The sequence below is a fragment of the Felis catus genome, chromosome D4, assembly GCF_018350175.1.
Source record: "Felis catus isolate Fca126 chromosome D4, F.catus_Fca126_mat1.0, whole genome shotgun sequence".
Taxonomy (NCBI): Eukaryota; Metazoa; Chordata; class Mammalia; order Carnivora; family Felidae; genus Felis; species Felis catus.
In genome coordinates this window covers 25,588,176-25,710,071 of record NC_058380.1, presented here as the reverse complement: position 1 = coordinate 25,710,071, position 121,896 = coordinate 25,588,176, and the positions used below count along the sequence as shown (strand labels likewise).

At 41.2% G+C, this 121,896-nt stretch overlaps 1 long non-coding RNA gene across 2 annotated transcripts; it reads right to left on the bottom strand.

The window, feature by feature from the left end:
• Positions 1–1,749: 1,749 nt before the first annotated feature.
• LOC109493767 lies at positions 1,750–67,436 on the bottom strand. Of its 2 annotated transcripts, XR_006588787.1 has the most exons (8): positions 66,970–67,436; positions 65,451–65,636; positions 19,138–19,282; positions 16,539–16,738; positions 15,212–15,347; positions 13,079–13,199; positions 9,313–9,554; positions 1,750–9,103 (listed from the first exon to the last, which is right to left on the bottom strand). It is a non-coding gene; the product is annotated as an uncharacterized LOC109493767 (long non-coding RNA). The 2 variants fall into 2 exon arrangements; XR_002148131.3 differs by lacking the exon at positions 19,138–19,282.
• Between the last annotated feature and the right edge of the window lie 54,460 nt (positions 67,437–121,896).

The window sequence follows — 121,896 nt, the reverse complement described above, 5'->3', positions numbered from 1 at the left end:
ATAGGAAAATGTGTTTACTTTATGTCCAAAATAAATCAAATCCTTAGTTAAAAAAGAAAACTCAGAAATTATTTTTTATGTTTATTTATTATTTTTGAGAGAGAGAGAGACAGAGTGCAAGTGGGGAGGGGCAGAGAGAGGGAGACACAGAATCTGAAGCAGGCTCCAGGCTCTGAGCTGTCAGCACAGAGCCCAACGCAGGGCTTGATCTCATGAACTGTGAGATCATGACCTGAGCTGAAGTTGGACACTTAACCGACTGAGCCACCCAGGGACCCCAGAAAATTCAGAAATTGGTTAAGAGGTGTAAAAGTCACATGCTTAATCATAAGCTTAATAATAATAATGTTAATAATAATAATAATTTCAACTACTTGTAAATTGAGGAACAGTTCTATCCAGTCCTTACATCAAAGATGAAACTGAAATTTTAAACTATCTAGAAAGCCTTTAAAATGAGACTACTTTATAATAAAAACTGTGAGACACAGCAAAAGCTGCACTTAGAAAATAAATTGTAGCCTTAAATGGCTTCAAAGCCTAAAATTAAGGATACTTAGGTTCATCATAATAAATTAGAAAAAGAATAATAGAATTAAGTGCAGCTAGAAAGAAAGAGGGTTAGAAAATATAAAAGAAAGGAGAGATGATAGGGGTGCCTGGGTGGCTCAGTCGGTTAAGCATCCTACTTTGTCTCAGGTCATGATTTCACGGTTTGTGAGTTCAAGCCCCACATTGAGCTCTGTGCTGACAGCTCAGAGCCTGGAGCTTGCTTCCGATTCTGTGTCTCATTCTCTCTCTGCCCCTCCTCCACTGTGCTGTGTCTCTCTCTGTCTCTCAAAAATGAATAAATGTAAGAAACATTTTTTAAAAAAAGAAAGGAGAAAGGGGAAATAAAATCAAATTCTCTCTCTTTAAAAAGACCAACAGAAAAAGATAAACCTTTGTAAGCTTGATGAAGAAAAGAGAAAAAAAATATTTTAAATTAGGAATGAGAAATGAGACATAACCACAAATAGAGAATGGACAAAAATCATCAAAAGAGAATAATATCCTATACCATTTGATGGCAATGAGCTTGAAAACTTAGAATGGGTACTTTCCTAGCAAAGGTTCAATAGAAAACTTGGCTACTGCAGTTAGAATGGAGGGACTGAGAATGTGATTCAAAGTCCTCTTTCAGAATAGAACTTCTAACACAAGAAAGCTTAATACCTTCTATGGCCAAGAAATGCACAGAGGCTTCAGAGAAATTCCAAGGTAAACAGCTCCAGAGGAGTAATGACCCCAATACTCTTAAACACTGTGTACTATGTAATGTGTAAATCCAATATTGGGATAAGTGGGTCCAAGACTAGAACATCACATTGAATCTTATTGGAAACCTTGATTCCAAAACTAGTTGGGGGAAGATTAATTTAAAGAATCTGAGAAAGTAACAGCCTATGGGGATGTTGAGTCCCTTTGGAATCAGTATGCTGGACAGGTAATAAATAACCTTCAGGTAAATCCTGAAGGCTGGGTCCTCCTGATTCCAATGCCTTACTTGGAAATTCCAACAGTTTCTCAGAATGTGCAAATCATCCAACCCAGCCTTGTCAAAATCTGCATTCTTGAGCTATGTTGGTATTGGCCATTTCTTGGAAGAGTGTCAACATCGTGTTCACATGATTAGTGTTCAGATGGAAACGTTTAAAAACTCATGAAAAGGAGAAATTAATGATAATGCAGTCTCCAAGGTCAGAGTCATGCATTTCAGTAAAAGTTTACCTCCTTCCAAAACAGAAAGTGACACTGAACCACAGTTTTGGTGGGGGGCAGAGGGGAGGAGTAAATTAACCAGTATATTTATCAAATGGGCTGCAGAGACGATGTATTACAGGAGAGTTCTTTTTCCTTAACAATAGCGTCACCACTGAACCATGAAAATTGTTTTATTATGTTTTGCTGGAGGGTGACACCCTGGAGCAGAGAATCCAACTAAGCAGAGTCCAGAGCCCTGACCCACAGACACGGTGAGATAATAAATACATGTGTTGTTTTAAGCTACTAAATTTGCAGTGATTTGTTATGCAGAATAGAAAACTAATACACATGCCTGTGACTCCTCACTCTTCCCAATGACCATACAGCTTCCCACCCACTCCTATCCATTCTCTAGACAGAGAATTCCTACCCACATTTCAAGGCTCAATTTAAACATCTTATCTTTCAAGAACTTTCTCTAAACTCTTCCTTTCACCCCTGTTTCTTAGACTCTATAAAACCTGTAGATACCTATTATTATACATATGCTGCATTCGTGTTTGAATCATCACCATCTTATATGTGCGCCCCCTTGACTGTATGTGCATACCTTTGAAGCAAGAAGCTATGTATTAATCATATTTACATTCTCAATGACAAGCATATGCCTGCCACAGAGTAAAAACTCAATACATATTTGTGTGGTGAGTAGGCATCTAAGTCCAAAAACTTATTTTAAATAAATCAGTGGAGGCTTACTAATTTCAAACCTCCTTTCCCATGCTGGCAAGAAATTTACCCTCAGTCCTTCCTTAGTTTTCTTGCCCTCTTCCTGAAGTTCATATCAAAAATCCAAGATCTTATGCTGTGCCAAACTACTATGGGTAGGAGGCTCGATTACTTGTCTGCCCTGGTTGCTACTAAGGTATTTGGTTGTCTCTATCTACAGCCTCTTTTGGTGCTTCTGCGCCTGGTGTGGGATGTAGGAATTCGCTGTATTACCCAACCATTCTCCTCTGGAGACTTGTATTATCCTGGAGGACCCATCCTGGGGGCCCACTTCTCCTGGACCACAGCACCCTCTGGCTCTCTCTTTCTCTGGCCTCTTTTTCCCCTCAGTCAAGGGCCATCTCCTCTTCTAGGGGTGGGGGACCTTCTCCAAGACAAACTATCTAGAACATCAAGTGTCCTTCACCCCTTTGCCTCCTCTGTAAATCTCCCTGAGAAAACAAAAGCCAGAAATCCTTGCTGGCTTCCACTGCTTTAGTCCTAAGGGGAACCTTCTCTGAGACAATGAAGTATAGCCAGGACCTACTCAGATGGAAGAAAGGCAAAATCACATGCATTCACATCTCAAAATAAGAACCAGTCTCATTTGGGGGATGAATGTGTTAACTGATTGATAAAATTAGAGAAGGAGTAACAACACAAGGGTATCTAGGCAAAGGTAAGTGACCGATAAAGTATTAATCATACATCTTAAAGGAATCATGGGTGGTAACCAGGTCGAGTCCTCACCTGAATGTAGGAGGAAAGAAACAACACCGGCAGGTAAGATCTACAGGTGATTTTGAAACCATCGGTTTAGGTCATCGATTGTAAAGCCTGAGTATCAAATCCTTCTCTTAAGCTACTGCTGACTGATTTAAATTTCACCCTCTGTTAGGACACTTTGATAAGCCCACTGATTTTCGCACACCTGAGGTGGACAGTTCTGCCCCTGCTGCCTTCTTTCCATCTCGAGCCTCATCTCAAAGATCTCCCTGCTCTTATGCCTCCCTGCCTTTCTCCTCAGCCTTGGAAAACCTCTCAGCCTGAAGCTCAGGCCAGGAATAAGGAGGAGTTAATACCCCCAGAGAAATCCTTTGCCATTGGGTCACAGGAGATGGCAGATAAATGTGCCCAGGCTCCTATATTTCAGAAGGAGGAATTGGAGAAGCATTATACCCAGGTCCTCAGAGATCCCCAGGGAACTGAACCTCAGATGCCCGTAGTGGAAACAGTTCAATTGCACCTCCTTTGTTGGATTTTTCTCCTTGTCTGTTTCACGCCTCACTCCCCACACTCCAGCTTCCAGGAATCACTCCCAGATAAACTACCCAACCCAGGCTCTGCTGTTAGGGGAAACCACCTAAGACAAACCCTCTCTCGGGGACACCTTTCCTGGAGGAAGTGCTAATGTGGAATGACATACCCAAGAGGTAAGTTCTAGACTGAGCAAAGGGGATGGGGAGGTGAGATGGGAGTAGATAACCAAAATAAGAGAATTGGATCATCCCCCAGAGCTGCCCCAGTGAAGGCTGTAAACTGCCCTGTAAGAGTTCATCTGTACAATGTCTGGAGCAAGTTCAAGAGGATGAGCACACTGCCTCCAGGATCAGTGTATTGACAGGTCTCTGAGTGTAGGTGGATGACAGGCGTGCAAGCTCAGGCTCCTACAGCCCCGCCTGAGCAATGCAAACACTGATGAACCAGCCACGCTGTGACCTCACCCTCAGCCTCTTAAAGTGGGACAACAGGAGCAGAGGATTGCTTAGGCAGCTGTCTGGGAGGAGGAACAATGCCAGCATAAACTGCGAGGTGTAAGCAATGAGGCTGCTGGGAAAGATTAGAGCATCTAGAGCAAGTCAATGAGGTCACAGTCAAGGAAGGGAGGGAAAGGGAGGAATGAGGCCAGCAATTTCCAGAACTCCTCCAAGGGGCTCAGTGCAGGGCTAAGAGTTGACACGTAAGCTGAGCTTCCCAGGCCGTACCAGTCCAGGGGTTAATATGGGCATGTATTGTTTCAAAATGAAGGCTTGATTATTATTCAGGTCTGGTGAGGCCAACGGTATCAGGAGAGGACTGCCATGGGAAAGATAGCTTGCTACTCACCGTTTTCAAGAGGAGGGGGCACACGATGCCACATGGAGCCACACAAAGGAGCACCGGGAGGCATCAGGAGGCAGAGGGGTGAGCAGACATAATGAGTGAGAGCCTCTGTTGTGGTTTCCACTGGGAGGAGCAGGCAGGACAGTGTGAGCAGGCTTCAGTTTACCTAATTTGAATAACTTTCATGGGACCTGGGATGTAGGGGCTGTCCTGACTTGTCTGGTACCTGGCCCTGGGATGATTCATTGTTCTCAGATTCACCACCTGATATGAGCCTGATCTGAAGAGAGCTCAGTGTCCAAACAGCACGGTCATGATGACTTATGAATGACAACTCTTTCATCCTTGGGCTAAGAGTCATTTTGCTGTCTCAGATCAGACTTAGAAGAACCACAGGACTAGCTGTAATGATCTTCTTCAGACGTCTTACAGAACAGTGACATTAGCTTTGTTTCTATAATAGAGGGGCAGGAAGGAGGTGGTACATTCATCCTAACTCATCCTTACTCCAGCTGCTATTTCCAGGGTGGCCCAGACTCCACCTGACTTTGGGCTACCTTCTCTCCAGGGCTGCTCCTTATCTCCCCATGCACACAGATGACCAGAGGCTTCTTTACTCCCACATTTCTTGGAAGGCAGAAAAATGAACCCTTTTCTTATGATTATTGCTGCTTTGGTGGTGGCCATTGTTTTTAACCACACTGATGATTCTCTAGTATTCTGTTCCTAGGGATACTCAAGTTCATACACTAAGCAGTCCTGAGGGGTGTGTGTGTGTGTGTGTGTGTGTGTGTGTGTGTTACCTTCCTCCAATTCCCCCAAGAACTCTGTGAGTCAGTCTTAGCATTGGCCATCTGTCTAGACCACCCATATGGAAATCTAAATCACCATGAGGCCTCTCACTTGCCAACTTGCAGGGGAGCTATTGTCCCAAACAAGGATCCATTGGATTCTGTGGAAACAGCTTTGAAGCCCTTGGGTGAGGAGGACAGCAGCAGCTCTCTTTAGCTCAAAGGCAATAGCCCGAGCTTGAGGTCAAATGGGTTGACCATGGAGCCTTTTCCTCCATTACAGCTTCTTCCTTCCCCTGGGTTCTCAGTTCTCCTGGTGGGTCTCCTCACTGAAAGTTATTCAGCCATCTCCCACCCACAAACTCTAATCTACACTCCACAGCAGGGAAAGGGCAGACTGAGTAGTCAGTTTGTGATCAGGGACGTGGGATTCAGAAGCCATGCCCTCACCACCATCCCAGTATCTGAGCTACAGGTTGATGTGAGTGACATGGCTTATCAGGTAGGCAGGATGGGATATCAGGATGGCCAAAGAAGAACAGCAAGGGTCCAGGGCATAGGGGACAGTGGGCCAGATCCATGCCAGAGACATAAGTGCCACTGCCAGGGATAGATTCTTATATTGTAGTCTAAGCTTGAAGAGCAAGAGGGTTTATTCTCACAGTTACTGCACTTGTCCCCAGAGTCACCTCAGATACTCCTAACTTACCTCAGATCCCTCCCCCTTGCTTTGGGCATGGTTTCCTGACTTGATTTAGTATCTTTCTCGAGCATGACTCTTACATACCACAACCACGGCAGGAGGCTCTATTAGCATCCTGTGGCTGCTGTAACAAATACCACAAACATGGCAGCTTAAAATAGCACACATTTTTTGTCTTATAGTTCTGGAGGCCAGAAGTCCAAAATCAGTTTCACTGGGCTGAAGAGAATGGTGTCAGCAGGGCTATGCTCCTTCTGGAGGCTCTGGATGAAAATCGGCTTCTCTGTCTTCTCTAACTTCTAGAGGCTGCCGAGACTCCTTGCCGTCCTTGGCTTGTGGTCCCTTCCTCTATCTCCACAGCCAGTAGTGTAGCATCTTCAAATCTCCCTCGGCTTCCATCCTTGTGACACTGCCTTCTTCCTCTTGTGCATCAGAAATCCCTCTGCCTGCTTCTTATAAGGACACTTGTGATGGCATTTAGGGCCCACCCAGATAATCCAGGATAATCTCCCTATCTCTAGATCCTTAACTTCATCATATCTGCATAGATCCTCTTTCCATATAAGGTAACACACCCAGGATTCCAAGGATTAGGACCTGGGTATCTTTGGGGACCGCTATACAGCCTACCACAGAGACATCCTCAGCTGCCTCTCAGGCCTAGAGAGAGGATCAGATTCGTGAGAGGATGAGCTAATAAACAGAGGATTTAAATCTGGGTGTTTTCACCTCTGGAGCCCCAGCTTCCCTCACGCAATCATATTGCCTCCCATTAAATGGTAGTGAACTTCTGGATCCAAGGGGTTACAAATTTACCCAGGATCCCCAAGATGGAAATAGATTCTTGAGCCCCAGAGCCACTCAGAAGCAAGTGCCTGCTGCCTGCTGCCTGCACCAGGGATGATGGAGACAGCTCAATGCCTCCTCTGGCCGCAGCCCTGTGCCAGCTCGAGGAAACAGGCTAAGTCATTCCAAACGTCTGATAGTCAGAGGAGAGAGTGAAGGGTTCAGGTGGTCACCTGAGCTTCGTCATGGCTTTAAAAGCACAACTGGTGTCAGTGGCCATATGAGGAGTGGTCAGGAGTATCATTTTCATGGAGGCAGGAAAGCGCGCTTAATACATTATAAAAATATCCGTGTTGGCTAAATGCTAAGCCAAATAATGCCACGGCCACGGCTCTGCCCTTTTTGTGTGTCATCACATGCAAATCTTGATTTCTTTAATCTCACATGCATTCAGTTCGCCCCCTTAAGTTCTTCCCAGAGATGCAATTTCTCATCATCTGTGCGAGCAAAGCAAATGCAAGTAGCGGCTACCTCACAATCACTTGGAATTCTCCACAAACATAAATTGTCCCGTGTTTCGGGAGATTTTGTCCTGCTGTTGTCATGTGCACCAAGGCCACCCAGCTGGACTCATAAATGCTATTACTTACGAGGAATCCCCAAGCGATGTGGAGAAAGTTGGCAATCATATTTTGTTTTGAGATTTTTGTTTTTTCATCAGACAGGTGTACTTAGCTTCACAGGAGAAGCATTCCTAAAAGGAGTTGGCTATACTGTACATTTTATAAAGCAAATCTCATTTTAACATTGATTTCCTTTATGTCAGAGATGTTCTCCCAAATCTTTTGGTCTTCTTGCTTAGTTGTGATGACTGTGCAGACTATGAGGCAGGGAGAAGAGCCTCTTAAGGGCCAGCTGCCTCCCTGGAAAGGACAATCAGACAAACAGAGAGCTTCAAGCCCCAGACATTTGAATTCTCTCCTGTGAAGTCCTGGTCCATTCCAGCTCAGACGACCCCTGACCCCTCAGCTACCATGAACTTGTTGGTGAGGCAACAACAGGCAGAGACGTGCCATGGAGAGATACCAACCCAAGGTGCCATTTTGTTTCAGCAGAAGACCAGGAGCTGAGGTGGCCCAGTGGGGCCTGAGGGACCTGGGGGTGCAGTGAAGGTACTTGGAATTTGGTAACGACTAGATGGAGGTCAAATGCAAGTTTCATTCAGGCCTGGTGCACTCAGCCTCAGGCAAGTCAGGTCTGTTTCACAAGCCTGTTTCCCCATTTGCAAAAGAAGGGTAGAAATACTTACCAGGCCAGTGGTTGTATGGGTTAGACACAGTCTCGCACCAGGATAAGCAACTTTTTGTAAAAGGTCATATGGTCTTTTTCACAAGGACTCACCTCTGCAGACGTAGCATCAAAACAGCCACAGGCAATGTGTAAATGAGTGGGTGTGGCTTTGTTCCAATAAAACTTTATTTACAAAACCGGGCAGCTGGTAGATTTGACCTGAGGGCCAGCCTGGCCACAGTCTGGTTAGGGTGCTGGACCTGGCCTGCTTCCCCTCGCATCCGTTCACAGCCCTCACGAGCACCTCTACAAAATTCAGTTCCCATCTTTCTCTGCCAGCTGGCTTCTGGATGGATCCAGCCAATGGGAGGCATTGAGAATGGGGAATTCTCCATTCAACCTGAACAAGCATTGGCTTGTTCCACTAGACAACCTGTTCCTCCACAACCCCAGCTCTCAGCTCCTGCTTGGTGGCTGCCTCAGCATCAAGCTCCAGTAGCATCATCTCCTCCTCCTGGCCACTCTCCAAGCTGCCTCACTATCCCGATGGCTTTCCAGTTCTGTTCGCGCCTTTGTTCCTTGTGTTCAGTGGCCTCTATTGAACTACGGTGTGAGCTCATTCGTTTCCCTGATTGGACTCTGACTGCAAGAGTTAGTTCTCCATAAATCGTTCATGTTCTTAATTTATTCATCTTAACACTCTGGAGATTTTTAATTTCATGAGGTAACATGTCTGCATGATAGACGTCCCAAAACAGGTTCTCATAAAATTCCCATCCGGTGAAATGCAAAACCTCAGCCATTCAGTCAACAAGCATATGTTGAGTAGCCGTTGTGTGCCAGGCACTGTCGCAGGCCCCAAGGTGTACAGTGTAACAAATTAGTTGATGATTTTATCCGTCATCCAATCCAACCCCTTCATAGTCACAAGGGAAAACAAGAAAAAAAAGAAAAGATAATCACAGCTAATGTTTACTGGGAATGTAATTTGTCCTGGGCTCTGGTTTAAACACTTTGCATGAATGAACTTATTTAATACTCATAACAGCTCAGTGAGGTAGGTAGTATTATTATCCCCATTTTAGAGATGACAAAACTAAAACACAGAGACATAAGACAACTTACCCAAAAACATTTAGCTCATAAGTTGTGGAGCTAGGATTTGAACCCGGGCAGTCTGACTCCACATCTCAAGCTCCTAATCACAAAATATGGTACCTCCTTCCCAAGAGAGTGAAGAGCGTGCTCAAAGCCATGGTAATTGGCATAGTCATGACTAGAGTTAAGTTCTCAAGTTCTAATTACATGTTCCAACCATTAGTGAATTGGCAGCCACTGCTGTAATCATTAAGGCAACAATCATCCCTCTAGAAGAAAGAACAAAAAGCCATTATATGTCTCTTTATAGTCTTTAATATACTGCATAGAAGGATACAAAAGTCGATAAGGAATCTGCTGTATCAGCCATCAACAAACACTTTCAAAATGTTCAATCTAAAGAACACTGGAAAAATCGCAAAATCAAAATTTTACAGGTGAGAGATTATCTAGTTAAGTGGTTTTGAAATATTTTAAGTTTTGTAACTCTTTCTTTAAATAAGTTTCTAGGGGACCCCAGTATGTAAAACAGTCAACAGATAAAAGTGGACCTGCCTCGGCTGGGGTAAATAGAAGATACTAGAAGGCTCCTCTCTCAGTTCTCACCTCCACTTTCCACAACCCTTGAGTAGACTCCCCAGAGCCCAGTTTGAAAGCCATCAGTACTAGCTCACCCTGGTCTCTCTGAACCCCTAAGAAGTGGCTGGGGGCACCTGGGTGGCTCAGTCGGTTAATCGTCCAACTTCGGCTCAGGTCATAATCTCATGGTTATGAGCCTGGAGCCTGCTTCGGATTCTGCGTCTCCCTCTCTCTCTCTGCCCCTCGCCCACTCACACTCTGTCTCTGTCTCTCTCTCAAAAATAAATAAACGTTAAAAAATTAAAAAAAAAAAAGTGATGGAACTTCCCCAAGGACATAGAACAGTCAAGATCAGAGCCCTGTCTCGGAGCCCCTCACCAATCTTGTTTTCAACATCACCACTGTATGCTCTTCTAACTTGGTTTTCTGGGAGCTGTGAATACCTTTGCAGCAGACAAGTGTCTGTGTCTTTTGAGCCCCTCCACATGGGCAGCAATAAAAGAAGCTGGGATGGCCAGCAGGGGGAGGATACATGGAGCAGAGCCTCAGCAAACTTGATGGAGCCCACCTAATTTCTGAGGATCTAACAATCCCCAGCTACATGGTCAAGGCTGCATTGAAATAAATGGAGAAGAAAACAGCTCTCTGATCTACTTGGGGTAACACTCCAAACTGCTCAGCAAGACCCATTTCCCAAGACATCAAAAGCCCACGTTCCTAGGACCGCTGTGAGCTGCCGATGCACATCCGCATCCCCAGGCTTGCTGTTTGCAGTCATTTTTATGGCATAACAGAGGGGCTCCCACAGAGCTGGAGCCGGGAATCAGAGGGTGTCCGCGGGCTTCCATGGTGCAGTGGCTTTTACACAATATGTGTTTTTCTGAGGCTTTCCCCTGATGTAACCAACAACCTCCAGCTGCCATTTAGACTTCATGGGGGTTCCCAGATCTCAGCAGGGAGAAAGGAAAGCCCTGGAAACCCCAGCTTTGAAACCGCTCTCTTAGCCTAGGAGACCAATCACGCAGAGACAAACCCGTGATGACTGAGCAGAGCAGGCTGAATAGAGGAAGCAGGGTGGTAACCAGCCTCCCCCTCAGCCTTGTTATCTGCCACAGGCATTCCAGTACAGTGGCCAGAGCAAGGTCATTGAAGGTCATGGTCGTAAACCAAGAGAGGTTTCACCTCCAAAATCACCAGCCAGGTTTCACATCTGCGGCTTCACATCGTCTCTCTGTTCAGATTTCCTCTCTTCCTAAATAAATTATATTACCCAAATTTCCTCTCCACACTCTACTGAGGTACACCGTTCCTCTTATGACTCCTTCTCTCTGGATGGTTTATTTTCTTTGCCATTAAGGGCTGGTTGAAAACACAGAAGTTTTGCTTGAATTACCATCAAACCCAGTCGTATAAAGACATAAGGGACTGACAGTTTTCCATTTATGGATTAAGCACTCGTTATTTTTCTGGCTTTTAACAGCTTTTCAATCTAACTTGTCATTCCAATGTTCTTCCCATTCCAAGATGACAGCAAAATTGGACATAGACTATGCACTTACAGCTGCCCTTCCAGAAACACTGAGTACCTAATGGTTTATGAGGTTATTGGCTTGTGTTTTTTCTAGTAAATTCTTTTAAAAATTCCAGTAAATTGGTTAAGTTCGTGCCTTAGAGAGGAAAAAAAAATTGGTCAATGTCCTTAATTGCTCTCTCATCTTTTAGGGTGTCCTCTCGTGGGAATGGGCATCATCAGACTTGGCCAAGAGTCCAACATTGTCTGCCTTTCTTTAATGTTGCAAATGTTCCCTCTTCCTATTGTTAGAAGACTCTGTAGTCGTGTGCCTGACTTAGAAAACTTCATTTGGCAGGCAATGCCTGAGGCCCATGATGCAGCAGGCTCTACCCTGCCCCACCCCGGATGCATCCACAGTCATCATTCAGTTCCAGGTTCTTGCTCTCTTTAAAAGGTGGGGGGAAATGTAGCACCCATCTCTAATTGGTGGAATAATTTGTGGAGATTTTGTTTTCTTCTCTTTCATGTTTTTTTCTAATTCTATCATGCATTTCTCTTGGAATAAAAAAAAAATTATTATCGGCACTTTTGTGATAATCATCCCCCTGTGATTTATTCTATCACCTGCTTACCCATTTCTAAGCAATACACTTTTATTTTTGCTTATTTTGAAATTTCACACAGAAATAACCATACTTTTTAAAAGTTTATTAAATAAAGGACAAAAAGGTGACAATGCAGAAAGAAGCTATCTAAAACTACCCTGTCCAGAGGCACCTGGGTGGCTCAGTCAGTTGAGTGTTTGACTTTGGCTCAGGTCATGATCTCACAGTCCGTGAGTTCAAGTCCCGCATTGGGCTTGGTGCTGACAGCTCAGAGCCTGGAGCCTGCTTCGGATTCTGTGTCTCCCTCTCTCTCTCTGCCCCTCCCCCACTCATACTCTGTCTCTCTGTCTCTGTCTCTGTCTCTCTCTCTCTCTCTCAAAAATAAATAAACGTTAAAAAAAATTTTTTTAAGCCACACTGTCCAATATAGTAGCCACCAACCATATGTGGCTATTAGTACTTGAAGTGTGACCAGTCCAAATTGGGATGCGCTGGGAGAGTAAAACATACATGAGTTTTTGAAGACATACTTTAGTATGAGAGAAGGAATGTGAACTATCTCATTAATCCTTTTATATTGAAGACTTGTTGAAATGGTAATATTTTAGATATACTGCTTTAAATAAAATAAACCATCAAAATCAATTTCACCTGTTTCTTTTTACTTTTTTAAATGCAGCTACTAGAAAATTCTTAATTGCACATGTGGCTTGCATTATACTTCTGCTGAATGACGCTGGTCCACAAACTCTCTGAATTCCTTGCATTCAAAACCACAGTTCTAAATAACATTTGATGATTATCAGACATCCATTTCAAACCACTAATTTTGCTGTTGTTTCTTTTTTTTTTTTTTCCTTTTTGATTTCCCCTGAGTCTAACTCTTTATATTACCAAGGACTCCCGCGGCACCCCCTGCATTTCTCTTCTAACAACTCTCCTGCCAGCCAACCAAAATGAACACTGTACCAATTTCTCAGCGCCCTCCACAAATGGCCAGTGTTCTCATCCTCCAGTTCCTCTGACCTTCCCTTCTTTTCTTCCCACCTCCACTTCTCCTGCCCTCACTGCTAAGACCCTGCTCCTCCACACTCACCCCGTTCTTCCATCGAAGACATCCTGAGGCTTACACGGGACAGATCCTCATGACATCACTCACAGCCAGCTCACCACTGCAAGAAGGCCTTTCACTCTCCATACAGTTAAAGGCTTGACATCTCATAAAACAAATAAACAAAACACAAAACACAAAACCTCATCATTATTTCTGCTCTGCAGCAGATTCTTTGGAGAGACAGGGGATCCATCCTGGGGCTCCTGCAATCAGGCTGATATCCCGGCAGATGTGTGGACCTAGACCGGAGGACCTCTCCCTGGTTACCCATGCACCTCTAAGCAACTTGACCCCCACTGCCCCCAGCAGATTCCCTCTCCCTGAAGGCAGACTTCTGTACCCAGTGGTTTCCAGGGTTCCCTCGGCGATAATTTTCTACAGAAAGAAGTTGATTGTTTTGTTCCTTTTACTTAAGTCTCACTCCCCTCATCAGCAAAACCAGAACAACGGCAATGCTTACCCTGCGTGTGATGATAAGCACCCTGCCTGATACATATTATTTCAGACAAGCATGCTGGTTTGCGCAACAACCGGTAACAGCCCCTATGGGGGCACGTTGAGCTCATTTTAATGAATACTTAAATTCCATAGTTATTACTTCAGAAAAGTGGTGCTGAATTTATTTTGACTTCCCTTGGTTCAGACATTCTCTCAGTTTCCTCTCTTCCCGGCTGATTTAGATCAGTTTCCAATGGCAACGTGATGGCAGAGTCACAGCCCATGCAGGTCTCATTTTCAGCTCTCCATCTCCCATTACCGCTCTGCCCAGTCTCCTTCCCATCCTTTCTCATCAGACCCAACACAAGTGCAGACAGAATCTTGAATGATCCTCTTGCCCACTTGGGAGACCCTGCCTCAACCTCTTCATCACCAGAGCACGGAGTCTGCTCACCCACTGTCTGAGATCATTCTCCGCCCCATCAGACATCCCACAACTGCACATGGAATTTGGCAAACACTAGCCACATGCAGCTATGGAGCTCTTGACCTGTAGTGAGCCCCAACTGAGATATGCCGAAAGTGTAAGATATACCCAGATTTCAAAGAGTAAGTGCAAAAATTAAAAAGGAATGTATGGGGCACCTGGGTGGCTCAGTCGGTTGAGCATCCGACTTTGGCTCAGGTCATGATCTCACACTTCATGAGTTCGAGCCCCACATCAGGCTCTGTGCTGACAGCTCAGAGCCTGGAGCCTGCTTCCGATTCTGTGTCTCCCTCTCTCTCTGTCCCTCCTCTGCTCACGCTCTGTCTCCCTATCTCTCAAAAACAAATAAACATTTTAAAAAATCATCCTTAAAAAGGAATGCAAACTATCTTATTTAAAAATTGTTCTATTGATTACACATTGAACTGATAATACTTTAGAAACATTGGGTTAAGTAAAAATGTGTTATTAATATCAATATCACCTGTCTGTTTCACTATTTTAATGTGACTACCAGAAAATTTTAAACCACGTCTATGGTTTGCATGATAGATCTGTTGTATGGCACCGCATCTCCAATGGTTGGCTTTCGTTAGTTACTGCTTTGGAGCCATATCAGTCTTCCTTTCACACCACTGCAACCAGTAAACTGAACAAATGGATATCTTGTGTGTAGGAATAAAACAGCCTTATTTTCTTCTCCCACTGTTCCTTTAACTTGCTCAGCAGTGCTAGTTTTCCCCTGCCCCTGGATGAAACTTGCCTTTCTGGCCACTCTTACGGAATAGGACATCTTAGAGTCAACTGATTCCCAACACACAACTTGGAATGTCTACTTCGAATTTCTAACACGCATACTAAGAAAAGCTTCCAGGTTCATTCCAAGTTTCAAGGACTCACCCTTCTCTAGACAGAATGTGTTGTTAAAAGAAGAGGGAAAAAAAATGCTGCAGTCAGTGAAGGGGGCAGGGTTGTTGCATTCTTCTGTCCTCCCCTGTCACTCTCCCCCAACTTGCCAATCAGGTTTCTGATTCCTCCAGTGTGGGAGAGCAGACTTGGAGGGAGGTGTGGTGCCCTTGAGAACAGGCTGTGGGTTCCCTGGGCCCTGGCAGTGCGTAGAGTTGCCTCTTCCTCTCACACAGATTCTGGGAGGTCTTTCAAAGCCGCCCTCTTTCCTAAGGGCCACTCACCAGAAACTCCTTTGGTGTGGTTGATACATTCTCCTCCAACTTTCTGTTGACTCTGTCTTCAGCCAAGAGGAATCCAGCAATACTTTCACTTCTCTCTGATGAGGCTTCTTTATTCTTTTCTTAAAAGGTGTTTTGACTGAAGTATAACATATACATAAGTGCACCACTTGAAAAGTCTCTAAGTGAGTGAACGTGTGTGCCCCCCACCTGAGGCAATAAATAGTCTGCTCACTTTTATAATGGCCCGTCTTGGACAAGGTCTAAAACGCCAGCCCTTCCTCTGGTGTGGCTGCATCTGGTCCTGGAGATGCTCACGCACTCTTTGCCTCCACAAATTCTGGGAGGAAGTACCCAGGGCAGGAGCAGCCCTCCTTCATATCCACCATCAGAGCAGGAAGCAAGCTTTCTGCTTCTTCAGCTCTGAATCAGACACTTGTCTATTCAGTGGCTGAGACTGACATCAAGTTCACTGAGTGGACTCAATGTCCCTCCACTTGTTTTAGGGGGAGGGAGAGGCATCTCTCCTCAACCTTTCCTCTTAGGGTGTGGCGGGGGGGGACTCATAGCAAAGCAATGATTTTCACCGAAGACACTTCCTTCCAAATCCCTTTCTGCATCCTCACTCCCTGTGGGGGAAGGGGAACCCCACCCAGGTCTCAGCCACCTGTTTTGAACATGTTCATCTCGGTCTGATGCCTCACTTCGTGTCTTCTATCTTAGGATGTCAGCGGAAGCATGAGTTCTCATGTCCTATTTTAGCACCAAAAGCACCTAGTCACCTTCTCTTCTCTATTCTCCCCTTCCATCAGTAAAGAAAAAAGTAGGGGAGACATAATTCCTGCTTAAGTACTATATTTAATTCAAGGTCATGGAAATTTAGCTTCTGCCTTCTTATGAAGTTCTGCTTGCTATGGGAGATTCAAACGCCTCATCCAGACGGTCAAGGCTCCCATGTGCAGCCACTTACAGTGTGGGACCAGAGCAAGGCTGACGGAGGGTGGCGCTTTGATTCAAATCCAAGCCTGCCATTTACTAGCCTCTCGGAACCCTGGTTCCTCAACTTGAAAGATATGCCTCACTTTGCAGGGTGGGGAAGAGTGAGGTTAAATCACGGTAGTTGCTTAATGATAACTTTCCATGATTTTCCTGGCTCACAAGATAGTGTCAGTTTTCTTGACCCTTCTTCCAAATTCCTTCTTAGGTTACTCACTGGTCACATAACTTGCCACACCCATCTCCTACTGGAAACTTTTACCTGGGTCTAAAGAAAAGGGAAAGGGAATCTAAACCCAGAAATAAGAGAAAATATTCTAAAAATTATACTCACTTCTGCATGGATCAGAGAGCTGGAGAGACCTGGGGATACCATCTCTCTGGTCCCGACCACGGTCACGATCCATGTCAGGTTCGATCTTCTTCACTACGCACGTTTTATGTGACAGACTATCACTGCTCCTAAAAGTCAGATTCCTTTTCTTCACGAGATATGCAGTCTTCCGAGCAGATTCACTTGAAATTATACTGCCTCTAAAAGGATAGATACACAGGTATCACTTATACAGCATCTTGAACTTGCAAGAAGTCCTTTCTCTTCTAATATTGAATCCTCATCATTGTTTCTTTGTTTTTTTGAGAAAAATGAGAGATCTCACAGTCCTCTACCTCTACCACTGATGTACTTGTTTCTCTAAGGATTTCCACCATCCTCAACTCCTTGGGGCTGCTTCTCAGCCATGGCAATCTGCAGAGGCAGCAGAATAGTGGAGCGAACGGTGAGGAGCTGTTACAGGAACAGACAGGATGCAGTTCCTGGTGTCCAGTACAGGACAGAGAATGTGTTTGGAGGCCGCCCGGCCTACTCTGGAATCCCACGTGTGTTCCCTGAAGTATATGCCCAGATAGTCCCATTGTAATGGGGAAAAAATGGTGGCTGTGACTCTTCTATTCCGACAGCTCCGTGCAAAGGTCTACTGTGGAAAAATCTACGCAGGGAAACTCTGTCCTCGGTCATGCACCCCGGCCTGAGATCGTGCAATGTGTGTGGTTAGTTAAAAAGGGAGTAGGACCAAAAGTACTCAGGGGTCATATGACCCATCTGCTCTGTTGGGAAAACAACTCAGTACCAGTCTTGCTGACTGTGGGACATCTCGGGAGGGGAGCATCCCACGCTGTGGGGAGATGTCGCTGGTCCTGTATGGGTCTTTTCAACCATGTTCACACACCTGGCCACTGAGTTTCATCAGATGTATCATCAGGGATATGAAAGGGCGGAAATATAATAGAAACCAAAGAGTTCCTGCGGTTGAGAGGGAGAATATTTGAAAAGCAGTGCAGATTTACCTCTGGTCTAGGCCAGTGGCTCACCATGTTGTACAGCAAAGGAAAATGTCTGTTACTATTTGTAGGACATAACACAGATGTCATAAAACCCGGAATCAGCACCAAAGGACCCTTTATTATAAAACACTACAAAATACCCCTGTTCATTCTCCAAGTTTATAAAAGCTCTGAAATGGAGGCTGCCGTCTTGCCCTTTGATATTTGTCATTCAGATGAAGCTACTAGACTCTTGTGTGCTGGTCAGAGGGGCAAAGGGAGGTCACTCTGATGCACCCTTGCCCTTTGTGCCCAGAGGGATAGCCTGTGCTTACTTTTGCATGCAGGAAACACCTTTGGAAATTTCTTCTTCCCGCTTTGACTCCACCTGCCTAAACCAATTTGTCACATGAAGAAAAAGAGGCAATGGGTTCTCTCACAAAATAGGAAATCCTTAAAAAGCAAAAAGATACACACACACATTCCATTGGGGCTTTCGCAGGGCAACCGAGAACATTTCCAAGCCCGGCCACCATCTGAGTAAAAGTAATTTTTTAATTAAAACAAACCCCAGCTCATACTTCACACAATGATGTAACAGCAGATCTTCATAGAGACTTTGTGACATACAGCAACGCATGTGAGATGGAGGTAAAAGGAAAGATTAAATGAAAATACATATTTGAGCTGGTTATTAGGCACAATAACATTTCCAGGAATGGGCCACTTGGGAAAGCAGTTGATTTGGCTGGGGATAAACAGCGCCTCTTAGGTGTGCCCTGAGAAGACGTGATCAGAACTTAATTTTAAATCTGAGGATTGTAATAAGAATTTGCTTGTTTCAAGTCACTGCCAAAAAAAACGGGAGCAGGCATAAGCCAGCCCCCAGAGGACGAACTGTAAGATGCTCGTGTTACCCTTGGTGTCAGAAGGAGGGGCCGAGACGAGTTAAATACGCTAAAGCTAATTTCTACTTGTCTTTTCAAGCTCTAGCAATGGGAACCCTCTGATTTTACAGACCTCTGCACAAAGGGAGCAGCAATGAATTTCTGAGATCAGCGTGAATGTAGGGGCAGAACGAAGAGAAAAGATTCATATTCCACCTCCATAAAGAGCTCTCTACAGGCTGAGGGGTTTTGGTGAGATGTTTGTAATCTGATGTTTTTGGTGTCAATCTTCCCATTTATAGACTGATGTTACATCGCTGGACACTCACTGTTCCTCCCTACGGATGTTATTTCTGCAGAAAAGGACTACACAATAGACGATGTGACAATTCTCTTTTTGCCTAAGTTGGAGTCTAAAATTTGAAACAGCTGATGTTCTCTTCCTTTTTTAAATAACTAAAACACAGCTTTGGTACTTAAATTTGATGTTCCACTAAGAGTGTGCTCAGATGGGAGTATTGGAACTGTGTGAAGGGAAAGAATTGGATGGTCGGGCAGGGATTGGGTGCGTGGTGGGTCACTTCCTGACACTGTGCTCGGCGGGAACACCTCAGGGCAGTGTTGCATCCACTAGATAGTGGTTGGAAATGAAGAATTTGGAGCTGCCTGCCCGTTATGTATGTACTTAAGAGCAAGAGGAGGTTAATGAAAGAATGATTTTACCTTTTATGTCAGATTCACCTGAAATTAACCAGGTCTTCATTTTCCATATTATCATAAAGTCAACAAATAAATCATATCCGGTGTAAGCTTCCCAGAGAGTAAAACTGGCTATACTAATTTCCCTTTAAAGCATCATCGCATTTTTCTGGAATATAAAAGCAAATGCTATGAGTCACAAAAGTATGAAATTTCAAGGTCAGCTCATACTGTGTCACTCAAGGCTTCCCAGATACCAAATAAAAATTCCATTACTTTGCGTGTGTGTCTTACTCTCTTGCTCCCCTTGCCTCGCTACAACTCAATGACCTTCAAACGCAGTATCTATTGTTGCAGCTACTTTCATCTTCACCTGAGTGAAGCAGAATCAATGTGCTTGACCAGCAATTCCAATTAAGCCACTAGACACCATCCTGCTGAATCTGCAAACTTTGGATTTATATTGAATTAATGAAAGCTGAAAGGGGTTCCCATATCACGGCCACACTTAATGCATCCTTGTCAAAAAGAAATGTAATTACAATATTGCACATACATAATAGGTTGATCAACTTACGCAAGGTGACAACCATGAACTGATCATATGGAAGTGTCAATGAAAATCCCAGTAGGTATTATAAAATGTGCTACTTTTAGATCATTGAATCCCCTAGAGCCTGGGTGGTTCAGATGCTTGGCAAAGAAATACACCCTAAGTGTCACTTATTTTCAGGTTAATAGTTTAAACAGACCAATAGGTAGTATCAAAGTAACTGCTCCATATCAATTAGTTTTTATCATTTTTTAAAGCTTGCTTGTTTATTTTGAGAGAGAGAGAGCAGGGAAGGGAGAGAGAGGGAGGGAGACAGAGAATCCCAAGAGAATCAGCACAACCTGATCTCACGAATCATCTCAAGAGAATCATCTCAACCTGAGCCAAAATCAACACGGATACTTAACCTACTGAGCCACCCAGGCACCCTCAATTAGTTTTTATTATTTAGACACAATTATCTTCATCTAACAATTGATTTCCATGAGGGTAAATCCAAGAAAAAAAATGTATTCTAAATGTTTACAGTTAATCTTTGAAATAAAAAACAAATCATTCCTGGAAAAAAAGTAAAGGAATTGATAAGGTGGAGTAGGCAAAGCAACACTGACATTTACTGGCTGGTGACTTTTCTGATTTAGACACTGGACACACCTCAAAGAATTAGCTTTGCTTGTCAACCTTATTATTAGCTTTTGGGTTGTTAGATTTAATTAGGAAAAAAATCTAAGCTCCAAAGTAGTAAACAAACAAACAAAAAGGAGAAATGTATCTGATCAGTTAAGTACTGTGATCAGTTAACTTACCTCATAATGTTGACATGATGGTTGTCAAACTTGACTATTTTTTTCTCTAGTATTATGCTAATTTCTTATTTGAGATAGTACAGAAAAGAAGTCTCTATTCACTCCTGTCCCCTAAACTAACTAAAACTAACGAGTGTAACCAGGAAACACCTCAACCTTGAACCACAAGTTATGAAGTAGGGCTACCAAGTGCACTGGAAACTGTGTCCAGGGAAAGAGAGATTCAGAAAGAGAAGTCTGAGCTCTGCAGACCCTGAGATAACATGTTGTCTAGACTAGATGATTCACCAGAGGGGTAACAAAGGTGCCCTGATTGGAGCAGGAAAGTCAGGGTGTGTGAACAAGCCAGGTGAACTTTCCATAGAGAGGCAGAGGACTTATTTTTGCAAGAAATAGGCTATCAGTGAGTCTGGATTTAGAATAAACCCAGGTGGCTCACAGAGCTGCAGCTTTGATGACCTGAAGATGAGTAATGTTTAAATTGCCAAATAAGAACATGTGACCAAGAAGTGAGAATGATTTCCTCCAGCCAGAGGCAGAATCACACCAACCAGGTAGAGTACTATGACAAAGTATTCAAAGCAACTTACAAATGTTCCTCTTCTCCCAGTTTATCCCAGCTTATCCCTGTACTTTTGTTCTGCAAACAAAAGCTGCTCTAAGAAAACTTCCACCATTCAATGGTGGACACCAGCATGGAACTAATATAAAGAGGAAAGAAACATCACAAAACAAGTTAAATAAAGAATAGACACCATATATAGTAATAGCTATATTGATTTCAGATAAAACAGACTTCAGAAAGAAAGAAAATTACATGGATAAAGAGGAGCATTGCATAATGAAAAAGCGATCAATTTTTTAAGAAGATTCAATAATCCTTAATGTGTATGTATCTAACAACAAAGCATCATAATACATAAGGCAAAAAGTGACAGAACTGCAAGAAGAAATAGACAAATCCACTTTGAACTTTAACATCCCTCTTTCATAATTGATACGTCAAACAGGCAGAAAATCAGTAAGGGTGTAGTTGACCTGAAAAGTACCATCAATCAACTGGTTCTAGTTGTATTATAAATATTTCATCCAGGGCCACCTGGGTGGCTCAGTTGGTTAAGTGTCTGAATCTTGATTTCGGCTCAGGTCATGATTTCATGGTGGTGAGGTTGAGCACTCTGTCGGGATCCGCACTGAGCTTGGAGCCTGAAAAAGATTCTCTCCCTCTGCCCTTCCTCTCTGTTCTCTCTCTTTCTCTACCTCTCTCTCTCAAAATAAATAAATAAACATAAAAAAGTATTTCATCTAACAATAGCAGAATATGCATTTTCAAGATTACATGATATATTCGCTATGATAGAGCACATTCCAGGCCACAAACGGCACTTGGGCAAATTTGAAAGAATAGAAATCATGCAAAGTATATTCTCAGATCACAATGGAACTAAAAAGCAATAATGAAAAGATAGCTGAAAATCATCTTTGGAGATTAAATATTTGTAGATTAAACAAAACACTATTAAATAATACATGAGTCATAGAATAAATCTCGAGAAATTTTAAAATATTTTGAACTAAATGAAAATGAAAATAAAACTTACAAAGCTTGAAAAATGTAGCAAACAGTGCATAAAGGGCAATTGATAGCATTAAGTACACATATAAAAAAGAAGATAAATCTAAAATCAATAATCTAATGTTCCACCTTAATAAACTACAAAAATAAGAGCAATTTAAACCAAAAGCAAACAGAAGAAAAGAAATAATATAAATTAAAGTAGAAATGAATGAAATTTAAGAGAAATTGAGAAAATCAATGAAATAAAAAGCTGCTTTACTGTGGTTCCATACAAATTTTAGGATTGCTTGTTCTAGCTTCGAGAAGAATGCTGGTGCAACTTTGATTGGGATTGCATTGAATGTGTAGATTTCTTTGGGTAGTATTGACATTTTAATAATATTTATTCTTCCAATCCATGAGCATGGAATGTTTTTCCATTTCTTTGTATCTTCTCCAATTTCCTTCATAAGCTTTCTATAGTTTTCAGCATACGGATCTTTTACATCTTTGGTTAGGTTTATTCCTAGGTACTTTATGATTCTTGGTGCAATTGTGAATGGGATCAGTTTCTTTATTTGTCTCTCTGCTGCTTCATTATTAGTGTATAAGAATGAAACTGATTTCTGTACATTAATTTTGTATGCTGCGACTTTGCTGAATTCATGTATCAGTTCTAGCAGACTTTTGGTGGCGTCTATCGGGTTTTCCATGTATAATACCATTTCATCTGCAAATAGCGCCCCGAATAGCCAAAGTAATATTGAAGAAGAAGACCAAAGCAGGAGGCATCACAATCCCAGACTTTAGCCTCTACTACAAAGCTATAATCATCAAGACAGCATGGTATTGGCACAAAAACAGACACATAGGCCAACGGAATAGAATAGAGACTCCAGAATTGGACCCACAAAAGTGTGGCCAACTAATCTTTGACACAGCAGGAGAGAATATCCAACGGAAAAATGACAGTCCCTTTATCAAATGGTGCTGGGAGAACTGGACAGCAACATGCAAAAGAATGAACCTAGACCACTTTCTTACACCATACAGAAAAATAAACTCAAAATGGATGAAGGACCTGAATGTGAGACAGGAAACCATCAAAACCCTAGAGGAGAAAGCAGGAAAAAAAACCTCTCTTACCTCAGCCACAGCAATTTCTTACTTGACACATCTCCAAAGGCAAGGGAATTAAAAGCAAAAGTGAACTATTGGGACCTCATGAAGATAAAAAGCTTCTGCACTGCAAAGAATCAACAAAACTAAAAGGCAACCGATGGAATGGGAAAAGATATTTGCAAATGACGTATCAGACAAAGGACTAGTATCCAAAATCTATAAAGAACTCACCAAACTCCACACCCAAAAAACAAATAATCCAGTGAAGAAATGGGCAGAAGACATGAATAGACACTTCTCTAAAGAAGACATCCAGATGGCCAACAGGCACATGAAAAGATGCTCAACGTTGCTCCTCATCAGGGAAATACAGATCAAAACCACACTGAGATACCACCTCACGCCAGTCAGAGTGGCTAAAATGAACATATCAGGAGACTATAGATGCTGGAGAGGATGTGGAGAAATGGGAACCCTCTTTCACTGTTGGTGGGAATGCAAACTGGTGCAGCCGCTCTGGAAAACAGTGTGGAGGTTCCTCAAAAAATTAAAAATAGACCTACCCTATGACCCATCAATAGCACTGCTAGGAATTTACCCAAGGGATACAGGAGTGCTGATGCATAGGGGCACTTATACCCCAATGTTTATAGCAGCACTCTCAACAATAGCCAAATTGTGGAAAGAGCCTAAATGTCCATCAACTGATGAATGGATAAAGAAATTGTGTTTTATATACACAATGGAAAACTACTTGGCAATGAGAAAGAATGAAATACAGCCTTTCGTGACAACATGGATGGAACTGGAGAGTGTTATGCTAAGTGAAATAAGTCATACAGAGAAAGACAGACACCATATGTTTTCACTCTTATGTGGATCCTGAGAAACTTAACAGAAGACCATGGGGGAGGGGAAGGGAAAAAAAAGTTAGAGAGGAAAGGAGGCAAACCATAAGAGACTCTTAAAAACTGAGAATAAACTGAGAGTTTATGGGGGTAGGAGGGAGGGGAAAGTGGGTGATGGGTATTGAGGAGGGCACCTTTTGGGATGAGCACTGGGTGTTGTATGGAAACCAATTTGACAATAAATTTCATATTGAAAGAAAAGCTGCTTGATTGAAATGATCACGAAAATTGATAAATCTCTAGCCACATGAACCAAGGGATAAAAAAGGGGGGACACAAATTACTAATATCAGAAATGAAAGAGGTCATCACCACTGTTTCTATGGAAATCAAAAGAATGATAAAAGAATATTATGAAATATTATTCTTGCATATAAAAGAAATAAGAGCCATTTAAACCAAAAGCAAAGAGAATAAAGAAATTTAAGAAAGTAATTATAGGAATTCTCTACAATCTCTGTCAGAGAATAGAAGCCTCACTCAATGAAGCCAACAGTATCCTAATACCAAAACCAGGTAAAGATATTACAAAAAAAGGAAGCTACATGAGCATACACGCAAAAATCCTCAACAAAACATTAGTAAATTAAATCCAACAACATATACAAAGAATTATACACAATGACCAAGTAGGATTTATTCTAGGTATGCAAGGTTGACTCAACATAAAAACCAATTAATGTAACCTACTATATGAGCATATTAAAGGAAAAAATTATATTATAATGTCAATTGGCATTGAAAAAATATTTGACAACATCCAACAACTATTCGTGATTTAAAAAAAAAAGGGGGTGCCTGAGTGGCTCAGTCAATTAAGCGTCTGACTTCAGCTCAGGTCACAATCTCGTGGTCCGTGTGTTCGAGCCCCGCGTCGGGCTCTGGGGTGATGGCTTAGAGCCTGGAGCCTGCTTCCGATTCTGTGTCTCCCTCTCTCTCTGCCCCTCCCCCATTCATGCTCTGTCTCTCTCTATCTCAAGAAAATAAACTTAAAAAAAAAATTCTCAGCCAACTCATAATAAAACTTGACAAAGAACATTTACAAAAACCTCCAGCTGATACCATACTTAATGGTGTGAAACTGATACTTTCTCCCTAAGACTGGAAACAAGGCAAGAATGCACCTTCTCATCACTCTTCAATAAAACATAATAACATCTATAATGGCACCAAAAGAAAGAAAGAAAGAGTTTGATATAAATCTAACAAAATATGCACAGGATCTACAAGCAAAAAAACAAAACACCTTGATCACGGAAGTTAAAGAAGATTTAAATAAAGGGGAAATATTCTGTGCCATGGATTGAAAGACAATATTATTATGTGAATTCTTGCTAACTTGATCTATAAATTCAGTATGACTGCAATCAAAATCTCAGCAAGCTATTTTGTGAATATCAACCGACTGATTCTGAAAGTTTATAAGGAAAAACAAAAGACCCAGAGTAGACAACACAACACTGATTAAGAACAAAGTCAGACGACTGACACTACCCAACTTCAAGATGTACTACATGACTATAGTAATTAAGACAGTGTTGTTACCGGTGAAAGAATAGACACATAAATCAACAGATCAGAATAGAGAGCCTAGAAGTACACCCACACAAATATTGTCAAGTGCTTTTACCAAAGATGCAAAAGCAACTCAATAGAGAAGGATAGTCTTTTTTTTTTTAAGAGAGAGAGAGAGAGAGCACAAACGAGGGAAGAGGTGCAGAAGCAGAAAGGCAGTCTTCAGCAGGTCCCACAGTCAACGTGGAGCCCAGCATGGGATTCGATCCCACAATCCTGGGATCATGACCTTAGCCAAAATCAAGAGTCCAACGCTCAACTGACTGAGCCCCTTAAGGCCCCTGAGAAAGGATAGTCTTTCAACAAATGTTGCTAGAATGATTGGATTTCCATATGTAATAACAGCAACAAAAAACAATTCACAGAACTTACACTTTTCATAAGAATTGACTCAAAATGGATCATAGACCTAACTATAAAATGTAATTCTACAAAACTTCTAAAAGAAAACATAAAGGAAAATCTAGGTAACTTTGGGTTTGGGGATGATTTTTTTCATACAACTTTAAAAAACACGGTACCTGAAAGAAAAAACTGATAAATTTGAACTCCATAAAATTAAAAATGTCCCATATTCAAAAGACACTGGTAAGAGAGTCAAAAGACAAGATACAGCCAGGAAGACAGTATTTTTCAGAACACATGTCTGATAAGGGACTTGAGTTCAAAATATTCAAGGAACTCTTACAATTCAACAATAAGAAAATCAGGAACACAATTTTAAAATGGGCAAAAACGTCTGAACAGACATCTCACAGAAGAATACATACACATGGCAAATAAGCATTTGAAATGTGCTCATCATTATTTGTCAACAAGGAATTGCAAACTGGAACAATGAGGTAGGACTACACACCTGTTGGTGTGGCTAAAATCCCAAACCTAATAACACCAAATGCGGGTGTGGATATGGAGTAACAGGAACTGTCATTCACTTCTGCTGGAAATGCAGGATGGTGAACTTCAGAAGACAGTTTAGTAGTTTCCTACAGAGCTAAAATCTTGCCTTACAATCCAGCAACTGTACTCCTTTTTTTTTTTTTTTTTTTCTTCCCAGCAACTACACTCCTGGGCATTTACCCAAATTAGCTGAAAACTTACGTCCACAAAAAAATCTGTACATAGATGTTTATAGCAGCTTTATTTCACAACTGCCAAAACTTGGAAGCAATTGAGATGTCCTTCAGTAGGTGAATGGATAAACAAACTGGGGTCCATCCAGACAATGGAACGGTACTCGCTTCTAAAAAGAAATGAGCCACGAAAACACACAGAGGAACCTTAAACGCATATTGCTAAGGGAAAATAAAAAAGCACAAAATTCTGGGAAAGGCAAAACTAAGGACAGTACAAGGTCAGCAGTTACCAGGGGTCTGGGCAGGCGGGGGGGTGGGGGTGGGGTGGGGAGGAGCGATGAATAGGTGGAGCACAGAGGATTTTTAGGGCAATGAAACTATTCTGTATGATATTGTAATGGAGGCTCTTGGCATTTTATGTTTATCAAAAGTCATAAAACTGTACAACACAAAAAGTGAATCCTAATGTAAACCATGGACTTTAATAATAATTTATCAATATTGGTTCATCAATTATAAATATTAACATAAGATATTAATTAATAATAGGGGAACCTATGAGGGGCAGGAGAGAGAGTAAGTATGGGGGAACTCTGTACTATCTGCTCAGTTGTTTTGTCAACGTCAGACTTCTCTAAAGTCTATTAAATTAAAAATGAAATAAAAAAATTTTACTGCACAAATCCACGTATGAACACATCATAGTACAATCACAGAACGGAAACATTTGTTTTACATTTTAGAAACTTCCAAAAAGAAAATATAACCTAAAAAAAAAAAAAATCAGACTGTCTTTGGGCTTCGCATCAGCAACCATAAACAGCAGACAACAATTGAGTAATCTCTTAAAAAAGTTGAAGGAAAATAACGTGTCCAAGTATGAGTCCCTCAATCCAGAGAGAAGGGAAAATAAAAACATATTCAGGGGGCACCTGGGTGGCTTAGTCGGTTAAGCGTCTGACTCTTGATTTCGGTGCAGGTCATGATCCCAGGGTCGTGGGATCAAACCCCACATCAGGCTCCAAGCTAAGTGTAAAGGCTGCTGAAGATTCTCTTTCTTTCTCTGTGTCTGTCTCTATTTCTCTCTTTCTCTCTCTATCTCTATCTCTCTCTCTCCCTCTGCTCCTCCCCTGCTTGGTTTCTCTCTCACTCTCTCAAAAAAATAAAAAACTAAATAAAATAATATAACTAAAAACATATTCAGAAACATAAAGATCAAGATAATTCACTACTTCTGCACCAAGAATGGAAGATGATTAAAAGATATCTCAGCAAAAAGAAAGTTGAACTGAGAAATAAATGCGGATACAAGAAGCATTCTTAGGAAAAAAAAATTGGTAAGATATCTTTGTAATTCCAGTGATGATGACAATTGCAGATGGCAGTGTTACAAACAATTTGGAATTAAAACAGACATGGAACAAAGACATGGAATAAACTGGAACAACCACAACCACAACAACAAAAACCATGGAAGATGGGAGAGCAAGATTTAGATTAATGGGTCATGGGCTTTTTATTTTTGAAAATCGGTATTTTGATGACTCTTAGGCTTCTGAAGTGAAGGATACAGGTTATATCTTTTTACGATAATCACTAAAGAATAAAATTAAAATATATAACTCCCAAAACTGTACCATGTAAGTGCATGTGCTATATTATTGAGTTTATCTCCGAAAAGAGAGAACTTCCTTTAGATTAGGCATCAAAATTTAATCATGTTCATGTCTGCCGATTGAAGACTTTCCCATACACTAACTTTTGGCTCCAAAAATAGGAAATTTTGTTTCTCCTCCATTACTCACACCCTTCCTGTGCTGGGCACCATAGGAAACATCTGATATAACTTCTGGCCCTGAAATACCAAGTCAAAATATTAGAAAGGACAACAGAGAAGGATATTTCTAGATATCACTTCTACAAAAGTCACTGTGAACCATTTGAACCTGCCCCAACTAACCCCGAGTAAATGCATCCACAATTCAACTTCCCTTAGCCAAGTCCCCCAAATCCCTGCTGCCCCCTCATCACCACCTGATGTGAGAAGTGTGATGGATGGAAATCTGAGTGGAAATAAAGCAGCAAACTTATGAATTTCACTTCATTTGTCTCACTTTTGCCAAATCTACCAAAATGTGTGCCCACTTTAGCACATTGCGGTGGCTCCCCAGGCCTCAAAGGATATTTTGGCAGCTGAGTGACTCGGAAGTTAAAGCTTTATTACTTTCACAGTAAACACGTTTCTGCACTCTGTCTGAACACAAAACAAAATGAACAAAAACTAATGCATGGAAAGAGACTGAAAGGAAATAACCCCCAAAATATTGATGCTATTTGTATTTAGGTGTTGTAACTCTAGGCAGATTTTATTGTTTTCTGGATACTTTTCTATATCATCAAAACTTCCACTGACAAACCATTAAACAAACATTAAATTAGTTGAAGTGATATTTCTTCTGGCTTTAGCTGTTCTAAGGGCTATAATCTTTTCATTTGTTTTTTTTTATCCAGATGAAGATCATGAAGAGTGCTTGAATTCCCAAGGAATTTCAGCCCTCTGATTAGATGTTTCTAGCCTTGTGCAGTGTGTATTCACAAGTTATAAGTCCTCAGCTAAGTCTCCTCTGAAAGACTATATAGATGCATATATAAAGTTGCAATGCTAATAACTTTTTGGATAAACAGCAATATACAATAACAAGGGCAAGACTTCATTGGCAGATTCCACAATTCTTATCGACTATGAAACAAACACATGTAAAACTTTCTCCTCTCGCATACACGTGAAATGGTTCATAAGAGGAAAACTGCTCTTGATTTAGCGACATTTGCCCAAGTGTTCAAGAATAATTTGATGAATGCAAGGTGAACAAAATGAATGAATCCAAGAATAATTTGATTCACTCTCAGTTTTGTGTTTCAGTCTTTGTTTTGCATTTTCCATTCAGGGCCTCTTGCCTAAACAGTGTAAGAATGCTCCACATTTCCGTCCTAAATACAACAATAAAACCCAGAGGAGTCTACATACGGTCAGTATTGGCAGATGGGTTTAGAGCAAACTTCCCAAACTGGTATTCCACAGACCTTCCTTTCAAAGGTACTTACAGATAGAGTATGGGAAAAACAATTCCTCTCAATATATTTGGTAAACATTGGGTTAAACAAATGGTGTGTGGGCGCGTGTGTGTATGTTTGCATGACTTGTTAGTTTTTGTCTTTTAACTAGCAGACTGCCAACTTTCATAGGTAAATAAGTACTGTAAATTGTCAAGAGAAAATAGAATATGCTGTATTTTCCAAACGTATTTGATCCTAGAACACATTTTTTATTCTGGAGCTACTAAAGTCTCTAGATGAATATTCTGAGGACCACCATTTGGGAAAATGGTGACTTAAATTCTGATGTCTGCTCCAATTTGGGTATTTTGTGAAGACTGGTGTATGGAATCAACGAAAATGCATGTTATGAGCCAACACTGAAAACTAAACAAAACATCGCTACTGGAAGTGGTTTACCTTTGCATGAAGGCAAATTCCATATTTATATTTTTAGCATAATTCAATCTGGAACATTGCAATATAGGGGGGAAAAAAACCCAACCACCCCAGGGTAGTCACTGTGGCAACCTGTTAAAAAAAAAAAAAAGGTGGGGGAAGAGGGGAGAAAGGAAGAGAGACGTGCTAAGGAATTATTAAAATACTCAAGATAAATATTAATTATTCAAGATAAAATTGTAAGAGTTCACAAATATATTCAGCTCGACGCAGTTGCCAGGTCCCCGCCTCTGTTAGGTAAAGAGCCAAACACTCTAAAGGAAAGCAGGAGTGCAGAAAAGGACTTCACATTTATCTTTCTCCAAATTGTTGCTAGTCATACAAAATTCAGTGGCGTAAATAATGTGTTCTAGTCTGCCAGTTCATTAAGTGACACAAAATACTGTCAATAACATCAATGCTCAGTTCAGCTCAGTTCAGGAAAATGCTGTAATATTCTCAAATGAAAAGAAGAAAGTAAAAGTCATCGTGCCATCATAACTCCAAAAAGAATACACTGATGAGTTAAGGTAGCCATGAATCCCAAAGTAGTATACCAGATTACAAGTTATCGCAAATATATGAACCACGAAAATGGAATCTACTTGGTTACAGATCAACTCTTGAAAGGCAAGCAAATGCCAGGTGGAAGTAAGATAACCAAAGCAAAGATACCCCAAATTCCAATGGACAACAGACACTGCACATTGGAAAAATGGAAAACATGCAGTGCCCACAATAGTATCTTTGAAAACCACTTACAATTTTCTAAGTACGAGTTAGATATTCTCTTCCAAAGAATATGTCCAGAGTTGGAGCCACTCATCTTTTGTGGCTGCAGATAAAAGAATTTATAGACAGGCTTTGTCAGCCGCCCTTCAGATATGCTCTTTCCTGCAGCCACTGATTCTCTGGGACTAGTCCCTGCTCAACATTAGACTTCAAGTTTATGGCCGTTGTTTGCCTGCTGGATACTTTTTGGGACTGATTATTCTTTGAACTATGAAAATCCGGTTTCAAAATTATCACTAAAAATTAGAATACAAATATCAGTGACCTACTTTATGTCATACAATGTTCATGTAACATGCTCCAGTGGGGTGCTGGAGACAATGTCCTATGTATCTTTTCCCAACTCCATGTTCAGTGCTATCAGTGCAGTAATAGCTTGAAATCTGTCACAGTGGAAGTATCTGTACTACTGAAATTGGGAAAATACGACAAATCAGGCTTTTTCTTTTCAGAAAACCAATTGTTAGACACATGCCAGTACATATCTGTTAATATCTGTTAGCGTTCTGCAGTTTTCTTGATTATTGGTTTTCATTATTAGCTTCCATGAAAACAATCAGGTTATCCTGATGTTTCTACCTAGATTCACTTTTATGGCATAACAAAAGTTATGATAAGAGATCTGGGATCCCTCCCGAATTCTGCCTAAAATACAGAGTATAATCTACTACAATAAATATCCAGCTTCTCTGATCAGAGCCCAAGTGCCAGGGGAATTTTGATGGTCAGTACATGCACAGGAACAGGAAAAACCCTGCATTAATACACAGCAACCAGGCTTTGGGGTAAGAATTCCAAAAGTGACATCAGTAAGTTCTAACAACATGGTGATTGTGGTTTATAAGCACTGTTACAACTATTAGCAACCCTTAATAATTTACTTAGTAAGGTTGCTGATAAACAGAACCACCGTATGGGGGATTCAGTTTCCGTGTCGCACAAAGGCACCTGCTGAAGTGGTGAGTAGAGACTGAAGAGCAGTCTGACCCTCCCTTGCACGCTACAGGGCTGCAGTTACCTGGGCATCTGGTTGGACTTTTTACAAAGGTGTGGTCTGTGCTAAAGACGTCCCTGATGGTAAACAGCCTATGGTCATAGGTGGACATAAAGGACTATAGAATTGGGAGTCATTCACATATAAGAGAAACAACAGAAGACTTCCACTTTTCAGTCAGAGGGCTCCTCCTAAGACCAGCAGGCATTATGCTAGAGAATTCCACCCGGGATGGCTCTGTGACTTTAAGTTCTGACACACCTTTGCTACTACATAACGGGGTTGTTTGTTTGTTTGTTTGTTTGTTTGTTTTAAAGTAAAGCAAAGAAGTCACAGCTAGATACCAACACAGGACAAACACGTCTGTGGACCAGAAACAGACGACAAGTACAAACAGATGAGCAGAGACGGAGCCATGGCAAAGGAGTGGGCGAGAAGAGGGAGAGAAAACTCGGTAGTAAACAGAGAGAGATGGACCGTGAGGAGACGTACAGATGGAGACAGTACAAAAGGTAAAGCCAAAACTCAGACAAAATACCTCCTGGACTGATAGTTACTGAGCTGCTCCAGCACATGGAGCTTCTTGTCATGTCGGGCAGGGGGACAGAAACACAACAACATTTGCCATGTTATTAGGAAGCTGTATGGTCGAATGTATGTTCAAATGTTAAGGGTAACCACTCAAAGAATGGAAATACAATCTTTAGCTTCTAAACAAGCAGAGAAGTCAAAGGGGAACATAGGAAAGTTTATCAGCCCATCAGGTACAGGGAAGGAGAAAAAAGAAATGAAGTAAAAGAATGTCAAACAGCATGAAATAAGGTGGCAAAAACGAAGTCCAGCCCAACAGTGCTCACAGTGAAGCTTGCTATTAGAGGACAGCATTTGGGACACCTGGGTGGCTCAGTTGGTTGGGTGTCCAACTTTGGCTCAGGTCATGATCTCGCAGTTTGTGAGTTCAAGCCCCATGTCGGGCTCTGTGCTGAGCCTGGAGTCTGCTTTAAATTCTGTGTCTCCCTCTCTCTCTGCTCCTCCCCTGCTCATGCTCTGTCCCTCTCTATGGGGGGGGGGGGGTGCCCGGGTGGCTCAGTCGGTTCAGAGTCTCCGACTTCGGCTCAGGTCGTGATCTCATGGTTCGTGGGTTCAAGCCCCACATCAGGCTCTGTGCTGACAGCTCGGAGCCTGGAGCCTGCTTCGGATTCTATGTCTCCCTCTCTCTCTGCCCCTCCCCTGCTTGTGCTCTGTCTCTCTCTCTCTCTCAAAAATAAATAAACATTAAAAGGTTTTTAAAAAAATAATGACTAAAACAGTCTATCAGAGAAATGTAAAAATCACGAATTTGTATGCAACTAAGAGTAGAGCCAAAAATACATATATAAAGCAAAACTAAAAAAAATTGATAAGAAGAATTTGGCAAATATATGCTCATGGTGGGAGATTTTAACAATTCTAACAGACGCTGATAGATCAAGTATACCAAAGGTCAGTAAAGATACAGAAGACTTAAACAACCAAGTTAACAAGCTTGGTCTAACGGATACATGTAACCCTGCAATAACAGAGAACAACCATCTCTTCAAGTAAACACGGAGAATTTATAGAAACAGGCCATGTACTAGGTCACAGAGGAGGTCTCAACAAAGTCAAAGAATGACTATCACACAGGTCATGTTCTCCAACAATAAAGCAATTAAATTAGAAATAAGATTATTTTCAAAAGAAGAGTCTTTGCCAGAGTAGGCGGAACAAATGGGCCATAAACTCTTGAGACACATACATTGAAATCAGGTTCAGCACATGCCTGCTGAGTGTCCTTGGACAAGGCACTTAACCTGTCTGGGCCTTGGTTTCTCCACACATCACATGGGTAGAGTAATACCTCTCACAAAATTCTCATGCAGATTACATGGGGAAGTAGCTTAAAAGCACCTAGAACAGTATCTGGCAGACCCAAATCCTAGTTTCTGTTCTTTCACATAGCATGTGCTCATTAAACATCAATCAGATCGAAAGCTGCATAAATGAATACCAAGTAGAGAGAAATGTACATTCCTTTGCAACAGAATTTAGAATAGAATTTAATTAATCAACAAGGTTCTATCTGTTAAACAGAGACAAGAAAAAATACGGCAAATTTTTTATAGGGGTTTTTGTTTATTTGTTCTTAAATATTTATCTATTTTTGAGAGAGAGAGAGCACATGCCCATGCAGGGAAGGGGCCTAGGGAGAGGGAGAGAGAGCATCCCAAACAGGCTCCACAGTGTCAGCACAGAGCCTGACGGTGGGGCTTGAACTCATGAACCGTGAGATCACAACCTGGGCCGAAATCAAAAGTCGGACGCTTGACCAACTGAGCTGCTCAGGTGCCCCACATTCGATGTCCTTAACTAGCCTCTATTCGAAAAGAAAGGAAAGGTCTTGCCAGGATCTTTGGAAAGTCCAACGCCACATCCTGTTTGTCCCTCTCATTGTTAATTTTTATAATCAGTTCAGATCATGAGGTCATTTTATCCAAATAAAGAGAACTCTTGTGAAAGATGAGAATCACAGTGGGCAATGTTTGATGCAGCCCACAGTGCGGAGAAGAGCAAGCTGCAGGCACCAGTGTTCAGAGGTGACCCAACTAAATTCAGTGGCCCTAAGTCAGCTAGATGTGAGAATTTCCCGACAAGGGTTGCCACTCCATTACATCAGGCAGGGATCTGTGTGCTCTCCTTCCAAGTTTGATATTTCCAGACATCCTGAACTTGATACGGGCTGTGCGACAGGCTGAGATCCACCCAACTTGCTGCCGTGATAGTTAATGAGGTGTGTACAGCGATGTGGCAAAAAGACAGCCTCCATCACTCTCTAGAGCCTGCTTGGCTCCCCTTCCCACAAGGCTTTTCAACTTGGGTTAGGGCCAATTATCTGCTTGGTTGCTTCATTTCTATGGGACTCAGAAGAAAGGTTTTCTGCTCTCTTCCTTTTTTGTCCCTGGTGCCAGAGACACATCAAGTTAATTGTTAGGGTAGAGCATGATGTTCCCCCGGTCCACATCAAGGCTTCGGTCAAAGAAGAAAACCTTTCCAGATTTTAGAGAAAGGCGGCCTTGGTGACAAGGCAGACAAGAACAGGATGGACAGTTCGGGAATTCAGCACCACCGATAGGAAAACAGCATGTGGTTCTGATGCTATGAATGGTCCTTGACTTCATTCTTACCCGGAAACTATAACATCCTGGTTTTTCCATCCTCACCTAAGAAAATTTAAACATTTCCAAAGCACACACACAAAATATGGATTAACCAGTGAAAAGGTAACTGGACTAGCTAGATCAGTTCTTTATGTCATATACCAAAATAAATTCCATATAGATTAAATATTTTTTTAAGTTTATTTATTTTGAGAGAGACGCAGAGAGAGAATCCCAAGCAGGATCCCCACTGTCAGCGCAGAGCCCCATGTGGGACTCCATCTCGCAAATCATGAGATCATCATGACCTGAGCCAACATCAAGAGTCGGATGCTTAACTGACTGAGCCACCCAGGCACCCCCAGGTGGATTAAATTTTTAAGGTAAAATTAATACAGGTAAATGCTTTTATAATCTTAACATGGAGAAGAAATTCATACGCTTGAGATCAAGTTCAGAAGCTGAAGGGAAAGACTGACGTATTGTAAATATTTATATGGTTAGAAAAATCATAAATAAGTCTAAGACAACAAACAGGAAAAACAGTTTTAACATAGTCCATGACAAAGAGTTCCTGTTCTTAATGTATAAAAAGCATATATCCAAAAATAAAAGGAAAATGGGAAATGGGCATGCTCAGTCAATTCCCAAAGGAAGAAACACAAGTGACTAGTAAACAGACCTAAGAAAAAGTGCAACTTTGTTATTAAACAAGGAAATGCAAATTAAAACAATGAAATACCATTTTATTTATTTGTTTGTTTATCTTACTTATTGCATTGGTAAAAATTCGAGTAAATAGCCAGTGTTATTGAAGCAAACTATTGACAACTATGTGGGGAAACATCAGGCTGGCCAGGGTAAAAACAATACAATTTCTAGGGGCCTGGGGATAGGAGGGAGATGGAAATTGACACACTACATTAAAATCCTTAAAAATGGACATATTCTTTGATCAAAGGATTTTATTTCCAGGAATTTATTCTGAGGAAATAAACAGAAGTACAGTCAACCCTTGAACAACACGGAGGGTTAGGAGCCCATCCCCCATGCAGTCAAAAATCTACATATAACTTTAACTCCCCCCAAATTTAACTAATGGCCTACTGATAACATAAACCAGAAGTCTTACTGATAACATAAACAATTAACGCAGATGTTGTATGCTATATGCACTATAGACTATATTCTTACAATACAGTAAGCTAGAAAAAAGAAAATGTTATTGAGAAAACCATAAGGAAGAGAAAATACACTAACATTATGGAAAGGTATTTATCAAAAAATAATCTGTGAACCCACGTAACTCAAACGCATGTTGTTCGAGGGTCACATTTACATAGATATGCCTTCAACTCGTCCAGGCTTGTTTATGATAGCAATAAATCAAAAAATAAAGGGCAATAAATCAAAATCAATAAATAAGTCAACCAAAATGTCATTTAGTAGTGGCACTTTTAGGTAAATTATGAAACATAAGCACAATGAAGTACTTTGTGATGATTAAAAGTAAGGAGGTATAAAACCAGATCTACTAACATGCAAAAATGTCCACATTATATTAAGTGAAAAAAATATAGGTAAACAGGATTTGTATATCCTGGCCCATTTTCCCCCAAACTTTAATCTAGTATGTATATTTGTATATGCCTATAAATGCATGGCGGGGGGGGGGGGGGAGGAGGGAGTCCAAGAGGATAAACAGTGATGTTTTCAAAGCTGTGTTCTCTCAGTGGGAGATTACAGGGAATTTTCCCTTTCTTCGTTATGTTTTTTTTGATTATCTTTTTTTTTTACAATGAAAATGTTTTACTTTAGGGATCAGAAAAAATCACAAGGCAATTTATATTGAGGACTATAAAAAGAAGAAAGCATAGTTTAACTAGGCAAAGAGATTCTAGATTTGGAAACTTCTGGGTTTTGCTACAGAATTTAATTCAACTCATGAACTTTAACATCTCACAGGGTATCTCATGGTAAGTCAAGAGCTTTTCCTCTTCTCTATCTCACTGGTCAGCAAGACTGTGCAGACATCCAGTAGACATTCTTTTGGTCATTTCCCCTAACAATCGTTAGGGCCGCTGTCAGCTCCCCTGGTTCACCTGTAAGAGAGGCGTTCTGGGACCCCCCTGGCAGGTGGGTAGGAAGCCCAGAGAGGCATCACCCTCGGTGTCCTTCTCCTAGGGAGATATAAGATGTTTATCACACCAGTGCTGAAACCGAACTTCTGTTCGGTTCAAATACCCACTCTGTGACCTTGGCTGCATTCCTACAGGCAACTTATTTTGCCACAAGTGTCTCCATTTCCTCATCTACAAAACAAAGATGATGAAAATAGTCCCTACCTTAATAGCCTGTTGTCAGGAATGGGTCAATGTAAGGCACTTAGAACAGTGCCTGGCACTTTGGGAGTACTCCACATTTGTTTATTACTCTCCACGTGGCTCACAGTTCCCCTGCTTCCCAAAGCAAGGAATGCATCCGGGCTTAGCAATGACCACATTCACGTACAAGCTTACAGTTACTGAAAAGGCCTATTCTAAAGGGGGTTTAGGAGGGGGTGGTTCCCTGCTTCCTACCTCTCCTTCTGTCGGCTATTTGTGGGTTTTTTAATAACATATGGGTGACCCAGTGAACCAAGGCTGATGATCTGGTGGAGTCAGAACTCAAGCCCATCTCCACCTGCCTTCCCTACACTCTCCACTTCCTCTTTCCTGTTGATAATATGTAAAGCGGTAAATGTATATTTATACCACCTGGCTTACCAGGTGAACAGAGATGAAAATCAAAGTGTCCAATGATACTTGCTTCCAGAATATCTCTGTTCCTGTGCTTGTTTTTGTTCTTTGTGGCACTTTAATGTTTTATCTTGCAGGAGGCGTATTTGTGGAATTGCCAAAGATATTTGACGTCCAAAAAGAAGATAAGAAGTAAATCTGAAAAATGTACCAGATTTTCTTTTAAACACAAAAGCAGCCTCATACACGCTGCCTTAAGTGCCAAGAAACTTCGGACTCATGAAGCATGCACCTGCTTACCTCTCATCCCCCTGTCCCTCTATCCTTACCAGGGGACATCTTCTGGTGCCCCTAAGGGTCCTATTTCAGAAACATTGACTCTAAATATTCCACATATTGTGGCTTAGTTTCAAAGAAGATTTTGATTCATTTTCATGTTTTGAAAAAATTAGTGCAACGTAATGCTTACTGGGGAAAACCTTTCTAGTTTTGATTATGCTGACACCTAATAGTGGTTATGGGCATTTGTTCTATCATATAGTGGCCACAGCTTCTGAAACAAAAATCAGGGTATGTGGTTTAACAATCATGGGTATATTTATGAGGGCAAAATGGTTAGCAAACCAAAAATTCCAGGCCATATGCATGCCATTAACTATATATAAAGAATGATGCATATGAATAATGTATGAATACATGGGATGGTTTGCGTCTTTCAGCTGGCCAGTGTACGTGAACAGGTTTTATAAAGTCAACTAATTGAAAGTCACTAAGTTGATTCTGCTCTCTTTCCAATTGCTCATTTAATTGATGTCAACTCTCTTCACCAGCTCAGTTAATCTAAAAAAAAGAATGATAGATTATCCTTATATTTGCTCTTCTCTAAGATAAATATAAAATTATTTTATAAACCCTTTAAATTTGCTGGGAAACCTATGAGAACTATTATGTAAATATCCATGGGTTTGCAAATCATGATTAGAAAAATATTGCATTAATTTACTGATTGCTGATGGATAAAAATCATGACCTGCAGGCATATTTTAAAATTATACATATAGTTTAATGGAAAATAAATGCCATGGTTCATTTCTCCAAACAGGAGAAATTTGCAAAAAAGCAGGAAAGCCTGTCTAGATGTGACCTAGGGAACAATGCCCAACAGTACCTACATCAAGGATTGTTCTGGGGATTCAATGAGTTTATACTGCAATGTGCTCAAAGCAGTGCATGGCACATGGTAAATGCTGTATAAATACTGTTGTTAACAGTGTTGGCTTTAAGGTGGAATTGTCAACTTTTCTTTCCGAAAGTCTTTTGAAAACCCTGTCAGAGGTTTCAGCTAACATTTATTTTTGATATGGGGTCTTTTTTGCTTTTTAAATGTAAAATCTGTAGATTAATCATCATGGATTAAAATTCATAACCTGTTGGTACTTATTTATGGGCACTTTTTCCCCCCTGCAACTGTGTGGCTGATGGCCTGGAACCAAAACTTTGCCTAAACATGATCTGCTGTTCCGTCTTCTTCTAGCCAATATGACCCTGATGCATGACAAATATGACATGACAAATACGCATACACAGATATGCTATGTTCCTAAATATGGCCTCTGAGCAAACACGGCAACGACATGAAACCTTGAATACATCAAAACATGTTAAATAAGTTTGGTTAATTACAATACAAACAGACTCTACATTGTACCGAGTCCCTGATGCTCCCAGATGGTCTGAATAAAGTTCGATGGAAACTAAGGGAAAACAAGGTATGTCCTTAGGTGTCAGGGAGCTGAGATGGGTGGAACAACAGGGAAAGTGTAGTCAGCCTGTTTTGTGCTGGGGAGAACTGTCTGAGCCTGTCTGATAAGCCAGCAGGGTGTGGCCTTCCAGAAAACTCTATCCCATGAAGGCCTAAAAAGCTTTGTGGGAAAAGAATGCTTAAGAAAAGGACATTGAGGCAAGCTTGAACTGGCAGAAAAGCCTACTATTGTTACAAAAATAATGTCTGAAACCTTAATCTGTGTCTGAAATGTATGTGGTGTGTGAGAGTGTGGGTGAGAAGGGAAAGTCAGCAAAGGTAAACCCTGCAAATGTCACTGTTCGGGGTGCTCTAAGACCCTGAGACCTGAGACACACACACAGCTTTGGTATTCTCTAACACATGTGACGGGAAGGAAGCTGGCTCTCCTCTCCCACCATTCCACAGAATGTCATCCTACTGGGAAGTTTGGGGTATCTATACCAGGAGGAGGGGTAGCTTCTGGCAGAAGCAGAGGAAGAGAGAAGTGGCAGCCTGTGTTGTGCAAGGGCAGTGCCATGAGCAGGCCCAGACAGAAAGGTCCAGAAGAAATGGCTGTGTCTAGCAAAGGGGCCCCAAAGAACATGACCCATGGGGATACAAGGGACACAACCATAAGCAGTATCAGGGCATGAAGATCCTGCCTCTCCCAGAACAGCAATAGCCACAGAGGGGTTCAACAGCAGATCTGAGCAGGCAGGAGAAAGAAGCAGCCGACGTGAAAATTGGACGGTTGAAATGATCGAGTCTGCGGAGCAGAAAGAAAAAAAGGATGAAGAAAGGGAACATTCACTGAAAAGTGAATATACTGAACACACAATATAACCTGCTCATACACATAAATATGTGCCTACTAATTTGTTATGCAATAGATGTTTTCGAAAATAGAATTTTCAAAAGTGAAATTTTCGGAGGACTCACTTGTTTACAGAATCTGTTAACTAATGAACAACATTCCACAAATGCACTTGGCCAGTGCCTACCATGCATCAGATGTTCCGTGTGCTTGGGGTGCAGAGGTGAACACAACAGGGAGATCATTCCAGAGAGTGGGGCCAGGGCAGCGTCACTGCTGTGCAGGCTAGGCGGTGGCACACTGCACTTGGTTCAGCACTGTCCTGTCACTGTCTCTGAATATATTTTGAATAACAGCAATCGGAGAGCCGGAACGCTGTTCTGGTTCATTCTAGGATATTTCTTAAGCTTACTTAAAGTTCACTGGACTCTGTTTCTAGACCAGGCTCTGTAAAGAGCCAAGCAGTAAGTATTTTCAGCTTTGCAGGTCATGTGGTCCCTGTCACAACCACTCAGTCTGCCACAGCGGAGTGAAAACAGCCAGAGGCAAGGCTAAATGAAAGGGCTCGGCTGTAACCCTAGGCTACCCAGAGCAGCCTTGCCCTCCTGCATGTAAGGTTGACTCCCCATTTACTAGGATAAAGTCCCAGACTGGGTAAAGGTACTTGTTAACCTGTACGCTGATAAATGACAATTTGTCTGGGAAAGACCACAATTTCCGCACTTAACAGGCAGGATGCTCTCCAGTTGTGTATTAATTGTGCATAGTCCTGCACCAGTGATCTCTTTCCCCTCTCACTACATATATATGTAGGTAGTACATACAGGTACAGATAGACATATAGATGGAAATACCAGTTTCTCAGATCTTCCTTTTTTAAAAATGTTTATATATTTTTTTTGAGAGAGAGGGAGACAGACAGAATGCAAGAGGGGTAAGGGCAGTGAGAGAGGGAGACACAGAATCTGAAGTAGGCTCCAGGCTCTGCACTGTCAGTACAGAGCCCGACCGTATGGCGGGGCTAGAACTCGAGAACGCCGGAGATCCTGACCGGAGCTGAAGTTGGCCGCTTAACCGAGCCACCCAGGAGCCCCTCAGGCCTACCTTTGTATCTGCTTTGTCATCCTGTCAGTATCCTAAATCTTTTATGACGGCTTAACGATCTATTTGTATGGAAATCATGTTTTTAACTCTTTAAATATTGTACTTTATCAACAATCATGAAGAGGGGCAGGGACAGGTATAGAACGAAAGATTCTCCCGAAAGTAGCTGTAACTCGCCTCAATTAGCCTGAATGAATCTGCTCCAATACAGAAATATCACAAGCTGCCTTATTTCTCCATGAAACCAGCTACAGGAAAAAGATCTGAGGAAGAATGGCTTCTTTTTTTATAACCAATGTTAAGTGATCATCATTAAATTACCAACATACAGGAAAACTTCACGTGAGGAAGGGTCAGTACACCAGGCTCTCCCCATTACCACCCACTCCTCACAAGATGGGGTGGTCTGTCCATCCAGCCTCCCTGCTCTAAACCAGGAAGCTGGAAGGTAAGGACTCCTAGCCCTTGCGCTGAATCCCTCCATGTTCTCCCCACCACAGAAAGCTTTCTCCTTAATTCCACTAAGAAGGAGCTAGAATTTTTCCAAGTAATGGCTTACTCTAAAACCAAAGGAAAGCAAAACATAAAAGGGGATTATCTGCAGGGGATGCTGTCCCAGTACTTTGCTGCTGGCCCAAGCCCAGTCAGGCTGTGGCCCACAGGCATGTGGCTCCGAGATACAAAGTGCCAGTAGCAAGGGGAGCCTGGGTGCCTCAGTCGGTTGAGCGTCTGAGTTGGGCTCAGTTCATAATATCGCGGTTTGTGGGTTCGAGCCCCGCGTCGGGCTCTGTGCTGACAGCTCAGAGCCTGGAGCCTGCTTCAGATTCTGTGTCTCCCCCTCTCTCTGTCCCTCCCCTGCTCATGCTCTGTCTCTGTCTCTCAGTAATAAATGAGCGTTTAAAAAAAAAAAAAAAAAAAAAGACAAAGTGCCAGAAGCAAAGCAAGATAGCAGTGGTGTGAGTGGCTACCCTGGGTCACTCTTCATTACCATAAAAACAGAGTGCCCCAAACGGATTCTAAACCATGTGTTCAGATAAGCTAGGGGTAACTGCTACTTTGGACAATGGAGGCAGAGCTGAGAATATGAAGTCCAGAAAGCTTCCCCACATCCCTTTCCATTACTCTCCAATCATTAGCCAACAAAAATTAGCTCATTTGCATTTGAATTCTATCAAAAAAGAGAAGCCCAGTGTAAAGGAATTAGAAGGACAGAATCTAAACAGTTTGAGGCAGCCTATTTGCTAATCGCATTCATGTTAAATGATCTCCAGAGCTTTCTGACATGACTTTTCTTAAACCAATAAGTAAACAAAAATGAATGACAACAGAGTACCTCCTGTGCAGATCTGGATAAATCAGGAAGTTGTGACCATTGCTCTCTCCCTGTTAATCCTCCTCCCCCAAAGCCAGTCACAAGCATAAAGTGAGCCTGTCAGTTCTTCCTTGTTTTGTTCCCGATTTGTTACAACTCCGCTCCCTTGCCCTACTTAAAATGGGTCTTGTCTGGATGTTTTTGCAAGCTTATCTGCAAGTGTTCCTCTTAAACTGACAGCAGTCAAGAATTTAGGATTAGTGACAAAACACAGTTGAAAATGCAAAATTGCAGTACCCTAAGGAGGGAAAAGCTATCTACACCTACCCTAATGGTTTGTTAAAATACTATTTGTCTTTGAAATCATTTCTGTCTTTAAAAAGTTCATATGACATATTTTAAAAAGTATTTTTTTGTTGTTTTTTTTTATTTTATATTTAGGAGAGAGAGAGACAGAGACGGAGCACGAGCAGCGGAGAGGCAGAGAGACAGAGACAGAATCTGAAGCAGGCTCCAGGCTCTGCACAGAGCCTGACATGGGGCTTGAACCCACAAACCATGAGATCATGACCTGAGCCAAAGTAGGACGCTCAGATGTTTAACCGACTGAGCCATCCAGGCGCCCCACAAAGGCATCTGTTTTTAAATATACATAGATAGGGGCCCCTGGGTGGCTCAGTCAGTTAAGCATCCGACTTCAGCTCAGGTTATGATCCCGTGATTCATGAGTTCAAGCCCTGCGTCTGGCTCTGTGCTGACAGCTCAGAGCCTGGAACCTGCTTCCAATTCTGTGTCTGTCTCTCTCTGCCCCTCCTCCCACTCTCACTCTGAGTCTCCCTCTCCCTCTCTCTCTCTCTCTCTCTCTATCATAAATAAATAAACATTAAAAAAATATTAATGTATATAGATAGGTTTATATTACATGTCATGTGCATATATAAAATTCAGTCCTCTACAACACATCATTTATTTTTCACAATCTGAATGCTGTTCACAGCTCTCACCAAAGAGCTAAGGTGACACATTTCCGACTCTCACTCTTGACCAATGGGGGATTGTGTCCCACACTGTGAGTTCCTGCAGCCAGTGAGTACAGCCTCCTGCTCTTCAGAGTTTTATGTGCTGTCTCATGTGTGTTGTTTACTTTCCTGTATGTCACTTTCTTCCATTTATTTGTACTCTGGTCATTTCTACCCACTCTGGTTGATAAAAGTTATACAAGTCACTCAAGATGTGAAAATACAAATTTTATGGCAACCCAAGGAGTCTTCAAGAAAACGGTCAAGAAAAGTGAAAAAATGGGTTCCAAGACCCCTTAAGATCTTATCAAGACTTTTCTTCTCTAGCTGAAACAAGGTTTAGTTTTTATCATAAAAGCAAAGCCACAAAATCCTGTAAGCAGATTGCATTCCCAAATCAGATACTCCGAGTCCTGGATCAAAGTAGGAAAAGTTCTTCTGGCATGGGGACTGCAAAGAAAAGTAGCCATGTGATTGCCAACTACAATTCTAATTTAAGAGACTCTGCGAGTGTGAAATCACAGAATTTTCCCTCGATCAACTCAATCTGATTACCAAATCCTCAAAATCCATGCCTGCTTTGTGATTGCAAGCACACCACTGGTGCAGATGGTCCTGGGTAATATCTTTTTGGCATGATGGGTGCCCTGGGCTTGCTCACTGAGTTCATCAATAATTGTGTTTTCCTAATTTTTTTAGTTGAATGAAGTGTGGATTTCAGAACCGAGTTTCACTTTCTATATGGGCATGTGCTAGGGGCGCCTGGGTGGCTCAGTCAGTTCATCATCTAACTTCAGCTCAGGTCATGATCTCATGGTTTGTGAGTTCACGCCTCACATTGGGCCCTGCACTGACAGCTAGAGCCTGGAGCCTCCCTCAGATTTTGTGTCTCCCTCTCTCTCTGCCTCTCTCTCTCTCTCTCTCTCTCTCTCTCTCAAAAGTAAATAAACATTTAAAAAAGTAAAAGAATACACATATAGATATATAGAGAGAGCTACATATATGCATGTGCTAGGAAACCACCCATACTGAAGAAGTAAATACTACTTTACTCCTTGCCCAACTGCTTATTGTTGCTCAATGCACCAGTTTACACAGAAAAACATATACAGTAAAACCTTGGTTTGGGAACATAATTCATTCTGGAAACACGCTTGTAATCCAAAGCACTTGTATATCAGTCAAAGCGAATTTCAAGACCATTGGCCCAGCTGTGATCATGTGACATCTGGCCTCATATACTACTCCTATTACTACTCTTATTGCAAGACATCACTCGTTTATCAAGTTAAAATATATTTAGAAATGTTTGCTCGTTTCACAGAACACTCACAAAACAAGTTGTTCACAGTCCAAGGTCTTACTATAGATGCATTAAAAATGCACACAAAAATACTGAATAGTCAGTATTATAATTTGCCAGTTTTCTTTGTCCCCTTAGATGAAGAAAACAATAAACATTTCCTATTCATTCTGGATAGGAGCAGGTCAGCCAGCACAGCCTGGCTATTAAAGGATTAATTGACTGGCCTGTTTGTTTCGATAGTCTCTCAAGGTCATAAACAATTTCCCTTTGACATTAACAATTTCCTCCCTCTTCTCTGACCTCACCTTGTGGGTCTTCTCTGAAGCACCCGACACTTCTTGAATATCCCTTCTCCAAATGCTTCCCTGACTCTGCAGTATTCTGGTTCCCTTCCAACATCTCCGTTTACTCCTCAGGTCTTCATGAGATCCCCCTCTCCTCTCCTACTGACACCTTAAACCCAGATGCTCCCCGAGAGAAAGTGCATTAATGGCCTGATCATTCACCCCACCCTGTACACATACTCTTTGCCACATGTCTTTGAAATTCTTCCTACGGAAGAAGGGGAGTCTATTTCCCTGATCGTCAAGTTTGGGTCAGGCGTGTGCCTTGTTTGGACAAATAAAAAATTAGTACATGACAAGATCAAATGTTTCTTGGGTGATTGGGCTTGCTCTCCTGTGCCTCTGTTACTGCCATCACAAGAATATGCCCAGGTTAGCCCAGTGGTCCCAGGAGACCAGTGGTCTTTTGCTGGTGCCAAAAGAAGGATAAGAGACCCTAGAAGCAGAGTTCAACCAGGGTTAGCTGAATGCAGGTCCATGGACAATAACCGATTGCTGCCTTAGCCACTGGGTCTTGAGATGATTTGTTACGCGGCACTGCTGGGGGCATAGTCAACTGATAGAATCCCTGAGATTCTGTTGTCCTCCTTTTACCAAACCTTACTTATTCCTGACAGCCTAGGGGCTAAGCTGCCCTATCATCTGATAATAATATATGATAATAAATAAATAATAAAATTCAATGAGAGATAATATAATATTAATGTATGAAAAAATAAATAAATTAGAAAAATTAATAATAAATGATAAGTAAGAGTTACCATTTTTAAAGCTCCTAATATGTTTCAAGGGTCACGCTAAGAGCTTTACATGTGCTATGCCCAACACTCATGATCTTCCAGAAACAGGAGCTATGGATTATGCCCATTATAAAAGTATAAACTGAGGCTCAGAGAGGTAAAGACATTTGCCCAAGCTCTCAAAGTAAGGAAATGGTATCTGGCGTTTGTACCAAATCTGTTTTCTGCACATCAGTGCATACTGAACACACACATTCCCTGATTACAACCAAAGCAGTTTTACCTTTATCTGTTTTCTATGTTGGTATTTCACATTCTCTATTTTGTTCTTTTTATTATTATTATTTTCTTTTCAGAAAGAGAGAGAGAGCACAAATGCATATGAGCAGCAGAGGGGCAGAGGGAGAGAGAGAATCTTAAGCAGGCTCCACTCTCAGCATGGTTTCCACAACCCTGGGATCATGAGCTAAGCCAAAATCAAGAGTCAGACCCTCAAATACAAATCAAAACCACAATGAGATACCACTTCACACCTGTCAGGATGGCTAACGTTAATAACTTAGGCAACAACAGATGTTGGCAAAGATGCAGAGAAAGAGGAACATTTTTGCACTGCTGGTGGGAATGCAAACTGGTGCAGCCACTCTGGAAAACACTATGGAGGTTCCTCAAAAAATTAAAAATAGAATTACCTCATGACCCACCAATTGCACTACTAGGTATTTATCCAAAGGATATAGGTGTATTGTTTCAAAGGGGCATGTGCACCCCAATGTTTACAGCAGAACTATCAACAATAGCCAAAGTATGGAAAGAGCCCATCCATCGATGAATGAATGGATAAAGAAGATGTGGTATATATATACAATAGACTATTACTTGGCAATCAAAAAGAGTGAAATCTTGCCATTTGCAGCAACGTGGGTGGAACTAGAGTATATTATGCTAAGTGAAATTAGTCAGTAAGAGAAAGACAAATATCATATGACTTCACTCATATGTGGAATTTAAGATATGAAACAGGTTAACACAAGGGAAGGGAAGGGAAGCAAAAGTAATATAAAAACAGGGAGGGGGATGAAACATAAGAGACTCTTAAATACGGAGGACAAACCGAGGGTTGCTGCAGGGGTTGGCGGGGGGATGGGCTAAATGAGCAAGGGGCATTAAGGAGAATACTTGGGATGAGCACTGGGTGTTATATGTAGGGGATGAATCACTGGATTCTATTCCTGAAATCATTATTGCACTATATGCTAACTAAATAATAAATAAATAAATAAATAAATAAATAAATAAAGTCAGACCCTCAACTAACTAAGCCACCCAGGCACCCCTCACATGCTCTATTTTTCTTAAGTGTCCTGTTACTAAAAACAGAAGTTTCAAAACCAATGCCGTGTCCCCATGTTGCTTTCCTTTCTCAGGTCTTAAGATCTCCCAGCCAACCATACATAGACTGAGAGGGCAACGAAACAGAGACAACATCACCTTGAGCAAAAGCCCGGCTGCCAGAGTTGAATCACGCCTGCACAGCCCCTACCCTCTCTGACAAATACAACTGAACTCATGGCAGCCTGAGATTATGGAAGGACATAGTGGATCTTCAGAAACAGAAGCCTCTTGGTCGCTAGAATCAGAGGACTCACTCTTTTAGGTCTCCAACAACTTTGTCTACATTGCCCCTCCCCCAAGCCCACACAGTGCAGCCCCAAGGAGGATACCCTCTGCTAAGATTTCTCTGATTTCTCCGTTGGGGGAGAGAACAAGGTAGACCTGCAACTTCCCCAGCATTCCAGAGCTCTGCCACAGAAGCCCACTTCTGTCTTGCCTCATGCAAAATAGTGGGGGAACTGGCATGGCCAGATCACCAGGGATAGCTTAGAAGCAGAATAAAAGGAGGGCAGGGGGAGAGGAGGGGATAATAACCAAAGAAAGTTGGGAAACCTCAAGTAAATGGAAGTTCAATAACACACTTTCAAAAAACCATTGGGCCAAAGGAGAAATCAAAAGAGAAATTTAAAACTACTCAAGGCAAAAAAAAAAAAAAAAGAAAGAAAGAAAGAAAGAAAAAAAACCACAACACAACACAGCAAAACTTACGAGACACAGCAAAAGCGGTACTAAAAGGGAAGTTTATAGAGATAAATGCCTTCATTAAAAAACAAGAAAGATCTCAAATAAACAACCTAATTTTATACCTCAAGGAACTAGGGGGAAAAAAAGCCTCAAGTTTGCAGAAGAAAGTGTAATAAAGATTAGAGCAGAAATAAATGAAACAGAGAACAGAAAAACAAGAGAAAAACTAGATAATACTAAGAGTTGATGTTTCAAAAATGTAAACAAAATCAACAAACCCTTAGCTAGACTAAGGAAAAAAAGAGAGAAGATTCAAATAAATCAAATCCAAATGGAAAGAGGAGATACAACTGATACCACAGAAATAAAAAAGATCATAAGATCCTATTACAATCATACACAGACAACTTAGAAGAAATGGATGCATTCCTAGAAACATACAACCTACCAAGACTGAATCAAGAAGAAAGAGAAAGCTTTGGGGTGCCTGGGTGGCTCAGTTAGGCGTCCGACTTCAGCTCAGGTCATGATATCATGGTTTGTGGGTTCAAGCCCCGCGTGGGGCTCTGTGCTGACAGCGTGGAACCTGGAGCCTGATTTGGATTCTGTGTCCCTCCCTCTCTCTTTGCTCCTGTCCACCGCCCGCCTGCTCGTGCTCTGTCTCTCTCTCTCTCAAAAATAAACAATAAAAAATTTTAAAAAAGAAGAAGAAAAAGAAAGACTGAACATGCCCATAACAAATATGGAGATTGAAAAAGTAATCAAAAACCTCCCAACAAAGAAAAACCTGAAATCAAAAGTCTTCACAGGCGAATTCTACTATACAATTAAGGATTAATACTAATCCTTCCTAAACTTTTCCAAAAAATAAGAAGAAACACTTCCAAACTCATTTTGTGAGTCCGGCATCACCCTGACACCAAAGTCACACAAAGACACCACAAGAAAAGAAAACTACAGGCCAATATCTCTGAGGAACACAGAGGCAAAAATCCTCAACAAAATATTAACAAACCAAATTCAATGGCACATGAAAAGGATCATACACCATGACCAAGTGGGATTTACCCTGGGATACAAAACTGGTTCAACATACCACTAAATCAGTAAATATGATATACCACATTAACAGAATGAAAGACAAAATTGTATCATTGCAAAAAAATGCAAAAAAAAAAAGCATCCGACAAAATTCAGTACCCTTTCATGATAAGAACACTCAACAAATTAGGTATAAAAGGAACTTACCTCAACACAACAAAAGCCATATATACAAGCCCACAAATAATATCATGCTCAATGGTGAAAAACTTACAGCTTTTTCTCTAAGATCTAAAAAGATCTGGAACAAAGCAAGGATGCCCACTCTAGCCACCCTGTTCAACATAGTACTGGAAGTCCTAGCCAGAGCAATAGTCAAAGGAAAGAAATAAGAAACATCCAAATAGGGGTGCCTGGGTGGCTCAGTCAGTAAAGCGTCCAACTCTTGGTTTCAGTTCAGGTCATGATCTCATGGTTTGTGAGTTTGAACAGAGCCTGCATCAGGCTCTGTGCTGACACTGCAGAGCCTACTTGGGATTCTCTCTGTCTCTCTCTGCCTCTCCCTTACTCCTTGTCTCTCTCTCTCTCTCTCTCTCTCTCTCTCTCAAAAATAAATTAATAAACTTTTTTTTTTAATCCAAATGGGAAAAAAAATGCAATCATCTCTGTCTGCTGGTGACATGAACTTTTTCATAGGAAACCCTGAAGATTCTACCCACTCCAAAACAAAACAAAACAAAACAAAACAAAACCACTGTTAGAAATAATAAACAAATTCAGTTAAGTTGCAGGATTGACAATCAACATACAAAAATTAGTTGCATTTCTAAACACTAACAACAAACCAACTGAAAAGAAAATTAAGAAAACAATCACATTTACAATAGTACCAAAAAGAATACTATAAAACACTGACAAAAGAAATTAAAGCAGCCACAGATAAATGGGAATTTATCCATTCATGGATTGGAATGATTGATATTGTTAAAATGGCCATACTACCCACAGCTCATGGGTGGGTCAGCTGGTTGAATGTCTGACTCTTGATTTCGGCTCAGCTTGAGATTCTCTGCCTCCATCTCCCTCTGCCCCTCCTCTGCTCACACACATGCTCTCTCTCTCTCAAAATAAAATAAAATCTTAAAAAAAATAAGGCCATGCTACCCAAAATGATCCACTCCTGTCAAAATCCCAGACATTTTTTATGGAAATAGAAAAAAACACTCTAAAAATCATTTGGAACCACAAAAGATCCTAACTATCCGAAGCAATTTTGAGCAAGAAGAGCAAAGCTGGAGAACACTTCCTGATTTCAAAATATGTTACAAAGCTACAGTAACCAAAACAGTATGATACTGGCATAAAAATAGACATACGCCAATGCAACACAATACCCCAGAAATAAACCCATTCTTATACAGAAAAATTATCTTCAACAAGACTGCCAAGAACACACAATGGAGAAAAGATAGTGTCTTCAAAAAATGGCGCTGGGAAAACTGGATATCCTCGTATGAAAAAATGAAATTGGACTATTATCTTACCACAATATACCAAAGTTAACTCAAAATGATTAAAGACTAAAATGTAAGATCTGAAATCTTAAAACTACTAGAAGAAAACATAGGAGAAAAGCCTCTTGACATTGGTCTCAGCAATGATTTCTTGAGGATGACCCCAAAAGCAGGGACAACAAAAGCAAAAATAAACAAGTGGACAACTCCAAACCAAAAACTTCTTCTGTACAGCAAGGAAACAATCAAGAGTGAAAGGGAGAAACCGATAGAATGGGAGAAGATATTTGCAAACCATAATCTGATAAGAGATTAATATCCAAAATATATTGGGAACGTCTAAAACTTAATAGCAAAAAAGCAACCTGGTTTTAAAATAGGTAAAGGACTTGAACAGACATTTCGCCAGAGAAGACATACAACTGGCCAACAGGTATATGAAAAGATGCTCAACTTCAATAGTCATCAGGGAAATGCGAGTCAGAACCACCATTAGATATCACCTCACACCTGTTAGGATGGTTGTTATCAAAACAACAAAAGACAAACATTGCTGGAGAGGCTGTGGAGAAATTAGAACCCTTGTGCAGTTGGTGGGAATGTGAAATGATGCAGCCATCACAGAAAACAGATAGAATTTCCTCAAAAAATTAAAAAGAGAAATACCACATGACCCAGCAAATCCTCTTGTGGGTATATATGCAAAAGAATCGAAATCAGGATCTATCGGCACTCCCATGTTTATGGTGGCATGATTGACAACAGCCAAAGTATAGAAACTATCCAAATGTCCACCAACAGATAAATGGATAAGGAAAATGTGGTGTATATATATATGTGTGTATATGTAATATATATATATATATATGTATAATCTAATTATATATCCAATTATATATATATATATATATATATATATATATATATAATGAAATATTCTGTAGCCTTGTAAAAGAAGGCTTGTAGCCTTGTAAAAGAAAATCCTACCATTTTCACCAACACAGATTGATCTGAAAAACATTACACTAAGTGAAGTAAGTCAGTCATAAAAGAACAAATACGGCATAACTCTTCTTATATGAGGCATCTAAACTTGTCAAACATACAGATGTAGACAACAGTATGGTGGTTACCAAGAGATGGGGGAAAGGTGGGGGGGGGAGTTGGGAGCTGTTTTTCAATGGGTACACAAGATGAGTATATGAGATAAGTATGTTCCAGAAGTCCGCTGTAAAACATAGTGCCTACTGTTAAGGATAAGGTATTATATACTTAAAATGTTGTTAAGAGGGTATCTCTTGTCAAATGTTCTTTCTGCAAAAAAAAAGAAAAAAATATTTGCAATATTTATGACTAATAAAAAGCTGATTTCCTTAAGTTTATTTTTAAAAGGTCATATAATTCAATAAGTAAAAAAAAAAACTTGATTGGAAATGTTAAGAAAATAAAGTCAAATGTTCAAAAGAATTAAAAAAAAGAAGACAAGAGAAAAAGAAAATCAAGAGAACCACCACAGGGTCAGATAACTACTACCATCCAGTGTTCAGGATGCGAAAGTAACTGCTGCTAAGTATTGGCTCTACCAAATCCCTGAGACAGGTGAATGCCAGGGGATCCCACAGGCTGCTGCACAACCTCACATCTGGGGAAGCCATCCCTGCCAGAGGAGAAGAACGAGGCTTTTTATCTGTCTTCCATTTTTCAAAAATGGAAATTTTTGAAAATTTGCAAATCCATGCAAATATACCTCAGAGGGAGAACTTAAGTGGCTTCCAGAATGTCGGTGGCATGGGATTGTAGGAAATGTGGTTTCCAGGCTCCCAACCCTCATATACAGGATACTTGAAAGCAGTCAGTCAGAGATAAGGGTTCAGGTGCAGGTAGTTTAGAAAGTGCATTAGTTTGTATTGCTGCTGTAACAAATTACCACAAATTCAGGGGCTTATGACACACAAATTTATCTTACAGTTCTAAAGGTCAGAAGTCTGAAATGAGTCATACACTTTAATTTTGTATTTGCAGCCTCCAGAACAGGGAGGCAATAAATGTATGTTGTTTTAAGTCACCTAGATTATACTATTTTGTTCCAGCAGCCCTAGGAGACTAACGCATGGGGCTGAAACAAAGTGTCGGTAGTGCTGCATTCCTTCTGGACAATCTAGGAACGAATCCATCCTCTCCCTTTTCCAAGTTCTAGAGGCTTCCTGCATTCCTTGGCTCATGGCCACATCACTCCCCTCTCTGCTTTCATTGTCCTGCTTCCCTCCTATAAGGACCTGCTTTCTCTTATAAGGACCCTTGTGATTACCTTGGACCATCTGGATAACCCAGAATCCTTAACTTAAAACCACATCTGCAAAATTCCTCTGCCATATTCACAGGTTCTAGTAACATATTCACAGGTATCTGGGATTGGGCCATGGAGGTACATGGGGACCATTATTCCACCTACCACAGGAGGTGATCCTAGAAAGCAGGAATGGGAGAGAGAGTAGAGAGCCAGGAAGGAAGAAAAGCCAAGGTAAGCGTGTGTCAGCAAAGTCATAACTGGGAGCAACAGGGCACTGTTCTGCCAGGACCTGATTCACCTAGCAAATGCCCCGAGAATCGCCTACCTGAGCAATGGAGAGCTGGGGCATTTACTTCCTGGCCTCCTCCCCAGTTTGATTGTGGGTTGTGCTGGAGAATATCAGCCTCACTTCCAGGCTGCATTTTCATGCTGGCTGAGGAGGCTGCCAGGACATCAGAGAAAGCCCTGGGAATGTTCTTGAAGCAGGGCATTTTCGAACTCATCCAGAACTATGGATGAAATCAAAGATAGGCCAAGAGGATGTGATGCGGGACATAAGAGGCATCTGCTGCAAAGTGAGTGCTTAAAGCTGCTTGCCAAAAATCCACATACTATCCAGCACACATATCCCTGGTAACTGCTTAGAATTTGAGATTTGATTTTTAAGTAACAACCCTAGCCTATTTCGAATCCCTGTTTCTTGTTCAACAGTTAGGCTTAGGGAGTTTTTACCTAACATGGCTGTTTTGTTGAAGGCACAGGGCAAGGCTTGCCATGTGGCTAGGGGGGAATATCGCTTCTGTTAGGATGGATATTACTAGTGTCAATGAATAGGCAGTAAGCAGGTCAGAAAATAGGGTTTTGTACAGAGTCCAGGATAGAGTCACAAAGGCAGGGAGAGGGGCTCTGGGCCACTGGCAAATGGAAAGGAATTTGCCAGGTAGACCAGAAGGTTGTTCCAACTAAGGTTACATGATAACAAAAGTATATTTCACTTCATTCAAAAATCCTGGTTTATTGAAACTGTCAAGGAATTCGATCTGTAAAAAGGCAAGATTCAAACTTAGATTCTCTAATTATAAATCCCATCCTCTTTACCCTACTCCAGGAGTCCTTTCATGTGTTAATGAAGGTCCAGAGGAGAATGTTTAGGTTTTTCACTAATAGGTAAGAAGTATCCCACCCTCTGCTGTCTGCTGCTGACAGAGGAAGGCAGAGAAGGTATCTAAAGAAGAGGTAGGCTTCCAAAGACCAGAAGCAGAATATGAACCAGGTGAACAGAGGAAAAGACAGATTTTTCTGGAGGCTTAATATTGTCAAGTATCATGTCCCTGCCCCAGGTCTCTTCTGATGCAGGGTCCTGGTGAATAAGCTCTCTAGGATGACACTAGGCTGTTCTTGTCACATTTTCTAGCAATATAGGGGAGAAAATGCACCAAATCTCTGTGCTAAAACCAGCTGGCAGCAAAGGTTGTCAAAATATCCAAAGTCTGAACGAAAGGTCAGGCGCTTCTGGACACACATTTATTTTCTGGAAAAATAAATAGCTTTGGATCTTGTTGGGTAAAATCGAGAGAAAAAAGGATCACAACATCTGAGTGGTAAAACCTCCAAGGAGAGCTGCAAAATCTGGGGGAGAGAGAGATAGAAAGGCAAACTCTCTCTGGAATCTGATGGAATTGTCTCAAGGAGAGTGTGAGGCATTATGTACGCCTTTCCGCCCTTTACAGTTAAGGAAACAAGACAAAACAAAGCAGAACAAAACACCAAAAGACTCTCCCAAACAAACAAAAAATACCTTCACTTAGAAAAATAGTACTCCTGGCTCATCCCCACCAGGTTGAAGTTCGACTCTGTCAACATCATTTTTAGTCAAAGAAATGGTGAATTTTAACCAAAGAGACATTCCAGAATCCATCTTTTTAAAAATGTAGCTACACTCCAAATGTGGAGTGGACTTGCAGACTTGACAAAAAAATCTACTCACATTCTAGTCTCTTATAACACAGCACAGCATAAGATAGACTAGAATGTAAATAGAGTTGTTTTGTGCATGTGTTTGGAGGAGACTTTTGGTGTTTTGTTCTGAGTTTTGTTTTGTCTCTCATAATCATCTTTATTCTGAGAGTTTGATAATTTTCCCAGCTAGATAAGGATAGACATCAGGGCCCTCTTCCTCTCCACACTGCACTGGAGAACCCTGCTGTCCCATATGGTGGGGAGGAAAAACACAGAGAATTTTCAGTCAGACATTCCTGGGTTAGAATTCTGGCCCCATCATTACTGGTTACATGACTTGTGCAAGTTCCTCAAACTTTCTGTGCCTCAGTGTGTGTGTGTGTGTGTGTGTGTGTGTGTGTGTGTGTGTGTGTATAAATTTTATATATAAGACATAAAATATAGATCATAAGACTCAGCACAAAGCAGGTACTCTAAATGTCAACTTCCTTCTTCCCCCTCCTTACCCTCCAGCTTCCCATCCCCCTCACACGGCAGAGAGTTTGCTATATACTATTTGAAACTGCCCCTTCCCCACTATCTACATTTGAAAAGCAAGGAGAAATGGCTACTCTCTGGAGGAATAAAAGCTCTGGCCTTCTCTGAGATCATGTCCAAAAAGCCATTATTATATCATATACTTTAGTTACAGCCATAGTCAAGGCATTCTGTACTCATCATCATTGCAACTAACATTCTCTAAGAGTTTGTGGCAAGAATTGTTCTCAAGTACCCTCTACTGTACCTAACTACTCAATACTCACAACAACCCTATGAAATATGTATTATTACCATCATCATTTACAGAGGAGAAATTACGGCTCAAAAGTCATATAGCTAGAATCAAGGAGAAAGGTAATCTGAATCCAGACCCCCCACTTCCAATGACCAAGCTAAACCCCGTGTACCTACAACATCCTGGGAACCAGGGAAGATGTCTCTTTAGTGAGTCACAGAATAATTCAAAGCTGTATCGAGTAGCTTGGGCCTGCTATATCTAGCTACTCAACAGCCCTGCCCCTGGCGATTAACGCAGCAATGGATGAGAGGGCAACACACAACATGGGAGTTAAAGTCAAATCAAAGGGGAAGTATTGTTAACATTCATGTGTCTCTATTACATTTGTCCAGAGAACCAAATAAGGTGGTACATAAGCACATTTTCTGAGAATCAGAAAAACAAGTTAAAGAAGGAACAAAACAGCAGGTTGGAGCTTGAATCCAGCCTTCTGGAGCTAAACTATAGTTATCTTAGTAACTGTGGGGAAAGAACAGTTAAAATGAAAAGAAAAGAAAAGAAAATCCAATAATGTCTAGGAACTTACAGTTGATTAAACAGTTGTTCTGGTTATTTACTGCTATGTAATGAACTATCTCAAAACTCAGTAGGTTAAGTGGCAACCATTATGACACCATATGATATTGTGGGTCAGGAATTAGGGCAGGGTATGGCTGGGTGATTCTTTACCTCCATGTTCCAGGCTACTTGGTGGTATTCAGATGGTGATAGGCTGGTCTGGAGGCTTAGTAAATTGACTATACCTTTGAACTTGGGGTTGGTTATATGATTCATATTTCCTAGGGTGATTTCTTCTTGCTTTATGCTCTTTAATGAGGTTTGTTTAGAAGATGTTGATCTGGGGCACCTGGGTGGCTCAGTCAGTCGAGCGTCCGACTTTCGCTCAGGTCATGATCTCACAGTTCGTGAGTTGAAACCCTGCGTCGGGCTCTGTGCTGACAGCTCAGAGCCTGGAGCCTCCTTCTGATTCTGTGTCTCCCTCTCTCTCGGCTCCTCCCCTGCTCATGCTTTCTCTCTCTCTCTCAAAATAAATATTTTTTAAAAATTAAAAAAAAAAAGATGTTGATCTATATCAGCTAACCTTAAGAATACAGAAGAAAGGGGCGCCTGGGTGGCTCAGTCCGTTAAGTATCCGACTTCAGCTCAGGTCATGATTTCACAGTCTGTGAGTTCGAGCCCCGTGTCAGGCTCTGTGCTGACAGCTCAGAGCCTGGAGCCTGCTTGGGATTCTGTGTCTCCCTCTCTCTCTGCCCCCTCCCCTGCTCATGCTCTGTCTCTCTCTGTCTCAAAAATAAATAAAAACATTTAAAAAATTAAAAAAAAAAAGAATACAGAAGAAAAAGACCAGACCTTGAAAGAGAGGATATATTCCTTAGGAGGCTGAGTGTGGTGGTAGAGTAGAAATGAACATGAGAGAAGGGAAGCTGGTGAGCAAATGTCAGCTGTCTATCTGCCACCACCTTCTGGGAAGTACCTTTCTGAAGCTTTTCTCTGTAGAAACTGTAGCCCAGCTGGTGATGGTGGGAGATGGCTTGTTTGAACAAGGGAATGTCCCCCTAAACCCTGTTGTAGTCAATGGACATTGTCCTCCTGGTTGGTCTATTTAATGACATTCTACATGAGCCCATGTGGTTTCTGGCTAATGCTAGTGTCAGCAGCCTCTGAAGTGTGTCAGTAACATAGGCATGGAAACAGCCACTGGCCAGCTGCCCTAGCCAAGCAACACTTAACACTGACAAGTAAAAACGGTAACTGGTTTTATTTGGTGACTTTCCAATGTGCTTCTCTGGGAGAATGGGCAAGGAAGGTGGAAAATTGTGAAGGCTACATAATTATTTTAGCACCATCCACTTGGGAGTTTCTCTGCCATGAATTACAAACCTTTCAAAGACTAAGGATAGTACCAGGAAACACAAAGAATCACAGATGCTCTAACACAGAGCCCAGGGTACAAGGAACCTTTCCAGAGCTCCTTTGGAGATATCTTACTTGACTCTGCATAACTTCAGCACATCGTGACCGTAGCCTGCACCATGGGCTCTTACATGTATTTGCCAGGAGTCATATAAATGCTCTCTTGCTAGTTGTTTCCACTGTTTGTGATGTGAACACTATGGTAAATTGAAGATGGCCACACATTTTTCACTCCTTCTGCCATTGAGAGGTAGAGTCCAATTCTCTCCTCTTTCAATCTGGGCTGACCTTTATGACTTGCTTTTATGATGACTGGGTTTTATTTTGTTTTATTTTATTTTATTTTATTTTATTTTCATTTTAACTATTCCTTCCCCACACTTACCTTCACTCTTATCCACCAAACACCTTGCTATGCACCAAAGATAAACCTAGGTTTCCAGGTTTCTGGAATAAGTATATTTTCATCTATCTCTTCCTGTTTTATTAAACATCTAGGAAGGGTCCTCATTTGTATAGTGAACGAAGTCACTTCAGGTGAAAAAAAAACTGATTTAATTTGCCAATTTCCCATATATATTTAGAGAGGATCACTGTATAAAGTTCATGGGTTTAATATTTCCATTATTGGGGTGCCTGGGTGGCTCAGTCGGTTGAGCGTCTGGCTTCGGCTCAGGTCATGATCTCACGGTTTGTGGGTTCGAGCCCCGTGTCGGGCTCTGTGCTGACAGCTCAGAGCCTGGAGCCTGCTTCAGATTCTGTGTCTCCCTCTCTCTCTGCCCCTCCCCTGCTCATGCTCTGTCTCTCTCTCTCTCTCCTTCAAAAATAAATAAAAACATTAAAAAATATATTTCCATTATCATCTTCACAATGACTTCTTACAAAAAGGAAATGTGACTTTTATATGTGCCCTACTTCACTTACATTATTTGGAACTACTTGAAAGCCAGGTCTGACAGATAACTGCAATACAGTAAAGGTAGAAATTAGCAACCAAAGGACAGAGAATGTGGCCAAACTAGTGTCTGCTGTGGGGAATTTAATAAGATTTCCCTTGGGCCTAATATTTACACCACTACTCAGCACATTGTGAGCACTCAATAAATGTTAGCTACTATTGGTATTAAAGACATACATAATTTTCAAACTAAGTTTTAGATCAGCAAGAGATAACTAATGCTACTCTGTGGAGTTCAAAAATTCAGAGCCAAAATGCCAAGAAATGTAATGTTTTACTAAGTCTGTGCAACCTCATCAGAAAATAGGTAATGTTTTTGCTAGACTTTTTGAAACATTATAAATAATATGAGTATCTCCTTGTAAGCCCCATTGGGAATTACTAATATAGACACAGTCTTTGATTTACTAATGAGGAAACCAAGTTCCAAAGAGGAGTTAGCAGTTTGCCCTGGATTCACTGTTGGCCCCAGAGCCCATGACTCTTAACTTTCCATCCAGGACTCTGTACATTCATGCTGCCAGTCTTGAAATAAACCGGAATGAACCTGTTGTTTAGAAAACAGAAAAAGGGAAAGGTTTGGGGGGGTGGTGAGAGGAGGTTCTCCTTAACTCCACTGTTTTATGTTAGAGATAATGGCAGAGCATCAAGATAGACTTTATACTTGACTTTTACAACATACTAGATTAAGAGCTCACAGTGTATACTTTAGGAGCTATAGGAGACTTCTATAGGATTTCTTCCAGCTATGCCCTCAGACATACAGAAAATACTTGAGGCCTGAATCTCCTATGAACATCTATTGCAGCAAATGTAATTTATGAAAAGGAAATATTACCTGGTATCTAATAGAGGTCACAATTAGTCCCTAGATTTAGGCATAACATCAACATATTTCCATCCCTTAGCTATAGCATTGTGCCCCTAATGAATCAAGGTTTAAAATTATATTATTGTACATTCAAATGATCTATTGCCAAATATGCAGTGAGGTTTTTCTCCCAAAATCATCCCTCAGACAAATAGTCATTTTATCCTAGTCCTTATAAATTCTCTCATATCATGGAGGTACTCCTTCAGTTGTCTTATTTTTGGCAAAACTACATTAGCCTGAAACTTTTCAATAAATGCTGGTTAAGCTGTTAGAGAAGTTGCTTCATGAAATTTATTTTTTTAAAAAGGTGGGGGGAATGATGTATATCAGTTAGTATAGGGTAAGCTATGCTGCAGTAACATTAATCCTGAAATCTTAGAGGCTTAAAACATAAAAATGTACTTGTCACTCACACAAATGCCACTGTGGGCCTGGAGTGACACTTAAAGTGGGTCTTCAAGTGGCGACTTCTCTTTAATCTTGTGGCTCTGCCCTCCAACACAAGGCTTTCTTAATTGCCAATGCAGAGCGAGAGAAAGCTGGAATGTCATGCAGGGGTTTCTCACTGCCTCAGACAAAAGTAACACATGTCTTTCTACTCATATTTAATTGGATAGAATTGCCTGACTGCAAAGGGTTAGTAAGTGTGCCCAGGAAAACTGAATATGAAAAAAAGACCTAGTAAATGCAATGCATTCTCGTTCACAGGAAGTAAATGGTTGCACATATTTAGTAATTGTATGACCTTGCAATTGCAAGAATTGAAGGTCATCATTTAAAAGCTTCTTAAAAAAACACTTTAAGAAGCTATACTGGAACCTGGAACAACTAGATACTCATTCAGAGAGGAAAAAAAGTCTCAACTTTTTCTTTAAGCATACACAAAAATTAAGTTGGTACGGGTCATAGATCTAAATTAAAAGCTAAAACTATAAAAGTTCTAGATGAAAAATAGGAGAAAATCTTTAAACTTAGGGTAGACAAAGGTTTCTTTAAAAAGCACAAATTATAAAAGAAATATTGATAAATTGTACTTTATCAAAATTTAAAAGTTTTGCTCTATAAAAGACACCTTTAAGAAAATAAAAAGGCACTATATTATACATATACTACAACACCATATGTTAACTATACTGGAATTAAAATAAAAACTTAATAAAAAATGTTTTAAGAAAATAAAAGGCAAGTCAGAATCAGAGAGAATGTTTACTATATCTATATTGAGTATATATTTATGAATATGTGTATTATAATTCATTAATAATAGGACACACAGTCCAATTTATTTTGATGGACAAAAGATTTAAACATACTTTCAAAGAAGACAAGCCCATAGCCAGTATGCAATGAAAAGATGCTGAACATCATTAGTCATGAGGAAATGCATAGCAAAACCCTAATGAAGGCATGAAACCATAAAACTCCTGGAAGAAAACATAGGGAGAAAACCCCTTGGCATTGGTCTTGAACTATTTGGGGGCAGTATGACATCAAAAACACAGGCAACAAAAGCAAAAATAAACAAGTGAACAGTATCAAACTAAAAGGCTTGGCACAGCAAAAGAAATGATCAACAAAACAAAAAGGCAACCTACAGAATGGGAGAAATAATTTGCAAACCATGTATCTGATAAGAGATGAATATCTAAAATATATAAGGAACTTTGAAAACTCAATAGCTAAGAAACAACCCAATTTTAAAAATGAGTAAAGAACATGCATAGACATTTAAAAAAAAAAAGACATACAAATGGCTAACAGATATATGAAAAACCACTCAACTAACCATCATAGAATTGCAAATCAAAACCACAGTGAGATATCACCTCATACCTGTTAGAATGGCTATTATCAAAGAGACAACAGGCAAGAGTTGGTGAAGGTGTGAAGAAAAGGCCTTGTGCACTATTGGTGGGAATGTAAATGAGTACAGCCATTATGGAAAACAAAATGGAGTGTCCTCAAATAATTAAAAATAGAACCACCATATGACTCAGTAATCCCACTTCTGGCCATACATAGATGGGAACCCAGCTGATTTCATGCAAGAGGTTGTTTTGCTGTCCAAACAGAATCCCCATTGAATTTCTTCAAATAGCCAGTTCAAAACTGTGCATTGAGATTACAATTCCATTTAGCGTAAACATTTATAATACATGCCATCTCAGGAAATTATTCTGTGAAACTATTGGTACCCCTTTCATTTGTGCAGCACATTAAAAAAAAAAATGGTTTAATGGACTTGTAAAAACAAGTCACTCCCAAAGCTAAGTTGAGGACAATTTCACCACCCCAGGGAGTGATTAAATTCGTCTGTCCAGCTGGCAAGCCTAGAAAGCCAATTGAGTAAGTAACTCAGCATCCCTAACACCGAACCACTAAACCAATTAAAGGGGAATGTAGTTAACACTTGCTAAAAAAACAAATCCAAGTCATTTATCATGTGCACCATCAGGGTACTAGGACCCCTCTAAGCAACTCCTTTAAAACTTTCCTAATGAGATATTGTTGGGGGAAATTCTGCTTGTTAGAAATGGAGAATCACAGCCTTTACCCCCAACCTACTGAATTATATGAGAATTAAATGTTCTCACGTTTAGAGAGACTCATGTTTAGATAAGCTGAAGTTGTCAGTGGGATGGAAGAGAGAAATGGATATAGGACAATTAAGAAGGTTGACTTCACAAGGTTTGGTTTTTATGGGATTGGGAAAAAGTGAAGTCAAATATGACATCTGGGGACGCCAAAGGAGGAACAGAGCTTCTTATGAAATCCTCTTCTGCCCCCACCTCCTCTTCTTAATGCTAAATTAATGCTATTCCCTGGGGTTCTTAATTTGACCTTTGTTGCTTCTCTTTTGACACACCTGATCTCAACGGTTTCAACCCTCCGCCACACACATCGACAGCCTGCTCAAGGTCCCAAAGGCACATCTCAGTTTATCATCTTTCTCTCAAAACCTACTCTACCTCAATCTTTTAATTAATAGAATCCAATCTGTTATCTACCTATGCATTAAGAGGAGAGACCTAGAAGTCACTAGAGAGTTTAGCCTCTCACTTACCCCCACATGAAATCAGTCACCAACCCCTAGTTCCCCATTCCTTATGTCGCTAATATCTGCCCTCTCCCCCCAATCTCTCTGCTCCTATATTAGGCCATTATGGCTCACCTGAGTTCTTGACCAGGGTCCTATGTTTCCCCTATCACCACTCTGGTTAATCTACTTCTGTCTGCCCCCAAGCCTCCTTCTACTACACCTAAAGAGCTACTTCTAAAACACAAATCTCATTATGTCATCCCCTTGTTTATTACTCCTCAGTGGCTCTTCAGCATGTTATTTGAGGCCCACCTTTCCAACCTTATCTCCTGATATTAGCCCAACATACTTTGCATTCTTGTTTCCTGCCAACTTACCACTCTGAATAAAAACATGGCCCAAATGGCAAGCGCAGGCATCCTATATTGCTTTTAGTTCATTGAACCCTTGCAGAGCAAACAAAGTCAAAGCTTCTTATTGGGTCCCCAGTGTATTCACCACTGAAGGAATGAAATTCTTCATCAGTAGAAGTTTGTTGAGTGCTTTTTTGTGGGCAGTGTTCCCAAGATGCTCTGGGAAGTTTATTCTGTAAACTCTATTCTGTAAAATAAAGTTTCCTTATTCGAAGGCTCAGGAAACACGTTTGTCTTCTTATTCCTTAAATTTACCACCATTCTTTCTCACAGCCCAAAGCAGAATAGATCATCAAATCCTACATTGGGAGCATTGTCTATCCATATGGTGTTAAGTAGTTCCTGCTAAAGGCTCCCAAACAGTTACTATTTATTGAGTAACTGCCAGTTCATTTATGCCTCACCTCAATCCCAAGAGTTTGGTATTATTATCTTATTTGACAGATAAGAGATGCATCCATTGTATCCACGTATATCAATACACCCACTGGAGGCAATTGTAGACCACACGAGGTCAATAGTTAGCATGCATCTAGTTCACGGCTCCTGGAAGGTGGTGCTCAAACAAATGTGTATTGGATGAGCAAATGAATGAATGAAACAAATATCTAGTAAGTGGCAGAGCTGGTATCCAACCTAAGGGATCTAACCACAGAGTGACTGCTCTACACTCATAATAGAAAGCCCAGGGTAGGAAGATGTCCACCTAAGAAGAGGCCTGACCATGCTCCTCTTTTCTCCACTCTTTCTGGGTGTTCTGTATGTGGTTTGAAAGATGAGTAGGAAGGGAAAAACCTGACCAATGTCACAGTGGTGCTGAGAAGAAAATTTAAGGAGTATTTTACGAAACCTTGTAAATACACAGCACTGAAGAATAATTAAAGATGGTTCCCAGTATCAACATTTAAGGCCCATTGTGTGTTTCTTTATGAATGTTGAATATACCTTGTTTTCGAAGATTAAGGGAAGAAATGAGTGAAATACCCTTGCCTCATTCTCACCACTTCCCATCACCCTTACCACCCAGCTTGAAATGGTGAGATGAGTGAGTCTGTGTAACCTCCAGGGGGGTTGTTACGAGGTCACACAGATCCATACGTGTCTGATAGATTTACACTGAACACCCCTTGTGGGAAAATTACATTAACTAAAATGAGGTGAATTAGGTCCAGCTTTAGACATTGCCTATTAAACATAATCTATTACACTGTCAGGGACACTAAATTGTTTAATTCAACATTTTAAATGTGAGAAGTTAATGTTGGTGGAAGAGTTAAGCACATTATACATTTATCACCCAAAAGACAGAGATATGAAAATGTCTAAACCATTAGCCATATAATAGCTTCAAAGGCTTTATTCTGGTAACCTTAAATTGGTTAAATTATGAAACTGCAATTAAGAATAATTATCCCCGCAGTAGTCAAGTAGATGCAGAAACCCCAAGAAGCAGACAGCTTGGCGCAGTAATATATCAGCTTACAACCTGAGTCAGCCTGAGTAGTGATACAGTCACCAAAACTACGTCCCTCTAATAACATTTCACAATGCATCAAGGAAGAGTTTATGGCGATAAGCAAAGAAAAATTGGGAGATCCTAATCCAAACTTGTGTCCATCTAAATCAGGAAGTGAAAATACCCCAGAAATTTTGTCTGTTTGCTTAAATTATGAAAAAGATGATATTAAAGTCTTTACTTAGATTGCAAGCAACCCATCTGCAAAACTATTTCGTAATCCCTGGGTTTTAAAAAGATTTTTGTGTCTGTAGATTTCAATAAATAAGCCAGTATTTTTTAAGTTAGTCAAGGCTGGCTGATTCTTAATATATATATATATATATATATTTTGGATCTTACTTCCAAAGCTCTCCCTTCAAGGTCTACCATGTTTATCCTTCCTTTTTTCCCCATAACAACAATGCCAGGTCAAGTCCAAATAGCGACTACTCAACAAACATTTGCTGAATGAATGAGCAAAGGCATGAATGGCAGACCTCACTGAGATACCTGAACAAAATCCCAGTTTTACCAACTTCCCAGACGTTCTCTGCTCTTCTATGTCCCACAGACTTGACAAGTTAATCTGGCCCCAAACATTACTTTCCACACATCAGCCTCTTGCCCAAGAGCTACCAATCACTGGTTTAATAATAAGATCCTACCTCACTTAGTTCCAGCTGACTGGACTTGACCCCTTTGCTCACATAGGTCCCCTTCCTGGCAATGAGCTGTGAATAGCTCTCTTCTGAACAGATCATGGGGGCTTCCCAACGTGTCAGAGCACAAATGTAGCTGTGGGCCACTCCTGATATACCAGGCCTCTCATTCCAAAGGCCAACGATGAGGTCCTGAAACAAACAGACGGAAACATGCTGACGTTGCACGAATGCAGCTGCATTGAAGTGATCCGAGGTTTTGTTAGCGATAAATATTTATCTATCCAAGAGCTTCTCAAACTTCAATAAACTCAAGAATCACCTGGAGGTCTGAGAGTCTGCATTTCCAACAAGCTCCCAGGTGACATGGATCATGCTGGCCCATTTTGAGTATCCAGGATCCACAGCAGGGGTTGTCACACTTGGTTGCACATTGGAATTATGCGGAGTGTTTAAAAAAATACTAATGCTTTAGATGAACCCGGATGATTCTTTTTTGATTGGTCTGGGGTGCAGTCCAAGCATTGCGATTTTTAAAGCCTGTCTGATAATTCTACTGTGCAACCAAAGTTGAGAACCACTAACTTAGACCAGTGTTTTTCAAACTTTTTTTCATTATTTCCCCCTTAAGGAGAGGTTTTTTTAATTTTATTTTATTTATTCATTGAGAAAGAGGGAGAAACAGCACATGAGGGGAGAGGGGCGGGAGCAGAGAGAGAGAGAGAGAGAGAGAGAGAGAGAATCCCAAACAGGATGCACGCTGTCAGCACAGAGCCCAATGCAGGGCTGGATCTCACGACGATGAGCTCATGACCTGAGCCAAAAACCAATCTGCCGCTTAACAGACTAAGCCACCCAGGCACCCCCTTAAGGAGAGTTTTTAGACATTTTCCCTCTAAATAGTCCTCATGAAATTTTAATATCACAGATATACTGTATGGCAGTTTATATGTTGTATGCATACCTGGGCTTTATACACAGAAAGGAAATTTTTTGTTCCCCAAGAAGCATTTTGCATGCTGTTGGGAGTGATATGAACCCTATTAAGAATGCATGCTTAGGGGCGCCTGGGTGGCGCAGTCGGTTAAGCGTCCGACTTCAGCCAGGTCACGATCTCGCGGTCCATGGGTTCGAGCCCTGCGTCAGGGTCTGGGCTGATGGCTCAGAGCCTGGAGCCTGTTTCCGATTCTGTGTCTCCCTCTCTCTCTGCCCCTCCCCCGTTCATGCTCTGTCTCTCTCTGTCCCAAAAATAAATAAACGTTGAAAAAAAAAGAATGCATGCTTAGGGGCACCTGGGTGGCTTCTTTGGTTAAGCATCCAATTTTTGGTTTCAGCTCAGGTCAGGTCATGTTTCGTGGGTTTGAACCCCACACTGGGCTCTGCACTGACAATGCAGAGCCGGCTTGGGATTCTCTCTCCCTCTCTCTGCACCTCCCCTGCTTGCTCACTCTCTCTCAAAATAAATATATAAACATTTAAAAAATTTTTTTAAAAAGAATGCACGTTTTAGACTATGCCTACAGACCTGTCCAAGCATCCACACGTTTTTCTCCATCACAAATCCCTCCAAGCAGAAGCTGTAGGTCTAAGGCACAAAGGACCAGTCTGGAGAAAAACAACAGGAAGGCGATCAGATCATTGCACCCCCACTCCTGCATCCCAAGCCATGACTGACTGTATGGCCTGAAATTCCTTTGTACTTTCTACCACCTCACTATCCTATAACCACAAAGGACAGTGAATGTGAATGTCCTGCCTCATTCAAGTCAGCTATGGTACTTGCCAGGATATCCCTATGTGTGTTCAGAAGCCAAGCCTCCTTCATATTGCCTAGAGACAAATGGGCTTTCCATCATTGCGTAAGGCAAAACATCTATAGGAGATCTTTTTTTAATTCCAGTATAATTAACATACAGTGTTATATTAGTTTCAGTGTACAATATAGTGATTCAACAATTCTACACACTTCTCAGCACTTGTCGTAAGTGTACTCTTAACCCCCTTCACCTATTTCACCCATCCCCCCCCTTTTCCCTCTGGTAACCATCTGTTTGTTCTCTATAGTTAAGAGTCTGTTTTTTGGTTTGTCTCTTTTTTTCCTTTGTTCATTTGTTTGTTTCTTAAATTCCACCTATGAGTGAAATCATACGGTATTTGTCTTTCTCTGACTGATTTATGTTGCTTAGCATCATACTCTCTGGATCCATCCATGTTGTTGCAAATGGCAAGATTTCATTCTTTTTCTTTCTGAGTAATATTCCAGTATGTGTGTGTGTATGTGTGTGCATATTCATATGTGTGTGTGTGTGTGTGTATATATATATATATATATATATATATATATATGCCATATCTTCTCTATCATCCTTCAATGGACATGTGGGCTGCTTCCATATCTTGGCTACTGCAAATAATGCTGCAATAAACATAGGGATGCATATATCTTTTTGATTTAGTGTTTTCATATTCTTTGGGTAAATACCCAGTAGTGCAATTACCGGATCGTGTGGTAGTCCAATTCTGTTTTTTGAGGAACCTCCATACTGTTTTTCAGAGTGGCTGCACCAGTTTATATTCCCACCAACAGTGCAGAAGTGTTCCTTTTTCTCCACATCCTCACCAACAGTTGTTGTTTCTATAGGAGACATTTTTTAACGTCCATGCTAAACCCTAATACTCCTTGAGGTTATACCACAACTTGTGTAAATTGTGTAGGAAAAGTGGGTCACAGCTCTCAGGGGAAAACAGCAGTGTTGTCTCTAATTCTAAAGACAGAGAGTACCTTCTAATTCCAGTGTTAAGTCCTAACTATGGAGAAGGCCAGTGAAAATGTGGTAGCATAAGGGGGCAGGGATGGGTAAAAAGAAAGGGAGGGAAAAATGAACTAACATCATCACATGTCTCCTTTGTGCCAGCGGATGATGTACATTAGTTCACTGAACTTCCATCATAACTCTGAGAGGTGGATATCATTCTCCCATGTTACAGACAGAAGCCCTGAGATTCTGAAACTGCCCAAGATCTACTTCTAGTAAGTGCAGGAGCCAGCAGCATTCAAATCCTCATCTGTTGGGCTCCAAACCCAGTGCTCCTTCTGTTCTAGCATGCTGTTCTCCCAGCCTCAGGAGAAAACAAAAAACAAAAAATGAACCACTATAACCATTAAGGACAGTCCTCCACATTTTAAACCAGGAATATCAGGGTGACCTGACTGTGACAACAGGAACTCTGGGTCCTGCAGCAGCTCCAGAACATACATGAAAGGCTGAAATAGACATGAAAAATCTTCAAGGGGGCATCTGCAACCAGGACATCCACATGACATGGATTTAAGTCTGAACCCCAGTGAGACACCAGAGGTCATGAGGACTAAGGCACAGAAGGAAGAGAGAAGCAGTGAGGAGGCAAGATTTGGCTCCATTTGACTTTAGTACAAAAAATGGGGACCTGAGTTGCCTGAGGACACAATGTCACCAGAAGCTAAGGTGGCTCTTTGAGTCTCCCTTTTGTGGATAGGGTATCTGATAAAGCATTTGTAGCCTTTCAGGCATGTTCAGATTATTGTGGCTGAGATGGTGGTAAGAATTCCAGGAAGTAGAAAAAGATTGGAAAATGGATGGCCCCAGAAAAAAAGTAACTTGCTTTCCTTAAAGGGTAGGGCCCTGAGCTGACAGCCCTCTGCTCTACATGGGCCCTTCAGACCTCAGTGCAGAGGTAGAGGAAAGAGAACAAATTGTCAAGCCAACCCCTGAGACTCTAAAACTTGATATTCACTCCTTGGAGAAAAAAGACAGATTCCCCTCCATTCCCCACCCTGACCTAAAGCCTGACCTCATTAGAAAAAAGGCCTTTTCCTTCCTTCTGGGGCACAACCAAAGAGGCCCCAAAGCTCATGGAGGGAAGGATGCCTAGGAACCTGAGTTCTCACATGCACACAGAGACACAGAACCCACAAGAAAGCTAATCATTAACATCTGCCTTTCTGCCTTTATCCAAGAGAGAATCTGCTTCCCTCTCGTTGGCTCTCTTTCTCTCTGTCTAGACTGTGTTGTAGCCTGAAACCCATCCACCACCATGATGGATCACCCCTGGTGAGTTATAGAGCTGGCCCACACATCTCTCTAAGAGGATTGCAGAGGAAATCCTAGGGGTGAACCATTTGTCTTACCGTCACCAACTGTGCTACTAAATACAGCTCCCCCCCCCCCACCGCTTCCCCAGCAACACCACAGTGTAAAGACCCATGTGAGGGAGACTACTTCCTGTGGAAGCCTGCTACATCAAGTTATTTTTCACAATAACACACTTGTGGAAAGGGGGAATACTCCTGAATAATACACTGAAAGCTAAAGCCCCCCTTCCTCCAACATTTTCCACTCATAACCACCCAAAGCCGGAAATGGCTCAGAAATATAAGAGCTGCTGCAGGCAGGGAAGAGACCTGGGCACCCACATTTCTCTCTCAGCCACAATAATCTGAACGTGACTGAAAGTCTACAAATGCTCTACCAGAGGCCCTACCCACAGACGGGAGATTCAAAGGACCACCATGTAAAAGTTCATCTCCTCCGAGAAATTTGTTCAGATTATTGCCACAGTATTTTCAAATGGATGGATGGACTAAAAATAGATTTATCCCTAGCACCCCCTACAGTCAGGTGTCTGCCATGCTTGAATCAGGCGGAACCGGTCCATTAGGCAGAGGGAAGAGAGGTGCCCTGTCTACAGGTACTTGGGGGGGAGTTCGCGCCCTGTCCTCGCCTTGCTACATTGATCACGCTCCTCAATTTGTTTAGCCAGTTGACTTCCACTCAACATGTTTATTAAAATATTGAGTAAGAATTGGCAATGCTGGGTAATGCTGGTCTGGCAGGAGAATCCCCACATGGTGTTTTGACAAGAGCAGTTCAAAGGGCCCCTCTGAACTGGCATCACAGAAGTTCACGTTCCCAGGAGTAGTGAAGCGGAAATAGTTTATTTGCTGAGTATTTACCCAAGCACAATTACACTTGATAGGCAGATTCATTCCAAGAGGCAAACTTTACTTTGAATCTCTCACTAAAGCTAACAAGAGCATATCTGCACATTTTGAGGCAAGACATCTGCCAGCAGAGACCCGTCTCTGTTTGGCATAAGAATTGTACAATAAGACCAAATTTCTGGTAGTTGTTCAGTGAGAACATTATGGCTCAGCAGCAAAGATTGACAATGTTTGAACAGATCAAGATAGTAGCAAGTACCTAGAGAATTTACCAACACTGAAATAAAAGGAAGGTAGGAGGGAAGAGGGGGAAAAGAGAGAGAAAATGAGAGAGAGGAAAGAAAGAAAGAAAGAAAGAAAGAAAGAAAGAAAGAAAGAAAGAAAGAAAGAGAAAGAGAGAAAGAAAGAAGGAAGGAAGGAATACAGCAGGGGAGGGAAAGAGGGAAAGAGAAAAAGAATTTAAAACATGAGAAAGAAAGAAGTCCAGCACATTCTTACTAGTCTGAACTAGTGGACATTCCCCGGATTCACTGCTCTATAAATTCATTGAGTAATTTGTGCAAATCCCCTGGACAGCTGTCAGATACTCCTCATCGCCCCACCAGCCCATCCCTTCATGGAAAAGCTCATTACATTAAAAGTGAAGGATTAAATTAAAAGTGTGGTATAGAATGCCACCATTCTTTTGTAAAAGGGCTGGGCATCAACATCCGTTGTAATTGCCTGTATTTTCGTGGATGCCCATACAACCAATCTGGAAGTACATATCGGCAATGCAACAGTGCTTAACTGGGGTGTGATGCAGGGCCGAGGGTGAGACAGAGGAGAAGAGAGACACTTCCTTGGCTGCCTTTTTATGCCTTTTGATATTTGAACCATGCGAATGTGTTGCCTATCTAAACAATGACATGAGAGAATGAGAAACTACAAAAATTATTTAAATGGCAGCCAGCAGCTCTGCACTGACAGCACGGAGCCTGCTTGAGATTCTCTCTCTCCCTCTCTCTCTCTGCCCCTCCTCGGCTTGCGTGCACTCGTGCTTGCTCTCTTTCTCTCTCTCTCTCAAAATAAATAAATAAACTAAAAACAACAAAAACATGGCAGGGATGCCTGGGTGGCTCAGTCGGTTAAGCATCCGACTTCAGCTCAGGTCATGCTCTCAATGGTCATGAGGCTCTGTGCTGACAGCTCAAAGCCTGGAGCCTGCTTTGGATTCTGTGTCTCCAGCTCTCTCTGCCCCTCCCCCACTCGTGCGCTGCCTCTCTCAAAAATAAATAAACATTTAAAAAATGGCAGGCAGCAGAAGCCCCACCGATCTTTCATCAGACGGGGAAAGAAGGAGGAGGAGAGATCCAACCTCCTTCCCTCCAATCCTGCTTCCTGCCTTTTCCCTTCCCTCCCTTAAAGTCACTGGGACATCTCAGGGCTCAGCAGAAGTTGAGGCTGTGACAGCTGTCTGGCCCTAGGAACAATAATAAGTAAGCCCCAAACTGGAAACCTCAAAGCAAAGAAAGTCTAAACCTTTCGGTCAAGACTAGAATAGAAGCACTTGGCAGGGACAAGTGCCCGAGGGTTTGTGAAGCAGACCAGTTAACAGCGGCTGATCTTGGGACACCTGGGTGGCTCAGTCTAAGTGTCTGATCTCACAGTTTGTAGGTTCAAGCCCCGCGTCGGGCTCTGTGCTGATGGCTCAGAGCCTGGAACCTGCTTCAGAATCTGTGTTTCCCTCTCTCTGCCCCTTCCCCACGCATGCTCTGTCTCTCTCTCTCTCTCAAAAATGAATAAATGTTTAAAAAAAATTAAAAAAAAAAAAAAAAGAGCGGCTGATCTGTGGTCAGAAACTTAAGGCAACGCCTCTCCTCTTGGAGCTTTGCTTTCCTCCTCCAAGAAGCTGGCATGGGAAAGACCCATTGAGGGCAGCAGAGACAGCACCCAGCAAATTGCCTGGAGGAGGGGCGGAGCTGGGGTTTTGTTCTGCTTCACCGCTCTCTGTGACCACTGTTCAAAGCAGCCTTGGGCTCCGAGAAAAAAGAATAATAGGCACAAGATTAAGATTTCAGCAAATTCTATAAATGATCATTGGACAATGTGGGGTGTGTTTCTGTTCTATAAAAGTAGCACACTGGAGAGGGAAAAAACCTGCCTTTGAAACCAGAAAGACAGGCTTCACTCCGGATGCCTTCTACTTGCTAACTCTGAGCCTTCAGACAAATGGCTCAGTCTCTCTGTTGCTGAGTTTCTTCATCTGCTGAATAGGATGACCCCAGGATCTTCCTTAGGAGGATTGCATGTGAGCGATACAGGGCCTAGCCCAGAGGTGGTACCGAGCAAAGGGAACTGTTCATTGAAGTAGGAACCTGGGGGTGATGGTAACAGACCAGGATCTAAGTGAATGAGTGACTTCCTCCAGCCAATATGTTTTGGTATTACTATTATCAATTTTGCAGTTAGTTCTTTGCCTTAACACAGAAGCTATGATTCGTTGTTGTTATTTTTACTTTCTGTTCGTTTGTTTGTTTAAGGCATAATATTTGCAATAATGCTGGAAAGAGTGCCACAGGGCCAATGTTGAACGCATCTCACTCATTATTCACTCTGTCATGCTGAAAATAGCATTATTACTCCAACTCCCAGCGACCTAAGACACCCCTCACAGAGAACCTACTATATTTGATGCTTGGAGCAGATAATTTTTTAACACCTTCTTCTCCACAAAACAAAATTAGTTTCAGTTATACTCATGTTGTATGAGTAATAACCATCTTTTTTTTTTATTTTTTTAACGTTTATTTATTTTTGAGACAGCAAGAGACAGAGCATGAACGGGGGAGGGTCAGAGAGAGAGGGAGACACAGAATCGGAAGCAGGCTCCAGGCTCTGAGCTGTCAGCACAAAACCCAACGCGGGGCTCGAACTCACGGACCTCGAGATCCTGACCTGAGCTGAAGTCGGACGCTCAATTGACTGAGCCACCCAGGCGCCCCTAACCATCATTTTTTGATGTATTTGTTCTTTAGTTGTAGAATCATTAATTTAAAAAGAAGAAATTGCTATTTTAAGGATGTTATTCAAAATTTAGTAAAATCTTTCATTTAAGAACTAATATCTGGACTTACTGCGCAAAAGTGTTATGCTTTTCAGTTACTGTTTTGAATTTTAAACCCCAAATCTCCAAGTAGTCCCATGGGTTAACAATTAAAATAACTTGGGCTCTGAGTTTTCATCTTTAGTTCACTGGGCTATCATTGTTTATTTTGAATCTTCTATTTAAATACAGACTATGAGGGGTGCTCAGTCAGTTAAGCGTCCAGCTCAGGTCATGATCTCACGGTCCGTGGGTCCAAGCCCAGCGTCAGGCTCTGTGCTGACAGCTCAGAGCCTGGAGCCTGCTTCGGATTCTGTGTCTCCCTCTCTTTCTCTGTTCCTCCTTTGCTTGTGCTCTGTCTCTTTCTCTCTCTCTCTCTCTCAAAACTGAGTAAACATTTAAAAAAAAATTTTTTTAATAAAAAAAATACAGACTATGCACTATTACAGGGGTTGGAGACACATACAATGCCCAAAAACAGCTTGAACAACTCCAGACTGTTACACATTTATTCTCAAAACGAACATGTAACTGAGTCCATGCCCATTGGAGATCCATTATATAATCCAAATTAACTTCTGTGAAGAATACAGTCCTTACTAAAGAGTAAGAAATAAAATCATGCTAATTTGAAGCTGACATATGTATTATTAAATCTCAACAGTAATCTTAATAATCATTTTAGAATGCAGACAAACAAAAAGATTTTTTTTTTTTTGGATAGGAGTATTTTATCACTGACATGGTTTAGAACTGCCCAACTGCAAAAAAAGCAAACCGCTTTTAGTTGCTTTTATTGCTTTAAAATTCTCTACAGATATTGCCGCACCCAAGGCAGACCACTTCTACCCATAATGCCCCTCTATGTGGGCCCCTTACCCACCCATCAATCCAGCCATCATGGTCCCCAATTCCCAACCTTAGCGCATTGAAAGAAGAGATTCATGTTAATCAAAAGAGCATTTGTTGATGAAGCTGTTCCCATGCTTCTTTTCACATCAGGCCGTTTGGCCTTGGGATTGGTTTATATGCAATCTAAGGCGTTGTTGAAACTTACAAGAAGGTGTTGCCAAGAGTAAGCTGGCTGGTTGGCTGGCAGTGGAGGGTTTCACTTAGCATGGCATTATATTGAGGAGTTTACCATGTCTCAAGTTTATTCCACAGCTTTGCAGGTCTGGAAACTGGGGCTTTTCCACTACTCCCAGAGGATATATTGAAGATGCTCCAGTATTGAAACCAACAGTGTGTTCATTACAATGGAAAACATGGCATTCCCATGACCACAAGGCTAACCCACCTATCTGGCTTTTCCCATGTGATGGATTTTTGTTACTCTTCCTATATTTGGAGACTTTTCTCTTCGTGAGTGGCATCTTCCAAGGTAGAATCCAAAAGTAAGCTTTCCTAGACTCCCTTGAAGCTAAAGAAAAGCCATATGACCTAGACTTTTCCAATCAGACACACACACACACACATGAGATTTTGATCTAACACTGAGCAGAATCTGATTTTTTTACGAGGATGACATTGAGGGTGCTCTTCAGGCAGCAGTGGCCAATGACTTAGTATCTGCCTTCTAGCCATTAACTGTGCACTCTCCCATATCTTTAACCATGGTGACAACAGTGAGATTGTCCCTGGAGCTATCCCATCACGAGGTCTGCTTCAGGCCCCAGAGCACCCAAGCACAACCCTCTGGACCCCCCAGAGAGGATGTGAGCTATCCCAGATCCTATAATAAACTTCATTTCTGTGTAATTTAGCTGGAATGGGTCTTGTTATTTTCAATATCCTAGGAAGCCAGATTAGTAATTAGAAGATCATATATAGAGTATACAGTGTGAGTAGACAGTACTAAGGGGTGTTTTATGCAAACCAGATAATAATTGTTTATAAGAGTACCTCGCTATGATTTCCCCCAAATAGGTATTCTACCCTAGACAGTGATATACGTGTATTGGCAGAGTTTTCTTCTCCTAAATCCACTTTTTATGCTATAATAAATCTGTTCTTTCTTGTACTATATTAATAATACTGGTTAAATTACAAGTCGAGCAGCTGTTCCCATGGGCTGACACCTCCCATTTAATTTTATTTGAGCAGTCTAATTTATTTCTACTTAATTCTGCAATCTTATTTCTAGACTCCCATGGGCCAACTCCTCCCTTTTAATTTTATTTAATTAGTCTAATTTATTTCTATTTAATTAATCTACCTTATTTCTGGGTTATTGATGAGCATCTCACTGGTACCCTCATATACCACCTACAGCTGACATAAGTTTTGGAGTGGGTTTTTTTTTCAAGATTTTTAAAGATACGGTAGAGTAATTGCACTGTGAACTAAGTAGGGCCGCCACTCACAGCAATCAAACTTCTCCATACTCTCACAAACTCACCACGAGCTGTTTAATAAGTGTAGGAAATTCAATTGTTTCAACACTTTTAAAGCTACCATTTTGTTTCAAAATAGCAGACCTAACCACAAATCAAATGTAACTGGCTACAACATTGGCTAAACATTACTCCTCCACTTCTAAAGTTGTTGTGACTGATAAGAGGTGCTGCTGAGAAAAAGGACTCACAACTGGTCAATCAGCTCCTGAAATAGGTTGTTTTCAGGCAACCCTGGCAAAGGCAGAGGGGACGAACAAGTTGCCCCTTGAATTCCACAGATTCCAAAATTACAGAATTTTGTAAGATCAGGCTCCTATGGGACCTCTATATGCCTGGATATACTTAAATTATTTTGCTGTCTTATGAAGTTATTTCCAGGCAAGGTGATTGTGGGCAGTGTAGAATACTAATTTTCTAACAGCTCTCCTGTAATATTTTATTTATTGCATTGTTTGTCTTTGTTCTATTTTAGCCTTACAAGGTGAACTAAAGTTTACCCAGAAAGATGCTTTTGATAAGTTCACTGCATTCAGAAGATTTGTCAGCTGTCAAAAGTTTTCCCTGGGCTTTCAAACATCCTTCTTTACTTTTGACAAGAAAATGTTCACTAAGCCATTTAAATCATACACCAGCAGTAAGCCAGAAGTTTAAAAGAGAATATTCTATCCTCGGCCAGGATGGGACTTCCTTTAAAAAAAGAAAAATAATAGACTGGAAAAGAGTTTTTCTTGGAGTCACTCCTAAGAAGGACATTTTGAATGAAAATTAAATGTTCTTTCAATTTTGACGTAGCAGAATATTGAAAACGAAGTTTTCTTTCCATTAATTTTTCCTCTCCTAGATTTCAAGAGAAATTGACTTAAAATTTCAAACTCTTAAAATTGTAAACTGCCAGACCCAAGAACTTTGTAGAACACTGTGGTGTCCATAAGTTGGTATCATCATAGAAGTGCATTGTAATCAAAATGTCCCCATGGCCATTATCTGGTCTAGTGTTACTCAAACTTCAGGATTTTTGTCATATTGTGCATTACCTGCATATTTGTTTACAGTATCTTTCTATAGACCAACATACTTTGTATACTTATGTAAAACTGACTTTGCCTTAAGCATTAATATCCATAGAGTCAAGGACTTGGTGTATATGATAATGACTACTTAGATGCTCACCAATTTAATTTCCTGTTCTTAGTGACACAGGAAGACTGCCCTTCCCAACCTCCCTGTGTTAGGTTGGCCCCACATGACTGGATTCTGGCCAATGCAATCTGGGCAGAAGGGAAACACTTACAAAGCTGGTCGCTAAAACATCCTGCTTGTTTTCTCTTGCTCTCCTTCTGCCACTTGTGTGACTAGAGACAATGTATTCTGAAATGGCAGCATTCAGCACCCTAACTGCTCAGAGGAGTGTTGGCCATAAGAGCATCCAGGTCTGCACCAGACTTTACATGAACAGCCAAAAAACAAAACAAAACAAAACAAAACAAAAACATTTTCTTTTATTGAGCTATTGAGATTTTTCAGTTGTGTCTGGGAGTCCCCCAAATCACCCCTGGATCCAGTGATTCAACTGAACGACTCACAGAACTTAGAAAGCTGTCATACAGAGTTCGTTATAGTGGAAGGATAGAGAAATCAGAAAAGGCAAAGGCACACGGGGCAGAGTCCAGGAGAGACCAGGCACAAGCATCCAGTTATCTTCTCCCAATCCAGTCATGTGAACATCACCTAATTCTCCCAGTACTGAGAGTGATAACATGCACGAAGTACTTTCAACCAAGGGAATTCATCTAAGCCTTGTGTCCAGGGCTTTTATTACATAGGCATGGTTGATCGCCCATGTGGCTGACCCTCGTTCCATTTCCTTCAGAGATCAAACTGATACTGTGTGGCCCATGACCCCCACCATAAATCACAATGTGAATATAAACTATCTGACATGGCAAACAAAGACACTCTCAACAGACAGGTTGTTTCAAGGGCTTAGAGGTTGTCTCCCAAGAACAAGGAAACAATCAAACCTTTCCTTGGAATTTTTAGAGTTTGAACCACCCAGACCTGCTGAGTTAATCTTTTACTATACAATGACCTATTTGTTACACAGCATGGCCTAACTTACCATGACTAATGTAGCATATACATTACAGGTTTGTCTAATACACATGCAAATACCCAAATGGTAAAAGAAATGTTTCCTCATGCACTTTTTAAAATTATCTTGTACACTAACAGTAGTACACAGACCATATTGTGGGAAACATCGGTCCGGTGAAACCTCACTTTAAATGTGTAAAAGGTGGAGACCTGGGAAGATGGCAGCATAGGAGGATGCTGGGCTCACCTCGTCCTGCTGATCGCTTAGATTCCACCCACATCTGCCTAAACAACCCAGAAAACTGCCAGAAGACTAGCAGAATGGACTCTCTGGAGCCAAGCCTAGACAAGAGGCCCATGGAAGAGGGTAGGAAGGGCAGAGAGGCGTTGCATGCTACACAGACTAGCCGGAGGGAGCCAGGGCAGTGGAGGGACAGCCCGCCCTACAAGGCAGAGCCCCCGAAGTCTGGCTTGCAAAAGCAGAGGGGTGGGACTCCATGAGTTCTGACAGCCAGTGGACTTAACATCTGGAATGTTAAAAGTTAACAGCTCTGCTCTTGGAGAGTGGGGAGGGTGAGAGGATGCCAGGAGAGAGAGTCGTTGAGCCACGGAAGACAGAGCTCAGCTTGGCGGGGAACAAAGGTGCTGGTAAGTGCCATCTCCCTCTCCCATGCCCCAGCTGAAATTCCAAAGGGAACCAGTTCCCCTCACTGAACTTTCTTCCACTGCGCAAACACCCAAGGCTGTGCTTCTGTGGATCTATCCCTCCGACGGGTCTGCCTCTCTCCTGGTGTTGCAGGGCCCCTCCCTCAGGGGACCACCGAAGGCCAAGTGAGCTAAGCCTGCCCCTCCCGCCCCTGTGCACCTTGCGGATCCACCCCAGCTAATACGCCAGATCCCATCGAAGCAGCACCACAAGCCTGGCAGTGTGCAAGTAGCCCAGACAGGGGCCACACCACTCTACACTGAGTCCTGCCCCTGGGAGAGGGGAAGATAAGGTACACACCAGTCTGACTGTGACCCCAGTGGTGGGCTGGGGACAGACATCAGGTCTGACTGTGGCCCTGCGCACCAACACAAGTTACTCCGGCCAGCACAGGGGGAGGTGCCCTGCAGTTTGGAGCCACCACAGGGACTACCCAAAATGACGAAATGGAAGAATTCTCCTCAAAAGAAACTCCAAGAAGTAGTGACAGCTAACGAATTGATCAAAACTGATTTAAGCAGGGGCACCTGGGTGGCTCAGTCGGTTGAGCTTCCGACTTTGGCTCAGGTCATGATCTCACGGTTCGTGGGTTCAAGCCCCATGTCAGGCTCTGTACTGACATCTCAGAGCCTGGAGCCTGCTTCAGATTCTGTGTCTCCTCTCTCTCTCTGCTCCTGCCCCACTCATGCTCTGTCTGTCTCTCTCTCTCAAAGATGAATAAACATTAAAAAAATAAATAATTTTTAAAAAACTGATTTAAGCAATATAACGGAACAAGAATTTAGAATAATAGTCATAAAATTAATTGCTGGGCTTGAAAAAAGCATAGAGGACAGCAGAGAATCTATTGCTACAGAGATCAAGGGACTAAGAAATAGTCATGAGGAGCTAAAAAATGTTATAAATGAGGTGCAAAATAAAATGGAGGTGGCCATAGCATGGATTGAAGAGGCAGAGGAGAGAATAGGTGAATTGGAAGATAAAATTATGGAAAAAGAGGAAGCTGAGAAAAAGATAAAAAAAATCCAGGAGTATGAGGGGAGAATTAGAGAACTAAGTGATGCAATCAAACAGAACACTATCCGTATCATAGGAATCCAGAAGAAGAGAGAAAGGGGGTGGAGGTGTACTTGAACAAATCATAGCTGAGAACTTCCCTGATCTGGGGAAGGAAAAAGGCATTGAAATCCAACAGGCACAGAGAACTCCCTTCAGACATAACTTGAATTGATCTTCTGCATGACATATCGTAGTGAAACTGGCAAAATACAAGGATAAAGAGAAAATTCTGAAAGCAGCTAGGGATAAACAGGCTATAACTTACAAAGATAGAAATATAAGGGTAGTGGCAGATCTAGCTACTGAAACTTGGCAGGCCAGAAAGGAATGGCAGAAAATCTTCAGTGTGATGAACAGGAAAAATATGCAGCCGAGAATCCTTTATCCAGCAAGTCTGTCATTCAGAATAGAAGGAAAGATAAAGGTCTTCCCAAACAAACAAAAACAGAAGGAATTCATCACCACTAAACCAGCCCTACAAGAGATCCTAAGGGGAATTCTGTGAGTGAAATGTTGCAAGGACCACAAAGTACCAGAGACATCACTACAAGCATGAAACCTATAGACATCACAATGACTCTATATATGACATTCACATCACAATGACTTTCAATAATAACACTGAATGTAAATGGACTAAATGCTCCAACCAAAAGACATAGGATAACAGAATGGATAAAAGAACAAGACCCATCTATTTGCTGTCTACAAGGGACTCATTTTAGACCTGAGAACACCTTCAGATTGAAAGTGAGGGGATGGGGGCGCCTGGGTGGCGCAGTCGGTTAAGCGTCCGACTTCAGCCAGGTCATGGTCTCGTGGTCTGTGAGTTTGAGCCCCGCGTCAGGCTCTGGGCTGATGGCTCAGAGCCTGAAGCCTGTTTCCGATTCTGTGTCTCCCTTTCTCTCTGCCCCTCCCCTGCTCATGCTCTGTCTCTCTCTGTCCCAAAAATAAATAAACGTTGAAAAAAAAAATTAAAAAAAAAAAAAGAAAGTGAGGGGATGGAGAACTATCTATCATGCTACTGGAAGTCAAAAGAAAGCTGAAGTAGCCATACTTATATCAGACAAACTGGACTTTAAATTAAAGGTTGTAACAAGAGATGAAGAAGGGCATTATATAATAATTACAGGGTCTATCCATCAGGAAGAGCTAACAATTATAAATGTCTATATGCCGAATACGGGAGCCCCCAAATATATAAAACAATCACAAACATAAACAACCTTATTGATAAGAATGTGGTAATTGCAGGGGACTTTAATACCCCACTTACAACAATGGATCGATCATCTAGACATAGGATCAATAAAGAAACAAGGGCCCTGAATGATACATTGGATCAGACGGACTTGATAGATATATTTAGAACTCTGCATCCCAAAGCAACAGAATATACTTTCTTCTTGAGTGCACATGGAACATTCTCCAAGATAGATCACATACTGGGTCACAAAACAGCCCTTAACAAGTATAAAAGAATTGTGCTCATACCATGCACACTTTCAGACCACAATGCTATGAAACTTGAAATCAACCATAGGAAAAAGTCTGGAAAACCTCCAAAAGCATGGAGGTTAAAGAACACCCTACTAAAGAATGAATGGGTCAACCAGGCAATTAGAGAAGAAATTAAAAAATATATGGAAACAAATGAAAATGAAAATTCAACAATCCAAACACTTTGGGATGTAGTGAAGGCAGTCCTGAGAGGAAAATAATTGCAATCCAGGCCTATCTCAAGAAACAAAAAAAATCCCAACTACGAAATCTAACAGCACACCTGAAAGAAATGTAAGCAGCACAGTAAAGACACCCCAAACCCAGCAGAAGAAGAGAAATAATAAATATCAGAGGAGAAATAAACAATATACAATCTAAAAAAACTGTAGAGCAGATCAATGAAACCAAGAGTTGGTTTTTTGAAAAAATAAACAAAATTGATAAACGTCTAGCCAGGCTTCTCAAAATGAAAAGGGAGATGACCCAAATAGATAAAATCATGAATGAAAAGGGAATTATTACAACCAGTCCCTCAGAAATACAAGCAATTATCAGGGAATACTATGAAAAACTGTATGCCAACAAACTGGATAACCTGGAAGAAATAGACAAATTCCTAAGCACCCACACACTTCCAAAACTCAAACAAGAAGAAGTAGAAAACTTGAACAGACCCATCACCAGTGAAGAAATTGAATCAGTTATCAAAAATCTCTAACAAATAAGAGTCCAGGATTAGATGGCTTCCCTGGGGAATTCTACCAGACATTTAAAGCAGAGAAAATACCTATCCTTCTCAAGCGGTTCCAAACAATAGAAAGGGAAGGAAAACTTCCAGACTCATTCTATGAAGCCAACATTACTTTGATTCCCAAACCAGACAGAGACCCAGCAAAAAAAGAGAACTACAGGCCAATATCCCTGATGAATATGGATGCAAAAATTCTCAATAAGATACTAGCAAATCGAATTCAACAGCATGTAAAAAAAATTATTCACCAGAATCAAGTGGGATTCATTCCTGGGCTGCAGGGCTGGTTTAACATTCGCAAATCAATCAATGTGATACATCACATTAATAAAAGAAAAGGTAAGAACCGTATGATCCTGTCAATCAATGCAGAAAAAGCATTTGACAAAATTCAGCATTCTTTCTTAATAAAAACCCTCGAGAAAGTAGGGATAGAAGGAACATACTTAAACATCATAGAAGCCATTTATGAAAAGCCCACAGCTAATATCATCTCAATAGGGAAAAACTGAGAGCTTTCCCCCTGAGATCAGGAACACAACAGGGATGTCCACTCACACCACTGTTGTTTAATATAGTGTTGGAAGTTCTAGCATCAGCAATCAGACAACAAAAGGAAATCAAAGGCATCAGAATTGGCAAAGATGAAGTCAATCTTTCACTTTTTGCAAATGACATGATATTACATATGGAAAACCTGATAGATTCCACCAAAAGTCTGCTAGATCTGATACATGAATTCAGCAAAGTCGCAGGATACAAAAATCAATGTACAGAAATCAGTTGCATTCTTATACACTAACAATGAAGTAACAGAAAGACAAATAAAGAAACTGATCCTATTCACAGTTGTACTAAGAATCATAAAATACATTGGAATAAACCTAACCAAAGATGTAAAAGATCTGTATGCTGAAAACTATAGAAAGTTTATGAAGGAAATTGAAGAAGATATAAAGAAATGGAAAAACATTCTGGGCTCATGGGTTGGAAGAATAAATATTGTTAAAATGTCAATACTATCCAAAGCAATCTATGCAGTCAATGCAATCCCAATCAAAATTGCACCAGCATTCTTCTCAAAGCTAGAACAAGCAATCCTAAAATATGTATGGAACCACAAGAGACCCCGAATAGCCAAAGTAATATTGAAGAAGAAAACCAAAGCGGGGGGCATCACAATCCCAGCATCTACTACAAAGCTGTAATCATCAAAATAGCATGGTATTGGCACAAAAACAGACACAGAGACCAATGGAATAGAATAGAGACTCCAGAACTGGACCCACAAAAGTATGGCCAACTAATCTTTGACAAAGCAGGAAAGAATATCCAATGGAAAAAAGACAGTCTCTTTAACAAATGGTGCTGGGAGAACTGGACAGCAACATGCAGAAGAATGAACCTAGACCACTTTCTTACACCATTCACAAAAATAAACTCAAAAGGGATAAAGGACCTGAATTTGAGACAGGGAACTATCAAAACCCTAGAGGAGAAAGCAGGAAAAAACCTCTCTGACCTCAGCCACAGCAATTTCTTACTTGACACATCTCCAAAGGCAAGGGAATTAAAAGCAAAAATGAACTACAGGGACCTCATGAAGATAAAAGCTTCTGCACTGCACAGGAAACAATCAGCAAAACTAAAAGGCAACCGATGGAATGGGAAATGATATTTGCAAATGACATATCAGACAAAGGGCTGGTATCCAAAATCCATAAAGAACTCACCAAACTCCACACCCAAAAAACAAATAATCCAGTGAATCCATAAAGAACTCACCAAACTCCACACCCAAAAAACAAATAATCCAGTGAATCCATAAAGAACTCACCAAACTCCACACCCAAAAAACAAATAATCCAGTGAAGAAATGGGCAGAAGACATGAATAGACACTTCTCTAAAGAAGACATCTGGATGGCCAACAGGCACATGAAAAGATGCTCAATGTCACTCCTCATCAGGGAAATACAAATCAAAACCACACTCAGATACCATGTCAGGCCAGTCAGAGTGGCTAAAATGAACAAATCAGGAGACTATAGATGCTGGAGAGGATGTGGAGAAACGGGAACCCTCTTGCACTGTTGGTGGGAATCAAACTGGTGCAGCTGCTCTAGAAAACAGTGTGGAGGTTCCTCAAAAAATTAAAAATAGACCTACCCTATGACCCAGCAGTAGCACTGCTAGGAATTTACCCAAGGGATACAGGAGTGCTGATGCATAGGGGCACTTGTACCCCAATGTTTATAGCAGCACTCTCAACAATAGCCAAATTATGGAAAGAGCCTAAATGTCCATCAACTGGTGAATGGATAAAGAAATTATGGTTTATATACACAATGGAATACTACTTGGCAATGAGAAAGAATGAAATATGGCCTTTTGTAGCAACGTGGATGGAACTGGAGAGTGTTATGCTAAGTTAAATAAGTCATACAGAGAAAGACAGGTACCATATGTTTTCACTCTTATGTGGATCCTGAGAAACTTAACAGAAGACCATGGGGTAGGGGAAGGGGAAAAAAAAGTTAGAGAGGGAGGGAGCCAAACAATAAGAGACTCTTAAAAACTGAGAATAAACTGAGGGTGGATGGGGGGTGGGAGAGAGGGGAGGGTGAGTGATAGGTATTGAGGAGGGCACCTTTTGGGATGAGCACTGGGTGTTGTATGGAAACCAATTTGACAATAAATTTCATATTAAAAAAATAAATAAAATATAACTATGATTATGACTTAAAAAAATAAAATAAAAAATAAATGTGTAAAAGGTAAGGAGCTTCACTCCACTGCTAAACTTCCTCCAGGGAAGGGACACTGGCTTGGAAGGGAGCATTGTTGAGAAGAGTGGGGTCTGATAAGTTCTCCAGCAGCTTCTCCAAGAATGATGTCTGAGGACTATGATAGGACATTTCCAGGAACTCTCAACCTATGGTTCTCACCAATCCCTGATCTCTGGATCTTTTAGATAAACTTGGTGCACCCTGCCCTGAAGAAAGATTTATTACAAGCATTGTGATGATTAATTTTATGTGTCCACTTCACTGGGCCATGGGGAGTCCAGATATTTGGCTAAACATTATTTCCAGGTGTGTCTGTGAGGGTGTTTCTGGATGAGATTATTATTTTAATTGGTAGGCCAAGTAAAGTAGACTGTTTTCCCCAGTGTGGGTGAGCCTCATCCAATCTATTGAAGTCCTGCATTAAAAAAAAAGCCTGATTAAAAAAGACTTATTTCTGCCTGACTTTCTTTGAGTCAAAACATCCATCTTCTCCTGCCTTTAGACTCAGACTCAGACTGTAACTTACACCATCAGCACTATTGGTTCTCAGGCCTTTGGACTCAAAGTAGAACTATACCATGGTAGTCCCCAGCTTACTGGCTGCAGATTTTGGAATTCTCAGCCTCCATAATCACAGGAGCCAATTCTTTATAGTAAAGATATAGATAGATAGATAGATAGATAGATAGATAGATAGATAGATAGATGATAGATAGATCCTCTATTAGTTCTGTTTCTCTGGAGAACCCAGACTTAGTGTCAATAAACCAAGTGCTAACAGAACCTAAATGCTAATTTTTTTTTTACTCTTTCCCTCTTGCTCTCTCTCTCTCCCCTTCTCTCCCTCTCCACTTGTTTCTGGGATATACTTCATTAAAATTTCTTTTATGAGGATCATCTTCTTTGTTTCTGTTCCTTTATACCATGACAGGATGAGGAGAAGGTGAGGGCAGGGTCCTGAGGTCATGATTCTGGCCTAACCCAATGTGACCTTACAAACCCAGAGTCCTTAACCACCTGATTTACTCAGCTTCTGTGTCTTATGTTTAAAATCTAAGAGAGTAAAATGAGATTGGTCCCACTTGGCCCAACAAGCTGTGACTATAGGGTGGCAGGGAAGGTGGTCAAATGATATCAGCAAAAGAGATGGAGTTCAGATGGGGGGTGGGGGAAATGTTGATAAGTGTCCCTAATATCAGAGATAATAATGGAATAATAGAACAAGGGCTGAAAACCCATCCTTCAAGTGAACTACAGATGTTCCAGGATGAGAATCTGGCCCTTCACTTGAAAATTTCATTTCATCTGAACTAACCTTCTCTTCAAAGGGTCAATCCAATTACTCCGGACAAACACCAGTGGCTCTCTGAGAGCCCGTCAGTCCTCAGAGGAGATATCTGAAAGGGGTGGCAAGAGAGGGGGATGAAAAGAGAGGCAGAGTCTCCCTTCATGGGAGGTCCAAATGGCTGCTCTGTGTAGACTGCAGTTTAGAATTACAGGTCAAAGGGACCTGGATGCGATTAGCTCATGGGAGACCCCTGAACCCCCACTTCTCTGTATCCGGGAGGCCAGTGAAGGACTATTGTAGTTCTGCTACCAATTTGTTCTCCAAGCCATTTTCCTTTCTTGTGCCGAATGTATATAAATTCGGCCACTGACCAACAGCAGCAGGTTTCTGGTTCTGGTTTTGTTTTTTAACTCCAGCTTGCTCCATTTCAGAGTTCCCCGATAGAGAGGACAAATGTGTGCAAACTCTTTCCTGGGAGCCAGTATAATACAGTCCCTCATCCAAAATTATGAAATCCCAAAGCTCTGAAAATCAAAAATTTTATAAGATAGGTGCAGAATCATTTGGCAACCAAAAAATAAGGCTATTTTTACTTTTTATTTATCCTATTTAGTTCCATTGTTGATGTTTCACTGCTAAAATATGAGTGGGTTTGACTACAGGGTGTTGTTCCAGATCCCCACCAGGAGTAGTAAGTAATATGTGGGATATGTATCACGTCCCCATTCTGGACCCTACTGAATTTCAACACACATCTGGCCCCAAACACTTTGGATAAGAAATCAAGGACTTGTTCAATAGAAATAGCAAGACTTTTGGTTCAGACAGCCAGACCTGAATCTGAATCCCCTCTCTTGTTGTATAGCAAGCGACTTAACTTTTCAGAACATCACTTTCTTCCTCTGTAGAGGGAAGGTCACAGTCATAACTACTTCTTGGTGGCCGGTGGGAGGTTTATCGGATGAGACAAGTTCCATAAGGAATTTGACACTCACCCTGGTACTGGTCGCTACACACAAAAGCTTCTTTTCTTTCCCTAATAACACCCCCTCCCATTCCACAGAATCCAGGCACAGTGCTATGAAAATCAAAACACAGAAAGTAAAGAAAAGAAAAAACTCACTCCCAATAAAAACAGGGCACCAAAGCAGAGACTGACAGGATAATTTGTCAGAACTGTCATCCTGCTAATAAGGAGTAAGGTGCTCAAATGTGGCTGTGAATGAAGACCAATAAAAACGAAGATCTACTCTCGTATGTATTTCTTTATGCTTCTCTTGGATTGATTTTTTCTATGGCCTATTAACCGATTCTAGCAATTGGTGCAATTATGTGGGTGGGTGGGTAATTTCCTCTCTCCATTGGCCCTGTCCATCCTGGTAAGTGATTGGTTGTAAACAACACAGCATTATTGACCATATTGACTTCCAGAATCCCACACTTTGCTTTATAATTTGGTCCCCTTTTGAGATGGATTCTTTACTTAAAGACTACTACATTCCAGTCAACAGCAAAGGCCATAAAGTGTCAGAACATTTTCTTCTTAATGTGAAATCTATGCATATTAAAAGCACAGGAACATGCATATTCGTTTAATGAACTTTGCTTAAACCTCAGAAGAAAGTCAGTTGTATACAGAATTTTGACTTCTTTCTTAACAATATTTCTAAAAAATTGAAGTTCCAAAAAAGAGTCTTTATGCTTTTAGTCCTCTAGAGTACAAAATATGGTTGATTGCTAGCTTCTATTTATAGTTCAAAAACAGCGTAAGGCAGCCTTTCTAATCCCCTGAAAGAGTGCTAAAATCTATTAACCATGACTTCCATGGGCACAGTTTGCAAATGGTAGCACATATGCCCCAAGTTTGCAAATTCCACTTTATGTTTTACAAGGATTTCTCTCCATTCATCCATTTATCCATCCATCCATTTCATTCATCCACCTACTCATCCATCCATCCATTCATCCATCCACCTATTCATCCATCCATCCATTCATCCATCCTTCCTTCCATCAAGAGACTCTGTCAAGCTATAAACTAACCCTAGGGATACAAAGATGAATAAGACACAGCCCCCAGTGGGTAAGACAGATGTGCTTATCATTTGAGTTCATGATTAACTGAAATAATGTTTTCTTGTTATATGAGAAACCTCATCAGCATCGCTGGAGCTCAAACCCCTTTTGCCCCTTATGAAGGGTGAGATCTGGTCCCTAGAGGCTTCTTTGTTACTGAGAGAGCTGAGATGGGTGTGGTACGAGGGATAGAGGTAGACAGTGGGACACAACAAATTCTGAATAATAAAGGGATGGAAAGTATGAGGCTTCCCAGGGAAACTGAAGAAAATGGAGATTGGCACCAGCAAAACTGAGCTCTGGATGGAGGGAAAGGCTGAGAACTGGAATAGCTAGTAGCTGTGTGGGAAAGGAGAGTTTTAAGGAAGGAATTCATGATATCTAGAATCAGAGAAGCTCTCAGATGGGAAGTGGCCCTTGAACAAAGATTGGAAGAGGTTCTAGTTACTATTGTTGCATAACAAGTCACGCTAAAACTTAGTGGCTTAAAACAACAATTATTGTTCACAGTTTATGCACATCAGGAATTTAGGAAGAATGTAGTCGGTGGCTTTAGCTCAGGATCAGATGGTGGCTGAAGGGAGAAGAGTGTAAGTTGAGGGGAAAGGGACCAAGAGTAGCTTGAAAATGGCCCAGCAGCAATCTCTCTTCATGGGGTCTTGAAGCTTCTCCATGTGGTCTCTCCATGTAGGCTAGTTTGACCTTCCTCACAACATGGCAGCTAAAGAGAAGCTGGGCTACTTATGAGGTGGTTCCAGGTTCAGGATCAAGTCTACATCCAGGGCACCAGACATAAGCAGCATTGCCTCTCATTACCTAGCCTCGAAATCATGCCACATCATATTGACCACATTCTATTAGTTACAAGGGAGTCATACGTTTGCCCAGATTCAGGAGAGGGGAATTAGACCTCACTGTGTCATGGGGAGTAGCAAGTTTCCAAAGGGATGGGAGCTATGACTGTGGCCACTTTTGGAAAATGCAATCTGTCACAAAGAGTGATGGAGGTCAGGGGTTGAGAAATCAGGCCTTACCTGAATACCTTAGCGCTAACTGCTCCTGCAACCAACCAAACCAACCAACCCCTAGTCTCATTGAAAACAAAATCAGAGAGAACTAATCAGCAAACCCTTTCCAGCATGCACCCACTGCCACCATCAACTGCCTCCCTTTCCAGCATCTCTGAGGCTTCACTGTCCACCTGTAGTCTGAGGTGTGCTCACCATCACCCGCTGCCCTGAGACTGAAGCCAACAGCCCATCACTTGCTGTCCTAATTTCCTAGGGCTGCCATACCAAAATCACAAATGAAGTGATTTCTGGCAATAGAAATGTGTGCTTTCACAATTCTGGAGGTCAGAAATCTGAAGTCAAGGTATAGGCAGAGGCACACTCCCCCGCAAAGGGTCAGGGGAAGAATCCTCCCATGCCTCTTCCTGGTGTCTGGTGGTTGCTGGGATTCCCTGATTCCTGTTCTCAGTTTGTGTTTGCATCATTTCCATCTCTGCCTCTGTCACATCATGCCCTCCCTCTTTTCATAAGGACACCAGTCACTGAATTAGAGCCCACACTAATCCAGTAGGATCTCATCTGAACTTGATTATGTCTGCAAAGACCCCATTTCCAAATAGAACCACATTCACAAGTACTGGGGGCGAGGACTTGGACATATTTGGAGGGGGAACACCATTCGACCCCACAACACTTGCCATTGGATCCTGGAAGTGCTAGAGTCACCCCTACTCAAGCCCTACTTGAGTCACCTCAAGGCTCTAGGACTGTCTCTCCTTCCAGTCTCAACCCCTTCACCCCTTCAAAGCAAATCCACCACCTCCTCCTCTCAGAGCACAACTTCCTAACAAGACTCTTTTAGTCACACACAGTTTGGCAAGAACTTCCTCAATCTCTCTGCCCCTGTCTCTACTCTCCTGCTACATTAGTGTGTACACTCACACACATTCACATGTGCACACTTGATAGAGCCACCTGATTCCTGACCACAGAGAATGGTGTTTGGAGCCACACATGAGAGATTATTGATTTTCTCTTCTCTCGGCTTTTTATTAGTGCCCACAATTGCTTTTTGTCCTGATGGCTTTCTTTAGAATGAGATTTGTTAGAAGAAGGATCCCTATTTTTGTCTTTGGTGCTCATGGAATTCCAAGAGGCTCTCATGGAATTCCTCAGCTCACCTTACATTGTTTTAGGACCATCAGTCCACAGGACCATGAGTCCAAAGACATGCCATGCAGACCTCTTCTAACAGTCTGGATTTCAATCAAGGGGTGCAAGTCTGTAGCTGAAAGACTAGCCTGCATTTTGCACGTCCAACCCGAAAGAGGAACGGAGCTACAGGCCCAGGTTGTGGATGTCCCCATGCTAATGAACATGAGATACACTACATTATGACAGGCTAGTCCTTTAAAGGGTCATATTCTGACCCTTCTCTGGTGGGGAGGGGTGTCTGCCTTCCCCTGTCCTATCCTGCTCTGAGACATGGGAGAAATAAAAAATCGTGCACATATCAACTTGTTCACAACCATGATCTAACTGCACAGCCCTGTAAGAAGGGACTCAGCAATCCTTAGTTAGACCCCATTCATAAACACATTACAGCTGATATCACAAAGTAAAGTCATTACAGCACATTTTTTATGCAAATGAAATAACTGTAGCATTCCAAATTTGTAAAAGCAGTTTTCTTCATGTTTGAGTAGTTCTCTGCTTGCCTGGATAGTCCTCTATGGAGTAAGTAGTAAGAAGCCCTCCTCCCCTGCCTTGGAAATTGAATTCAGATCATAATTCATCTGAGTAGAAATACAAAAAAACTGTTGGAGAAACAGAACCCAGCCATGACAAGCCTAACTCCTGTCTCATTAAAAGAAAGGGGGGTGTCAATAACAGGGACTCAGAAGCAGGAATGTTACTTACCCCCACCTACACCAGGTCTGTACTGTGTTTTCAGGGTCAGTTTATCACCATTACAAGCCCTGAAGCCTGAAGCCTGAAGCCACCTGCATCTGAGGCATATTCCTGCTGCACCTTGCCCTGGTCCATGCCTTTCCATGACCTTCAGAAAGTCTAGTTTCCTCTAAGTTCACACATAGGGAGAGAATATGCCAAGTTTCCTAAAATAGGTTTGTTGATCAGTTTGTTTTTTCAATCAGTTTTGTTTTAATGCAAAGCCAGTGGGGTATTTGAAATTCCTAATAGAGATAGGTGAAATAAATGAAATCTTACCCTGGTGGGAATTATTTCAGCCCCCTTTCAAAGTCACCAAACTCAAATTACTTTCAAGTGGGTTTTAATATTTAATTCATTGTATGTGCTAACAGAGAAAACACAATACCTACAATTCCAATGATCCTCTCTCTGGGTCACTGATGTGTCACTTGCTTTTGAGAGGATTTCAATGCTTCTCTAGTTTTGAATGAGGCTCCCGAAGCTCTTAGGAGCATGCTTTTGCCCATATGGACTATCACACGTTCAATAAGGTACTGAGAAGTTGGACAAGCCTATGCTTAAGAGCTCAGATCATGGACAAAGCCAGAATTGAACTGGAATTTTAGTTCTGCCACTTAGTAGCTGTGTGACTTTGGGGAAATTACTTAACCTCTGTGAGTTCAATTTCCACAGTGATAAGTAGGAATAATGATGACTGCCTCCTATGGACAACGTAAAACTTAAATGAAATAAAATGTGTAACTTGTTGTATCAGTCAGCTTTGGAACAACTCTAAAATCTCAGTGGCCCCAAAGAACAAAGGTAGAGTACTGCCTCATTTTCCATGTCCAACCCAGGACATGCTCCAATCCATGCCATCCTCACTCCAGAACCAAAGCTAACAAAGCCACCATGGCCTGGAGCGTCACCATTCACCACAGCAGGAAGAAGTAAACTTGTAAAGTTATACACTTAGCTCTGAAAGGCTTCCAGCTGGAGGTGACACATGTCCCTTCTGCTCACATTTCACTAGCCAACTCCAGTGCTATGGCCACACCCATCTGCAAGGGGGAGAGAAGTTCAACCTGCCCATATGCCCAGAAGTTTGAAAATCAGAACTGTTAGCAGCAGCACTAATGTTGGCCACACATGCTGAGCACAGGCTCTGGTGATGCAGGATATTTGGATCTTACCACTTGTCTCCTTCAATTTTGACTCAATGGACAACCTGGACCTCGAGTCTGATTCAGAAAAAACATCGGTGTGTGTTAACAACTACAAACATTTTGATGCAGAATTTGTTGAACCAATATTTGTTGGGCATCCTATATGCCACACTGTCTTTGAGACCCTGCAGACTGAGCTAACTTTCTGGCCAAATAGGTAGATGAATGGATAGAAATACCAATTACTATGAGAAAAAAGAAAGCAGGGTAAGAGGGTAGAGAGTGAGTGGGTAGCACAAGTTCTCCCTGAGGAGTGATGGTTGAGTAGAGGCCACCAGGAAGTGGCAGAATGTGCTTGGTGATATCTACAGGAAGAACATTCCAAGCAGAGGAAAGGGCAAAGCCCAAGGCCCAAGGAACACATTCTTAGCCTGTGGGACAAACAGCAAGGAGACCAGTGCAGCTGCAGCCTGGAGCACAGGGCATAGGGCTGGGTGGAGAAAATGAGAGCACTGGGGGCCAAGGGCCAGGCCATGGAGGGCCAAGGTCATAGCAAGGACATGGGACTTGAGCTGACACAATATCCCTGGAGCCTGATGTACAGATAGGAGGCCTGAGTAGCACCAACAGTAATACTCTTCATAAAGATGTACTTTAAAGAGTGAACTCCATTAAGTGAATTTAATTCCTGAATTAGTTAAATGATATTTAATTTTTTTACCATATTCATTTCTATTTTACTAAACTTCTTTTCATTGGAATTAATTATTTTTCTTATAAAATTTACAGCATAAAATTAGTTCACTGGTTAGTTTTTTTTAAGTTTATTTATTTATTTTAAGAGATAGAGGGAGAGAGAGAGAGCACATGAATGCATGCATGCAGGGGAGGAGCAAAAAGAGAGAATTCCAAACAGACTCTACATTTTCAGTGTGGAGCCCAATATGGGCTCAAACTCAAGAACCTTGAGATCATGACCCATGACCTGAGCAGAAATCAAGAGTCAGACACTTAACCGACTGAGCCACCCAGGCACCCCTCATTGATTAGTTTTGTATCCATGTATTAAATTTTATAAAATCTAGCACCTGCCATTGTGACGTGTTGTTATTTTGTTTTGTCTTCCTGTGGCCGATATTTTTGCCAAATCCAATTTTTCTACCTCAAGCTTCTCAGATCCAGATTTTTCCACAAATATTTCATTTTTCCATCATAATTGTTCAATCAAAAAATTACCATGTGTGATTTTAGTCACTGCCTTTTTAAATTTTGTGTTGATTATTACTACCCAGGCAAATATGCCCCAGGTCAGTTTTTGCAGTTTTCTATGTAACTACCCAGATGTTGTTCTTTAAGTCAGAGTGATTCTTTAGCTAGCCGAGTGTCTTGTTTTGTTTTGCATTGCTTACATGTGTCAAAATATTATGAATTGGATTTAAAAAGAAAAAAACAACAACAACAGTTTCTACTGGTCTCTGTCTTAGTCTGTTCAGGCTGCTATAACGAAACACCACAGGATGGGTGGCTTATAAACAACAGAAATTCATTTCTCACAGTTCTGAAGGCTAGACGTTCATGATCAAAGTGCCAGTAGGGTAGGTTCTAGTGAAGTCCCTGCTGGGTGCAGACTCATAATTTCTGGCTTTGTCTTCACATGCTGGAAGGAGTGAGATAGCTCTCTAAAGCCCTTTAATAAGAACACTAATTCCGTTCATGAAGTCTCCACCTTCATGACAAGAATCTCCCAAAGGACCCATTTCTTAATATCAACACCTTTGGGAGTTAGGTTTTCCACATACAAATTTCAGGGGGCACAAACATTTAGACCTTAGCAGTTTTAGCACAAAGAACAAAGTGAAAGATGTGGAAGAATCAAAACGTCAAAATAATGGAGCCAAAGCCTCCTGCTTTTAGCATGCACTGACTACTTAGAAAACAATAATCATTGGGGTGCCTGGGTGGCTCAGTTCAGTTGAGCATCCGACTTTGGCTTAGGTCATGATTTCACGGTTCGTGGGTTTGAGCCCCACGTCGGGCTCTGTGCTCAGAGCCTGGACCCTGCTTTGGATTCTGTGTCTCCCTCTCTCTCTGCTCCTACCCCACTCACACTCTGTCTCTCTCTCTCTCTCAAAAATAAATAAACATGAAAAAAAAAAGAAAACAATAATCATTATTGTCTTATGTTACAGGTGAGGACCACACGCACCTGAATTCCCACTTATGCACTCCCAAGTAAAGTTGGGTTAACTTTATATTTTTAGGTTAAAGACAGGTGTTACCAGCTTGAGTAGGACTCCATGACTCCATTTCATATATTAATACAAGAAAGTGTCTCTGACCTGAAAAACAAGAGGTGAAAAATCAAATTTACCTATAGAATTTATTTTATTTTTACCTACAGTTACAAATGATTTTATATCAAGGTTGATATAAAAAAATACCCTTGCCAGCCATAGCCCTAATTAAATTGCTCAGCATTCTTTCTGACACAGAATACAGCGTTCCATCTTTAATCTGTAACCAAAGCACTGCTTTTCAGGGATGCTAAGAGATTTGAGTCTATAGAGTTAGAAGCTGCCGGATGACTCCACTTCTTCTTCAGAAGTATAGGAGAGGAAAAATTAAAGTTATTCAGCACTTATCCAGGTATTTTGTGTGTATCAAATCATCTCATCTTTAACACAGCTTTATGAGGCAAGAATTTCCGTTTTAGAGACAAGGAGACTAAGATTCTAAAAGATGAAGCAACTTGCCCAAGATCATGTTACTGGTACATAATAGCATAGCCAGGAAATAAAATCCAGAGGCTGAACTGCCTCATGCATTCTAATCCCATCTAACCCATCTTCGTAAAGATTTGTAATTCACAGCACTGGAATTTTCAAGCACCAGAGGGTACCTTTTCCTTGGAGACTGCTAAGCATTTCCTCCTGCAAACTTTTGACCCCTACATCTTTCTCCCAATGTCAGGAAGAATTATTATGAAGAGACAATACCCAGTTTTGAGCTCATGTAGGGTACTCGTGACCAACAATGGAAATTTGAGGTATGTCTCCCTTAAAAACATATACTCCCAGAACTATCCCTAGGCAATGTAACATCTACAAGAGCATTCCAGAGATGCTAGTGCACTTTGTGACATGCTACCGTAAGTGACATGCTACGTACACACTATTAGGTACCGCTGTGCAGTGATTCCCGAGCCACCTTGTTCCAGATTTGCATTTAAAGAAAATAAATCCTAGTTTTGCTGGTTCTGTGACATACACCCCACATCACACAACCCAAGGGCTCCTGTATCATTTGGCCTATTATAGACATTACAACTCAAATTCACTCACTTTGTCAAAATAAGTCATTCCTTTGAAATGAACTGAGATAAGTTAAAAAAAACAACAAGGGGAATCTTTTTTTTTTCATGTCTCTTTATCCAACCAGGGAGATCTATTTGAAACAGCCACTCAAAATGTATTAATAATAAAAGCCAACAAATGTGCTTTCTCTGACTTTATGATCTGAAAAGCTCCCAGTTAATGGCAGCCACTGATTTTCAGCTTTCCTCCATGGTAGACAAGGAAACTGATCATAAAGGACGGGGCCTAGCCCAACTGATTTATTGATACCATTGTATACTGTCAATTACTCATAAGCATGGCAAATGCTGAACATTACATGAATAGGAGCACTATACTAAATTATAGATGGCCAGTGTGGAGAAGTGTAATATATGAGGTCCCATCAGCACACTGTCAGAGCAACCCTTCAAATAAAAGTCTCTGTTTTAATGAGCACCAAGGCCCTGTGCACATTAGGCATATGAACTGGAGGGGAATAAATCAGAGGATCAAAATTTACAATCCAAAAGGGGTGCATCAAGTTTGGGAGGAGACCAATTGCTGCGTTAAGAAGGAGAAGCAGTTCAGCATGTTATTAGTACAAAATATCACATAGTACCTATCTAAACACCCTCAAGAAGTCTTTGTATTCATCTAAAAGCCCAATATCAATAGAGTATAAATATGTATGTGTGTATATATATATATATATATATATATATATATATATATATATGGAATGAGTAAGCTGAAGAAGAATAGTGTCTCAGACAGATTCCCTAAGGCACAAGACTAAATTATTTCTCTAACCTGGAGTGGAATGAAGGTGGGGAGCAGGTAAGAGGAGGTTGGGTGTGGAACAATCAGGAAGGCAATTCTGGGACCTCTTTGCACTGTGTATATAAATCATTAAACAGCAGACAAATGATTTAACACTAATACAAACATGGGTTCCCAGAGAATTAAATTTCCCTTCCCACAAATGAGTCAGAATAAAAGTGAACTGGCTACACCATCATCTCACCAAGTGCCAGGAAATATGATGCCAATACAAAATAAACCTTTTTGGGATTGATGTGACTGTATTCAAAACCATCCATGCACCCATGAAATTCCTCAACCCATTTAAACTAATGAAGCCAGATCTAGTCTGATACACGGGTCTCCAAAGACTAGACCCATGACCTGGGCTCACCATGAGGCAATTTGAAACACTTTAGAACAAAAGCATAGGTGGAAGATTACCCACTGTACTTTTTTAGGAAGGACTGCCCTTTAGTCTGAGGTTACGCCCTTCCCAATAATTCACGCAGTATTCTTTCTTTTTAAAATAATGACAATCAGCTTGCAGTTATCAAGGTCCTTTTTGTCTAATGTCCTTGATTTGGCAAATAAAAAGTTAACAATTCTATGTTGAATGTATTTTTTTAAATTTATCAACCACAAAATCCAAAAATCTAAAAATAATCCTCTTATATTCTAAGGTAGCCCAATTTATACATCAATATACATGCAGGTTAAGACTCTATAAATGCCTGCTCTGCTTATTTTGCTACTTGAATGTGGTGGGAGGAAAGAGCCACACAGTATAATTTAAGAGGATTGGTCCCAGCTTCTAGCACAATGAATCCTGTAAATGATAGTCTCTCAAGCATTCACACTAAAGCAAAGTTTGATCATCTGGAATGCGGTGGTGGCCTCACTTTGTTTTCCACCTTGTCTTGGTATCTCAAACAAGTTGCGGATTCTTCCCACACCCTGAACTAGCAGTTTCTTGACCCTCTTTGTTTAATTTCTGCTCCCCATCAGTTACCTCAGTGAAACTCCTTTTCACTTGCATGATGGAACTCTCCTTTCCTTTGATCTCAGAGCAAGGCAGGGGAAGCCCAGTAACTGAGAAGTGATGATTGGACATGGCACCTCCTAAGGCTTGGTCAACAGAAGAGCGCTTTGAAGTGAACCTCACGTTTCAGAAGGAGAATTTTTGATGGACTTTTTACATAACGTGGAGCCAAGGTTATACTAGTAAGGACCATGAGTTTCTCATGCTCAAATCTACTGCATGGTGAGATAGCAGACCATTTTTTAGCAACTTAAGAAAGATCAAAGGACAAAATTAAAAACAACAAAAAAATGAAAACAAGCAAGCCTCGAACCAGGAGCACAACCCAGGTTGGGGGTCAAGGGGACTTCAAAGTCACAGAGAAGCCTGCTATTCAGAATGCACCTGTTTACTCCAGCCATTTCTCTGCTTGGATGCCCTCCCTCCCTGATCCCATTCTGTAGGTTCCAATCCTCCCCATTATCCAAGGCTCAGCCAGAAACCATCTCTCATAATAAGTCTTCCTGCCCCTTGGTGATAAATTCTCTCTCCCCTTCAGTGCAATCATAGCACCAAACTATATTTCTGTTATCAGAGGAATGCCTTCATTTTCTACTTTGCATTATTGGTTTTTAAGATAAGAGCAATACTTCTCTTACCATTTTGAAGGAACCACAAGATCAGAACCATGTTTGATTTATCTTTGTATACAGTCAATGTTCAATAATTACTTTCTGGATGGAAATATGAATAAATTAATGAATGAATGAATATGAAATGGTGTATATTAACTTTAAACTTTCTACAATTCCACAGAGGCATTTTTAATTCTCTGCTTCCTTATTTTGCTTTACATGGCATCAGTGGGCATCTCTGATGTGATGGGGAAGACAAAACAACCAAGTTGTTGGTGATGCTGGTAAGTGGCAATTACAAAAATTTCGCCTTTGGTTCCTATCACCGCTTCTGGTTTTCCAACTCTATTCACAAGAAAATCATCTCGTTTGATTCTCACTACTACCCTGCCATGGGGGAAATAGAAGCAACATAGGAATATGCTCCCTATGGAGCAGATGGAAAACTGAGATTCTAAGAGAGGTAGTAACTCATTCAAAGTCACATAGATGACCAGTAGCAAAGAAAGTTTCCAATCTGGCTCAGTCCTTTGGTAGAGAAAACACACCTGGTTATGCCCCCCGGGTGGAATCCAGGAGTGGAGTGGGATCCACAAGATGAGGAAACCAGGTTAAAAAAGGGCCTTTGAGAGAGGAAGATAGTCCATATGAAATAAATAAGAACTAAGCGTGTACACTCTCCCCAAAAAGCATCCAACCTCACTGATATGCCCATCATTGTAAGGAACCCAAGTGGTGCCTTTAAAGGCTATTAGCAGGTCCATACAGGTATAGCTCCAAGGTCCCCAAGACAGTAGATGAAGTCAAACTTCAGTGTTGTGGTTCATTCATTTATTCAGCAAGCATGATTTGGGGGCTTATTCTACAAGGGGCCGAAAAGGTAAGTCTTGTTTCTGATTTCAAGAACTGCAAACCAGCAGACAGACTACAGTGGAAGGAAAAGGAGGAAGGAATTCCTTTAGAAGGAAACAGAGGTTTCAAAAATCAAACTTCTCTCAACTGTCCGTGGTGGAGCCAGGATTGGGATACATGTTTTCTGACTCTTTAGTCTTTGGTTGGCTCTCTGATTTTATAGAAAGGGGGAACTAAGGCAGGATGAGGTTGGTTTAAGCCCCACGTCAGGTCATTGGCAGAGGAGAGTTAGAATTTATGAGAGCTAAATCCCATAACTGTGTTTTAGCCATTAGATGACGCTCTCTCCTGGTGACAGCAACCACATTACTTTCCTTCCTTTTACACCAAAAAGGCCAAAAGTTCAAAGTCTAGTCCCGCTGGAGTCCCCCATACCAGAGCAGCACCCTTCCCTGTCTGCAGTGTTCCCCTGGGACCGGCCTATGCATTTGCTTTGTAGATCTCTCCAAACAAGAACTGTACAAGTTCTCACCAGTAGACAATTGCTTATTTGCCTCCAATTCAAATTACTAATTGTCTTTTGATCACACATCATGTAATGAGAAAATTAATTCTGAAAAAGGTATCCTATGTCAGCAAGGAGCAAAACAAAAGGTGCTCAATTAAGTAATAATCTGTTTTTCATTCTATATCTGAAAGCTCTTCATCTGACTCTAGGCTTTAATATGTAGACAGACTATCCTCGCTCTTGGTGTTTCCCTATTAGAGGAGAGAATGATGTGTGTCTTGCTCACCATTGCATCCCTCACACAGTGGTTGGCATGTAGCAGAAGTCCAATAAATATTTCTTGGGTTTTGGTGTGCACATGTGTGCATGCAAAAGCTTGCAACGTAACCTGCAACGCTTGCAATACTTACTCCTCATGGAAAGACCCACCTGATTTCCAGAAAGCTTCCCTAGGTTTAGAAGGGCAGGGGGCAAATATGGGAGCTCCTTGCTTCTCCATTTTCACAGCAGTTCCAATGACAATGCCCTGGATGTTAGATACCCACAAGGATTTAAATATGCCCACCCACCCTGATACGCATGTTTGCATGCAATTGCCTCCTCTAAGAGACATTTAGGCAACTGAGCCAATTATAGCAGCTGCATGCAGGCTGACCTTAGGACACCTGGATACTGGGAAGCTTGCAGAAATCTGCTGCTTTAAGTCAGTATCCAGGAAAAGCAACAAATGTTTCCACAAAGCCACCAAGACTATTTTGCCTTGGTGCTGTGACAAGGAACAGTGACAAGGAAGAAAGGGCAGAGTCACCATCTATTGAGCACCTGTTTTATGTCAAGCACATCACTGGGTGTTTTTACCTGCATTATCTCATTTGAAATTGGTGCTGTTATCCCCATATCAGAAATCAGAAAACTGAGCCTTTGGAAGGTCAAGCTAGCTTGCCCGAGTTTATTCAGTTCAAAAGGGGCAGAACTGAGATGCAAACTCAGGTTTGTTTGAAGCCAAACCCCATGTTCTCTCCACCATTCCACCCCATTTGCTGAAGAGGACACTAGATTCCATATGCAATTCTGTTCTTGCTTTCTGAGAACAGCACTTTGCCTATAGCTGAGTATGTGGTGCTCCTGTTCCAATGACAGCCTGTTGTTCAGAGTGCTGGTGTGGTAAAATAGGCCAGGGAAGGTACCAGAAGTCAAGTTTGTGGCACTCCCTGTGGTGTGCATATCTGCTCCATCACTTACCCCTTAATCTCTTTATTTTTCCTCTGACTTCCTGTCTCTTTCTACCTACATCTTAGACTTGCAGGGACAGCCCTGTTAACTTCCAAGCTAAAACATGTGCCAAGCCCTGGCACTAAACAGCTTAATTTAATTAGGTCCTGGGATGGCCAAGTTCACTGCTGATGTCATTTCTCAAAATCCCCTGGGGCATAACTCTGCTGGCTGCAATGTCTTAGGACACAGTGTTAGAGTCAAGAACCAGGAGATGACCTTGTGCGCTAGAGAGCTAGGCTCCAGTGGGACAACCCTTCCTTAAATGCTAGAAGTCCTCTCTGGAAAACTGAGCTGTCTGGGGGCAGAGGAGTAAAGATGTGACAGACAGGCAGTATTAAGTAGTTCTAACAGAGGGAAAAGTTACCCTGTTAATGTGAACACAGGACAATGGCAGGAAATTGGATAGTAGACAGTGCTTGGAGACCAACCAGGAGCCAGGCGCAACAGGGACACAGACACTGGGCTGATGGTCAAAATGAAGACCTCAGGTCCTAGAGGAAGTGGCAGGAACAAGGCAGAAGCCCAAGGGTGCAGGGGCCATGATCTGGGCAAGTTAACCAAACCTGGACTTGGGCAAGAGGTTCAGGCACCAGAACTAGAGTTCAGGGTGAAGACTGCATCTACAGATAAGGCCTGTTAGGTTTTTTCCTCACATCAACCAATTCCCTAATTCTCCAACTGGGTGTCCTACAATTCAATTCAGTTCTGACACTCTGGAGTCAGCCTCAGACCTTACAGGTAAAAGCCTCAGTCCCAGAAGACTGCCCTCACTTCAGAAACTAGTCCCCAGGTTACCTGCACTCTGTCTCACTTGGCTACAAAGTCAGGGGCTCCCACAATCCCCTCCTGGGTCTGACCCTCAGTCTTGATCATTCTCTAGAATAATTCACAGAACTCAGGGAAATGTTATACTTACTATAATGGTTTATTATAAAAGTACAAATGAATAGCCAGATGAAGAGGTACCACAGGAGCCTCTGTCCCCATGGAGTTGGGGTACACCACTCTCCCAGAATGTGGATGTGTTCACCAACTCAGAAGCTCCCTGAACCTCATCAATTAGGGGGGGTTCAATACATAGGTGTGATTGTGGCCGTTGGTGATGAGCTCAATCTCTAGGTTCTCTTCTCTCCCTGGAGGTCGTGAGGTTGGGCTGAAAGTTCCAAGCTTCTAATCTTGGATGGCTTCTCTGGCAACCAGTCCCCATCCTAAAGGTAGCAGCCCCCCAGCCAAGAGTTGTCTCCTTAGCACAGCAAGGACATGCTTATCACTCAGGAGATTCCAAGGGTTTTAGAAGCTATGTGTCAAAAACAAGGGACAAAGACCCAACACTGTGCATTATACCACAGAGGCAAGTGTCCAGCTACCAGAATACAAGTAGGAGCCATGTTGGTGGCCAGGATGATCTAAGGATGTATCCTCCACACTGGACAGGGCCTCAGTGTTGAGAGTTGGGGCCAGCTGCAGAGAATAGGGCAGAAGTGAGCCTATAAATGTGAGGCGCCCGAAGATGTGGGAGAGAAAGACATAATTGCTTGGCCAGTGATGAGAGATCAAGAGGTATCTGGAAGAGCCCTCTGTTGTCCCTATGGCTTCTGACCACCTCCAAAGTCTTGATAGTCACCATGGCTTCTCTGCTTTCCCCAGATACTTTTTATTTTTTTTAATTTTTTTGTTTTTATTCATTTTTGAAAGAGAGAGAGACAGAGCATGAGTGGGGGAGGGACAGAAAGAGAAGGAGACACAGAATCTGAAGCAGGCTCCAGGCTCTGAGCTGTCAGCACAGAGGCTGACGTGGGGCTCGAACTCACCGAGTGCAAGATCATGACCTGAGCCAAAGTCTGACACTCAACCAACTGAGCCACCCAGGCACCCTTCCCCAGAAACTTTTAAAAAATCAACTGAGGGACACCTGAGTGGCTCAGTCAGTTAAGCATCCTACTTCAGCTCACATCATGATCTTGCATTCTGTCAGTTCAAGCCCCAGGTCAGGTTCTGTGCTGAGAGCTCATAGCCTGGAGCCTGCTTCAGATTCTGTGTCTCCCTCTCTCTGCGCCTCCCCTGCTCGCACTCTCTCTCTCTTTCTCTCTATCTTTCTCTCTCTCTCTTTATCTATCTCAAAAATAAATAAATAAATAAATAAATAAATAAATAAATAAATAAATAAATAAAAATCAACTGAAAAAGAAAAAAAGCTTAACTCCTAGAAACAGAGAGTAGAAAAGTGGTTGCCAAGGGGTGAGGGGTGGAGGAAATAGGAGGAAATAGGGAGTGGTTGATAAAAGGACATAAACATCCAGCTATAAGATGAATTAGGTCTGAGCATCTAATGTATCACATGACAACTATGATTGATAACACTGTATTATACAATTGAAATTTGCAAACAGAGTAGAACTGAAATTTTCTCACCTCCCAAAAAAGAAATACTATGTGTGGTGATGAATATGTTAATTAACCAGATGGGGGGGGAACCCTTTCAGAATGTAAATTATATCAAGTCATTACATTACACATTTGAAATATCTTACAATTTTGTCAGTTATACCTCAGTAAAACTAAAAAAAAAAAATCAATGTTTATTAAGCCCCTTTAACTATGTGCCAGAATTACAGAAGATTAACTCTTAGAAGCAGTCCTTGCCTTCAAAGTTCATTCTAGTCAAAGACATGGAAGTAATATACATGAAATCGAGAATTACAATATTTTAGTTCTAGAAAGAATCTTAGAGTTTGTACTAGTTTCTTATTGCCATGGTAACAAATTACCACAAACTTAGTGCCTTAAGACTATGCCACTTACGGGAGCCCCTGGGTGGCTCAGTCGGTTCAGTGTCCGACTTTGGCTCAGGTCATGATCTCACGGTTCATGAGTTCGAGCCCCGCATTGGGCTCTGTGCTGACAGCTCAGAGCCTGGAACCTGCCTCTGATTCTGTGTCTCCCTCTCTCTCTGTGCCCCTCCCCTGCTCATGCTCTGTTTCTCTCCATTTCTCTCAAAAATAAACATTAAAAAATTTTTAAAATAAAAAAGACCATGCCACTTATTTATTATCTTACAGTTCTGGAGGCAGGAAGTCTGCAATGGTTCATCTGAGCTAAACTCAAGGTCATGCTACAGCTGCCTTTCTTCTGGAGGCTCTAGGGGAGAATCAATCTATTTCCTCACCTCTTCCAGCCCCAGTAGGCCACCTGCATTCCTCACGCCAACGAAGCCCATTTTTCCACCTTCAAAGGGCATCGTTTCAACCTCCACTTCCACTATCACATGCCCAGCCTCTGATTCTGATCCTCCTGTCTCCTCTCTAAGGGTGCTTGTGATTACACTGATCTCACCCATGTCATCCAGGATAATCTCCTGCTCTCAGGATTATTAATTAAATCACACCTGCAAAGTCCCTTTTGTCATGTAAGATAACACGTTCGTGGGTTCCAGGGATTAGGAAGTAGACATTTTCAGGGAGCTCTTCTAACATAGCCACTCTCTGTAGATGAGGACATTAAAGCACAGGAGGTAAATGACTTGCTCAGAACCATGAGTTTGGACTAGACATCAAGTTCCTACCATACTTCCTAGGCAAGTGTTCTTTCTGTTACACTAGGCTGCCACCAAAATGAACAATACAAATCAGTATAACAGTAAGTGTGCATTATATTATACGTTTACAAATACACAGGATTACAGGATCAGACAGTCAGTGCTCGGAGGACCTTAGAAGTCTTCATGTCCAACCATCTGATCCTGGCTGCATCCATATATTTCATATCTCCAGTTAGGGGGAACCCCACACCTGCCAAAGCAACCCACAGCCTATTTCTGCATGTGCGAACTGTGAGCAGAATGTTCTTGGAATGTCTGGATCACCAAGCTTCGGAGTTTGGACCATCCGCGCTGTACTCCACATCCCAGCTGTGACCCCTACTGCACTGGAAATCCCACTACAAGCCCAGATGCACCAGAAGCCCAGTGCAAACCCACGCAAACAGTGCCAGGCATGTATCCAAACCTTCTCTCCTTCCTTAGTCACAGGACCTAACAGTCACAAGACTAGCCCGCATTTCTCAGACTTTCTTACAGTTATATGGACATAAGACTAATTTTCACCAATGGAATAAGAGGAGGAATGATGTGTACCATTTCAGGGCCAGGCTTTATAAAGCAGTGCCTCTTTTCTCTTTCTGTTCCCTCCTACCTAAATGCCAATGTCTCTGGGCATCTAGTGAAAGACACCTTGATTTCTGAATCATTGCCCAAAGGAGAGATACCCACCAACCAGGAACAGCCATGTTAGACTGCTATGTGAGTAAGAAATAAACTTCTGCAGCATTGCAGCCATGCTAACTTGGAGTTTCATTTGTCACAGCAGCTTAGCTTATCATAACTACAATAGTACCTCTTCACCACTACCTGACCAGTGTCATTGCCACTGGTCACGGCTAAAGGGCAGGTTCTACTTGTTCCCGCCAGCCAGGACCCTGTCACTCCAGCCATGGAGGCCTTGGGAGGTAGGATGGGAGACTCACAGTGGTCCCATAATCTCTATTCATACCCCCATGCTTTCACAGAGACTATAGACATTCTCTTAATATCATATAAGATACTATTCAGTCACACAGACACACACACACACACTCCATCTTTCAATGAGATGATTGTCCCAAACCCCTTCCATGTGGAAATTCTGAGCTCTGCACTGGTCACAACTGATACTCCAGTAGTCTAGAATGGAATTCTACTCACCACCACTGCCACATGCATCATGTCACCAGCTCTGGTCACATCACCCCACACTGTCATGGAGCACAGCTCAATCTTGCAAAAGTCCTGCAAACATAGACTATCAAGATGTACCCCACCAAAGTGACGATGCTGCTCTTCCATACCGACGAGTACGAGCCCGACAGCTGAATGACCAGTGCAGGACAGGTCGAGCTAGCCACCCGTCATGGTCTCAAAAAAACTTCTCCCTTTTGACCACCTATACGAGGGTCACCCCTCTGATCTCATCTCTTTTGATCCTCATAGTGAGTTTATTTTAGCCATCTTGCTGATGACCTTTCCTGACACTGGGTCTATCTCAGGACCACTTTTTCTAACAGCTTTCAATCATTTGAAAATTTCCCCATATCCAGTTTCTCTGTCAAAAAATAGTTCCACCTTGCTGGACATCACATGAAGTTTCTGCCTTTTGGTAACTTAACCCACATAATCCTGATTACATATAGGACTGGGGTTCTAAAGTATCCAGAATAAGAATTTCTCTCCATGATAGTCCTCATAAAAACTAAGAATAACTCTCATGACCCCAAAGTCATCTTTTCTTTCAGCCAAATATTCCCAATTCCTTTGACTAGCCCTTAAGAAATTAAATAAGAAAAAATGTAAAAGGAAGCACTCTGTGATCCCTTTAGCTCCCAAAAAATGTTGTGGCTGCCATATACAATCTCCATTTCCTTCACTGTCCTTGTCTCACCTCTCAACATGCCCACAAGAAGAAGGAAACATGAGGGGCATCTGGGTGGCTCAGTCAGCAACTGACTGGCTTAGGTCATGATCTCATGGTTTGTGAGTTTGAGCCCCACATCAGGCTCTGTGTGGGCAAACCCTGCTTCGGATTCTGTGTGTCTCTCTCTCTTCCCCTCCCCTGTTGACTCTCTCTCTCTCTCTCTCTCTCTCTCTCTCAAAAATAAATATTTTATTTTTTTATGTTTTATTTACATTTGAGAGAGACAGAGCATGAATAGGGGAGGGGCAGAGAGACAGAGACAGAGTCTGAAGCAGGCTCCAGGCTCCAAGCTGCCAGCACAGAGCCCAATGCAGGGCCCGAACCCACGAGCCGCAAGATCATGACCCTAGCCGAAGTCAGAAGCCCAACCAACTGAGCCACCCAGGCGCCCCAAAAATAAATAAATATTTTTTTTACTATTAAAAATAAAAAAGAGGGAAATATGACAGAGTGGAGAACAAAGCTCCCTGGAGGAAGAAGAATCTGAGCAGGAGTTTGAGGATGTGTGCCATTTGGATGCATACAATGGGTGAGAAATCAAATAAAAAAGAGATTATGTAGAATGACAGGACCAGAGAAGGTTCTGGGATGGTTAGGATGGTTAAGAGGGACTCACACCCAATTCCACCATAGGGCAGGGTAGGACGTTCCCTATATCAACAAGCAATGCTCCAATACCAGCTAGGTGTTCTACAATCCAACTCAATTCTGACACTGTCTGCCTGGAGTTATAGTCAGATGCCACCGGTTAAGGGTTCAGTCCTACAAGATTATCCCCTCTGCAACTGCAGATGCCAATCTCAAATTCAGGTTGTCACCTGTACTTTTGATGAACCAGCTATACATCAGAGGTTCCCACAACCCCTCCTCAGATTTGATTAACTTGCTAGAGCAGCTCTCAGAATTCTGAGAAACATTTTATGTAGTAGAGCACCAGTTTATTAGAAAAGGATAAAACTCAGGAACTGCTAGATGGAAGCAAGGAGTGGGGAAAGGTGTTCTTTTTAAGAACACCATACTCCTAGCAACAACTGGGAGGCTCTCTGAACCCCATCCTTTCAGGTTTTAATGAAGGAGGCTTTGTTATGCAGACAAGATTGTTTAAATCATTTGCCACTGGAAATTGATTCAACCACCAGCCCCCCTCCCTTCCCTGGAGGTCCAGAGTGAGGGACTAAATCCCCAGATTGGTTCCCTAGCAACCAGGCCCCACCCTTAGGTTTCTTCCAAAAGTCACTTCATTAACATAACAAAAGACACCATGATCACTTTCATCAATTTGGAAATTTCAAGGGTTTTAGGAGCTCTGTGCTAGGGGTTGAAGACCAAATATATATTTCTTATTATAAGTCACAATATCACAATGGTTGATGAGGAAGTCAGTTTGCCTAGAATTAAAGGTATCTATATTTTGGGAAATAATAAGTGGAGGATCTTGAAAGCCAGCAGGAAAAAATTTAATTCAATACTGTAGAACATCATGACGATGGATTTGGGGCAGGTAAGAGCTGTGATGTCAACAATAAAAAGATACATTTGGCATCAACGCTAGTTGGAAAGGAGCAGGAAGAAACAATGGCAAGAATTTTAGAATGAGGAGGTAAGAAAATTAACTAGTGTGGTGACAAAACTTCAGAGGAAAGAATGGATGATAGACATCTTCAGGGGTTTGGTGACTGGTTGGATTCAGAGATTTCTCCATTTACAAAATTTCACACTTGAATAACTAGGACAGTAATAGTCCATCAATGGAAATTTGAAGATGCAGGGCTGGTTTGGGGAAGAAGATTAATTCCTTTAGAGATGTTGAGTTTGAAGCAAATGTAAAATATCCTAACAGAAATTCCTGGTAAGTAGCTGGAGATGTGGGACTCAACTGAAAGAGCAAATAGAAATACAGGGTCAGGAGTCATCACCATGCTGGTGATTAGCAGGAGCAAAAATGAATGCACTTTCCATCCACTGGGCCAAATAACTGAATGGTAAGAGAAAAGACAAGGGAAGACTTGTGACCATTCCTTCAAAAGTCAAGAGTGCCTGTTATGAGCCAGGTAATGTCCTAGGTGCTAGGAATTCAGAGTGAAGCCCATTAGCCTCCAACTGAGCAACAGACTGATCCTGGGGTAAAAAGTCCAGGTTGGCCCAATGCCCAGCTCTGGACAGTCTACTGGACAATTACTACCAGCTCACACCTTGCTGCATCCAGATTACTGGCTAGATTAGTAGATAGGTGATTTTTCACTCCTGAAACTCGTGTGGTAGATATATCTTTGATTTACTTATGCCTCTCAAAAAGGCATAATTCCCTCCCCACCCCAATTTTCCTTATTTTTCTTCAAGCATTGGATTTTATCCAATGTTTTAAAATTCCTTTCCTCAAAAAAAAATTACCTTCCAAGAAAAGTCTTTCAGAAGAGTATACATTTAGAAGTTTAAAGTAATTGTAGATACATATATTCCAGCTCTAACAACTCTCTTTCTCCGTTGGGGGAAAGACTCCCACTGAGCAGTTTTGTGTAAAGAGTCAAGTGGCGAAAAGTCATTCCCTGCTGGAGATGGAGGCAGACAAGTCAGAAAATTGTGAGAATCTGGCCTTTGGCCTCTGAGTGGCAAAACACACACACACACACACACACACACACACACACACACACACAGAAAGAAAAGAAAAAAAGAAAGGAGAAAAGAAAGAAAGAAAGAAAGAAAGAAAGAAAGAAAGAAAGAAAGAAAGAAAAAGAGGGAGGGAGGGAAGAAGGAAGGAAGAAGGAAGGAAGGAAGGAAGGAAAGAAAAAAATAAAGAACAGTACTCAGTCTCCATATCTTTTTGTGACCAATCACAATTCTGAGTTTGTTTAAAGATAGAATAAGAAGCCTTAATGATCATCATCATGAATATATATATTTGACCAAGGGACTTTTCCCAGTGAACATAATTTTTAGAGAATGAAGTGCCAGGTAAGAATACATTTAAGACAATGAAAACAAAATTTGTTCTTTATTCAGTGTTGCTTTTGCCTATTCAAGAAAGATGTTCTTCCATCAAAACAGTGTTTTTCTACTAGAGGCTGGGAAAAACCATGATTGGCAGGAATTGAATCTTGGGTCCTACGACAGTGCTACAAAGGAAATTTAAGAGTGTTAGCTAGAAATTTTAACATGGATACAGCATCCAAGCATGTGATTAGCAATTTGTCTCTTGGGACAAGGTGGAGTCCTGATTGAATGTGGTGTGAGGAACATAGTGGTACTGGTTTATAATGGATTGGAGAGTTTTTAAATAATAATAATAAAAGAAAGAAAAAGAACTGGTCCTTCACCACAGATAGTTTGAGAACCACTGGCCTGCAAAGCTATTGGTTAGATGTTCATATTCTGATACACTCTGGGGCTTCCAGAATTTCAAAATACTAGAGTTAAACTTTCAAAGTATTCAAAACCAAAAAAAAAAAAAAAAAAAAAGAATTCAACAAAATATCTGTGTGCAGGGAAACTGAGAAGCTAAAATTTTTTAAAACCAAAAGAGTGAGGATTCAGGTCATGATCTCATGGTCCATGAGTTCGAGCCCCGTGTTGGGCTCTGTGCTGACAGCTCAGAGCCTGGAGCCTGTTTCAGATTCTGTGTCTCCCTCTCTCTCTGACCCTTCCCCTTTCATGCTCTGTCTCTCTCTGTCTCAAAAATAAATAAACGTTAAAAAAAAAAAAAAAAAACCAAAAGAGTGAAAAGAAATTCTGAGTTGGTCCAGTGTTTATTTGTGGAAATTTTTAAGGAATATAGATACAGTTTTATACGACACTGTATGTAAAATAAGTTAAGTATAGGGAAAAATAATGTATTTCCAAAAGAACTCACAGCCACCTGTTTATAATAGCACAAGACCAGAAAAACCTAAATGCCATCAGAGGCTGGTTAATTCAAGTATGACATCATCATGCAACAAAATGTTTTGCAGTTGTTAGAAAAATTGTGACATCTCTACATATCCAGATATGGCAAGATTTCTAAGACATATTCTTAAGTTAAAGAAAAAAGGGGGGTACAAAACAGCATAATATGGTATGATATCTTTTGTACGAAGGTGAGAACACACATATACGTGCATGTTTGAGGGCATGGAAAGGAGAAAGTAGTTGCCTCCAGGGAGATAAACTGGGTACCTGATGGACAGGGAAAGGGAATTTGTCTTATTTTTTACCTATGTATCTTTTGAATTTTGTACTATGTGCAACTAGTATCTATCCCGGACAACATATTAAAAATAATAATTAAAAATATAAAAAAAATGAGAAATAAATTATTCATGTTCCACCATACCCATAAACTGAAATGACATCTGCCCTTAAATCTCCCTGCAGGGTCTGGCACAGTGCCCTCCATTCAATATTTCTTAAATCGTTGAACTAAAAGTAATAGCTCATACAGAATTTAACAACATAACAAAACAAAACAAAAGGATCATTCAATATTTATAATTCATACTTGATATGTTTTCAAAGAACTAAATCATTTTAGCTGAAATGAACAAACCACATTATGGAAACAGAATAAACCTCTGAAGTTGTTAAAAGATACTCGAATCAGCTTTAGAATCCAAAACTTCCTAAAATGGAATAATTTATCCTGATAAATACAATCAGGAAATTTAAAAAAATCATGCATTTATAATTACATTGTAATTGGCCTGGAGAATACAGGAATTAGATGCCATCCATGGGATGCTCTTCCATCTGTGATTAATTTGACATAAATCTGCAGATTCAGCAAAGCTATGTCATGTTTGTGTTTAGACTGAATCTGAGAAAATAACATTGCTTCGGATGAAAGTGAAGATAACCGTAAGAAATAAAGTAAATAGTAGGGAATCAGATATTAGGAGCTCTCTGAGGGAATACTATTCAGAATTGAAAACATAAAAAAGTAACATTGAAACTGTTATAGTAACAAAATAACTATTAGCCCAAGCTTGTTTCTCAATTTTTCTCTTCCAGGTATATAGCTTAGCACGTCCAGGTATATAATAACCTAGTAGGATCTCAGCCATGTTTGTATCTGTTCTTTACTGTTATTTCTATGTCATCTTCTCATATCCCTCTAACAAGTTCATATCCACATTAGATATCCTCAAGATTCTCCTAAGGGACTCAATTTTTCTCCAAAAAAATGCTTAATTACCCAGTCATTCCATTTAGGGAATAGCAAAAGTGTTCGGCAAAAGTCTTCATGGAATCCCATGAAAAGTAAATGCCATCCCAACTCCCACATCCACATGTGTTGCTATGGGTCATTCAGTTCGCTTAATGAGGGAATAAAATTTGGTCACTCAGAAAAGAATAAAGTGAGGACTTGTTTTAACTTAAAAATGTCTCCCCTCCACATATAGACAAGGCTTTAAAACAGATTAAATAGCCCTAAGCATGTGATGTCAATCCCGGCACAAGTAGTTTAAGAGAAGCTCAACATTTTAATGCAAGAAATTCACTCTTTATGCAAGGAAATTCATGGTGCTTTTTCATTCCCATCCAAAAACCTTTCTAACAACGCAGAATCTTGCTCTAGGATCTCACAGATTGCATCACCTGCCAAAGAAATATATGCTAATCTGTCCACGTCTCCCAATCCTCAGGGACCCAAGGCAGTAACAAAGTTAAGGAAGAAAGAGCTCATTTCAAACATTTCTTTTAAATCTCTGGGGTTCAGATGTTTACAGTCCATACATAAGATCAATACAAAATACTTTCAAGAGAAAACCAGTCCCAGGGAAAGGGCTTTTTGTCCTTCCACTTCTCACATGTCCCTCCATAGCTCAACCTTTTGGGTGTTCTTAATGAATGGTCATTTGAACTTGATTTCACTTAATAAAAATACCTAGTATATCAGTTAGTCATTGTTCTATAACAAAACTACCCTCCAAATTTAGCAGGGTCTGAGGAAAGAGAAAGAAGTACACAAGTGCTTATTCAAGCCTCTGCTTGTGTCAATTGTTTTGTCCCATTGACTAAAGTCATGTCACCAAGCCCAGAGTCCAAGTAGGAAGACCCTACCAAAGGGCTTCAGTAAAGGGAGATGCAAAAAAATTGGGTCCATCTGTGTATTCAGTCTGCCATGCCTAGAGATGAGCAATACAGGGCAGACTTAGCCCCAAAATGACTCCAGCCCTAAACCTTCCACTCTAGTCACTTACCCTACGGTAGGGGGTAAGTTGCCGTGTTGTCCAGCAAGTGAGAACTAAGGTCAGCCCTGGCTTGTTTAGGTGCAGACTGGCTCAGAATATAGGAGACATCATTTCCTGCCACACCAAGGCTGGTAAATGGAGTTCGGGGGCAAGACCCTTCCTCCCAGCCGTTAGGAAGAGACTCCCACTACTCAGTCCAGAAAAGAGTGAGCCCAATGGGAAGGAAAGATACACCCCAAGGGAGGACAGCCAGAGTGATCAGGCTAGGAAGAGACCAAGGTGGATCGCTTTGAGTTCTGTATAATGTAATGAAATTCAAATTCCTCTGGTCTTAGGGCCTGGGAAACCTATCAGGTTTCCCAAGCTGAGAGTGGCTTCAATGAATTGATTAAAAAATTTATCTCTAGAAGCTACACGATGGAGGTGACAAAGAAGTTATGCTTAATGAGCACATAACAGAGTCTCCAGAGCAGGAGAGCTTTTCACTAGTGATACATATTGGGAAGAATAATTGGCCCAGCAAACAGAAGAAGAGATCAAGCCACAATGATGGGCTCATCCTGGCCAGGAAAAGTAACAACAGCACAGTGGATAGGACAGATGAAATGAAGCAGCCAAAGGAGTGTGCATGAGCCTCCCTATAGGAGATGCCCCTAGAAGGTTCCCCAAATGATACAGGAGGTGAGGCATTTGCCAGCTGGGGCTTCAGTAATTTAGCTGGTGGGGAATGAGCTAGACCAGTGCATCTCAAACAATCTGTGCAGAAGAATGAGTTTCTTACATTTCCAAATTGTTACAAACTCAGAATTTATAAATACTACAAAAATAAATTGCCCTCAAACTAAAACTTTTTAAAAAGTACAAATACAAACAAAATATAAGACCAACTGTTTTATCACTAGATTCAATAGACACAAAATTACTCTGTCAAATTATCAAAGTTTCTAAACACTCACTCTCCATTTCAGTCCTTATGTCATCAGGGACTGGTAACAACTTACCAACTAATGCAGGTCTGTGGACTATAGCAAGGGTAGTACTGACCTAGAGAGCTGTCAGCCTTTGTTTGACGATATAAAGACAATAGCTACCAGGTTTGGAACGTCTCCTGTGTTCCAAGCTCTGTACTCAACACTTCACTTTTGTTATCTTTAATCTTTTGAAGTTATTATCCCCATTTTTTTCACATTTTTAAATTTTATTTTTGTAATTTACATCCAAATTGGCATATAGTGCAACAATGATTTCAGGAGTAGATTCCTTAGTGCCCCTTACCCATTTAGCCCATCCCCCCTCCCACACCCCCTCCAGTAACCGTCTTGTTTGTTCTCCATTTTTATGAGTCTCTTATGTTTTGTCCCCCTCCCTGTTTTTATATTATTTTTGTTTCCCTTCCCTTCATCTATTTTGTCTCTTAAAGTCCTCATATGAGTAAAGTCATATGATATTTTTCATTCTCTGACTGACTAATTTCACTTAGCATAATACCCTCCAGTTCCATCCATGTAGTTGCAAATGGCAAGATTTTATTCTTTTTGATTGCTGAGTAATACTCCATTGTATATATATACCACATCTTCTTTATCCATTCGTCCATCGTTGGGCATTTGGGCTCTTTCCATACTTTGGCTATTGTCAATAGCACTGCTATAAACATTGGGGTGCATGTGTCCCTTCGAAACAGCCCACCTGTATCCCTTGGATAAATACCTAGTAGTGCAATTGCTGGGTCATAGGGTAGTTCTATTTTAAGTTTTTTGAGGTACCTCCATACTGTTTTCCAGAGGGACTGCACCAGCTTGCTTTCCCAAGTTATTATCCCCATTTTAAAGATAAGGGAACCAAAGCCAGTGAGGCTAGGCACTCGCTCTATACTACATGGCCAGTACCAGTGACCAAGGAAGGCTTTCTTTCATTGATGGTCTGGTCCATAAGGCTTGAATAAAGATGGGAATGGGTATAAGCATGTACAAATTTCTCTACCCTCTAAGACTCAAATAAGGGTGGGAGGTGCCAGGAAGACTTGCAAAGTCCCTGAGTATAAATGCCTTTGACATTAGCTCACCCTTGCAGCTGCCATTTCTACAACTTCCCCAAAGGTAGAGGCCTGGAGTTTTGCCAGATTCATTATAGTAACCATGCCAGCTCAGAGACCCATCCTGTTCTTACACTTCACTGCAGTTTTGTCCCACAAATGCAGTAAGAATATGAGCAAAATAAGTAAGAATGCTAGGGGAATCTAAATTCCATTTTAAGATCTGAAAGTAGAAACCAAGAGTTTAGAAAGCCTCTAAATTCTACATGTCAAAGCAATCTGATCCCAGGAGCTCTTTTAAGAGCTCAACAAAACGAGTCAAAATTATGAATTAATAATAAAAAGAGAAGAGTCCCTGTCAATGTCATTGTCAAGGATCAAGCTTTCTTAGAAATGAAAAATATTGCTCGAAATCCCTGAGAAAAACACCTCTGTCTGGTGCCCTTGAGTTTCAGGCCTTCTGGCTGGAAATGATTTTGTGACTTTTGAATCAGGTAGGATTAGCACAAAAACATCATATGAGGCTTCATCACAGCTGTGACAGGCTCCTGACACTGTGTTTTAAGTTTATTGGAGGTCTTTTGTTGTGTTTGTGTGGTTTTTATTTGTCAGCTCAGCTGAGTAAGAGTGAGTTGCGCCTGATCGATTTGCCTCAGGTTCAAGGATGCTGCAGGAATGTGCAGGGAGGTCTGGCCTACTTCTCCAACCAGAACCAAACACAGCAGAGCCCCCCTCCTCAGTCTGCCCAAGCATAACAGAAGGGGCTCTTAGCACCAAGCAGCAGAGGAGAGCTTCCAAGGCAAGAGCCCAACACAAGATGAAGAGAGGGGAGGCTGAAAACACAGTTGGTGATTACATGGGTTGAGATAGACAAGACAGGAGATGGTGTTGTAGCCTCATTGAGGCTTTTCATGACCACCTCTCATGCCAAGTGGACCCTCCCTCCTTTGTATTATTACCATAGCCTCAGAGTACTACCATGGAGTTCTTCTCCTAGTATAGAGCAATCACGTGTTCACATAGTCAATTCCCACAGCCTTTTATGGCCAGGGACTTCTTAGCCATTTGTGTGTCTAGCACCCTTCCTGGCAAACTATAGGCACTAAATAAGTGCCATCTGAGTCTTATGAACATTAGCCAGAGAAGTCCTTTGGGCAAAATAAGTAAGAATGCTATGGGAATCTAAATTCCATTTTAAGATCTGAAAGTAGAAACCAAGAGTTTAGAAAGCCTCTAAATTCTACATGTCAAAGCAATCTGATCCCAGGAGCTCTTTTATGAGCGCAACAAAATAAGCCAAAATTATGAATTAATAATAAAAAAAAAGAGTCCTTGTCAGTGTCATTGTCAAGGATCAAGTTTTCTTAGAAATGAAAAATGTTACTCAAAATCCCTGAGAGAGCACAGAGCCAGCTGGTCTAAACACTATCAGTCTATTTTCAGGAGCCATGTCATCCCCTCATTTAATTTTAAACAGTTTTGTTTTCTTTTTAATTCCACGTCCACAAAGAAGATTGGATTCAAATATAAACACAAAATCTCACCACTCTTTGCAAGATTTAAAATTCAAGGAAGGAAAACTATGTTCAGAGAAAGAGAGCCACATAGGCAATGAAAAACAAATGCTTCCAAAATTTGGAAGGGGTTTCAGTCTAGGATTGGCCACCTACTCCAGCCCATGACTTCCTGTGCAATAACTTCACCATGCATGAGCTCAAGCCGGGAGCTGCCTTAATGAAGACAGAAAGAAGAAATCTGAAAGCTGCAATGCCATCAGGAGCTATGTCCAATGTCACTTCAAGGAGCAATAGGCTCACAGAAGCCCTGGGCAGCTTTTATACAGTTCTTGCAGTGAAGAAGGAGGGTGAGCTGAGCAGACAACTCCTGAGAGCTAGAGTGAACCACTTCGCAAGTATCTTCCCAACACTTGCCTATCTCTGCCCTGCTGAAAATTCACCCTCCCATCAGTGGACCCCAGGGCCACATTAGAGCTGTGTGACTCTGCCACCCACCACAGCTAATGAGCTCAGGGCTGGACGCATGGACAAAGTTGGGGCAACCAAGACTCTCTCCCAGAATTCTGAAACTAGAATCCAGCCTCCATGGCCAGGATCCTCTCAGGACATCTCTTTTTCTGCTTCTATTGATTTGAAGTGGGTCTCTGTTACTTTCAATCAAAGGGAACGCGACCATGTCAGGAGTCCATCAAAAAATCCACGGGGGTGCTCAAAGAACAAAAGTCAAATAAGCTCTCAGTTAGTGAGAGAGTGTTCAGATTGTGTTGCTGGTCAAGGAAGTGATCCTAACATCTGGAATTTTTAGCAGAGACACATTTCTCTATTCCTCCAAAAGGGCTGAGTTAACAGTGCTACAACTTTCCTTTCCCAGAGGAAAGTTACGTATATGTTTACATGCAAATTTTACCCAAATATATATTGAGGTACCCAAAGTAGATACTATATTTTTAGTAAAATTAAACTAAAATTAAAGTCCTATGAGCAATCACTAATTAAACTTATTAATTGTATTAATTACACTAGAATTAAAATATTTTTTAAAATGTGTTCTTTGAGATTTGTTTTTCTACCATCATTATTTCTGGACAGACTTTCTTATTGTGGTGGAGGAAACCTCACAGCTACCAATAATTCTAGTTTATCTCATACCAAATAAGAAGAAGCCAGTATAATCTGAACATCTCTCCAGCATGCATTAATATTTCATTATGATTTAGCTTTATTTTTACATACTGGAAGAGCTAGGAAGATGAAGGTCTTGATGGTGTCTATATATCTGGTTGATAATGTAACGTAAAATTTGTATCTTAGCACTTAAAATGTTAAGGGTCTTTTTAAGCCTCAATCTGCTTTTGTTTCTCATTGTTGCGTTCTTTCCTGGACATCGGTGTGTCAGCTAAGACAGATGTGATTAGATGCTTCGTCCCGTCTTCTGCTCACATGCTTTCCTCTAAGTGATGACCTCTTTAGAAGTCAAGATGAGTTCCATCTCTCTAAGGGGACTCAGCCTAAAGTATGGATCTCTTAGGTCAGCAAAAACTCATTCTTCCCCAAATTCTATATGGCTCTGCCCCATTAAGCCATTATATTAGGCCAACTAGAGGTTGTCTTCTTAACATACTTAAGTAAATGTACATGTGAATTGATATTGATTCTTCCTATTTTATTTTATAAAACATTCCTTAGGTTGCAAAGATACAGGCAGAGACTGGCTTCTATTCTAAAGATCACCAAATATACCCTTAGTCCTAAATATTAATATTATGCCCTAAGCATCATCTTTGTGTAGATCTGCTACTGACCTGTGCCGTTAAGTGCAAATTAGAAAAAGTATATTGGTGCAAATAAGCAAGGTGCCACTGTAGGCAGACACTGCCTTCAAGAGCTGAGCTTGGCAAGTAACCCAGGGGCTGGATTCCAGCCCCACTCAACCCTCTCAAGCTCCTCATGCCGCAGACGAACAGCATAACCATAGACAGCGGGGTTGAAAAGCTATCTTTACTTATTTTTTCAGCTCTGCATTTAAGAGAGATGGTATTAAAAAAAGGGTACAATTGCTGCTAACTTATGAACTTCAGAAAATAAAAAAGGTATGGAGGTTTGAGATCATCAATTTTAAAGTTCTTTTGCAATAGACACCAGGGCATAGACGCAGAAGAAGAAGCAAAACGCTGCATTATTAGCAGTGCTCTTTGAGAAGCAGCTGGTATCTTTACACAGTAAAGTGCATAAAGTATATTAATCCTAAGTCTACACCCCAATGATTTTTACATGTGTCTACACTCCATAACAACAGTTCAGTCCCAGATACAAAGCATTTCCGGCACCTCATACGATTTCTTCTTGCCACTTCCCAGAAAATCACCCCTGCCCCACAGCAATCATGTTCTGATTACCTTCCATTACCTTCGATTTGTTTTGCCTATTCTTGGACTTGGTATAAATGGAATTGTACTGCATTTACTCTTTTGTGTCTGTCTTCTTCTCATCAGCACGATGTCTGTGGGGATCCTTCCATGCTGTAGTATGTATTAGCAGTTTCATCTTTTTGTTTCTGTGTAAAATTCCATTATATGATGATGCCACAATTTATTAACTCTCCTCTTGATGCATATGAGGGCTATTTCTAATTTGGAGCCATTTTTAATACAGATTCAGTGTTCCTTTGCATCCAAGGAATAGAATTTCATATTTTTACTCAATGTTATTCCACACAGTTTATACAATAAAATAACAGTAAAATAGAAAGACATAGAAAATTAAAATAAGGTAAAATACCAATGCATGGGTGGATAAAGCACAATAGGCAATCTGTCGGGTCTTTATGGTTGTGATAATTGAGTCTCAAGTGAGACTCTGAGCTTCCTAGAGGCCAAACAAAGGGGGAAATATGAGAATTGTATAATTTGTTTTAAAGGAAAAAAAATAAGTTAGTCAGGGGAAGCAAAACTTCTGTTGCCACTAAGTTCCAAAGGAAGTTCTTCACATGGAGCTTCATGGTAGGAATTATTGAGAGATGGAATGAATAATGTCCTCGGGGTGGCGCCACAGGAAATGCATGAACAGATTTTAAATCATTATTCTTAGAGTGGTCATAAGACACGACTCCAACCCAGCAGGTTATAAAACAGTATCATAGTTCTGTGGCATTGTGTGAGGTGCTGTTTTTAAGGAGGAAAAAGTATATTAGAATGTCACGTATCCTAAGTCAGAGGTTGGCAAACTACAGCCCACTGACTAACTATGGCCTGCCACCTGTTTTTATAAATAGTTTTACTGGAACACAGCCACACCCATTCATTCGTACACTGTCTATGGCTGCTTTCCTGGGACAACAGCGGAGTTGGATGGTTGTGACAAAGACCATCTGGCCTACAAAGCCTAAAATATTTGTTATTTGACCCTTTACAGAAAACAAAGTGCCAATTCCTCCTCTAAATTAGCAATAGAATAGAATTCCAGGTATTATTTTCTTTTTGGTTACTGTTCATGTCTTGATGTAGTTTCCACCCCTTACAGTACAGAAAGAAGGGATTTTGCAGATGTAATTAGGGTGACAGATCCATTTATATTTATTTAATTGAAAGAGAGATTATCCCAGATGGGCCTGACTTAATCAAGGGACAGTTCTAAAAAGAGGGACTGGGTCCATACTACCATCAAAGATTTCTCTCTCTTGCTGGCTCACAAAAGTGGGCTACATGTTGTGAGAGGGTCTCTGGAGAGAAACATGTGGCAGGGAGCTGTGGGTGGATTCTAGGAGCTGAGGGCCTCAGTCCAGCAACCACAAGGAACTAAATTTGGCCAACACCCAGGTGAGCTTGAAAGAAGGCTCTAAGCAATGGGGAACACCACAGCCCCAGCCAACACAGGACTGGTGAGACCCTGAAACAGAGAATACTTCCAAGCCAAATCCGGATTCTTCACCCATGGGAACTAGTAAATAATAGACGCATATTGTTTTAACCCACTACGATTGTGGTAAATTGTTACACGGCAATAGAAAACTAACACAGTTACCTACTATCCCCAATTTTTTCTACAATACACATGTGGTTTAAACATGAGGCAACCACAGTTTTTATAAAGAGTGCTTATCTTTTAGAAGTACATACTGAATTATCTAAGGATAAAATGATATCATATCTGAGATTTGCTTCAAAAAGTGAGAGGGGAGAATGCAATGGTACAAATAAGATGAGATTGCCGTATGTTGATAATTCCTGAAGCTAAATGATGAGTTCAAGGGGATTTATTACACTTCTCCTTGCCTTTTTGTATATGTTTGAAAGTTTCCATAATAAAAAACTTTTTAAAAATTAGACTCCTACATAGAGAATTAGCTTAAAGGATGTTTATAGTGTCTGATACAGGAAAACTAAACAATCTAAATGTCTACACAGGGAACTGGTTAAATCAATCACTACAGATATACAATATGTTCACATGTATTTTTTAAACTGCATAGAAGAATGATGCTGGTAACATTAGCCTATGGTCCGATAAGCTGATGTAAAATAAAATTGTTAGTAAGCAACAAAACAAAAAGCCACAAAACTTGCGCATTTTTTAAAAATTCATCTAAGTAAATTCTGCTCTGTCAGTGACTGAATCCAGCAGTGTAAGTGCCCTGCTGGCTCCCCTTGATTGAAGAAGCATAGTGGGGGTGCCAAAAGGGGAGGAGAGCCCATGGAACCACCCAGTGATCCCCCCCCCCCCCACCCATCACTGATCCCTCAACCATCTGCTGGATCAGAGGCAACTTTAGGTAGGCACGTTCTGGCTCTACGTTGAGAGTCTCTAGTCATGCTATGAACGTACAGAGGTTGCATAAGGAAGAGGGTGGAGTCAAATGGGTCATTCAAAATCCTAGGGCATCCTGAATAAATACAACCACGGTTCTCAAGAAAGATTTGAACTTTGACCATCTTTAGGGCCTTCCAGTTTTTACTTCAGCCCATGTGGCCTCAGATTTATATTATCACTGAGAGATTTCCCCAATTTGCTAAAAACTACAAGTTCCTCGGTGTCGCCAGCTTCTGTTTCCCCTATTCTCTTTGTTTGTAAGATCAAGGGACAAGCTATACCTGCATTAAACTGATTCTTGGGCCCAATTTTTCTTACCATCACTATTCCAGATCACTTTAGGGCAGAATGTTCAAAGGCAGTGAGGACATGGTAAATGTTCTGCCAAATTATGTGCAATCACAAAATGCCAGAGATGAAAGTGCCCTTATAAATCATTTAAAGTTTCTTTATTTTACCAACTGGAAAAAAAGAGAGAGAGAGAGAGAGAGACAACACATAATGCAACAATGACCAATGTCACAAGGACAGAGTATCTGAGAGGAGGACCCAGACACAGCAGCTCTCAGGCCAGTGCTGTCTGCCTGGGACTAGGTGCCCTCTGAGTCAGTTCTTTTCGATCTTAATGGATAGCCCGAGTTTGAGCTAACACATAGACTTACAGAGCAGTAGCACAAAACCTGAAATAGGGGTGACCAGTGAATATAGGAAGAAAGGAGAAAAAGGAAGAAGGGAGAGAAGAAGAGAAAAAGAGAAAGTGCTAATAGCCAGTGGATGAATTAAAAAGTGTTCAAGCTCATTAGTCATCAGAGAACCACAATCAAAATCACAGGAAGATACCACTCTCCACCTATCAGGATAGCCAAAAGTAAAAAGACTGACATGGATACCTGGGTGGCTCAGTCAGTTAAGTGTCCAACTTCGGCTCACATTGGTGATCTCATGGTTTCATGTGTTGGAGCCCCACATCGGGCTCTGTGCAGACAGCTCAGAGCCTGGAGCCCGCTTCAGATTCTGTGTCTTCCTCTTTCTCTGCCCTACCCTGCTCATGCTCTGTCTCTCTCTGTCTCTCTTTCTCTCTCTCTCTCCCTCTTTCAAAAATAAATAAACATTAAAAAAAAATTTTTTTTAAAAGACTGTACTAAATGTGGTACACAT